This window comes from Siphateles boraxobius, unplaced genomic scaffold (assembly GCF_051911475.1).
Source record: "Siphateles boraxobius isolate OS27281-9 unplaced genomic scaffold, OSU_SipBor_1 24, whole genome shotgun sequence".
Lineage (NCBI taxonomy): Eukaryota > Metazoa > Chordata > Actinopteri > Cypriniformes > Leuciscidae > Siphateles > Siphateles boraxobius.
Window position 1 is genome coordinate 4255345 of NW_027508855.1, and position 144179 is coordinate 4399523.

Here is a 144179-nt window from a genome sequence, read left to right on the forward strand (position 1 = left end):
ACAACACAATCAACTATGCCACCATACAGACATTCTTAAAATAAAAGCTCTCAAATATCCACAAATTCAAAGTTTATGAATTGTTGTTGTTGTTGCTGCACTAGGAGATGCTTTTAAATGTACATTGTAATTATTTTACAATCAGGATCAAACAGTATAAACATACACACATTTTTATATTTATAGAATTATATATTCTATATAGAATATATATTATATTATATATCTATATATTCTATATCTATTATATAATTTCTATATTAATATAGAAATTAATATTAACTAGGATTAATAAACGCAGTATTGTCCGCTGTTCACAATTGCATTTACTAAAGTATAGCACATTACAGTAAAGTGTTATGCAAGTTTCTATATTTATACTATTAATTTGTGTGTAGTTTTAAATAAAATACAAAACATTTCTCTAATGTCTTTGAAACAAAGAAAATATAACTAAGCTTAAAACAAACATTTAAAATCACATTCAAACACCATAGGAAAAAATACAATAAAGAGATTTAAAAAAATAGTGCAATCAAAGAAATACATTTACAAGCAAAGAATTTATAAATTCACCTGGACATGTAAATGTTTTACAGACACAAACAAAATAGCCAATAAACAGTAATAACAGGCCACTGATTTAAGTCACAGAGACTAAGATGGGTTTATTTCATCCTCTTTTTCTACTCCTCTTCTTTTTCAACATTATGCTTTTTAGGCACCTGAAGATAAAAATGTAATTTATAAAAGGTCAAATAGTATTTATAGAATCAAATATCTAATAACATCATCTAATATGTCCTGCATGCAGGTATTTTCAAAAATAAAATTCACGTTCCTCTAACAATTTACATGCGTACCTTTGGTGTCTCCGTGTTTTTCTCACTCGTTCGACCTTCCAGTCTTCCTCTGTGTGGAGGTCTATCATGGGAAACATACAAGCATTTTAGTTTCAATGTTACACAAATTATCTTGCGATCATATGTGTGCATACAGTACATAGCAATTATTTCTGTAAAATTTTTAAGCATACCCCGAAGTGGTTGTAGAACGGGGCTTGAGGCTGTCGTTGAGATAAGTGTTTGCTTCCACAGTTTTGAGGCTTTGGTTCCTGCTCTTCACCTGCTGTTCAACATTTGTGTTCTTAGAGTAACTGTAAGCTGAGGGCGGCCATTGGTCCAAACCTGAGGAGCCTCTCTGTCGCCCCTGAGCCGTCTGTTGCAGGAGCTCCTCACCTGGCTCAGCTGCAGTAAGATATAAAGGGATGAATGAATACATACTGATTTCAAGCACGTTTAAACGAGTGGATTACAAAGTCTATATTGGTGGCTCACCTTGATGTCTCACCCTCCTCTGCCTCTCAGGAGATCTCCTCTCCTGGGCCTCTTTGACGGTCTGGGCTGGTCTTCGTGGAGAAACTCCTTCGACTGAATAAGCTGTCTGGGGGCGGACGTCACACTTGTCCTGTACGTATAATAAAATCGAACAGTATCAATAAAAGTCTCAACTAAATGGTGGGCTCCATTTCTGCAGTGCAAAAGAGCTGAAACATACTAGCAGAAACAAATCACGATTGATGAAATACTAACTGGATATAAACAATTGAAATTGTGTGTATTTACAAATGTATTCCAATTTACATTTACAAGCCAAATTTACTAATTTTTATAAAATACACATTTAAAGGGTTTTTGCTTTGCATGAGCTGTGAAGTTAGAACTGTGCTATGCAATATAAGAAGATTCCCATTAAAATAGAAATTTAATTAAATAATATGAAATTGTATTATTTTGTTTGTAGGCATCTATCATAACATTTATGAAACTGCTCTCTTTACAAATAATGTATGTTTTCTCTGACAGAATAACTTGAGTACTTTATGCAAATGTTCAATTTGGTGAAGACATTCATAATTAGAATGTTTAAATATGCAATGACTGACCTGAATTACAAGTATAAAACATGTTTCTTTCTAAAGTAAATCCCAGAATTTTAGAATGGTCAATAAAATTGTGATTTTGACAAAATATTATATACAAAATTTCACAGATTCTTTAAAAACCATCCTGTTTTTGTGTCTTTTTAAAATCGTTAAACTGTATGTGCATTGTGCAACAAAGATTTCCTACAATTATGCCATCTCGTAAAAGTGTTCTTCACTCGTTCCCCACTCGTATACGTACTTATTACAACGGCTTTTGAAACCTGGCTTTTGCAACGGAAGTGAATCAATCAAAACTAACTTTAGCTGGACAATAACTGTATTCTAGAGCGGCTGTAAAGCCAAAACAATCTGTTACTTTAATTTCCTATTATAACTATGAAGCTGCTTTGAAACAATCTATATTGCTAAAAGCACTATATAAATGAAGGTGACTTGACTTGACTACAAAGTCAAAATTTCTTCTTATTTTTTTTAAATCATTTATATTAATTACTTGTTGCTGTCCAGCTTCTTTATCTCTATTTTATTTGAAAGGCCTGTTATGTTCTGGGAAAAACAAACAAACAGGTTGTCATACCTGATGGTGAAAGAGCACATCCTCTTCCAAAGTAACGCCACAAAACTCACAAGGAATGAGCACATCGCCCTCAACTGGGCTGGAGGAGGAACTGTAGGAGAGCGGAGAAACGGAGAGGGGCAGGGTGGGCGGACTGGGCGTGCGGGGAGGAATGATATGACCAGACCCTTGAGTGATGATGTCTTCATATTGAAGAGAAGGAGCTTGTTTACTGAAGGAAGCAATAGCAGAGGCCGGGCTGCAGCCGGTCTAGAAGACAAAAACAGAATATTGACTTTGTGCTGGCCACTAAAGGCAAAAGTCTAAAACAAGCAACTCAAATAACACACCCCTCCTCTACGGCCTCAGAAAGAGGAGAAGAATCCGATCAGGGTTCGGCCTGTGGAAGAAGCTACAGGGCTGAAATTCGAGGAGGTTCCCATGGAAACTAAACACACCACATCGTGAAACAATAGAGACCCAACAAGAAGGAATCGAGTGGGAGATTCAACATCAGTGCTGACATTACAATAGCCTGCCATGGAAAACATGGCTTATGTTGTACTCTGTCAGCGTACACATGTAAAGGCACTCAAAAGAGGTGTCTCTAGAGAAGCTCCAAGTACCACTGTGGCTGATGCAACTTAACACTTGCCAGCTCTATCAAGACACAACAGGCCTGGCTTATATATCAAGCCAAGAGGGAGTCTAACATGATGGGATGATTGAGGCCTGATCACTTACCTGGTGTAAGATAAGGTCTTCCTCTGGAAAGAGCTCTTCACAGAACTCGCAAGGCAGCATGATGTTTGAGGAGGGGCTGTGGGCCGGGGCCAGGTTGGTTTTAGGGGGAGCTGCAGTGCAGTTGTTGTTAGTGCTGGAGGAGAGCTGGGAAGTGAGATTGCTATGGGCTGGTGTCCTTCCCAGGTTACGGTCCCACACATCAGTCCAAACGCCCTCCCGACGGGGGTCCTCCAAGTCACCTTCACTCTGCAGGCTGAGGGCCAGCATGTAGTCCAGACTGGAGGACTCGTAGTCTGGCAGTTGTCCCGGAGACCACAGCAGGCTGTTGTTGTTGTTCCCATGCAACTCTGCTTCCTGATCCAGGACTGAGGAAATGAGCAGAGTGGAAGGTTAGTTTTTCCCCAGCATCCTGTTGATACCCGATGAAAACTCCATTGTATTATAAACATGTTTAAAACCCTTTATGTTTATTGTAGAGTTGAGGGTTTAACTGATATTACAATTCTGCAATTTTGACTCATACAATAAGCCAGATATATTTGTTAGGGCCAATATACAAATTCCACACCATTACATTTCACATTTATGTAGAACACATTTACAAAAAAAATTATTACGTTTTTTAAGCATGCATTCCCTCAGAGTCCAACCCACGATCTTACCATCGCTAGCGCCATGCTCTACTGTTTAAGCTACAGGATTTTGTCTAAATTAATTATGAAATAAATACTAAAAATTGAAACCATTTTGAATTTGAAATTTAAAATTGAAATCATTTTGAATGCTACAAGTCAATTTAGGCATAACGACATAACGTACTGTATATAAAAAAAAACTTGGTTTTTTGCCAGTTAACAGTGTTATTAAATTAGTAGTGTTTTTAAAAATTAACTTTAAAGGGATAGTTCAGCCAAAAATCTAAATCCTTTCAGTAATTACTCACTCGCTCTCATGTTGGTCCAAACCCATAAGACTTTCGTTCATCTTTGGAACACAAATGAAGATCTTTTTGATAAAATCTAAGAGCTTTTACTTCCTCCATTGACAGCTACGCAACTACCGTACGCAACTTTGATGCTTTAAAAGGTTCATAAAGAGATTGTAAAACGAACCCATATGAATTGAGTCGCTTAGTCCAAATTTCCTGAAGAGACACAATCGTTTGATAAACAGATTGAATTTAGGCTTTTATTCACAAAATAAACATTCATCAGCTCACACATCATTTGGGGATAAACAGGAGCTCAAGCATGTTCGTTTGACGTGCGAGAACAAATTAGGTTCAATTTCGTGTTACGCAGCACGTTTGAGCTTCCGCAAGAACCAATGCGGTTTGCTCTCACGCGCCAAGCAGGTTTGGTTGAGCTTCTGTTTATGTACACTGATCAATGTTTGAATGTGAATAAAAGCCTAAATTAAATCTGTCCATCATATAAAGCAATCGAGTCAATGTGGAAGTTGCGTAGCTGTTTATGGAGAGTACAGAAAGCTCTCAGGTTTCACCAAAAAGTTCTTCTTTTGTGTTCTGAAAATGAATGAAAGTCTTACGGGTTTGAAACAACATGAGGTTGAGTAATTAATGACAGAATTTTCATTTTTGGGTGATATAACCCTTTAAGTGAACATTATGGATAACCACAAAGGTGATCTAGAGGCATCTTTACACCTCTGTTATGTCTGCTCTTGGCTCAAAATTCAGTATAAAGACGCAATGCTGCATTAAATACTAAATTTTTCCGTCTCTGATCCACCTCAGCCCCTAGAATAACAGAATAAAACAGTTAAAGTTGCGGTTTAAATGCATTTATGCCACCTCAGAGCAGAATTACACAGTTTGTGTAGAGAAACCTAATTGACACTTCATAAAGTCCTTTGCAGTGTGAATTTGGCATAAATGTTAAAATAAACAAATAAAGCATGCACAAATAAATATCCAATATTAACAGATTTGATCAATTAAAAATAGTCTATTATCTGCAGATAATAGTTATGGTACCGATATATCATCCACCACTAGTTTATTGTACTGTAAAAAAAAATTGTATATAAGGTCAGGACTAAAACAGCCAGACTGATACGTACAATAAGCAAATTCACTGCTCCTCATTTCTGTGTTTCTCCTGGTTCCTCCTCTAATTGTTCCTCTTGTGCTATTATGCAATCTGTCCTCCAAGGGTCGTGGTGGACCCCTGCGGTCTGCGGCCCCCGTGTTGTTATTATTGTGGCTCCTCTCCTGGGCCCTCAACAGGTTATGGATGGAGTGTGCTTCAAACCATGCTCCAGGAGACTGGGACCCTGCCCTACTGCTGTGCCTCTCCTGAGGGGGAGTCAGACTTCCGCACAGGGCTGGATGGATGTGTTGCTCTCTCAGCATAACGTTACACTTGCAGACAGGGCAGGGCTCGGTGCGTGTCCCACAGTACTCCTCATGCTCTTTAGCCTGATAGGAAGCCAGCTCCAGATCACAGAACTGGCACGGGACCAGTCGATGACTGCATTCTGATCTCTGAGAGGGGCAAGAAGTAGTCAGATCAACAGAAGTCATCAATGAAAACAGCAATATGCATGCAGCATAACTGTTTATCTTGCTCAACATTACCCGATGGGTCTCCAGGAACCTTTTCTCTATCTTTAATCCACATTTGCACTGTTCCTGTGAAAAGAGTTTTAGATTTAATAAATCTTATATGCAGCAGCCTGGGGAGAAGGAAAATTATTAATTCATGCAATATACATAATATGGGCTGTGTTTAATTTTATGTTATTTAAAACAAGGCTGTGAGGACAGACATACAGTCCATCCAATACTGCATAAAAATGAAATTGCAATCGTTTTTATTTTCTCTATTCTAGTAAAAAAGGCATTTTGAACAAAAATCTCATGTAAGTGACAGGATGCTGTGAAGGGATTATTGTCCCACTTTTGCACCAGTGAATGTCTTCAAAGAAGAGATTTCGTTGCGAGGGGGAGGTTTAAGTAACATTTTTGATTAAAGACCATGTGGGCACATACTTATTTTTATTGGTGTTTTAAATATTGATGTGCATCAATATATAGTTTATGAAAAACACTTCAATATTCTAAAAAAAAATAATATTGATCAAAATCAAAGTAAATTTTGATTTCATAGTGACTCTAGTTCACCCCAAAAACCAAAGCGTGTTTTAGTGGTTTTTTTTAAACAAACAATGGGAGTCAATGGTGTACATTGCTGTTTGGATCCCATTGACTTTCATTGTACGGACAACAAAACAGTTTTTTTTTTTTACTTTATAAAAGGAGGCGATACAGGTTTGGGTTGACATGAGGATGAGTAAACTAAAAAAAAAATTTAAATTATCAAATTTTTTCAACCCATGTGAGTTTTTTGTCGACTGGATTTTTTTGTGGAAAGTTACTCAACCCTGAACCCATTAAACAGACTACACTTACCATTCAGAGTCTTTTTTTAATTTATTATTCATGTCTACAGAACTCATAGCGATATTATCATCAAATACAGTCAATTAATCATACATCATGGCTGGATCATACCTCTGCGTGATCCATCTCTTTGTGCTGCACAAGCTCAGCATGCGGAAAAGGCTCCTGGCACACCTCGCAGAGAGCAATATTCCGCCGACAGTGAATCTCATGTGTTGTAAAGTTGGCTTCTGGAATGTCATGCTTGCTAAAGACAGAGCACATATCATGGTTAGTTGGATGGCACACTGTATAGGTTCAAAGGAGGGATCTATAAACACCATAATCGCCACTGTGTCAATTGTTTCTGTAAAAATCATAGCACGAGTTGCTTTATATGAAAGTGTGTCATCTTAATTCCTCAGTAGTCATAGTAAATTAATAATCAGGAAGAAAGGACACTAACTGCAGTACAGTCAGAATGGTTGTTGGGAGGGACTGGGAACACACCTACAGTAAGTGAAAGGAGAAAGCTGTCTAATAAAACGAAACTACAAAACAATATTCTCTATTCAAAGGGAAGGTTTACCCCAGAATAAAAACTGTCTTAATTTACTTCCAAACCTGTATGACTGTCTTTCTTCCGCACAACACAGAAGATAATGTTAGGCAGAATGACAGAAACAGAACCATTCGCCTTCATTTACGGGACAAAGATGAAATGAAAGTGAATGGTGACTGAGACTGTAATTCCGCCTAACATCCCCTTTTGTGCATGTGGGTAAGTAAATGACGGCAAATTTTCATTTGATTTATTGTCTTACCAATTACTGCAGAACTGGGTATTTTCCTCGGCCATGGTCTGTATGAAGGAACAGAAAGCTCATTTAGCGAGTACATGAAATTATGATTGTTTTACGCTACATCTTCGTTCAGTGTAAACATTGAACAGACTGTAAGGCGGTGTTATATTTCTCTATCCTTACCAACAGACGAGTAACTGCTAGAATTAGAAATGTATACTAAGATTACTTGCCTTATCTTTCGCTGAAGCGTATAACCTGCAGTTTGGGTATAGAAGCAAACTATTCGCTTGTACTTTTCCTCCTTGTTCTCGGTCAAAGAACGAGTAGGTTATGATGCATAGGAATTAACTTATTCAAGGATATGAAGACAGTCCACGGTGTTCTGTCCACACATTCAAATAGGCACAAATGGTGTTTGAAAACCGTCTAGTTTAATCTAACGTTAAATGTCTGGGCTGCCATCTCGAAGAGTGTCCATTGCTGATCAGCTATAACACTCACTATATTACTGTGTCATGAGACTCGAGTGTCGAGTCATTGGACTCTAAATCTTCACAGAAACAAGTAATACACTACTACTGGCCTGAGGTAGATATGTATCAACCACCGCAATTATCAGTTTAGCTTTCGTTTCTTGACACAGCATCAACAAGAGGCTGTATTGTATCCGTGAAAACAGCAACGCTTGTTGACAGACGGTGACGAAGATGTTATTATTACGATTTTCAAAATAAAAGACAAAAAAAAAAAAGCAATTAAACGATCAATAAGCAAATAACGATAAATAAACAACGAGGGAAAGCAGCTCTATTGAACATTATGATACATCTATGTTTGACGGTTTATTTGGTCTGTTCTATTTTTTTCTAAAAAGTGAAAAAGCAGAAATAACTGAAATCAGCAGAGTGTATTTTGGCTGAAATCAGCAACGTGTATTTTCTTACAATGCATTTTCTTTGGTGTTAATAAACCGTGTAGGCTATTATAGCGTTTAGTGGATTATTTCATTAAAACAGAAAGAATGCATCGTTAATAAAAGTCAATCATTTTTTTTATTATTTATTTTTATTTTGTTTTTAAATTATATATAATATAATATAATATAATAATATATATATATATATATATATATATATATATATATATATATATATATATATATATATATATATATATATATATATATATATATATATATATATATATATATATTGAATATGCATCATACGATGTAAAGAGGGTTCAAAGTGCTGCCCATACTTAGAATACTTTTATTCTGTCTTTTTAAGTACATTGAAGTTTCCAGCTTCACGTATTTACTCAGAGCCCCCTAGTGGACGCCACCATCCATGATCAGCTGGAGAGAGCACGACGCCTACCGTTACTCATAAATATAATATAAATAATAACAATAAATTATGATTATACTTATAAATGCAAACGGCAAGAACGCTGACTGCATTTGATACAATGTTTCAGGAGATTTTATAATGTTCATTGGACCATAATATGGTAGGAGGACATATGTGATTTTAAAACGTAACAAAATTTATTGTTGTTCAGAAAATAATTAACGTTAGAGATCCCAATAACATTAATCCACCGTGCAACTATAAAACTTTATTAAGACGACGTCTTATTTTGTAAAGACTTACATGTAAACCATGTGTGTATTTTGATGTTTTTAACACATATTAAGTTAATCTTTTATGTGATACAATGAAAAATCATGTGTTTACAACCCCTTTCAGTGAAATGTGTAGAAAGATCCGTGTCTCTTCTCCGGAGCCTGGTCACATGCGCGCTCGGGAATAATGGCTGCACAGGAACCCTCACCACCATCTTCATTAGAAGGCAACAAACCTGGCTTCCCCAAGAAAATTCTCGCCAACAAGCTGGAGGACAAACATCTGTGCAATATCTGTCTGAAAATCCTTAGGAGACCTTTTCAGGCGCAGTGCGGACACCGTTTCTGTTCATATTGTTTTACTAAAGCAGTGAGGTAAGCGTCATCATTCAGTCCAGATGGCCCACCTGACACGACACTACAAAAGATGAACACGACCTGTCAGCCCCCCCGGGCCATTTTTATGGTATATTTTACGAGTATACAAACAGTAAACGTTGCTTCATGTCGGGGAACATAAATAAATGCAGGTTGTCAGGTTGTGTTCGGTTTCGCTGGGCGAGCTGTAAACTACAATAGACAGACTGTTGCAGCTATTGTCAAAATCAACTCCTATGGTGTGCTTTTGTATTTATCAGCGATTTCTTTGCTCTTGTGTGTATGAAACATTTTATTTTTCATCGCAGCTCTGGACCACAGAAATGCAGTGCCTGCATAAAAGAAGACATATTTGAAGAACCAACATCAATTTTGAAACAGGGCTGTGTAAGTATTTGCTTTAATACTCTTAATTTTTCTATAATTTAATTCTTTCAAGGTATTATTGCTTTATACATAAGGGTGCTTATTACCCTTCCAAAAATAAACTATAAATTATAAAATTATAATAAAAATACCATAGTCATTGTAGTTTCCACCAAAATGCCACAGCTGCTAATTTATTGTAACTAATGTAAAACCACAATAAATCTTCATGTCATGTTGTATAATTCTGACTTCCTTGTGACCATGGTGGCTAATACAGAGTTGTTTGAAAATATGGGGAAAAATCCAGTTTCACTATATTTCAAAGTCTCTAGTTTTACTTCTATTTTATTAGTACATGACTATACTAGCACATATAGTACTATAGTAGTCAGATTATATGCATTGAAGACTAAAGGACGATGCCTGAAGAGTTTTAATAATAATCATAATTTTTGTAGAATAGATAAGTCCAAACCACACAGAAGAACAATATCATGATTTTTTTTTTCCAGCTGATGAATGATAAATGCATTGACAGCTCATCAGAAAGTTCTTAAGCTTTTAAAGAGGCAGACGGTTTAACTGCAGTGCAATAATATAGTTATTGTAATGGTTATTTTTATAGTCATTGTTCTTGGTGTGAACGGAACTTTACCCATTTTACACTGCTAGTAATGATATGGACACACGTTTAAAGGAGAACTCACTTTTAATATGTGCAATTTCTTTTAGGCTTTTCCTGATAATGCTGCCAAGAGAGAAGTTGAAGCTCTTGAAGCGGTTTGCATCAATGAGGAATGCTGCTGGACAGGCACCATCAAAGAGTATGAGGTACTGTGTGTTCCTTCACTGCTTTAAAAAACAGGTTAAACCTGCCTTGCCAAGCTGGTGCCTAGATGCTTGGCAAGCTGATCTCCCAGCCTGTCCAGCTGAAAGGTGCTCCACCAACAATCCTACTTTACCAGGCTGGCAAATGTTGAGAATCCTTAAAGATTTCTCTGATCCTAGGTAAAAATCTGAAGTCTTTGATCGCTAGTTTGACATTTTCGGCGACAGCCGAATAATGACCATCACGATCAAATTTGCCTCCAACTAAATTTAGTGTGGCAGTGTGCCATCTCTTATGACGACCGTCAAATCAAAAACAAATTGGTGCGCAGAACCTGATGACACAATTAGTGAGACAACAACAAATCACCACTTGCTCCATACACATCATCTAGGTTTTTTTTGTTTTTTTGTAGCCACCATTTCGATCCCACGTGTAAATGCAGCTCACGTCACTGAACGTGTCACAGATTGATGATGTAAATCTCCAGACGAGTCTTCTCGCATTTTTAACGCGTCTTGACTGCTGTACAGTCTGACATGAATGACAACTGAGTAGTGGTCGACCGATATGGGTTTTTTGATGGCCGATGCCGATATCTTAGAGAGCAGGGTGGCCGATGGCTGATATAAAGCTGATATATATATATATATATATATATATATATACACACACACACACACACTTTATATTTATATAAATCAATATTTAATAAATTAGATACATTTAATAAAAATTTAAAAATATTTAAAATAAACATGGTTAGGCCCTATACTTTAGATGGCAACTTCTTGAATCTGCAATCCTATTACAGTATTTTTCAAAAGAGTAATTGTTTAAAAATATATGAATATGTGAATAAAAAGGAAGAAAACACTGTAACAAGGCACTCAGTAATCTGGTAATTTCATAAACACTGATAATCATATTTTTTTTTACTTTGACTTATGACAAGGTAATGCTAATTTTACATACAGCACACAGTGAAAATGACATGAATATGACACAGTGGGCAACTGGATATAGCACAGCATATTTTAAAATGAAGGATTTAAAGTTTTTCGATCGCGTCTCCTGTGAAGCTGATCTTCTGTTCGCATTTACTCACTTCGCACGGACCATCACTCGCAGGAACACGTTTATGCAGGCTGCAAATGCACACTTCACAAGATATCACAGCAGCATTCGATTAAATCTGCAAGGTTTGTGAAATCAAATGTTTGTTAGATATTCACAGATTTGTTTAAATTATGTAGATGCGCATTTGCTGAATGTTGACGGTAAATGAGAAAGTATTTTAGCCTGATTGTTTGCCTTTTCGGTTACAAATAATATAAAAGCAAACGCATTACTTTTTCGCATAGCATTTACTTTCTTTGATTACCAGTTCTGTAGCCACCGGTTTTGTCTAACAATGTATTAGATATGACTGACAGAGAGACGGAGAGTGAGCGCTGTGTGATCAGATTCAGGCGCTGCCGTTCTCTTCTCAGGTGCTGGTATTCTCAGCGCCGCCCGTCAAAATAAAAGTCTGCAGCGCCGTCAAAATAAAAGTCCCGCTTCCAACACATCGGCCAATCAGAAAAACTTATCGGCCGATGCCGATATTTTGAAAAAAGCCAAATATCGACCGATATATCGGCCGTGGCGATATATCGATCGACCACTACAACTGAGATCCTACAGTGTGACATGGCTTATAGGGATCATGTTCGTACAGTCTGTCAAGCAACAGTCGTAAAGGAATATTATAAATCGTACAGTGTGTACCCGGCTTAAGACCAGCAAACCATTACAAGTTGTTGTTTTTTTTCAACAAGGTTGTGTTGCATTTTACATGCACTGAGTTGAAAAATGTATTGCACCATCTGAATGGCTCTTCATCTCTCAAAGGCAAACCATGAAGGAAAGTGTGACTTCAGGATCCTTCCCTGCCCATCATGCAAAGAGCTTCTGAGAGCCAATGAAGTTGAACGTCACAATGAGAGAGAATGCCCTGAAAGGACTCTTAATTGTAAATACTGCAAGGAGCCTTTTCATTTTAAAAACATTAAGGTAAGACTTTTTCCTATTTACTTTAAAAAAGTTTAACACCGAGCTATTTTTCTTAACCTGTTAATTGTCATATATATATATATATATATATATATATATATATATATATATATATATATATATATATATATATATATATATTTATTAGGGGTGTCCCCGACTAAGGATTTTCATAGTCGAATCAGAATCGTAAAGTCTTCCCTATAGTCGACTAATAGTCGAATCGTGTGTGTGGGGTTAGGGAGGGGGCGGGGCTTTAACTTTTTAAAGCCGCGATGTGCAGAGCATCACACAAAGATATAGAAAAAAATGTAGAAAAACATTTCGGATCAATACAACTAAGAAATAATATAAATAACTGCAGAAAGGCCAGACTGCAGACAGGATTTGCATTTCACATGCAAATCAAATTAAATCCAAGTGGTACTCGATGCAGAGCCAAATGGGAGGAGGTGAGCTCCAGCTCTTCCCCTCGCTGAAGCTCCAGCTTCACCTCACTGTATTTAGTGGGCGGGGCCGCGCAGGCGCAGTAAGCCGGGAAACATTTAAGCCTATCGTCTGGTTCCACTGACGCATGCGCACAGTTGAGGTTTGGAACAGCGGAAATACGTTACTGTTTGAAAAAGCGGCATATTTGATTATGCAGTGTATGTGTGCCTTGTGTAAATATCAGACATCCCAAGTCTCCCGCATATTGATAGCGGCTCCCTGATGCCCGCAAATTAGTTCAAATCTCCCAGAATCTAGAGCGAGCGAGTAAGAGCTCGAACATACTGTGTGCTTCAAACTGTGTAGCGCGTGCACGGCAGAGAGGGAGAGAACCCTTGCGCATGCGTACTAAAGTATAACCTGTGGGGGAGAAGCGTTTTAAACCTTATTTTGGGGCAAATAAATCAAACCTTTTCAGCGATTTTGTATCATATTTTACTGCTGTTAGATGGTGGCCGAGTAAAAGGACTTTGACTAGATCCAGCGAGGGTGAGCTAGAGCTCTAGCTTCTCCCATTGGACGCTGTAGCGAAACCCCGCCCACTAAATTTAGCGAGGTGGAGCTGGAGCTCCAGAAAGGGGGAGCTCGAGCTCTAGCTCCTCCCACTTGGCACTGCATCGAGCACCATCTCATTAAATCGGCTAAATTGCCTGTGCGAGCAGGCTCTAAGTACCTACACGGGGCAACATCTATTCACCGAAAAATAATCAACAATTAATTTACAGAATTAAATTAGAACAGAATATATACCTTTCTAAAAAAAATATCAAAAAAAATAAGTCTGAATCAAGTCACAAGATGCTGAACAAATGTGTGCAAAGTGCCTAAAGTGCAGGGGAACATATATATTTAAAACACAAGCCACAAATAGTTAAATTAGATTACCCTGAGTGATCAATAAAAATAAAATAAAGATATTATTAAAATATCGAAAGTATAGCCAGAATGGTCAACTTTGTCTTTTTAACTGCAGAAACAACAATAAACGCTGAACTCGAGTGACAGTTTATCTAAACATGTTCACAGCATCCAGAAATCAAATTAGAACAGGCTGAAATTTTTTTGAAATCACTTGTACCCTACCTGATCAAGAGAAAAAATCTAGTCTTTCTCTCTGTCTGTGTCTCTGTGTCCGTTTGAGGCTTTTCAAATTGTGTGCGCGGATAAAATTCATTATAAAACGCTTAACATGAAAAACGTTTAACGGCTTAATGTCCTAAGACAGTTATATTAAAAGATCAAATTCTATACACACCTTATTAATGAAGCATACTGTATAGCCTACAGAAAAGCAGATGAGCCCAGAATAATTTTAATTAAACGCTAATTTTCCTCCCATTGAAAACCGTTATATAAAGAAAACGCTTTACGTGACTTTCTATAGGAGGAACACGTTGCGTTCATATTCTGGGTTCATCTGCTTATCTGCACATTGTATGGTTTCTTAATGAGGTAGCCTACTATACATTAATTAAGCCATGTAAAAGTGCCCTAGCGTTTTAAAAGCTTTTTTCACGTTAAGCGTTTTAGAATGTCCAGAGGAAAACCAACTTGTTAACGTTGGCCTGCAGAAGTGCGATCATGGTTTTCCTGATGCTAAATCCTGTCTGGGAAAATATCCTTTCTGATGGTGTGCATCCACTCTTTAGATTTTCTTATCCCAGACATTTTTAAAGATTTAAATCCCTGCCGCCAAAACGGTCCTCTATCGGTCTCGTATCGAAAGTGAAACTTAATTCTGTTACGTGGTGTTTGGATTTATTCATGCACGTTAAAAATATTTATTTAAAGCTTCTTCCTTTGCACATTTGTATTTACAGCATTATCATAATAGGCTCCTATATTAACGTATTGACAGAAAACCAGTAGTTCTATGTGAAATCAGACTTTGAGCACCCTTATAACCTCTGCGAAGATTCGACTGTGAGATTGGTAGTCGAATCAGGCTCCTCCTATCGATGCATCGAATCTTCGACTGTTCAGGGTCGCCCCTAATATATATATATATATATATATATTACTAAAAGGTATGATGAGTAAAAAGGCAATAAAAAAGTGTGCCAACTGTCCTGATACCGTGACATTGACGGTTGAGAATATTTAATCAAGTATGAAAATAATCCAATATTCATTCATATGGCTTTCATTTAATCTTTTTACAAAAGAAGAGTTTTGGATATTGTTGTGACTATTAAAGAATAGCTATGTTTTTTTTTAGGCTCATGATGAGATATGCCCTAAGTACCCCATGATTTGTGAAGGTTGTGCCAAGAAAAAAATTCCAAGAGAGAAAGTAAGTAAATAGTATTTAGGCTGTTTACATACTGTTGTGTTTACCTTGTGTGTCGACTAGAAGAAAGGTTTTATCTAGTTTCTGTGGTCAAGTGATGTTTTTTAATACAGAGAGAACATTTTCATAAATACTGTTTTTGCTGTTATTTTCCCAATACAGTATGTGGACCACATTAAACTGTGCACCAAATTCAGAACACCTTGCAGATTTCATGTTGTAGGCTGTGATATGACGGTAGGTAAACCCCCTTTTCATGCATCCATCAGACATATTAATTTTGTTTCATGAATGTTTTTTTTTTTATTTCCTGTAGGTGGAAAAGGAGAAGATCCACGACCATGAGCAAGCCTGTTCTTATGAGCACTTAAACCTTCTACTGCACTTCATCATGGGCATCAAGGTGAACTTGGAGAGTCTGCAGCCTCAGAGTTTGGAGCTGGCGGGCCATAAGATCCACGAGCTGCATCAGTCTCTGCGGGAGCTGGAGCTGAAGATGGGCCAGCTGAGTGTAGCAGTGGCTCCCGTGCAGGGGGCCTGTGCACTGCTTCCTACACCGCCAGCTCCAACGCTGGGGACGTCTTTCACCCCCCTCCCTACTGCTGTCGGGGCAGCCTTGGAGCTTCAGATACACAGCGAGAAGACCAAAGTGGTGGAGCTCAGCCGCCGCTGTCAGGAGCTGGAGCTGAAGGTAAGCACCTTTGAGAACATCGTCTGTGTGCTCAACCGTGAGATGGAGCGCTCCGCTACCACCATGGAGGCCTATAACCGCCAACACCGGCTTGACCAGGACAAGATTGAGATACTCAACAACAAGGTAAAGTGTCTGATGTGAAATAGATTTTTTTTTTTTATAGCCGAAGATATTTTTACCTTCAATACTAGATTTTTGTGCAGGTGCGGCAGTTGGAGAGGACGGTAGGCCTTAGGGATCTCTCCATCGTGGAGATGGAGGCAAAGATGAGGGAGATGTCCGCTGCCACCTATGATGGCGTCTTTGTGTGGAAGATCTCCGACTTCTCGAAGAAGAGACAGGATGCTGTAGCTGGACGGGCGCCTGCTATGTTCTCACCTGGTAGTTTTATTTTGTAAATTTTTCTTCACGGTTTCATATTAATTATTCAGATTATTGTGAGTGATTTCCGCTCAAAGAGCTTTGATATGAACATCGTGACACATGGTGTCTCACTCCAAGCCTCCCCGTTGTGTTTTACAGCATTTTATACAAGCAAATATGGCTATAAGATGTGTTTGCGCATCTATCTGAATGGGGACGGGACGGGACGTGGTACTCACTTGTCTCTGTTCTTCGTGGTGATGAGGGGACACAGTGATGCCTTGCTCAAGTGGCCTTTCAATCAGAAGGTCAGCCTGATCAGCTTATAACATTGTGTGTCTGACCATTTTTCTTTGAGTCAATGAAGTGTCTAATGCTTATATCAAGGCATTAATTTAATAATACAGTAAAAACAGCAATTATATTTGAAGTCTATATTTTTATTTGAATATATTTTTAAATGTAATTTATTCCTATGATGGCAAAGCTCACTTTTCAGCAGCATTATTCCAGTCTTCAGTGTCACATGACTAGGGCTGCAACTAACGATTATTTTGATAATCGATTAATCGGACGATTATTTTTTCGATTAATCGGATAGAAATTAAATTAGATTTTTTTTTTTATTATAACTAAATAAAACCGTAAATCAGGGTATTTATGTGTAAAAGTGTACTTTAAAAAGTGCAAAAGCCACACATTGAGTTTTACTAATATCAATATTTGCATTGTTTTTAATGATAATTGCTGATGGCAAGTTGACAAACATGATTATTGTTAAAAAAATGATATCCAACATATTATGTTTTAACACAATTTTTGTTAAAACAAATTTACACAGACATGTTGTTCAGATGTGAATATCTGAACTAAAAACAAACTAAAAACATCTAAAATATATAATTCATTTAATTTTTATTTAAAATTAATTATATATAAGGAATATAAGGATAAAGAATATAATATATATTATATATATAATATATAAAAGAATAATATAAGGATAAATTGATTAAATAAATATAGAAAGACTGAAAACAATTGTGTGAATGTAGAGCCGCAGTAGATCGCGTTTGAAAAACAATTAAAACTTAGTAGACAAATGCTATAAAAAGAGAACGGAATGGAGGTAACGTTACCCAGCAAGCTAACAGGCTTGAGTAAAGGACAGGAGAAATTATGCATTAGTGCACAAGCATTCGCTGAAAACCACTGAGTACAGTGACTAAAAAACAATATTTTACTGCTGCTGTTATTAACTGCCTTTGTATTTAATGCTTCACTTTGTAAACACCGTTTTAATTTAACCTATTTCTGCGGTAGCGCTATTTTAATCCATCACTTACGTTGCGAGCGAACTGATTGCACAACCTGATGCTCGAGACAAAATACAGACATCCCGGAAGTCCCGGGAGTCTCCCGCATATTGATTGCGGCTCCCTGATGCCCGCGAATTAGTTCAAACTCCCGAAATCTAGAGCGCGCAAGCAAGAGCGCGCGTGCGAGACAGAAGAGACTGCTCCAAACCGTGTAGCGCGCGCGCTCGGCAGAGCGCCTGAGGTAGAGAGACCTTGCGTGTGTGTGCGTACCAGTAAACGCTCCCCGTGACGTAAGCAGACCAACTAATCGATAATGACATTCGTTGACAACGATTTTCATAATCGATTATAATCGATTTTATCGATTAGTTGTTGCAGCCCTACACATGACCCTTCTGAAATCATTCTATTAAAATCAATGAGCGATTGTGTATATTTGTGCTTTTCAGTTGATGGTTACCACCACATGACATTTTTAGTCATTAAATTTGTTTTATGCCATTTTCAAGATTTCTTTTCGTAGAAAAAAATGGTATAAACGTTTTTCAAAACCATGTGAAACCAACATGAATACAAGTAAATTTCTAAGAACTTGGCGCATGTGTACAAGACTAGATTAAGGCGGCATTTCCTTTTCTTTGTTGTGGACAGTATATCATTCACCCACATATAAGTGTGAACGTAGCCATTTTTCATCCCTTTGTTTTGTTTTTGTCGTTTTTTTTTCTTTTCTTCCTACTGTACTTCCACTGAATCATGAATGACTGGCTCCAGTTTTGCATCTATTCATATCTGTCTAAAGGCCTTTTTTGGTTTATCCAACACCTTGGTCCTTAGGTCACCCTCATGTTGCTGGATCAGAACAACAGGGAGCACATCATTGATGCCTTCCGCCCAGACATTTCCTCTTCCTCCTTCCAGAGGCCTGTGAGTGACATGAACATTGCCAGCGGCTGCCCTCTCTTCTGCCCTCTCTCCAAACTAGACTCCAAGAACTCCTACATCCGAGATGACACTATCTTCATCAAGGCCATTGTTGACCTCACAGGCCTTTAAGGTGTCTGATGTCACTGCTCCGCCATGCTCCTTTTTCCAGCCTGTAGTGGTTCCCGTGCAGTACTTTTTTCCTGAGGCATGTTCATTCAGTCTGCGCTCCTTGCCGTGCTCGGCTGAGCCCAAAGAGACTACGGTGCCCAGTGCAATACTGCGCTGGGTTGAATGATGCCACTCTGCATTATGTACCAAAATTGTTCCCAGAGTTTGTGCAGTTCTACTGTAAAATAGTTGCCCTTTGGGAACCTCTCACTCTCTCGTAGTGGGATCGCTGTCAGCTGTGATTGTAACGTAACTACTTGCCTGTGCCATAGATGTGGCACCTTGCCTTTTATAGAGATTGAGAAGACTTTCTCCGCAAGACAGACATCATTTAATTTCCAAGTGCTGAGCTTGTGTCGTGCTCCCTATTTGGGTGCTTTTTCCTTTCTTTAGTGTTTGAGCTACTTGTAAGTGAATGTTTCATGCGTAGACGGACATGGAGTCACACTAACGAATGTTGTCGATGCATTTATTTTGCGACTGCATAGTTAACTAGCTTCATACTCTTGAGTATACGCATCGACAGTCTTCTGACATTCCCTTTTAGCATTGTGTGCCTCAAATGTTTCTTGTTTTCATTGGTTCTTTGTAGTGGTGGACATTGCTTGAATTTCCTAAGTCCAAAGCGCAGAATTTGGGTTTTGATAACCTGCTTGTGAGTTGAGGAGTTTGTGTGTGTGTGTGAAGGTGTGACCTGACCCGACCTTCGTTTCCATTTTCGGTGTTCTTTGATGTATTAGTTTGCATGTTGGATCTGTGGAAGATACATTCAAGTTAGCAGCAGGCCAGGTTTACACCCTGAGCCTGAGAAGTGAAGGCAGTTTCATTGTAAAATCGCTGTTGAAGACAAAACCGCTAAATCACGCTGGTGTTATAATCATCCAGTTTTCCTTTGGACCTCAAATGCCTCATCAGCCGACATGGTTATACACAAATAAAAGTCGCAGCCTTTAGCCTAAAGGTAGTGCAAGTAGTACAGAAGATCTTATGTGCTTTATTGTGACGTGAAAAGGCTGATGTTTGTTAGCATTTTGGTGTTTTCCTGTGTTTTTGGGTGTTCTGTTGATATTGTGTTGCTTTGGGCAAACATTATGGATGCCATTAAAACTAAATGACTTGCTTCGGATCATGTAGATCGGCATAAACCAAGCAGGTGCTTGAGAACTCGTAGTCAGTGATTCCTGTCGTCTTTATCCTAAAAAGACTGTGGGGTTTGCATTCTGTAAATCTGCTAGAAAATGAGGAATGTGATTTGTAATGCCATTTTAAAATAGCCTTAGTCCTTAATAGACAGACAGGTTCAGTGCATTTTGTCCATGAGATTTGTTTCTTTTGATTGATTTGCAACCAGCGAAGGAATTACTAAACATATACAATGCATAACTCCTACATAAGGGCTTTTAGTATACAGTACGTCTTCCATGTGAGCTTTTAGGTCTGCTTTTTTAAGATGCCTTTATGCTAACAAAGCACCTGAACCCAGCCTATTTTCAAACCAGTTCCCACAGATATCGAAACCTCTCTGTGCATGAGATGTTTTGATAGAGAAGAGAAAAAAACATATTGTAAATTATTGGTTTACTTTGTAGACCAGCATTTTATTTGTATTGCTTTACCTTTTTATCTGTTGATTGAGATGCAGTATATGACAGTTATAAATGTGAGTGTGTTATATTGTTTAAGTATAAATAGATAAACTATACAGTGTACACAGTTTTACGACTGGTGTAGCTGTGGATATAACAAATATGAATCATAAATATATATATTATAGATTTATATAGATAATAAATGTACTATTTCCTGTTGGGATGGTTTAAAAATGTGTTTGGGCTCATTTTGGGCTTTGGTAAGTTCTCCTTCACTTTGGCAGCATCCTCTGAGGGACTGAGTTTTGAAAGATCTTCTGGTTTTTCCTCTCTCTCTCTCTCTCTCTCTCTCTCTCTCTCTCTCTCTCTTTCTCTCTTTCTCTCTTTCTTTCTTTCTTTCTTTCTTTCTTTCTTTCTCTCTCTCTCTCTCTCTCTCTCTCTCTCTCTCTCTCTCTCTCTCTCTCTCTCTCTCTCTCTCTCTCTCTCTCTCTCTCTCTCTCTCTCTCTCTCTCTCTCTCTCTCTCTCTCTCTCTCTCTCTCTCTCTCTCTCTCTCTCTCTCTCTCTCTCTCTCTCTCTCTCTCTCTCTCTCGTTCTCTTTCGAACCTGTCTACATGAATAAATCTCACCGCCGTAGATTTCCCAGCTTGCTTTTTGCCCCAATGAGATTTCAAAGTACTTGTGTGAATAGTTATGCAGGTGTGATGTGCCTCTGTAGCATAATTGCTTCTATACAAATGTTCTCTTTACAAAGCTTTAGTGAACATTGCATGTGGCCAGGGTGTTGAATTGTAAATCGTATTAATAATATTCTTTGCGATTTTTGCAAAACAAACTTATTATTTTGAGTAGCTGTCACATGATTTAATAGTATTAGTGCACACATTTTAGGTTGTGCAATTATACAAGTGTCCTTCCTGTTCTTGAGTGTGAAATCTACCGTTTGCATTCAGTCGATCTGGGCTCATATTCATACGCTGAAGTGGTGAATAGGAAATGCTTGACCTTACGTGGGTGAGAACCCCCTTTATCTGTAAGAAATAACATGTTAACTGACTCTGACTTTTTTTGGATAAGCATACACTACACTAGAAATGTGCTATTTTTTAAGTTTTTGCATACCGTTGAGATTAAAACTCACAGAAATACTAATTCATGGAATCCAGGACTAATTTTTTTTTCTTCAGCTGACTTAAGATTTGTATACTTTTTTATTTCCGAGGTTGCATTTCATAGAGGTTGCTTTAATTAATCAAACTTTCTATGTAACTTTGTATGCCTTTCTCATGGTGTCTCAGTGCCACTGATCTTCCTGATTCTGTTTTACAGAGCTAAAGATGTTACTGTGAAGGCACTGTGGGTTTCTTCCGCAAATTGTGGTAGTTGATGTGCCAAGGAAGGAACCTCTGTGTGATTCATTCTGTGTTTATGGTTTAATCCTCAGTGATATCTAAAATAAAGTCTTTTCTGCTCTCTTCTTTCTCCACTTTTGTATGGTCATAAGTTCTGTTTTATATCACACATGACCACATGGGGCTGCTAACACGCCATTATTCGTTATACACTACGACACAGGGTCATTTTTAGAAGACGAGTTGAGTTTAGCAGAGAATTATTTCCTGTTGACTATTGTGATTACTTGGTACATTGTAATGATGAGTGAATCAAAGGTACCTTTCCAAACATAATCTCTACATCATGTAAAAGCATTTCTCACACTATTCCAGGAAGTACGAGTTGGCTATGGGGGTGTAATAAGGGCTTCTCAGACTGATGGCTTTCACAGAGTCCAGTGAAGTGCTCTTGAGTTCAGGGTTTCCCTGTTGGACTGAGAGCTACAGTAAGAGGTGAAGAGGGTGATGTCTGAGCAATGGCACTTACAGCCAATCTCAGACATCCCACATCACTTGATGTTTAGATCACTTTTCATAGCCGAAAGTGGTTTGTTTTATCTTGTTAAAAAGTATTCAGCTGTAATTCCTTATGGTGATATAATCTTTAAAAAAAAATTGTTGTTCAGTAGCCTACAACTGAAGCATAATAGCTTAAAATGGATTAAATATGGGCTTTAAGAATTTTATGATACATTTGAAATCTGTCATTGTAAAGCTTCTGTCTTTGATAAATGGAACAGTTCACTGTATATTATTACTTTCATCCAACATGTCCAATGAAAGGAGATGGAAGATTGCCTAAGGCTTTTCTGTACAAATAAAGGTTGTTTATTGGCATTGATTGTTCCATGATGAACCTTTAACATTCACAGAACCTTTCCATTGCACAAAAGGTTCTTTATAAAAGGATTCTTTAGAATATTAAAAAATGTCATTTACACTATGAAAATAATGGTTATTTGCTGTAAAGCCTTTTTAAACTCCTAAATATTTTCAGACCACTTTGCTAAAAAATTTAAATTATGCCAGAATTTACTAGTTTGGGCGCACAATCAATAGGAGCTCAATTTATGCTGCAAGCAAATGCTACATTATCCCCTTTTCTGGCATAGAAGGGCAATGGCAGAGATCTTCCCACTAGACAATCTTCAGTTAGGCTTTTTGTCCATGACTTTTCCCCTGGGCAAATCTGGAGCTCTGTATCACAGTTAACAGACCCTAATCTGAGGATTAACAAGGGGGTATTCCCTCCATCACACCTTTCTCTCTGTGTGTAGTCAGCAGATAGAAAATGATGATCCTAAAAGGAACAAAGCTGTACAATGCTCAAGGCTTGTCAGTAGAAACATAGAGTAATGATTAATCGCAGTCACTTCATTTGAACGATCCTGATGTTGTTCCCTAAAATCCTAAAATCGTTCTTTCACTCTATTTTCAGTGGTTGGTTGATAATGAACACTGTCTATCTTGCAGATGTTACTGCTTTCTGTTGAGATAACTCACTTAATTTAATATTTAGCGCCATGTTGCTTGTTACTAGCTCTTCAGCACAATGCTAAAATAAGTAATATTTTCCCTTAGTTGTGAATGTGAGTTTGCAGTCTGTATTAAATTTGATGCAGTGAAAGACTGCATCACAACTGCAAAAAATGTCTTTACCTTCAGTTCTCTTAACGCAAAAACAAACATTCTGCACGACCAGTGTTGTCTGATTCACAAACATGAATTTCTTTCATTTGTAAGCACCATAGGCATAAAATTCGTGAAATTAATATTTATTGAAATGGAATCAAAATTGAATCTGTATTGATACTCAGCCTACTTTTCAGTGATTATAAGGTTGGCCATTGTAGCTCAAACTAATGCCAGGCACAAGTATCAGTTTTTTAGTATGATAATTTTGTTTGATTATACCCTCAAAATATTGCTTCATGTCAAACAGCAGTATTTTTGACACCAATTAGGATGCATTTTATATAATTCATTGTGGCTGCATGTAATCATGTGAGGTGTCAGGTGTAGTGTGTCTGTTCTTTCGTCATATTTATTGTGTACAAGACAGATAAACTGCAGTTTAATCATCTGCTGTATTAGAGAGTCCTGTTACATCTTCCAGGCAGAAAGGCTTCCTCTCAGTCCGTTTCCTCTGTAACACACTGATTTCCCATCATCTCAGCAGTCCTGAAGACATCCCCTATGCTGGGGCTCATGTTACCGTTTAGGGATGTACAAAGAACACTTTGACCCACTTGAGAAAACAGACATCAGACATCCTTCTGGAGCCCAAAAAACTGCTGATTTTTCTTAGCAGAAAAAGATTACGCTTGCTGTTCCACAGGCTCCTTTAAGTATTGCACCTGATGCCAATGTCAACCTGCAAATCTATCTGAAGGAACTGCCTTAATGCTTAGAAAAATAAAAGGCAATAAATACTTTCTTGGGTTGTCGAAAATGTACATTGTTTTCCTCCACAGTTAATATTTTTGGTTATTGTTAACTGCAACTATTGAAAAACTTTGTTAATTGAAATAAAGCTGAAATAAAATAAAATATAGATGAAAATGAGAAATGTTGGCAACTATACTGAAACAAGTTTAAGTTGAAGCACTAAAATTACTAACTGGAAAAACAAAACAAAAAACTAAAATTGAAATGAAAACAAACCTATATAGTAATTTAGTAAAAAAAAAACATTTAAAATATAAACTTAAAAAAAGTATTTTTTAAAGTATATAAATAATACAAAAATAACAATTTATTCTAATGACGATATACTGTAAAGAATAGCTCAGCAAAGGGAACCATTGGTTCAACAAAAACCTAATTTGATTGGATACAAGAAGCAGTCAATTTGCTTCTATTGCTGCTTCGTAAATCTTTTTGGCTGCAATTAGGTTATACATCTCAATTAAAAGTGTGCAAAAAAACTTGAAAAATGTCACTGGGACCAGGTTGAGGTGGAGTAAATGACAGAAGTCTAAATCTTATCCCTTTAATGTGGGTGTAAAGCTCTCTTGCATCACAGAGGCAGGGCTCTGAGCGGTAGCGTAGCAGGTTTACGGCTCACAGTGGGGAAAGTTTGAGTGGTCTTTTGGGGAAGGTGACTGGACGGAATAGATCTACCTGCTGAGAGAACAGGCTCAGCACTGAAGGAATCATGCCGAGAGTGTACAGGTTTTCTAAGCCTTTTCCCACATGGAGGTATCCATGCCTTTGATGGCTTTAAAATGTCTCTGACGGCAGCATTTGTATGTTAGATGGAAAATGTGTGTCCTATACTTATTCCATTTCCTGAAATTCATCTACATAGGCATTGGAACTTTGTCAGATACAAATACAGCATTTAAAGCAGCCTAAATATGAAGAATATGTTATTACATGTGAGGTTATGTGAGTAATTTTATTAATTCATAATATCATAATTCTTTAAAGCACTCAAGAAAAAGTGAATTGTTTGTAGTCAATTCATACATGTGAAATAAGAGCTGTTGCAGTTTGTTGGTTTTGTGTCAGCATCTTAAATCTGTAGGAGGCTGTGTTCAGGGAAAAATTCTCTACTAAACCCTGGGAGATCTTTTCATGTGGTGGACCTCCAGATCTCATGCATTCTTCTTGGCTGACTTCACTTCCATGGCTGCTTCCAGTCTGCGGCTCTACCTCGTAGTTCTTCAAAAGATTTGGTAAGGCTTTAAATTAAACTTCCTTCGTCACCCTGCTTGTAATGACCAATGTGTTTGACATGGTGACTGCTCCCCATTAAGCATCATTAATCCTTGGAAATAAAACATATAATTTGCTTTTAAAAAAAAATCAGTGTCTATTGTACCACTATATTATTTATGGTTTTTACAAGAATGAGTATGGATTCTGGAAAGTTTTCCCCTATGCCACATGGAGGAATCTGTGTCTCAGAGTTCTGAAAATTCTAAAGTTCGGTAGTCTTATTAGTAAATAACTTCTGTAGAAATCGATGCCGATCAACTGTCAGTAGGAAAATACATGCGTCTCAGTGTTGTTCTAAGGCATACTGTTGGCTGATTTGGAACACTATATAGGCCGCATCTCAAATAGCATAAACTGACACGCAATTGATCCCAATCTCATCTTTCAAAGATAAAGTAAACTGTTTTCTTTGACTTTGCAAGCTTTCAGATTCATTAGTCGCTACAGGTAAACTAAAAGAATAACACTGTAAAACTATGTGCACTACAAACCAGTATTTAATTACAAAAATAAAAAATGTAAGTAACATTATAAATACCATTTTGCAATATCAAGCAGAATTACAGACAATTTTTGTACAGCTAAAATAACTGGAAGTGGCTGAAACGGGAAGCCTTGCCATTCAAGTTAAAAATGGCCAAGCATTGGAACACAAACATAGGGCAAAATAATACTTATTTCATTAGATTTTTAATATTTATTATTATTTCATTATTAGCTTTAGAATTTGGCCACAATAATCTTGTTGAACAATTGCTCACAAGTTGCTGAACAATTTGGATTTACCTTTTGGACTAGACTTTGCATTGGAATCATGCCTATCTTAAATATTGATTCGGTACGTAGCTCACTTTACTTTGGTAACATGTCTTTTGGGAGCTTTTTAGTTCTGTAGAGATAGCTGTTATTAAAAGCTTTTTAAGAAGAGGAATACTTTAATTGGCAATGCTAGAACTTTCAGTATGTACATTAGTGAATTTCCAAGCCAAAATGAGAATTAAGCTTTTCCTTGTTTCATATCCTGCTTTAAAACTCAAAGTGTCACCTCAGCATTTCTTTAACTCTGCTTGGCCTATAAAAACAGAAGGTCAGAAGTCAAAACTGGCCCCTGTAAGGTACAGACCCCAGCTCTCAAGGTCAGAAAATGGTCCAAAGTTGAGAGCAGTCCAGTTGCTCCCACGAGGCCGAGAGTATCTAATGACTCTTCAGCAGGATGCTGGATTGGTACATGTCACTAAAAAGGGGCCCTGAGGTTGTCTAGGTCATGTGTCTTCTTCCTCTGCTGCATTCTAATTGGACAGGTGGCGACAAGTGGTGTGAATTCACAAGCATGTGAAAGGGCTGGGGGTACAAGCAAGGTCTGATGGGATTGCTCAATGTGCAGTGGGTGGACATTGCAAAAATGTTTCCACTGAGCACTTCAATGATATCAAACATTAACATCAGTATGTTTTCTCTTGTGACCGCATTTCAGCATGCATTTAACTCATCGAATCCACAAATGGTGAAAATTAAATCCAAACAGAGCAGCATTTTCTCTAATTTCTAGGAAACATCTCAAAAGTATGCGGATCACGAAATTAACACTTAAGAGTTTTTAAAGGCCGTGTTTATCAATGTAAATCCCTTCTGTAAATCAATGGTTCCTTGAGCGTGCCGAAGGCTGTCAAACAGTAACATTTAGATAATTTATGGTGTTCATTTCACATGTAGGAGAAAACAGCTCATTTTCTAACGTTTACCCCCATCTGGTAGTGGCTAAATTTACTATAGGCACCAGAAACTCCAGCAAATCAAAAGAAATTCCTTTCAGGAAGGGAGTCATTTGTCATGTTTAAGACTAAAAGCATGGCAAGAAAACTAGCATTCTTATGTGGCAGAAAGGATTGAATTATGAGAGTATCAGAGGCTTATGCATTGCATTCTTTCAGGAGGGGCAGCTCACAGAGCTTATGGAAACTCTCTGTGCTTATGAGTATTGATATTTACACTGGTTGGACAATACTACTGAAACCCTGGCCAATATAGGGTGGGAGGTTTCACTTATATGCGTGGCCTGGTGGCCAAACTTCACTGATATTACATTCCATCAGTAAGAGTAGAGTGTGAAGGTTGAATTAGAGAGCAATAGCATAGCAATGCAGTAAAATATTGCAATCCACACAACATAATCAGAGACATATCAGAGTTCAAAAGATGACAAATTTTTGGTGTTCGTCTTGCTGGGTCATCTGTGACCAGGAACAAGTCTTTGTGTGTATCGATAGCTATGATATCCAGGGTAATGCTGGCATACCTCCACGAAAGTCGAACTACATCCAGTAGGAGTAACTGTAGATGCAAGATGTAGCTGTCTGAAAGGGATGTCCAGGTACTAACCCAGACTTTATCCAGCTGCCCAACTCACTACTGAATTAAATGTGCACCTTGACTCTCCTGTTTCCACAAAAACTGTTTGTCGGGAGCTCCACAAGAGTCAATATTCATGTTCGGGCTGCTATAGCCAAACCTTTGGCCACTCGTGCCAATGCCAAATGACGTTTTCAATGGTGGCAACAGCGAACCTTTGGCTGTGGACAATGTGAAATAGTGGCCATAACAGTAGATAATGTGAAACCATCAGTAATGGTTTGGGGCGCAGTATCATGGCATTCCCTACTGTGCTTGATGGACGAGCCACTGCCAAGGACTACCGAACCATTCTGGAGGACCATGTTCACCTATTGGTTCAAAGAATACCCTGAAGGTGGTGCATTGTATCAGCATGATAATGCACCAATACACACAACAAGACTTGTGACAGAATGGTTTGATGAACATGACAGTGAAGTTAAACATCTTGCTTGGCCTGTACAGCCACTAGATCTAAATATTTTTAAGCCACCTTGGGGTGTTTTAGAGGAGTATGTTAGAGAATGTTTTCCTCCACCAGCATCAGATAGTGACCGGGACACTGTTCTGGAAGAGGAATGCCTCAAAATCCCCTGGCCACTGTGTCGGACTTTTATCTGTTAATCCCAAGATGAATTAATGCTGTATTAGCCGCAAAAGGAGGCCCTGCTACACCATACTTATAAATTACTGTGGTCTAAAACCAAGTGTTTTAGTTTCATTGTCCAACCCTTGTTTATCGAGATGCCTGCCTGCTTAAGGTTGTCAGTGAATTTGAATCCCACAGCAGTCTGTACGTAGGTTTTTGTTGTAGCTCAGAAATGGTAAATTTCAAAATCTTTCAAAAATAATATAGGCATTATATATGTTCACATTTACACAAAGACTATTCCACTACGTAGCTAACTTATTTACAGTATACAATACCTTATTTTAGCCACATTGTTGTGTTCTGGGTGAGTAGTAAGCACGACACCGTATATCTTCAATGACTCGTATTTATTTCCATCTTAACTCCACATGTGTCCGACTGTAACTTTACATGTCTAACCCTCGAACCCCTTCTTTTTCTTCCACCCACTCCTCTATCCTCTTACAACACAGCGTCTCTAAAGGTAGCATTAGGAACTACAGTATGGGACACAACATTTCCCCTCTTTGTAAAAACATTGTTCTTAACCCAACTTGAAGGAAACATGTACTCTGAATAAAGTAGTGTGACAACCTAGACAACTATTCAGTAACAGTCTGTATATTATATTCAATGTATATAAAACAGTGACATATCTGTTACCTAATTCACGACATAATGCATGAACAGTCAGCATAAGCAGTCAGTTGACTTTGGAACATATTAATAACCTTTCTTTACTGTTACTTCAGACACTATTATAAACCAAGACGTGGTTAAATCTCTCGGAACAGATTTTTTTTTTTTTTTTTTTTTTTTTTTAAACCTACACTTGCGCAACTTGGATGTAAACAGTCCTGTTTAGTGTATCTCATAGTCCTTGTGCCAAACAGGCTTACGTCTCATACGCAAGACTTTCACAGCACTATGCGTAGTGTTGTATATTTGCTGCGCTGTGTTACTGGCACAGTCAATCAATTCAGGTGAGTATGCCAGGTGAGCAGCATTCCACTTTTTCCCATCACTGAGCAGAAATGTGTTGGTTCCCACTCTCTCCTGTACTCTTACCGGAGCAGAAAATCTAGGATAACCTTTTGGGGTTGCCCGAGGAAGTCTTATTCTCACTCTCCCTCCCACACCAAAGAGAGGATTGCAAGCACCACATCTGTAATCAGTGTATAGTTTCATTTTGTCCTGTTTCTTTTTCACATTTTCACAGACCGCAGCAAAATCACATTTACCCTCCCCCTGTAAAGGCAGGATGTTAAGCTTGGTTCGCATCATCCTCCCATATAAGAGCTCATATGGTGACACACCCGTAGTAGCGTGAGGGGTTGCACGGTACACCTGGAGCTACTCTGTAACAGCTTTGTTCCATGGTTGTGAGTGTTGAATGGCTGTCTGGATACAACCTTTCAGTGCACGGTGAAATCTTTCAACAGCACCGTTAGATGCAGGATAGTACACAGATGTACGGATGTGTTTAATATCTCGTTCCTTCAAAAACTCAGCGAAGGCAGCTGAGGTGAACTGTGTACCATTGTCCGTAACAATACCCTCTGGGTTGCCATGACGACTAAAAACTGTACTCAGAAATTTTATAACATCCACAGTAGTTGCACTACTAGCAAATGCAAGCTCAGGCCACTTGGAGTGATAGTCTGTGAGTGTTATAGCATATCTGCAAGCAGGGGCGGCGGTTTCAAATGGTCCGACTACATCCAGACCCTGTTTTTTCCACGGACCCTCAGGAAACTGAACTGGCTGCAGAGGTGCTGGATGCGTCACAGCAGATTTGTCATTGGACTGGCAGGGAATCCATATAGCGATGGTTGACTGGACCTGAGAGTCCATCTGCGGCCAACAGTAAAGATCCCGCAACCTCTGTTTTGTGCGGACTTTTCCCTGATGAGACTCGTGTGCCAAGGAAATCAAGGTGTGTCCTTGTTCCTCTGAAAATGAAAGCATCTTTCACTGCAAGCTCATCTCTCACTATGAAGTATGGAATCATGTCCTGACTCACTGCTTTGATGGAGGGTGACCAGCCATGTGTAATTTATTTGCTTTCGCAGCATCTCCAGTTCAGGTCAGTCACTGAAAGATAACATAATGTAGAGGAAATTAATGCAACAATTTCAGGCTCTAAATCAGCAGAGTCATTATCAGATGACGGTATGGGAAGACGAGACAAGCAGTCTGCTGTGTGGTTCTGGGAACCCGGCCTATAGACAACGTCATAATCAAAACATAGCAGACGTGCCGCCCAACGAGCAATCCGCATTCCGGATCCCTCCCCATGCCTTTTGTAGTGAGTAAGGTGGTGAGTGCCTGATGGTCCGTGCGAAGTGTAAAGCGATGGCCCCACACGTACATTTGCCATTTTTCAGTAGCCCACACTGCCAATGCAAGGGCCTCCTTCTCCACTGTAGAATATTTCTTTTCAGCCTCAGTGAGTGTGCGAGAAGCGAAAGCCACTGGTTTTTCTGTTTCGTCTGATTGCACTTGGGGGAACACTGCGCCCAACCCGTAGTCGCTGGCATCCGTTGAAATGACTGAATGAAGTGTGGGGTCATAAATGGTATAGACCTGGACTGGACACAAGCATTTGTTTAATGTTCTCAAAACCGCTTTGAGCAGCAGGCGTCCAAGAAAATTGTCCCTTTTCTTTAGCGCACTCACCCATTGGGGCAACCACTGTCGCAAACCCAGGAAGGAATTTTGAGTACCAGGACATTAATCCTAGAAAGGATTGAAGAGATGCTGCATCAGATGGGGGCGGAGCTTCACGGACCGCATCCAGATGCTCTTGATCAGGTAGGATTCCATTAGCGCTGATTACATGGCCCAGGAACCGCAGTGAAGTCTGTTTGAAATTGCATTTTTTATCATTTAACACCATCCCAGACTCTTTCAATTTCTGCAGTACAGTACTGAGGTTGAAGTCATGGTCCTCAGCCGATTCTCCATACACGATAACATCATCCAAGTAATTTTTGGCACCTGGCACGCCCTCCAGGATGGTTGCCATCATCTTTTGGAAAGCAGAGGGTGCCGACGCCAGGCCATAGGGAACCCTGCAATATCTGAACAGACCGTCATGAGTGATAAAAGCTGTAATATCTCTACAATCCTCATGCAGGGGAAGCTGATAGTATGCATTAGCCAGATCAATAGTAGAAAATACTGTAGCACCCCTAAGGCTGGTAAGCATTTCTTCAATGTGTGGTAATGTGTGGCTTTGTTAGCTTCTCTTAAGTCCGCACACATTCGTATTCCACCTGTTTCTTCCCAGTAACAACGATGGGGGACACCCAGGCTGAAGCATCCACACGTTCGATGACACCTGCTTTTAGCAGACGATCTAATTCAGCTGAAACAGACGCTCTGACTGCAAAAGGTAAGCGTCGCAATTTCTGACGCACAGGTTTTACTGTGTGGTCAATTTTTGTTCTGTGGACAAAGTTCTTTACACATCCTATTTCAGTATCTGTCAGGGTTGTGGTTTTGGTGGCCATGACAGAAGTGCCAACATTATCGCCCTTTATTTGAAGTTGTAGGGCAGAAATCAAGTCCATGCCTAACAAAGCAGTCCCTTTATCCACAACGAAGAATGTGGCAGCTGACGCGTTTGATACACACGCTTGTGCTTGCTGGCATCCGAGTACAGGTATGTATTCCTGTGTAGAAGTCACCAGACGGTTGGCAGGTGTTGATAATTGTGTGGCACTGAAATGATGTTTATAGATGTGAAGAGGCAGTATAGACACAGAAGAACCTGTATCCACAACGAATTGTACTGTGGTGCCAGATGAAGCAGGAGTATTGACAGTCACTTTGCAATGCAGTTTCTTTGGCACTTCAGCAGAGTTCTCTCGATACAGCACTGTGACGTCATGTACTTGTACCTCGCGCACATCACTCGCTGAGGCTGAATGACACACACTAGCAAAATGTCCCTTCTTGTTGCATAATTTACAAAACATCTTTGCAGCTGGACACTGTGCGAGTTAGCTAGGTGTCTGTCTGAGCCGCATCTGAAACATGACTTACGGGTTGAAGAAGCGGGGGCAGCAGTTGGATATGACCAGGGTTTCCAGCTCGCGTTTTGTGACTTGACTTGTACAGCTCGCACTGGAGCATCTCTATCAGCCGTCATTCGCTTTGCGTGCTCAGCCGCGGCTTCTAATTGTGTGGCAGGGTAGGCTCTCCCGGGCAAGCCAGGAAAATTGACGGTGCAGAGACATGCACGGACATGGTTGATCAATAACTTTATACCAAACTTAGTATCCTTGTCGCCAGTTTGTTGTGTTCTGGGTGAGTAGTAAGCACGACACCGTATATCTTCAATGACTTGTATTTATTTCCATCTTAACTCCACATGTGTTCGACCGTAACTTTACATGTCTAACCCTCGAACCCCTTCTTCTTCTTCCACCCACTCTTCTATCCTCTTACAACACAGCGTCTCTAAAGGTAGCATTAGGAACTACAGTATGAGACACAACACACATTTACAATGCAAAAAATGCTTTTCTTACTTAGTATTTTTGTCTTGTTTCCAGTCCAAATATCAAAAAATTCTTAAATCAGGATGCATTTACTAAAGTAGTAAAATGCCATAAGATATTATGTCTTGTTTTCTGGGGAAATCAATCTAAATTAAGTGAGTTGTTCCTTAAAAAAAACTAAATTATCTGCCAATGGGGTAAGAAAAATAATATTGTTTCTGTTTGAATTAAGATTATTTTTCTTACCCCATTATCTATACCCCACAGATAATTTTGAAAGCTCAGTGGAGAAAAAATAAATTCCAAAGTGGTGGACAAGAAATGTTGATTCTAAATATACATGTATGCTGTAATACTATAACGTATAGATAAATAGATCGGTGTAATGAAAAGAATATTTCTTGTGATGTATTTTTATGCTTATTAGAGTATTGTGCTGTTAGCTTAGCAACATGCCTACAATAAAATAGTTACCTGAAAGTTGTCTCTTGCTTATGAGGTTCCATGAAGGTAAAGATGCTTCTTAAAGGTGTGAGTAAAAAGGTGTGAGTTAGTAAAATATCTGAAATTTCGTGCCCAATAAAGGTCCATTGTCAATAGTGTAGCACTGAATGAAGCACAGCTCACACAGAAGCTTTCAAACTGAGCATCTTTCTGCTATAGTCAGTGTGGAAAATATGCACAGAAAAATGTTGATCACGCAAAATTCCTGATAACGAGGATTCCTATTAAAATGATTTGAAAAATTATTGAAAAAATTTGGCTAACAACAGTAAATGTGACCGCATGTTTAGAAGGCAGATGACTATAGGCTGTAGAAAACGAGGTTGTGTACTAGATTCTGAACACATTGTACTTTCCATTTATGCTTTCGCCAGATTCTAACTAATGCAATTTACAAATGGCAGTGGCATTTAGCACTGCCATTTTTCAAATTGGGTTATTCATTTAAAACTATGCATAACACACCTTGTGGCAAAATACAGAGCCTGTTTCAGGGCTTCCCAGCATTGTAAGCATTGAGTATGACTTCATGAAAAGTTTCAAACCAACTGAAACTGACAAGTTTTGGCTTTTTCAGTAGACTTATTTATTGAAGAAAACCTGAAATGTTCTGGGACACCAGGTGCTTGGAATGTATAACTGGAACACGACAGTGAAAAAGCAAGAAATCATTTACTACATTTACATTTACCGAGCAAGAAAATCACTGTATTTAAAAATGTCTGAAGAACACTAGACTATCTTCTTGAATAGAATTTTAATTGATTTGGATGAAAACCACAGCCATTTAGTCTACATGTCCTAATACATGTGATTTCAAAAGTTGCAAGCTATTAAATACATAACTTTCATGGTGAATTAAAGTTTGTTGAAGTTAGTTGTCCTTGAGTCTTCAATTAGCTCTTCAGGCTTGGCTATCAACTCATTCTTCATCTGATTTTCCTTGCGAGATGTCCTCGCACTCAACAAGGAATCCATTCTTCAGCGGTTTTATAACATAGCGGAGGTTTGTGTGGTTAGATGTAGAGGAGGCTCTGTCTCTCAACCCCCTGGATCACTAGGCTTTATTTTCCTTTCAGAAGCATGGCTACTGTGAGACAGGAGGGCCTCTCGAAAAGGCTGTGTTTTTCTTGTCAACGGCTACTGTTTTTGTTCAAGGAGCTTGTGTTCTCGCTGATCGAGCGTTGCTGACGTGGAGAGGCATGGTGCTAAATTAAGAATTTCCCTTCACATCTGCAAAAGCCTGCGAGAAAGGGGAAAAACTGTTTGAAAAAGCAGGAACTCAATATGGCTCTCATTAGGAGGTGTATAAGCAAAGGTTTATTGCACGTCTGCAGTATGTTCATCTTGGCGCAGGCAGTCTCACAGATGTTAGCACTTTGTTGCATATTGGGCACCTATGTTGACTGATGTAGCAGCTTGATCTTCATGTTAAACAATCAAGTAACATGCTTTGTCTTCACAGCTATTTTTTATTGGCTTTTGTCTTTCCTGTACAAGACAGTGAGGAGTAGACGGTAATGCAGAGGGAGAGAGAGAGGAGGAACAGGTCCGGGAAACGGCGCAGGTCGGACCGAAACCTATGCTCCTGTGAGCACGTGCACCACCCACTGTGCCACGGCTCCAACATCTACTGAGGAAATCGAAGGGGACATGATAAACACAACTCAAAAAGTGGGTCATTTGGAAATAAAAAGGATGATTGTTTTAAAGAAAGGTAGAAATTTCAAGAATATAAATACAGAGCACAGCACAGAATACATGACATGTTCCTCCTTTCTCTCTGCTCTCAAGAGGTATACGGACGGAATGGGGACATGGTCTAACAAGGCGAATGGTATGATTGTAGATCACAAATATTTAAAAGCCAGCTGAAAGTACAGGTTTTAGTCTTTAAAATAAGCCCATCATTTTAGATAACATTTTAGCAGTGTTGAGAAAGCTATTTTGAAACAAATAGTTATAATTTATATTTAAATGATTTTAAACTACTCTTTTGAAGAAATAGTGAGCTGCAGTAACAAAGTATTTAACTACTTAAAGGGAAAAATATCTATTTATATATAAATTATGCTTTAAATTGATTAAAAGTGACAGTAAACATACATTGTTGACACTTACATTGTTTACATCAAGTTTTCTATTTCAAATAAATTATTTTCTTTTGAACTGTATTCATCATAGAATCCTGAAAAAAGCTTCATGGTTTCCACAAAAATAAGCAGCACAACATTGTTTTTTAACATTATAATAATTATTTTCAATATTGATAATAAATGTTTCTTGAGCACCAAATCAAAAACATAAAATGATTCCTGTGACATTGAAGACTGTCATGGCTGCTTCAAAAATTCAGCTTTGCCATCTCAAGAATAAATGACTTAAGATATATATATTAAAATATATTAAAACATTTTTAGTTAAAATAATATTTTACAATATTACTGCTTTTACTATATTTTCATTAAAGAAATGCAGCCTTGGTGAGCATAATAAACTTATTTCAAAAACATTGTACTTATCTTTCTCCACAAGGATGGCAATAGCAGAAATCTTTTGATCCTTTTTTGGTCCCCATCATAGACTGTAAAAAAAGATTGACAACGCTCCTTTACTCTCTTCCATTGTAGAAAGGTGAAGCTGCCAATGTCCATATAAATGGCTAAATGTTTTGTATCCTATATGTATGACAATTTCATTGAGGTTTATGGAGAAGATACAACATCTCCTAAATCCAACTGGGAAAAAGATTTGGAGTGTAGTTTTGAACAACATACTTGGTACTTGCTCTAACATTCTCATGTAACCGCAGACAGATTAATTCAAAAAGTCTTCATTTGTTAATTAAAACACATACCTTTCAGTCGACTTAATGTGGCGCTGCGCATGCAGACCGAATGTCGTATGACATCAAAATACAGCGAGAGCGACTGCGAAGCACAGCTTTCGAATCGCTTTCGCGATTCTTGATGTCATACGCCATTCGGTCTGATCAGCATGTTGGCTTTTTTAATTTGCCATGAGATTTACTTGGGCAGCGTGAGACAGAGCCTGATAGCGCCAAATGTATGAGAGTTGGCAACCCTGTATAAAGTGGGTTAAATATCAGGTTGTTGTTCACCAAAACACACCTGGCAAATGAACAGCCAACCACATGTACTTTTAGACTCTTGTGTGCTTTATTAAATGTTAAAGTGAATCATTGTAGCGAATTCATCCGACCGGATGTTTATTCAGTTATCTTCTTTTGTGTTCCACAAAAGTTGGAACGGCATACAGATTTGGGACGAAATGAGGGTGAGGATTTAATTTTTTAGAGAAGTCAGCAGTATTTCTTCTTTCAGTTACATTCTCCCCAAAACTGCTTATTACTTTAAACACCTTCTCTTAATTTTTACAGATTATCTCTACTTATTTATTTTGTTCTTCAAACATAGCCTACAGCGAACGTTACACCTCTTAAAATAACCTTCTACTTTGATCTTGTCATTAACATACTTTTACAGGGTCATGCATCTACACGGGCACCTGGAGCATGCCTGTAGTTTGCGTGGTAGGATGTGTTGTTCTACAAAAATAACAGTTATTTTGTGGTTACACTTCTGTTTGGAGGTCTGAAATAGGTGTTTAATAGATGTGTTTAAACTGTAGCATTGAATTATATAACAGAAGGAGGCTAAGAAAAGAAGAGGACAGCATAAGTGGTCCCTCTGTGGTTCTAGGGAACGAGAGGGAGAAAGAGAGAGATGTTGAGTAGAGGCCTAGACACCTCTACAACATGGTGAACTCATTTTGCCCCTCTGCTGGATGCGGTAATAGTATGGGGAATTCATAGACCCAAAGCTGTGAATGCGCCAGCACTAGATTTTGTTTCAGTTACTATGAGAAGCAAAGGTTCTCATTGAGGACAGCTATAGTCAATTTCCCTCCGTCTTGAAGCCTTGTGGGACTTGTGTGAGGAAACCATTGTTATGTGAAAAATGTGTTTTTCCTCATCCTAAATCTGAAACTTTGGGATGTTGTTATCAATCATCTCAAAAGAAAAATGGAATAAAAAAAAAGTGATACTTTACAATAAGGTATTTGTTAGCATTAGTTAACATAAACTAACAATGAAAAATACTTCTAAAGCATTTATTAATCTTAATGCTAATTGCAACATTCACTAAAGTTATTTACTATAATTTATTTACTAAAATTGTATCTGTTGACCTGAGCTAACATGAACTTACAAAAAACAGTTGTATTTATATTAACAAACGCTAACAAAGATCTATTGCTCATTGTTAGTTAATGCAATAATTAACAATAACTAATGGGACATTATTGTAAAGTGTTACTTAAAAGTTTATATTATAGGACTTTGTAAGTGTTTGAGAAACAAGTGCATAATGAATGAAACGGTGGCCCACAGGCAAAGGAAGTCAGGAGAGACGTTGATGGATGACCAAAGGTCTCAGTGAAACCCTGTAGCATGGCACAATGCTTTGTATAAACATACATAAAGTAGCAGGGGTTCACCTAGACTGTGAAATGTCTGCGAACCTTCTGGCAAGCCACAGGAAGTCGTGACCTCAGAGGGAAAACAAAGATGTACTGTTCGATACATATACGCAAATGGATTTCGTTTAAGACTATTAGTGTTAAAGTTGGTTTACAAGTCACTTTTTTTCTACATCCACTCAGATACGGCATTAAAGAAATATTCCAGATTGGACCACAAAAGGAGAATTTTTAAAAAAAAATTCCTGCTCACGGTCATTAATATAATGGCAATGAATAGCGACCAGCATCAAGCTTTTTAAAAACTCAAAGTATCACAGATCGTCGCTTTGCCGTGCACTGAAGACCATAATGGCCAAGGTCAGGATTTTCTTTACAAAAAAATGCATAAAATTTCATCATATACCCCGAGAACACTTGGAATTTGACTCGTGTGGCATGGGATTATTTAATTTTAGGGTGAACTATCCTTTTAATCTGCATTCAGAATTGCGTTTATAAAATTACATTAAAATATTTAGTTTACATTAGGCCCTTACAATGGAAGTAAATGAGGCCAATTTGTGGAGGATTTAAAAGCAAACCTATGAAGCTTATAATTTGTAAAAAAAAAAAAAAAGTACATTATTTTTATTTGTTAAAGCTTTATTATTACAACTGTAAAGTTGTTCTAGTCATTTGTATGGTTGTTTAGGTATTGTGTTGTCAATGCAATTAAGCTATAAAACTGGATATAACTTTACACAGAAAAGTAAGCTTTTCCTGCAATACACTAACATCATTATACCACAAGTGGTCTGGACTGATCTTAACTTGTATTGAATTTGGAATTTTCTTTTAAAGTTAATGCTAAACAGATCCTTCATTTCGCCTTGTGTCAAAGTAGTTTTAAAACTAAGGCACGTCTGGTTCACTTATTCACAAACCCAAGACTAATGTCTGTAGACATCTTGTTGAACTCTTAATTGGTGCCATGTGGACTGACCTGTGGCAGCAAGTGCCCCTGTTTTAGGTAGGATTGACCCTAAGAGGAAAGATAAACAGTGAGGAAGGTCATAGATCTCCATTTCTGTTTCAATCCCCAATTGTCTTTTGGAATCCAGAGAAAAGTATTTCATCTTCCTTTTCATCTAAAGACCTCTCTTCTACAAGTTAACAGCTTCCCGAGCCAGGTTTAACTGCCAGATCAGTGGGTAAATCTGCTGGCTAAATATTAAAATATGGATAGCCCCTAGAATAAATGGACTGACTGAACTGACTAAATCTAAAGATGTTTGTAATATAACAGGATGTCAACACCATATCACGTAGTTGACGTAGTTGTGTCAGAAAACGTGAGAAATGTAGGTGAACTGCATTATTTTCCATCTGTCTGCAATGCACCCGGATAAAGTTAAGCCTGTGAAATTATTGTCCATTTACCCCTTAACTACTTGAAACTTGATCATTTCCAGATGTCACTATACTGTTCTAGCCCTGAGCTACAGCAACTTGAATGCCAATCACATATTTCAATGCACAGTATTTTTTGTTTGTTATCTAGAAGTAAATTCCTTGAAGAATTAAACGAGGGGATTTGTGACTTTACTCTTGAAAATTATGGATAACAGCTTATTTTCCCTTTTCTATAGAATGACAGTTGTGACAGTATGAGGGACAGAGATGATGTCCTTATAAGGACACAAGCAGAGAAAGATGCATATCAACGTGACCTCATTAGTAATGGCAGGTATTCATATGTAAACCGGTTCTTCCAGCACGCATACATTTTCATATACATTTACTGGATAAAGACAAAAAAAATTACATTATTTGCAAAAAGCCTTTCTAAAACATAGGCGTTTAAGCAATAAATATACAAATTCATTATAATATTGAATTCATGAAATTAAAATGTTGTATTTGATAGTATAGAGTGTTTATAATAATATATTGTAACAAATTATTGTCACTGTACATTTATCTGCCTATAGGCTACACTACCATTCAAAAGTTTGGAGTCAGTAAGATTTTAATGTTTTTGATATACTTTGATATGTATATATATATATATATATATATATATATATATATATATTTTTTTTTTTTTACATCAAATAGCACAAATGTCTGGATGGCAAATCCAATTCTGTCTGAATCAGAAGGAATGTTTTGGTTCAATATTGAGAATCCACTGGAGACATCATTATACTCAGTCTCCAATGAGGATGAGAATCGATTAACTTTCACAGTGCTCGTTCACTACAAAACGAATAATTCCTATACAACATCTACTCGTTTGTTTCTTTCTATCTTTTTTTCTTCAATCACTTCCTTTCTGAAAGCAGTCTATGGCTCCAGGCCTGAGCTTTTAAAAGCTCTCAAATCTGGAGCAGGATCACTCCAGCTGGGTCACATTATTGTTGCGCTTCCCATTTTTCAAAAAGTCCAAAATTTTGTTAGCATTAGATTGGCACATTGGCCATGGGACATGGTCCTCGAGATATAATTCATGGTTATTATAATGCGATAAATAGCTCAATTACCTAGAGTATTTCATATTTGTTCAATCAAATATTTTGGTTAATTAATTATAACACACTTTTAATAATGTCATGTTTTGAATTCAAATTTTGAGAAATCTTTAAATAAAACCATTCACAGAAAATGAAATTCGAAATCAGACTTCCCGTCTCTTTAGTTAATTTCAGTCTCAAGTTTGTCCAACAAATGTGAATAGGGAGCCTTTAAGGAAACCTTAGTGTATGCCCTGAAATAATGAAAAACGGATGCTTAAAATCAGCTGAGCAGTGATGTCATTGGGGAAGCCTGAGGAGGGGAGCCCAGGCGGCTGGAACAGGGCACTATTGTCCTTATGCCACTGTATCGAGACTTTCTCAAGTGTCCAATACTTTCATTTGGATTGTGTTGGTGCTTTTTGGATGAGTCAGTTTTTCTGTGGTACTGGCTTTTACTTTTCCACAGACAGTTACTTTAGAACTTTGTATGGGAGAATGAATGAACAGACTATGAGTAAGGTGCAACAGAAGTCATAAAAAAGAGAGTTATAAGAGAGGAAGAGACAGCTGTGTTTCCTGCAGTTTCTGTTGCTACTGATTGGGACACATTCCAATGTTACTCCGGTCCTGTGATTAGAACAAAAAAGGCAGTTGAGAATAAATCACCTGGCCTTCTGATGCAGTTCAGATGACAAGCCCTCAGTCTGTGCTTCATTCATGTGTATTTTCCCCCCAAGCAATAAAATATATTGTACATAAACTTGAATGTAGAAAGCATTTTGACTTTCTCTTGCCAATCTCATTGCCAGTTATGTAACTGTGCTTGGATACTTAGTTCACTAACACAATGTTCCAGCTCGCTTTCAGGTGCAATAACAGAAAATGTCTCTCCTCATTGGCAACATGGCAATGTACACGAAGGCTCGCTTTACAGGATATAAGGCAATATACTGAATCTCAAAATGAATTCTAAGATGGAAGTAAAACCTTTCCGTCAGAAAAAAATCCATAAATCACTTTTTGTAATTGAGAAAGATAGCAGGAAATGGGCAGTCATCTAGTGTAGTTATTTGGGTGAACTATCCTTGTTCCTAAGGAATGCTGAAGTGGAGACCAGCTCATTCAAGTCAAGATCAAGACCGAGACCATGAGGTCTGAGTCGTTTTAAGACCATATATTCATGGCCTTGGTCTTGTCATTGACTCGAACCTCTTGTGGTACTGGTCTTGACTCCAAATATGCTAGTCTTATCACAACTCTGCCCTTATGCCCTAATCTCACACTGTGCTTCATACTACTTTAAGTATGAATGCCATGGCTGTTACAGCAGAAGGTGGGAAGAACTTCAGGACAGTGACAGAAGCTAATCACATTAGTCAAAATCCAGAAGAGAGAGACAGACAGACAAAAGAAGGTAAATCTGGTTCCAATCATCAGAGTATTATTGACACATATGTAAAAGGATTTGTCAATATACAGTAAGGGTTTTGTTATAGTCATTATAGGTGTGAAATTAATTTACTGGAATATTATTTTTCTTTTCCAGTGAACACTTCTGTTTACTGTTCTTTTTCAATGCAAAAGTGATTATGCAGAGTTCTGTTGAACTGCTGATGGATTGTAAAGACAGATTGTGAATAGATTCTTTTCATGAGATTGGGAATAGATTCTTGTCATGAGATTGGAGACTTTTTCCCCCAGACACTCATGATAATATGCATACTCAATACAATATACGTACTTCTCATTAAGTTTTTGCAATAGGTCTGACATTTTGTTATCAGCATGAATGGATTAGTTGACTTTGATTCGAAAAGACTGATTTGACGCTTCTAGCCCAAACTCTGCCATCCATTATCATGAGTGTGAATGTGTCCATATGCTCTTCTACAACCTGCACTGTATGTGCTCTATGTTTGGCTCTTCTGCACACTGATATCATTAATCTGTCTTCAGCTTTCATTAAAATCAGTGTTCACTCAATCAATAGCATGTTTCATTCACACTGGAGGATAGCTTTAATGATGATCTCAGCTGTGACGGTCCTTAGACACATGACTTGTGTATTGGTTTTGCCCATGAGTCTCCCCATTTGGAAAAACCCTCCAACTCAGAACAAACTATTATAGAGAATCTTTGTTGAGCTGTTAGAGATGTAGGCTGACAGGGAAGAGATGTCACCAATGGACTCGCAGAATGTTGCTGGCAATTACAATGAAACTAGGTCATTCCCCACGGCTAGTTCAATACATAATTACACAGAAACGCCTCGATCCAGCCTCTATTCTTACTGGCTTTGCGGCAGAGTGGAGGAGTCACGCCTGGAGTGAGAACATTTTGGAGAGGCCCAGCTGTGCGTGTGCTCAGGGATGATTTTCACTTGAAGTATCTCTGCCCAATTATGGGCCATTTAGCTTCATTGCATTAACTTTTGGAGTTCCCTTATCTCTGCCAAGGCATGAAGGCCTGGGTTAGGTTTTATTCTAATGAATAAATTATTGTGAGATGCAGACATTTTTTTTGCAGAAATCAAACAGAAGATAAGTGTGGTAAACTGTGCAACATTTTACTTACAATACTAGGCAAGGAAAAATGAAATGGAGGTCCACTATATAAACTATTTATATGTTGTGGACCTCCATTTCATTTTAAAACTAATTATATTTTCAGGGTGTCTGCTATCAACTGAAATAAAAAAGGCCATTTAAATGGGGTAAGTTCTATCATTGGGGAATGATTTACATTTCAAAAAGAATGATCTCATTTGTGCATAAAGTGTGATTCTAGCAAAGTGTGATAGTCATGTCAGGTCACCTTTATTTATATAGTGCTTTTTACAATGCAGATTGTATCAAAGCAGCTTCACAGTGATAACATGAAAAGGCAGATCAATAATATTGTTGAATATTAAATGTTCCCAACTAAGCTAGCCAAAAGCCAAGGCAACAGTGGCAAGGGACCAAAACTGGTGACAGAATGGAGAAAAAAACCTTGGGAGAAACCAGGCTCAGTTGGGGGCCAGTTCTCCTCTGGCCAACAAATGAACAGTGTATGATTATGATTCAGGAAGCATTACAGGTCAGAAGTCAGATTGGATCAGAACATTCAGAATATTTATCCAGTTCCATCTGGTTGGAAGTTGGAGTCATCACGCCGGTAGAGACAAGTTTGTTAAGGATCAGAGCCGATGGCTGTCGTGTCGATGAGGCCTTCACAGGGCTGATGAGTCTGGCACTTCAGGGATGCGTTGTGGATGGGTCCAGGTGCAGGTCCACCATCTGATCTGAATACGTCCCAGATCTGGCTGACTTTAGTAAACCTCGGAATAAACAGAAAGACTAACATTAGCGTAGATGCCATTCTTCTTATGGTGTATGGTGTATGGTGTATGGTGTAACAAGTACATCAGGTGTTATAGGAAGTGTCCCCGGTTCCGGCTGACCTAATTTATGCAGCCTAATAATACTTTTAACTGATTTAAATAATAGAAATGTATAATGTTCTATATGAATGCCAGGTAAAAGAGATGTTTTTTTAGTCTAGATTTAAACTGACAGAGTGTGTCTGCTTCCCAGACAATGTTAGAAAGACTGCTCCAAAGTTTAAGTGCTAAATAGGAGAAGGATCTACCACCTGCAGTTGATTTTGATATTCTAGGTATTATCAACTGGACAGAATTTTGAGATTGCAGTAGACGTGAAGGACTATAATGTGTTACGAGCTTGCTCAAGTACTGGGGAGCTAAACCATTTAGTGCTTTGTAAGTAGTCAGCAATATTTAAAAATGTATATGATGTTTAATAGGGAGCCAATGCAGTGTTGACAGAACGGGGCTAATACGGTCATACTTTCTGGTTGTAGTGTGAACTCTAGCTGGTTTTGGACCAACTGGACTTTGTTTATTAAGCATGCAGGGCAACCACCCAGTAGAGCATTACAATAATCTAGCCTTAAGGTCATGAACGCATGAACTAACTTTTCTGCATTTTTCATTGAAAGCATATGTCGTAATTTAGATATATTTTTAAGATGCAAGAATGCGGTTCTACAGATGCTAGAAATGTGGCTTTCAAATGAAAGATTGGTATCAAAGAGCACACCCAGGTTCCTAACCGACGACGAAGACTTGACAGAGCAGCCATCAATTGTTAGACAGTATTCTGGGTTAATACATGCAGAGGTTTTTTGCCCAATAACTAGAAACTCTGTTTTGTCAGAATTAAGGAGTAGGAAATTACTAGTCATCGAAATTTTTATATCAGCTATACATTCCGTTAATTTTGTGAATTGGTGCGTTTCTGCTGTGCGTTTCGTCTTGAAGAAATATATAGCTGAGTATCATCAGCATATCAGTGAAACCTAATTCCATGCTTCCTAATGAGATCTCCCAAAGGTAGCATGTACAGGGTGAACAGCAACGGTCCTAGTACTGAGCCTTGTGGTGCTCCATACTGAAATTTTGATATGACATCTCTTCATTTACTGCTATAAACTGATAACGGTCAGATAAGGAATCATTTGTGACTCTAATGAGATCTGCCTCAGTACTATGACATGGTCTAAATCCTGACTGGAAATCCTTGCAGAAACCATTTCTTTCTAAAAAGGAACATAATTGTGAGAATACTGCCTTTTCTATTAATTTTGACAGAAAAGGCAGATTTGAGATCGGCCTGTAATTGATAGATGGATAGATAGATAGATAGATAGATAGATAGAATCAGTAACAGATAGATAGAACTAATACTAGTGTATATTATACATTTGCATAGACACTGAAACTTGCATTGCTAATATATCGACAGCATCTAAAAAGCATTTTACATATTACAAGTTTGGAAATTAACAAATTTATAGATATTTTTAACATTGAATTTGTGAAATAAATCTGCTGATTTCATTGTATTTATTCAATGAGATTAATTAACTGTTAAATAAATGTGATTAAATTGCACTTATTTGCCTAATTTGACATTTAAAACCATTTTTTCTGTTCTGTGTAATAGCCATAATCAGCTCATTTCGAAGGATTCTATTCACCCAAGCCAAATCGTTAAAATGAATGAAAATCATTTTCAAATTACCACTTAATTATGATTATTTTAACTAAAAATAACTAAAATAGTTTTTCTTTTATATATATATAATAAAGGAAGTTTAGTAATACATAATCCAAAATCTAAAATCTTGCTGTTTTGCTCGATATATATATATTTTTTTACATAAACCACCAATGGACAGGTTAATATTTAGAATATTTTAATGTAGTGAAATAATGGTCAGCATTTTATAATAGTATTTGTAACAATATGTCATGCTTTTGTTACAAAACGTACAACAAAACGTAATACCACAATTTGAGTCACTGGCACACTTACCTCAAGTAGCTATGATTCCTCTACCTGGGAAGTATGAGAAACGCCATCTGGTTTGTGTATCCTTTGACCTTTGATCTGTTTGGAAGCACACATCTTTTAGGATTTAAACTCTTAAACTCACTTCCTTTTCCATCGTCTAACAAGAACCATGACAGTACAAGAGCCATAAAATCTTCCAATGATTAAAAATCTCTCCCAAACACAGCAAATCCATTGGTAGCAGAAGCTGCAAACATTTATCTGAAGCAGATGTGGCTCTAGGCTTAATTATCTTTATTGATCATTATGTAAAAAGAACCCCTGCAGAGTAAAGAAAACCAATTTGAGATGGTTTTCGTGTCTGTACTTACCTTTAGTTTAAATGTTATCTTTGCTAAAATCAGAGTAAACTTAAAAGCCCAACATATTAAAAAAATTAGTTTGACCTTACACAAGAGTACAATCTACGGGATGAACATGTGTATCAGTTTATCAGATGAGTACTTTTACTCAACAACATAAAAAAAATGCTTTCAACACAATTTCTTCCAATAATTAAGGTACTTCCCTCTGAATAAACCCTTTTGTCAACTCTGACTGGGTTGCTAGTAAATGTTTTAATTAACATTTCTGGTCTATCCAATAATCTGTTATATTTTGATCTCTCTTGTTATGTAAATCACAAATTTCATCATAAAAGTATCAATATCTAACATCTGGTGAAGGAGATTTTCAGAATACCCAAAAAAGAGACATTCTACAAAGAGATTCCAACAAAAGTTCAGATAGAAACTCACACATCAGTAAAGATGATGGTATATAAACAGCTGCTTTCCTAGATCATATTGCCAATTCTTCCAGCATCCCTCATTCACCTCAGCAGTCCCTTTTCGTGATGGAAGAGGAAGTGAGTTTAAGTAATGTCAGATGTTTGTGCACATTCATTATTGATAGCAAGCTAAGGGACATTGAAATTTACATAACAGTATGTGCATGTCTGCATGATCACAAACCTTTGTAGATGTTCTGCAAACTCTAGCCTCAGGAATTACAACAGCAGCAACAAAATGTCATATTTATTTCATGTGTTCTAGCTCAAGCACACCTGGTGCAACTAATGAAGCCCTTGATTAGTTGCAACAGGTGTGCTTGAGACAACACCTGTTTTGCAGATTTGTGCTGTTGTGAGGGATTCTATTCAGGGGGTTGAATAATTTTGAGACTGCTAAAGTCTTTAAAAGTTGCATTTTCAGTTGAATTTGTGGAAACCATTTAATACATTTGTTGTGTTGAACCATTTCAGTTACTTTTGTTTGATTTGTTCATTGCAAACAGCTGAAATCAGTACATTTTGCCAATAAATCTGATTTGCAATGGGGGTTGAATCATTTCGATTACAGCTTTAAATCTCCTTGCATGATTAATTTAAATACTCTCCTGACATAAATTTTGTATCTGAAAGGAACACTACAAATGTATGCAATAAGGTCAGCCGCAAAAATAACCCTGTCCACGCCTTTTCAGCTCTATTTTTTTAACTGCGTGTCTTTAGTAAATCTTGACAGGATATAAATCCCCTATTTTTTAAAGCTTGATAGCGGAACATGTTAGTAAATCTGGCCCTATTATTGGATATTGTAAGTACAAATTGTTTGGAGGTTATAAATGGCTAAACATTGAAATAATTGGGACTGAGAGCTGGAAATGAGTTAGGCTTTCCTAGCACTAATTATTGTAAGATAGATGACATATGACTGACAACCTGAGTTCAGAGGTGTTTGTGGTAATTGATAGCCCATTGTGAAGTGGCACCGCCTCTGAGGTGACTGACTGAGGTCCAGAGTCAGCGGATGATAAAATCTGTATGGACTGTGAGGCGTGAGGTTAGCCGCACTCTCCTGAGGGTCTTACAGGGTAATCAGAAGCTGAAAGTGGAGGGGCTGATCTCTCGGGAGCTCCAATTTCCACGTGTACACAGTGCCTCTATTGAGCCCAATATCCACCAAAGCACTACAAGCTCTCTTCAAAGCAGCAAAACACTAAAGCAAGATGGATTGCAGTGTTTCATCAAAGAAATGATCATTCGAGTGTGTTCAACTCACTTGGACATTTTTAGGGTTTGCAATTTATAGAAAGAAGTTTGACTGGGAATTATAGGCCAGAGTGACAGTAATTCCTCAGACAAAGTGGTTTGAATGTCTTTTCAAAGCTTTCCCTTTGGACAAATTATTTAGCCTTTTCTAAGAACCCATTTTATCTTAAAAATCACTTCACATTTTTATTCTTAGAGCTATTCTGAAAAGAGAGTTTTATTCAGATATATCAGATGACAATGTTGATGGCAGATAGTTTGGTAGCAATTTTTCTTACCTTGTTCATGTTACATTATTTGGCCGTTAAGATTGTTTTTTAATGATTTTGAAAGTCTCTTATGCTCACCAAGGCTGCATTTATTTGATCAAAAGTTCTGTAAAAGCAGTATTATTGTGAAATATTATTACAATTTAAAATAATTGTTTTGAATTTGAATATATTTTAAAATATTTTTTCTTGTGATGACAAAGCTTAATTTTCAGCAGCCATTACTCCAGTATTCAGTGTCACATTATCCTTCAGAAATCATTTCAATATGTTGATATGCTGCTCAAGAAACATTTCTTATTATTATCAATGTTGAAAACAGTTGTGCTGTATTTTTATTGAAACAATTTTTTTCAGGATTCTTTGATGAATAGAAAGAACATCATTTATTTGAAATATAATTATTTTGTAACATTATAAATGTCTTCACTGTCACTTTATTATTATTAATTATATTTTACACTTTATATTATTATTATCACTGAAATGTAAATTAGTATCAAATCAATTTGTTACATAATACCCCCAAATAGAGGAGTGGAGCTTGCTGTTTTTCTACTGAGACAGACCATTTATTATTACCTCTGCATCCATGGGAAACGCTTTAGGGATTTTCTTTGAGCACAGGAGCGAGAGGGAGTTTTATTCAGCTTGATCTCTAAAAGGAAAATTCAGGAGGTCTCCCCAGGGAAAAGGATACTTCCTCCAGGTCTACAGAGTTCACTCAGGGATGTTCTTGTATTGTGTACTTGACAGCAGAGCAAGTTTGTCTGCTGATGAGGAAACCAGATTACCTCCAAAATGTAGTGCAAGTAGGAGTAAGAAAAATAGTAATGGATTATTCATACTCATTTTATAGATGCTCCCCTAAGTGAAAGAAATCAAATACAATTGCTTAAAATTGATCTTCATTTAGTAATTTTAGCCATCAAATTGGCAGATATGCCTAAATAGTATAATGGCTATGTAGACATATAAATGTTTGATACTGGTTGTAGACATATAATGTTGGTCAGAACAGACATTTATCAGTGCTATGGAAACTATTTCTTATTTTTGGACATCATAGTTCAGTATTGCCCAAGTACACAATATCTTTCCTTTCACAGCAGATGGTGGCCCTTGAGTTATGATAATGTCATGCTTTTGTGGGAGTCAGATGCTGCTGTTAAGAACTGTGAGCAAAAGATGGTTTTGTGACATTTACTGCATTTTCCAACCCATTGACTTTGTCTAGTTCATATCTAGTTCATGTCATCATATCCATGTGGATCTGGCAGTCGTACTGAGGGTTTTCTTTTTCTGAGGAGGAGGTAAAGGGAGTCAGTGCCACCTCAAAATAATTTGGATGAAAAAAGATGCAACATTTTAAAAATGCCACAAAATATATGATCATAGAGTGTGTGATTGTCATTTGCCTCCTTTGACCTCATTGAGATTCTAATCATGCAATGAATTTGAAGGGGATATTTGCTGAATGGGTCAAACTGGTAGAAATGGACAGAGTAATTACGGACTAAGTAATTACTCACCCACTCAGATATCACCAGTTTTTGTCACAGCTGTATGAATTTGCTTGACATTATATGGTGATGTGTAAGTGAATTAATGGTTCAAAAAGGTGACTATTAATTATAATAGCCAAACAAGTTTTGTTCTTTCAATGGATTAAACCCCTCAAAACTAGAGAGGACTTTGCTGGGGTTAATTATTGTAATTATTTCCCTTCAGCCGATAAAGCTCTGGACAGTCTCTGCATTGGCTACTGGGTAAGATTGTTAAAAGAACAAGGGGAGGAAAAATACACAGATGGATATGTTATTGCAGGGTTGATGTCATAGCAACAAACCAAGAGACTGAAAGACAAAAACTCCTTTAATATTTAATTCCTATCTATCTAGTGTGTGTGTGTGTGTGTGTGTGTGTGTGTGTGTGTGTGTGTGTGTGTGTGTGTGTGTGTGTGTGTGTGTGTGTTTATACAGTTGTAATTGAAATTATGCAAGTTTGCAATGAACAAATCAAACAAAGCGTTTTCCCCAATTTCAGTTAAAAAAACGGTCTTAAAATTATTCAACCCGTTCATGACAAGCATGTTTAGTACTTAGTAGAACACCCTTTTGCTGTTATGACCTGCTGTAAGCGAGCTGTATAACCAGACACCAGCTTCTTGCAGCGTTTCTAAGGAATCTTAGCCCATTCCTCATAAGCAATGGCCTCCAGTTCAGTAATAGGGCTCATTGTCTTGTTGGAAGGTCCAATGACGCCCAAGCTTAAGCTTCCTCACTGACGGCATGACGTTTTCACCAAGGATTTCCTCTTGTTTTGGGTCAGTAGTGGTGTACGTCTTGGAGTTCTGGCATGGAAACCGAATGCGTTTAATACGCGCCTTAATATTCAAGATGAAACCTCAGTGCCTGTTGACACCATGTCTTGCTGCAGGTCTTTTGCAGTCACTCAAGGGTTTTTCTGAACCTGCCTTCTCAGAAATCTGGTAGCTTCCTTTTTCTGCCCCGTCCAGGTAGAGTAAACATTGTTCCTTTAACTTTGAACTTGCGAACTATGCTTCCAACGGCAACGGTGTCTCTGGGAACATTTTGGGCCCTTTTTTTGTATCGTCTTCCTGGTTTGTGAAGGCCGATGACATCTTCTCTTAACTTTTTGGACCATTCTTTTGACTTAGCCATATTTCTAACATGCAGTCAAATGTGACGTCCAACAAACCTAGCCAGTTCAGATATTTCATGTGTTCTAGCTCAAGCACACCTGGTGCAACTAATGAAACCCATCAGGTTAGTTCCATCAGGTGTGCTTGAGACAACACCTGTTTTGCAGATTTGTGCTGTTTTTTTTCAGGGGGTTGAATCATTTTGAGACTGCAGAAGTCATTAAAAGTTGCATTTATTTGATCAAAAATTCTGTAAAAACCATATTATTGTGAAATATTATTACAATTTAAAATATTTTTTTTAATTTGAATATATTTTAAAATGTAATTTATTCCTGTGATGACAAAGATTAATTTTCAGTTACATTTGTGGAAACCACTTGAAACATTTGGGGCCCTATCTTGTACCCAGCACAACTGACTTTGTATACCGACGCATGTATCATTCCTATTTTGCACCCGACGCACAGCGGGCTTTTCCCTTCACAGACGCACGTCAGTAAATTAGGGAATGAACTTGCGCTCCCGGGGGCGGTTCAGTGAGAAGAGGTGGCATGTTCTGGCGCAAATGTTCCCTGGTGCTATTTTGCAGTTTCAGAAAACAATTCTGCCACAGACCAGGAAAAACCTAGTCTAAAGTCAGTGGCGCGTTATTCAGATGCTATTTTAATCATTGGAAATCATTGTGGTGTCCATGAAGACGTGAATAAATAGGCATAAATCTAGCTTACACATTTACCCAAATTATTATACGCCTGTTTAACCGAAGCTAATTTGGATGGGTTTCTCTCATCCCCATACAATGTCACTTCTCTGTCTTTTATGGCCCTGATGAGAACGTCGGTCTCCACGGCTGTGAACCGCTCCTGGCATGCACCTGGCAAATCCGCCATTATAATAGCAATCCGCCATGGAACAAGCGCGCCTGCTATCCCGCCGGTATAATAGTAACAGCGTCCGAGATCTGCCCACAAAGTTACTTGCGTTTCGCGTCTGATACTTGCGTTTCAGATCGTTAAAATAGGGCCCTTGTTGTGTTTAGATATTTCAATTACTTATGTTTGATATGTTCATTGCAAACAGCTGAAAGTCTGTACATTTTGCCAATTAACCTGATTTGCAATGGGGGTTGAATAATTTCGATTACAACTGTACACACTGATCAACCACAACATTAAAAATACTGATATGTGAAGTGAATAGCATTGATTATATCGTTACAATGGCAAATCAAGAGGTGGGATTTACAGTATTAAGCTGCAAGTAAATAGTCAGTTCGTTAATTTCATGTGTTGGAAGCAGGACAAATGGAAAAGCTAAAAGGAAGGACAACAGGTGAACTGGCGTCAGGGTCATGGGCGCCTAAGGCTGATGCACGTGGGGAGCGAAGGCTAGTCTGTCTGGTCTGATCCCACAGAATAGCTACTGTAGCTCAAAATGTTGAAAAACGTAATGCTGCTCATGATAGAAAGGTGTCAGGACACACAGACTGTCAGAGTGCCCATGATGACCCCTGTCCACCTCCAAAAGTGCCTGCAATGGAAACTTTGCAAAGAAGGTTGTTTGGTCTGATGAATCACATTTTCTTTTAGATTAGGTAGATGGCTGGTTGCGTGAGTGTGTTTATCTGGAGAAGAGATGGCTGCAGGATGCACTATGGGAAGAAGGCAGGCCTTTGCCCCCTATGCTCTTAAAATGTTCTGCTGGAAAACCTGGCATATGGATGGATGTTCATAAATGGAATCATTCTGAATCAGTATCATAAGCAATTAACTTTGATATACCCGAATCCAGTGATTATAAACTTCTGTTAGCGGGCTATGTTCTATGACATTCTCCCATAAATATATTAGCACAATTTAGAGATGTCTAAATGAAATATGACCTCAGCAGGAAAAGTAATTAAAAACTCTGTGAGTGACATGAACAATAGAATGGCAGTAATCTAATACACCTCCATAAAAGGGGGGCCTAACTGACTTGGCATGATTCAGAAAAAGAAGCAGCAACCTAAATCTGAAACAATGAAAACAATTCAGTGAGACAAAATGTTACAGGTAATTTGAATTAGGCTTGTCTGCCCTCTGTTACACATTCATTTAATGACATTTCTCAATGAAAAGCTGAAATTGAACAGGATTGAATTTCCCTTCATGCTGTGATTACAATGGGACGATCAAGGGTGAGAGAAGCCATGAATATGATTCCCAGTGGACTATAGAGTGAATCTCCCATTTTCTATCTGCTCTCAGACCTTAATGATCCTCAATCAGTTTAGTCGTACCCTAGACTCCAGATAAACACATTTCAGTAGCTCATTTATTTTCATGAGTTTCGGAGATAGGCCTCGCTATTTGCAGCTGTCACTCCTGATTTTTCCATATTGCGCTGACACTCATCCAACATTATAGAGCATGGGGCTTCATGCGTCTATACAGGTGCAAACTCTGGTCTTATTGCCATAAATAAGCTCAAAGATTGTGTGTGCATGTGTATTTGCATGCTTTAACCTCATATCCTATAAACATCTATAACCTCTAGAGCTTGTGTCCTCTGTTCCCTTGGCAACCAAATATAAAATCTCAGAAAGGATAAGAAAAATGGCATGCACTGGCCAAGGTAGGGATGCTTTATGAGTTTTGGTTGGGTGCATTTGAACAAAGACAGAAATCTGGTCCTTTTTCAAAGGGTAGAAAAAAAAACAACCCTTGACAGTAATACAAGCTGGGCTCCTTCAGATAAGAACCTTCCCCTGTGGTTCAGTGATAGCAGTTTATTAGAATTCTGTGTTACTCCTCAGAGTCGAAGTAGGTTGGTAAGGCTTTGAGAAAAGACATACAAGATAGACGTGATTTTAGTGCTGATACTGGAGATTGAAAAACAAATGCATAATGGAATGTTACAGTCATGTAATTGCTGGTAATGGAAGCATGGGAGAATAAAGACTAGGTTACCTTTGCCTGTGGCTAATATTTGGCTTTGAAAGAAAATCTTTTCATTTTATAAATTTTTCATGGATGATATTCCATTCAGTAGTAAGATAAAACAAGGAATATGATCCATAAAGGCTTTGAATTTATTTGACTAATGGTAAACATTGTTGCCATTGCTCATGGAAAGCTTTGATCTTCTGATGGACATTTGTTTCATAAAGGATTTTGGAAAAAATTGTTTTACTCAAAGAATAAACTAAAGCCTCTTACCCCACATCAAGGGTATAGCTTGGGGAAACTGAGAAGCTTTGAAAACTGGTGTAATAGAACACCGGCAGTGATGTATCTGTTGGTAAAGTTTGGTGAGATAATTGAAAAGCTGAACATATTTTTTTCCCAGGTTCCCCTTTTTTGTGTTCATGATGGTTGCTTAGCCAAGTACAACATTTACCGACTATGTTTGTGTTACGTTTATGGATTTGACTAACATTTCATCAGTTTGGTAAAGCTCCATGCTTTACCAATTGAGACATAAAATAGGAACTTTAGTAATAAAAGTAATTAACTTAAAAATTAAAGGAATGATCATTGACTTAAAGTAATCTCTATATGATTTTTCTATGTATAATAAAGCCCCATTCACACCGCCAGCGACTTTGTCGCTGTATGTCGCTAGTCTCTGTACTGCGAGGAATTAGGCTCAAAAGAAACAGTATGATGTTGGGAGAGTGTATATTACCACAGCAAAGTTCAGAAATCATTTACTAGATTAACGATCAATCAAATTAAACTCACTCAGACTGTCATAAATTACTAAAACGTCAATTGAATTTGACAAATAATTTTCTTGTCCCTAGTAGTCAACATAATGCAGGGGAAACAATGAACTGCAGCCGTGCTAAACTTGCATCATAAAATTACAACACTCAAACTATAAATCTATTAATTAAACTCACAGTAAACTCGACAGTTTCTTTTCCATGCATCATTTTATTACATGTATGTGGTTACAGCCAAATCATATACTGTAAAACAGTGAAATCGCCCTTGAACTATTCTGTCTTGCCTGCACTCGAGACGGTGACCTGAGCTCCACTGAAAGTTTTCTTTCCTATTGGTTGTCGCGCGCGAAATTTGTTTGTCATTTGCATAAAGTTGAAATTTCTCAACTTTTGTCGCTTGTTTCTTGACACGCCCACTTTCTGTCGCCAACGGCCACTGTTGCCGGATGTCGCCAGCGCTCCATTGAAATTAATGGGATCATGTCGCTGCGTGACACTGGCGGTGTGAACGGGGCTTAAGAGAGAGGTGACTGTAATTCCGGATGTACTCAGACAAAAATGTCAGAAATGGTCTACAAGACCTCCATGTTAAATTGTCATTTGCCTTGGGAGGGACATCATAAATTGTGCAAGACTTTGATTTGGCTGGTTTATCTTGGATCTGTCTTGAAACATGTGTAGGGAAGGGGACAGGTTATTTATTTTTACAAACAGCCATCTGTCGTGGCAGATTGCAAAATGGCTGCCCTCTAAATATGATTTGAATTCAGAGTAGGACACAACCCCAAAGAACAACACACTGGGGATTAAAAACTTTTCCAGAATAACGTATTGGCCTAAATATAATTTGCATAGACATTTACATTTTTTATCTGTTGTCATATTGTCTAATACAACTCAGTTACACTAAGCATATGTTTTATGATTGCCAATTTGATACTAGTACATCAACCAGATTATTTTGTCATAATGTTCCTTTCAGAGTGTAATTCATAATGGTTCCTTTCAGTTCATAGAATGGCTCCCAGGGTTAACCCGGCCTTTATTTGTCATGCAGTACAACACCAATTGGTTGATGACCTGAACAGAGAGAGAAAGAGAATTTACTTTCATAAAGTTCTTAGAGGACAGCTCAATGAGGACAACATTCATTAAAATTGAATTGCTGAGAATTGAAATTGATACATTAAATCTGGCCCCTACTGCACAATCATTACTAAAATGTCACCAGTGAGATTTTTCCACTGAATTAAAATACATAAGACAAACCATGTTAACTGTGTAACTCTTACAGGTTATCATGGTGTGAAAATACATCAATGCAATACATCTTCATAAAGATCTAATTAGAAGTAGGCAGTTTAATACACTTTACATTCTTGTATTCAATATGCCCTAAAATGTTTAGCCATTAATTTTCATAAATGGGTGAAATCCAGAGATATGCTTGCATAATACACTGTATCTTCATGAAATTTACAGGTTTATATCTGGACCTCACAAGTGGAAAAAGAAGGTTTGGATTACAGCTGTCAATCAATCACTCTGGTCTAGATATGGACCCACCAGGAAACGAGCAAACAGATGGCTTGGTGTCTTGAGAATGAAGCTTCCTCACCCACCCCCCACAAACCCCGAAAATAAACCATTGGTAAGATACTATAAGCTCCTTGGATTTGTTTAAACTCCTCATCCAGACTAATGGAGAATTCACCACAATTTACTGCTGGTTCTTAATCTTGTGCATTAACCATTCTGATTGATTCTCGCCTCGAGATTTTCAGGATTTTCTGATTGATTACATCACTTCTGGTGTGTAAGGATACAAAGCGATCCTTTTCTCATTTTGAAATTACATTAAGCATATCATAGAGACACACAAAGATACAAAAAACAAAGGTATTTGACAAATATTTGGTCCCATATTTGCAGATGGGTTGAGCTCTATTTTTGGGGTAGGCGTCTGATCCTGTGGACTTAAAGCTGTTGAGGGGACTGGGGACTTATACTCAAGCAGGTGTCCCCACTGTTATCTGTCTCACTTCTCATGGGAACCACCAGCAGATCAGCAGCAACCTTCTGACAATAGAAGACGAGCAATGATTAACTTTATTCCCATCTAAAAAGGTACATTTTATTACTATACTATGTGTTTTGTGGGAAACTGTGTTTGATTTGTATTATTGCCCTTAGAATTCAAGGCATTCACAAAAATTTCAGTAAAATAGCGTGTTCAATTTACAAGCTTTCTGATAATACGGAAATTAATTGGTTTTCAACCTCCTGAGATCTCTGTTAAATCGTTTTCACAACAAAGCAATAAGATGCTACATCAAATATTTATTTCGTTTTCATTTACCCATTTTCTTGTGAAATTTAACCTGACAGAAAAAAAATCCCAAAAGCCTATACACACCCATATGAAGTATTGATCTATACCCATCTAAAATTAAGCAGCACTCTGTTTTCATACATTTCAAATGTTCTTGTTGGATTTGGCCAGGGTTCTGCTCACTTCTCCCCCCTCTTGACCTGGATAATAAGATTAAAAAGCCTTCTGATCAGTAATGCATGCAACATCTCTGAGGGAATATTTTGAAAGCTTTGAATGTATTTGGTGTATAATGCTGACTGTAAATCACAGAAAGACTGACACTCACTCCATGGTGATTACACAGTGCTACAGTGAGGATGTGGGTCAATCTCTGAAGGAATTGCACATAGTGGGAAGTGAGGATTGATGAGGAAAGAGATGACAGAAGGGAGATGGCTTGAGCTCTCATAAGGAATCCAGGCATGCTCAGGACTGATATTGAATCCTGGTCTTATGCATGTCCTGTAAATAAAAATCTACTGCAAACAAAGAGACTTGCCTCTTATCGCTTTTATCTGGTGTCGGAGTAAGGCAAGAGAGAGCGAGAAACAAAATGACAGGGTAGAGAAATCACATTCTTTGGTATTCTGTTTTAAAAATGAAGTGGCATTGTTGGCATTTGGTTTTATAGAGAAGGCTTTGCAGTAAAGGTCAGGAAGACTGCACCTTGTCTAGATATAGTTTAAAATGAAAACAGAGCACTACAGACATATTAATGACTTCAATGGTGTACTGTAGGTTTAGTTGGATTTTGTTTTAAAAACTATAAGTAATCAATGTTTTAGTATTTAGAGGCATATAATGTATTTGAAATATTTAAGAATTAAAAGACAGGGTTATTATTTTAGTTTTTATTCTTATTAACTTTCAATTTGTTATTTCATTTTAGTTTAGTTTTTGTTTGTGTTATCATTGTTGGTTTTAGTTTTTTCAGTTCTTTTTTTTTTTAGTTAATGTGCTAACTGGTATGATTTTAAAATTTCACAATTGTATCTATATAGTAGCATTTTGTTTAATGCAGGCAGGCTGTAATCATTCTTAGTTTTTTTTACCATGTATCGAAATATATTTTAATTTAGGTTTGCAGTCATTAAAATATAATTTAGTTTAATTTTTCTCAGTTATTTTTATTTATATATTTATTTATTTATTTATTTTTGTTAACAACAATAATACTGTTCTAAGAAATAGTCTCACATACAAACTATTTCGTTTTACATTAAAAATGTTGTGCTCATCATGAAAGGCACTGCTTGATTCTGTACATGTCACATGGACATTTACAGGTGCTGGTTTTCATTGGTTAGATAATCTCACTGCACACTTTATCCATTATAGTGGACTCAGATCCCATAGTGCTGCAGTGCGAGGATGAGGAAAGGCTGTGCCTTTTTCTGAGCTAGAATCAGTCTGTCTGGACGTGGGATTAAAGGGTGAGGAGGGACATGAAGCTTTTTAGACAGCTCAAAATCTTCAAGGACTTTGCACGCAAAGATGGACTGGTTGTGATTATCAACCCCTGTATTAGTGGTGTTTCCTACTTGTTGAATCATGCTCAAAGTTGCCTTTACACTACAGAGTTTGTGTTATGGATAGAGTGTTGCTGTGTGATTCTATGGATACGTGGTTTAAACTATTCTAATAAATCAACAAGTGGAAATTATTTTGTGGCTTCCATTTTGTTGGATTGATTTCAGATCTGCTGGAGACAGAGTCACTCAAAGCTTCCAGGGTACGGTTTGATATATTTCATTAGGCTTAAAGGCAGCTGTGTTGGAGATACTTACAACCACAAACCAGAACACACCTACTTTGAAGTTCAGCATAATTCATTGTGCTCACGTTGCTGATTTGTGTATGACATCATGAAGGATGTGGTGATGTTCTGGTCCAGGAGTGGAAAGGCTTGTAGCTTTCCATTCAAATGTGAAGTTCACAAGCTATATTCTAAATTCAGAGCCGCATGCTTAATCATTATGAGTCACTGCAACCTTAAAGGGTTGGTTCACTCAAAAATGAAACTTATGACATTAATTACTCACCCTCATGTCGTTCCAAACCCATAAGACTTTCGTTTATCTTCATAACACAAATGAAGATATTTTGGTAACGCTTTAGATTTTAGCCCGAAAATTACTGCGTAATTAAGACAAATTTACAGCGTAACTTTCGGTAATTATAGTGTACCTACAGTATAACATACCTGCATGTAAGTATAAGGGAACAATATGTAAAGTTTGGGGAATAAAGGGGTAGCAACCAGGAGAATTAAAAAATTATTTATACTTTAAGTATGATAGATTTAAGGGGTAATTATTCTACTATTGTGATACAACATTTGGGAGCAATTTAGGTAAATTTTTGAAATAATGGTGTACCAATGCGTACTCTATAGGCTATTTAAAAATTACAGGGTACATATCTATGCATTTATACAGGTTTTTTGGGGGGGGGGGGGCTTAAGTTTGGGCTTACATGTTTTAAGGCAAGTAAAGCTAAAACTATTTTTTTTTAAATACTGGGAAATATACTCCTGTTACATGTAATTACAAGGTAAGTGATGCTTGTTACCGTTTTTTTTCAATGTAGTTACAGGGTAAGTGTGACATTACGGGCCGTAAATTAAAGTGTTTCTTGTTACCCTCTTGTTCCATGTAGTTACATGGTAAGTACAATAAAAATAGATACACAATCTAATATCACTGACTTGGAATTCTTTATTTGAAAAACAACTTATTACAGTTGGTCTGAAGCGATAGTCTACAGTTTAAAAAAATTAAATATTGTAATTTTTCTTACAAACACCTATCGGTAACACTTTATTTTACAGTGTCATTGTTACATATGTTACATGTAGTTACTATAGTAATAACTATAAATTATGCATAATAACATGCAACTAACCCTAAACCAAGCCAAACCTAATCCTAACACTATTGTAAGTACATGTAGTTACTCAATATTACTTTATACTTAAATGTATAATTACAGTGTAACAAAGACACCTTATAATAAAATAACCCACCTATCATTTCACTTCAGAAGACATTGATCCATCCATTGGGGTCGTATGGATTACTACAGTTATTGCAGTATGTGCTGTTTGATGCTCCAACTTTTAGGAACACATGAGCTTGCATTATATGTATTCCCAGAGTTAAAAACCTTCATTTGTGTTAATCTTAAGAAGGAAAGTCGAATACATGCATTTTCGAAATCATACATCTTGGATGCCATGAGAGTAAAAGATGAGTACATTTTGAGGACGTATTTCTGGGTGTTCTGCATTTCCTTTATAATACAGAATAGCAAGAGACGTGATTTCTTCTTAAGAATTATCAGTGGAAAGAAATAAAAAGAAGCAGCGAAAAAAAAAAAAAAAGAAGGAACAAGCAGGCGAAAAGACACTTTTTGCCACTTTCATTTACGGCCCGCAATGTCACACTTACCCTGTAACTACATAAAACAAGAGAGTAACAAGCACCAATACATGAAACAAGAGTGTCTTTCCCCGATATTTAAGCAAAAGTTGCAATAATTTTAGTTTTCAGTGCACTTTTGTTAAAAAGATTACTGTATAAATGCATAGATATGTACCCTGTAATTTTTTAAAAGCCTATACAGTATGTATTGCTACACCATTATTACAAAAATGTGCATGTTCTTGCTAAATTGCTCCTAAATGTAAGATTGTTGTATCATAATAGTCGAATAAGTACCCCTTAGATCTATAAAACTTATATAAAACAGTATAAATAATTTTTTATTTCACCTGGTTGTTCCCCCTTTATTCTCCAAACTATTACATATTGTTCCCTTATACTTACATGCAAGTACTTTAAAAGTTAACGAAAGATACACTTTAAAATACGCTTTAATTACGCAGTACTTTCCGGGCTGTAATCTAAAGTGTTAGCGTTATTTTTAATGAAATCTTAGAGCTTTCTGTCCTCCATTGACAGCCTACGCAGCTACCACTTTCAAGCCCCACAAAGGTAGTAAAGGCCATTTACAAATAAAGTGACACGAGTGCTTTTTTGCGAGAAAAAAAAACAGTGTACCACTTTATTTACAAAATATTCATCTTCAATGTGTGTTCACGAGAGCACCACGATGCATACGTGTTGTGTTGACGCGAGAACAGATGTCGTTGCGGGAACTCACATTGGAGATTAATATTTTGTGTAGAGTGGTACAATGTTTTGTTTTTTCGCAATAAAAGCACTTGTGTCACTTCATAAAATGGATTACTATAATTATGTCTTTACTACCTTTCTGGGACTTGAAAGTGGTAGTTGCGTAGACTGTCAGTGGAGGGACAGAAAGCTTAATTTGTGTAAGATGAACGAATGTCTTACAGGTTTGGAACGACATTAAGGCGAGTAATAAATGACAGATTTTACATTTTTGGGTGAACTAACCCTTTATAGTAATTTTAGTTTGCGATTTAGCCTTTTTACATTTTTGTGAATGACTGGATTAAATGGCTGATTTTAATTTCAAATGAATATTTTATTCTAATTTCTGAATGTTAAGAGATGGCTTATTGATCTCTGTGCATTTTAATCCAAGTTAAATGTAAGTATGGGAGATCAGGAATGGTGTAATAAAATCTATGTTAATGTGTTTTTTAATGCATCATGTATTTCAAACTTTAACATTCTAATATGTATCTGCTACAAATGTAGATTAGGAATCTCAATTTCTTGCTAAACTCAAGAGTCAAGTATAAAAAGTTGTTTCAACCTGCTATCCCACTAATATACGAATATAAAACATATTGGGATTTAAATAGCATGCATGAATTTATGGTAAAATATAATAATAATTGTATACATTTAACTCGAAATGTTAAATGTATAGAACATTTTTATATCATTTATGCAGATGAAAAGCTTGTGTGTAAAAATTAAATCAAACAAAATGATTCAAATGATACCAGTTCTCTCATTAAACATTCATTAACCTGATCGCAAATCAAATTATGAGCCAGACTTGACATTTTACTGATTAACCTCAATCAAATTTTTGTATTTGTTTTTTTTTTCTCTTGTGAATTCGTTTTATTTTTGAATATAGACATGGTAATGTATGACAGCGATTTCATTCCTGTAGCTCATTTCCTTCTGGCTAAATGCATGGTGTTACAACACACCTGGTTTCCCCTAATCAAAAAGACATTAGAATCTTTGAACCTTGATAAGTTAAATCATATTGGCATGATTTGTATGGATTATGTTTTATACATTGGTAAAGAATAAGTTAGTGCTTGTTTCAGAAATAACAAACTCTCAACAAGATATACTTTCCTATTTGTAAGAGTGCAACCATTTCAGTTACCAATAGAAACGAAAGGCTAAACATTGCATATATAAATTAATTTAGTTGTGATATATAGGGAAGGCAAATATTGAATAAGCCTCTGAGGTGTCACAAACTGTGATCGAGTGTGTCCTCGTACCGCCTCTGAAAAGTAAACTTTTATACGAGAACCATGGACAAATGTTAATGATGAGTGTTCAAAGAAAAGAGAGTGTGATTTAAAGGCTAACCAGCTTCCAGTCTGTGTGCTACCAGGTATGATGGAGATTTTGTTCTCCTGTTTGTATTTACTGAGCTTGACTAGAATATATGAGATGAGCTGGTGGCTAAAATTCACCAAGGAAACCCATGAGCATCATGGCTGTCCAAAGATAACAAGTAAAACAATGTGCTGTGAGAGACAGAGGCACTGCGGATAGTGGCTTGCCAAGAGCGGCTTTCCGAGGTATTTGATTGCAGAATTGCTCCTGAATTACCTTGGCAAGAATACAGGTTACACTCCGTAGACAGGGAGAGGAACTCATGCCAGGAGAGTAGTGGGTATCATTATGCTATCATGTTTACAGGCTGTTTGCCCTACATTGCCCTACCATTGTGCTAATGGCTTTTCTTCTTCTTTTATCATTTCTCTGAGCATGTTGAGCATTAGGTTTATTGTATTTTAAATGAAAGATAATTAGTCTACATTTCTGCATTCACAATAAACCTCAAGCACTGTGAGGAAAATGAAAGGGCCAGTCCACAAATAAATAAACAAACTGTCATTATTTATTTACACTCATGTTGTTCCAAATCTACATAGCAAGGACATTTGTGACCCAGGACCACAAAATGGGTCAATTTTGTGAAATTGAGATGTATACATCATCTGAAGGCTTTCCATTGATGTATGGTTTGTTATGATATGACAATATTTGGTCGAGATACAACAATTTGAAAATCTGGAATCTGAGGGTGCAAAAAATCTAAACATTGAAAAAAATGTCTTCATGAAACATGATCGTTACTTAATATTCTAATGATTTTTGGCATAAAAGAAAAATCAATCATTTTGACCCATACAATGTATTGTCGGCTATTGCCACAAATAAACCCGTACGACTTGTGACTGGTTTTGTGATCGAGGGTCACAATTTATAGTTTCCACATCTGCTCTAAAAAGGAACAAAAAAAACATGATTAAAAGCAGTCCATAAGACTCACAAACAAAATTTGGTCTTTTGTTGACACAAAGCTATCTGACACTTTTAAAAAGGGTTTTTCCTCTTTTTGGAACTTGACATCTACTGTTGACTATGAACAATGTATATCAAATCACCCAAATTACCACACATTTATATAAGCCAGAGTAACAGGCTTTAAAATTAATTATAGATGATATTCTAACTTGCTAATTATGGATATTGCAACTTTCATCGCCCCCATGCTTTCCCCATATCCTGCTTATAAGGTACAGATTTGCTGTATGAGAAATTACTACCTTTATACTTCTTTGTCAAGTGATGCATTAAACAAAAGTTTTAGTTGAAATCATTGAGTGAAGAACTGTAATGATAGGTTTTGCTGAACCAGAAAAGGCAAGATTGGTGATGCAGACCATGTAGTTTTGTAACCGAATTGTTAAGACAGAAGACACCTTTTGAAAGTTTTACAAACCACAATATTCAGTGTTTAGAGTTATATTCAATTGTTTGAACATCACTGGAGCTTTTGAGCAGCCTTAATAGCATCCTTTGACTTAAAAGATAGTCTGTTGTATTGTGTTAAATTAATGTTTTGGCTCCATGACTCCTGTTTATAACTGTCCAGACCTCTTCCCTGACTGCCAAAGGCTTCTTTCTGTAAACTGACCCTAATGGGATGGTTCTAGTTGCCAGGATCAAGAATATAATTGCCCTTAAAAGCCGTAAAGTGACTGAAGCCTGTTTAGACAGAGGATTCTTTGTAAAAATAAGCAAATATGCTTGAGTTTAAGTGTTGCACCGCTAAGTCAGCACTTGTCAGGTCTATAGACAGCAGTCCATAGAAGGCATAGTTTACAAAAAGAATCAGAGAGGTTATGCTCTCAAGTTAAACTCAAGTTTGCTTGATATGTAAATAATCCCTCCTTAAAAACAAATATATGAAAACCTTTTGCGCTTCTCAAATATATTGACCATTCTCAGGCTGTTTGTTTTGTTTTGTTTCGGTCTCTATGAACAACACTCTTGGCTTCCTTGTAAGATACTGTATGAGACTAAACTTCCACAATGAAATGTCCGTTCTTTGATGACATGCCAATCTTGGCTCCTGAAATGGGTCTAAAAAGGGTTGTGAGCTGAGCTTGCGTGACACATAACGGCCAACTACAGCAACTGAAAACACACAGAATACACCCTACCCAGCTGTCCTACTGCTCCCCATTGGGCTCTGGCACAAACAAAACTCATTTGGCCTCAGCTCCCCCGAATTGAACACAGTGTCCATGGAGAGAGAGCTTCATCTTTCCACAGTCAAGTGCACTTGGCACCCAATTAATGACCAAAGGATGAGGGAAAAAACACCTTCCACTGCACTTTTTGCTGTGGCCGTTTGCTTTGACGAGAGGAAGATTAGCCATCAAAATAGACAGGTAATGCATCCAACTCCTCCAAGCTCTGTTTTTCTTTCACTAAAATGTGAAGAAATTGTGTTTTTGAGTGATTGAGTGTTATTTACAGCGCAAGGGTCTCTTGAAGACCTTTTCTTCTCTCTGAGAGAGCGAAACATTCTGCCATAGGATCCAGTGCCAGATGAAGAGCATCAGTGCCAGCTCATTTTCATTCTTCACAACAACCAGTTGCATTATTTAGTCTGCTGTGTTGCTAAAAACAGGCTCATCGATGCTCAACGACACTCGGCGCTCCAGATCCATGGGACCGTGGTTAAGCATTCTGACATCATACTCTCTCAGACGCTCTTGAGTTGCAGATGACCATTCTGTCACTTCACAAACAAGACAGAAGAAACTTCTGCTGAAGATGAGAACTGTCCATGGGAAACAGGTGAACTCCTGATACTTGCAAGATAGTCCAAATGATCATGTGATACTGTAACTTTAAGCTCAAGCTGTGACAGAATAGTGTTCCATTACATTAGCACTCTGTATTTTTTTTTCAACTTAGGCTCATTGGAAATATGTGCTTCTTCCTTAAATTGTATTAAAACTTGAAAAAACTTATACATAACCATACAATTCACTGCATTGTCCAGCTGAAATGAACACTGGTGGCAGTAAAACAAAAACTTTTGTTCCTTTTCACACAAAATATGATTACGTAGCAGATTATGGTTTAATAAAGATTTATTTTTCCATCGTTCCTTTGCACAATACGGCAAAACACTTTTACCATAGAGCATGGTTTACTTTGTAAACCAATACATTTTAAATCTCATGTTTGCTTTTGCTAACTCTATCGGTTGGTTTAGGCTGGGGTTATTGGTAAGTGGTATATTATTTTCTTAATGCAATATAGCATAAACCTATACCAAAACGCCACATACCAAAAATGTTCCCAACTGGTGCAATACTACAACAACCAATATAATAAAGCATTGCCAGATTCATGTTAATCTGTTTTGGATCACACTGAATGTGATCACTCTAGTGCCACTCACTATAGATTTCACTTTGAAAGTGTCATGAAATATCAAACATAATATAATTCCCAAATGAGATGTTTTTTTTTTGTGTTTATTATGCTTTGGTTTACAGTATATGGATTTATGCTGACACTTTGCAGCATATTATGCAAAGGAACTTGCAATTTCTTTGTAGAAATGTGCAATTTGCAATCAACAATGATTATTTTTACTGCCACTGGGGTGGTACACATTCAAAAGTTACACATTTGTACCTAAAGATTGCATATTAGTACCTCATATTGGTACCAAAAGTTTACATTTTAGAAACTTTTGAGGGGTATCATCCCAGTATCAAGGGGTATCATCCCCCCTTTTGTATAATTTTGTCTGAGAGTGTATCAAGATAGTAGTATTTGACTGGTCATGTGATCTTAAAATGGCTGCCAGCATGAGGCAGCCATTGTCCATATACAATAAAACAGCTTTTATTAGGCAATATGTATGACTTGTGTGATTATACATATTTTTTTTTCAAAAGTATTATTAATTTAATTATGTATTTATTTAATGAGGGAAAAACATGTATCAAGGACCAAAAGCTGTGGTCCGGAGATGTGCTGCAGCTGTTCGGGCATGTTCTTGGCTCTGTGGCTTTAGTGTTTAGTGTCTGTTTTGCCTCATCCAAGGCTTTCCTTCACCATTCAACATTTACACCATTCAACTGTGCAAAATGGCCAGACACTGGCCTGGTCCGGTAGTAATCAGAGAAGCCTGTCTGCCCTAGAGGACGAATAAGATTTAGCATGGCTTGGATTCTTACTCTTTTCCCAATGACAAAAAGAGCACAACCTCCTCAGCTTTCCTCTAGAAGACTGAAACAGTGAGGTCATTTTCTAAGTGTCTCCTGAAAAGTTATCCTTCATCTGATGGTAAGACCTGACCAGACATGAAGATTGCAAACGGCAGCAAATCAATCACTAAAGTGTTTAGGCCTATTGAAAGAAATCCAGAAAGAAAGAAAATGAGAATGTGGTGACTCATGCCTACGGGATGAGGTAGCTTAGTATTACAGATGGTCTGGGTAATGGCCTGGACAAATAGCCTATTCTCCACAGAGATTAGACATGGAAGTCTTAGAAAAGGTGGTGCGTCCAGGGTCAGGAGAGTGTCAACATATGCTCATATGATCATGCTCCTCAACTACATCAAATATATTCAGTAAGATAGATTGATAATATTAAACCAACTCTTTTGTCTAATAATATGGCTTTTTCGCTCTGAAGTTAAAAATAAGTTTCTGCAGAAGCCATATGACAGTTTAAAATTTGTATATGGATGAGGTGTTAATGAATTGAAATGACAAGAAGTGTCAAATCTACTTATGTGCTTTAAGATATGTACTATGGTATCTGACAGAAAAACCTTCTGGTCAAACTTCAGAGGAAATTGCTTCTAAGAATATCTTAGTGAAAAGTAGCACTTGTGTGTGTTCATGTGTGCATCTTAATTAGACAACACTTCAATGAGTATGTTGGAACACATTTAATCACCCATAGTGTTTTTGAAAGAAGTCTCTTATGCTCACAAAGGCTGCATTTGATCAAAAATACGATAAAACAGTAATATTGTGCAATATCCTATCCTATAACTGTTTCTGTTTTATTACATTTTAAAATGTATTCCAGTGGTGGTAAAGCTGAATTTTCAGCAGCTATTATTCCAGGCTTCAGTGTCAAATGCTGATTTATAACACACTGGTTTGGTGCTTGATAAACATTTTTTATTATTAGCAATTTTTTGACATTTGTGACCCTGGATCACAAAAGCAGTCACAGGTACCACGGGCATTCGTGGCAATAGCCAACAATAAATTGTATGGGTCAAAATTATAGATTTTTATTTCGACGCCAAAAATCATTAGGATATTAAGTAAAGATCATGTTCCGTGTGTCAGGGTTCTGCCCTGCTTTGACTGTGTTGTCTTTGTTTCATGCCTCTATGTTTGTGTTGTGCTTCAACGTATGGTTTTGTTTGTGTTGGCCATGTGCTCCTTTGTTCCTGCCTCCTTGTTTCCCTGTACCACACCCTCTTGTCTAGTTGAGTCCTCGTTTGTCTGAGTGTTGTCACCTGTTCCTTGTCCGAGTGTTTTCACCTGTTTCTCATGTTCTCTGCTCTCTAGTTTGAGTCCTCGTTTACCTGAGTGTGTTCACTTGTTCCTTGTCCGAGTGTTGTCACCTGTTCCTCTTGTTCTTAGCTCCCTTTATATGTGTGCTCTTTCCCTCATGCGTTGCCAGTTTGTTAGATGTTGTGCACTACTGTGTTACATAGTTTGTTTCTTATTACTAAAGTCTATAGTGTTGTATGTGTAGAAGTTTTTTAGGGCTTTAGGTCTGCCATCGGTCCTGTTTGTCTTTTCTCCTGTGTCTCTAGTTCCGGTCCTGTCCTGCTAGCAGAGCGTCCCTGGCTGCTTACACTCTTTGCTTTGGAGCAAGCCTGGTGCTGGGCCTGAGATCCCTGTGTGCCCTGCTGTTGTATTTGAAGTTACTGTCTGGCTATTGCCAGTATTCTCAGTTCTCATTCTGCTCTGCCATTACTACTCCCCAGCCTACAGTCATCTTGTGCTAGTTACAACTGCTCCTCGGCTAGTTACAACGGCTGTCATTGTGTCTCAGCCCTGCCTATTGTCTGGACTGTTCACCTTTCCCACCACATCTTGTCTACTGTTTGTCCATAAACCTGTTAACACTCGTTCTGCATTTGAGTCCTCCTTGACAGACCCGTGACACCGTGAAGATATTTAGTAAATTTCCTCCAGTAATTATATAAAACATTTATTTTTGTGAGTGAATGCAGCATAATCGCGAACATAAATGGACAATTTTAAAGCCGATTTTCTTAATGTTTTGATTTTTCTGCACCCTCAGATTTCAGATTTTCAAATAATTGTATCTTGGCCAAATATTTTCCTATTTTAACATCAATGCAAAGCTTATTTATTCAGCTTTCAGATGATGTATAAGTCTCAATTTCAGAAAATTGACCCATGTGACTGGTTTTGTGGTGCAGGGTCACGTTTATATTTGACATTTTGTTCTATAACAGGGGGCATCTTGTATATATATGCAGGTTCACACACAGGCTTAAAGTGTTTCTTCTGCGCTTTAATCCTTTGGATGAGGATAAATGGAAGAGTGTTTTCTATTCGCCAACATGAAATTTTTTTTTTCATTTCTCAAGGTCTACATGTCAAATGGAAATTAGCAAAATATATAAACAATGGCTTTCTTGTAGGAGGATAGAACAACAACTGGAGTGGATACAAAACAGTATATCATTAAAATAACCCTAAAAATGCAGAAAAGAATAGTTTGTGCTCCCCTAATCATCTATTAATGTAAATCTGCACATTGCTATAGTCGCATGCGAGTATGGCCTTCGTGTGCATTCTGGTTTTTGCACAAACACAAGCAATCATACCAGCAGATTAATAGAGCATGGAGATGTGTTTACTGCCACTGCTTTAAGAGCTCCCAGGAGGCAATAATAACTATGTGTGTCAATAGCAGGGCACATCACAGACGGTCAGTATGGTGCTACCATATGCCAGTCTCAAGAGGAGGGATCGTGATAAAATTGTCTCAAACAGGGCTGTGGTGAGAGGGGGACAGTGGGTAGAGACAGAGACAGTGATAGTGGGTAACGGTGGTTGGTAATATTTAATGATTAATTGCGGAGCTTTTACTAGTATAGTTGCTTTCACAATGCAGATGATTGTTTTTGTGAGGGGGAGATTGAGTGCAGGAATGAATTTATTGCACACAAAAAGACATTGAGCGATCTCTATCTGATCCGTATTGTATGTCATGCTGGGACTGGATGAGCCCATATAGACATCCCAGAGTCTATCATGTAGACGATGTTCTAATTCTCTTAGGGCACGGTCAGAGCATTGAGCCAGGGCTGAAACCCTTTATACGTGAGACTGACTGTGAAATGCGGCACTATGTATATCTATGTCTTACCTTTTCTGGTTGGATACAGATGTCTCATTGATGTTTTGTAAAGGGTTGTGATTTTGCAGTGCTAACCGATGGGAGGTCATGCAGACCAGTATAGATGTTCAGTTTAATCCCGCATGATGGGATTTATTTATCATGGTGGTTGCTGATAATCTGTCAAATGTATTTGCACTAGAATGTGCACCATCATGCACCATATTTATATATATATATATATATATATATATATATATAGGGTGCAATAGAGGTAGACCTGGCTCACTCCTTGGCCTTGGAGAGATGTGATGTAAATGTTATAAAAAAGTTTAATTTTGAGTGCAACAAAATTGCCACATGAATGAATTTGTGTGTGCTTGTATGCATTACATATTAAATAGCCTATATTATAAATATATTTTTCATGCTTTCCTTATTTTGAATGGCCATAATCATTATTTTTATATATTTTGTTTTGAATGTTTTTTTTTCTTTGCGATTTGTTATTATGCTTCTTCATAATGAAATGTTTTACATATAAAATACATATACATGTATTGTATATACATATCAGTATCAAATACATATCAATACACTCCCCTCGCCATTTTCTTCGCTCAAAAATCTCCTTATCAGTTTGCATGCTCATGATGCTTCTGCATATTAAATATTACCATTACTCTGTACTTACCTGTATGATTACGTACTAATATGTGCTAGTTTTCCGGGATTGAGCTAGAAGTAATAAGACTCTTTCAGCAGTCGCAGAAGAATGTGTACGTGCTGCTGTGTCTTCTTCTTCCTCTCTTTTGCACCTTGAGACTGAAACAGTGTGTTCTTTGTCTTAAACACTGCCTAGTAGCACACACAGTTGAAGTTACGGAAACAAAAACAAGAGGGCCACCATGTCCATTCATCCTTCTGAGATACTCTCCCAGCATTTCAATGCTCACCCCTTTCTCTAATGGACTTTGCAGGCGTCTGCATCCCGGCCCACAATGGAATCGGGGTCTGCTGTGCACGTCAGTCACACATGAATGAACCCTGTAAGCCTAGCCCCTTCAGTCTTCCTTTATGCCACGGAGTGAATATTGAGATAAATGGATGCACCAGTCATTAGATGGGCTGGGTGGGGGGTTAAAATCAGCAGTGAATACAGAGTTCCATTATACAACTCAGCTTGCTGTGTTCTTTATGGGGGAAAAAAGCCCAGACATTGCTACAGGGTTGTAAGGAAAATAGTTCAACTTTAAGTTACTCACCTCTGTTAATCTCCTATAAGGATGTTCTGATTGAACTTTTCCTCTGCGTCATCCTAGACCTTATTTTAAACGACAGCCGGGAACACGTGCTGACTGACAGGCGGAAAGTGAAATGATGGGAACCGGAGGAGAGAGGGAGAGTCATTTAGGATCCGAGTGGTGTTGAGGTCTAAGACCCGTCTGAGGGGACGGCTGATGACAGCCAAGGCGAGAGCCGAGCTGCCGAGGTGCTCTCTAATGTCAGTCACACTCTCTAACATGTACATCTTTTCACTTTATCATGGAATCTTTTCCTCTCTAGTCTCCTTTTTCTCAGTGTCTGAGCCTTCTTTCTCATTCTTGATTCCCGTTTTAATGCCCCTCAGAGATGTTCACTTCCTCGAACTTGCTGTCTCATTGAGAACGAATAATCTACAGATGTTAGATGGTTTCACTGGCTTTAAGAAAAGTGGATCTTGGCTCTGTTTTTTGCTCTGCTTGTAAGACATGAGTGAGCCAAGTACAAATGGTGAGGTTTTGTGAGTTTCCATGTTCATTTCACAACTGGAGTTAAATATAACGAGTATGCATCTTATATAAGTCAGTTCATTTGCCAGTGTAAATTACCAACAGGATGGAAAATTGCAATTCAAATTTGAATGTAAGTAGAATTAAATTAATTGAACTTAATTCATATGCAACTAATACTCATATAACACATTTTTAAAATAGAATTCAAAACATTACTTGTTTGAAAGTTTTGAAAAAAGTGTTCCCTTATTTTGTAGATTTATAGGCATAGATTAATTTTCTCCATATGGGAATTTATTTTGAACAGTAACTTATAAACAATTTTAAACAGACCTATTGTGAGCTACGAGGTTGTTAAGTCCATAAAGCGCTATGAATAACATAGAGCCAGTTTTCCTACACTCTCAAACTACTTGAATATTTGCATGTTTTACATAAAATACATTGTTTCTATATATATATATATATATATATATATATATATATATATATATATATATATATATATATACATACTGTATGTATATATAAATATATATATATATATATATATATATATATATATATATATATATATATAAAATATAAAAATAAAAATAATAATACATTTAAAATAAAAAAATTAAATCAATCGTTTCTTTGTCATTCATAATGCTTCATGGGACTGTAGTTCTTTCCCTCATTAAAGTAGTGAAGTCAGAAATCTTTGATACTTTTTTTTTCTTCAAGTTCTCTAAATACTTTTATGCTTCAAGTTTGTAATGTTCTGATTCATCTAATTGCATGTTGGTTTGGTTAATGGCTTATAACGCTTAAATTAAGTTTTTGTTTTTCTAATCTCTAGTGGAAAAATGAATGGGGAAACAAAAAATCCCGAAACCAAGGCTGCTGCAAAAGTAGGCGAGCAGAGGTCCACGCTATTCAGTAAATTCATTTTCCTCTCATTTCAATTCAAATTCCACTTCCTGTGGAATGAAAGGGAGTAAATTCTTCAATTCTAAATTTTGCACAACCCTGGTATATTTATACAGTTCTTTATGAAAGATAGTTATGTTGTTTTATGCATCACCTGCACTCACCGATCGCTGCATATAATTCAATGTTTGAGCTGGCAGTCAGTCAATGAGAACTGCTGATTTAACCCATGTTTGAATAGCTCAGACTCATTTGATGCGTTTTTTGAGTGAAGCGTCTTCAGGCACTTACATCTCTCTAGTGTTTCCTCCTACCGTAGGTTGTGGAGCTCCGTGGGAATATGGCAGTGTGGCAGGATGATGAAAGCTCAATCATTAAACAACTGTATGTCTTATGGTTTCTGGACACCACTATGTCTCCATCTTCACTAACCAAACCTCAGCTTTGAAGTTAGGCATTAAACTACTGGAGTTTTAAGGGCTTGTTGTTTTAAGGACAGAGAGTTTGCTCTGTGTCAGCTTGTTGCTATGAAACGCTGTGGTGAACATTTCTGTGGGTTTATGTGATTACTCAGAGATCCATCAACTTAAGGATTCAGACTTACCTGGGTGCATTGTTATGACTTTGCTTATAGAATGATAGATGAAGTGAAAGGCTGTTTGGACCAATTGTAATTTCGTAGCTCTCCGAATGCACAACAAAGGCCATGGCCTCCAGCAAATGTGCATCTCCAATTACAGCTAATAGCACTTTTTGAGCTCAGCGTGTCCATGTGTATCTTTAATCTCTGTGCTACACATTAAACCCCTTTTTGTACAGCAAAATCTTCCATGAAACAAAATATCGAACTATTTCAGCATTGAAAGATACTGTATGTTCATGAAAAAAGATGATGTTGTTATGGTGGAGTAGATCTGTCATGGTTTGTATATCTAGAGTTGAACTGGTTGCCCCCGAATAATAAAAAAACAAAAGTAATATGTTGTCATGGTAACTATGGTAGGTGATATGTCTCTCTGTGATTGCTTTGGAAATACATAAGAATTTTCCTCAGAAAACCAGGTGGTATTTTCTCAATAAATTTTCATTAACAATTTGCCTGGAGGGGTAGAAAATTAAATTATGCAAACAGGAAGTAGATTTTAACATTATATTATATACAGTAGGAAAAATGAACCACACATTACAAACATTTGCTTTGTGTTGTACTACCTTGGGATATAGAATGGAACATTTGAGAAGTTATTTACTGGTCAAAACCTGCTCATTACTGATATTTTTCTTTCTATATATAAGGCAAGAAAGCATGTCTTTTTTTATTTAAAAAAGGGAAACTCAGCTGGAAACTTAACTTGTACATTCTATTCAGTCAATAAATTAAAAGCAAAACCATATAACAGTTTCCCTCTATATATTGCATTTTGTTGGTGTTTTACAAGTTGTGTCTCTAACTATCAGAGCAGATCAGATGAATGACAGTCATTATAATACAGAAAAGATGTTTGCGCATGTGACTAAACAACTCAGACTGCTTAAACCTGCAGTTTAACGGATGATATCATGCACCATAAACATATCAATGAGAAATATGTGGTAGATCCCCCCCACCACCCCCATTTGGCCAGCAGTTTTTCTTTGTTTCTAACATGCAGGGCTTTAAATTTGGCATGTGAACTTCTAGAGGCCACAGGAGGTGGCTATATATTAACTTTCAGTTGTCAAGTTTATGGTGACAATGGTGTGACCTTTCGCCAACTACTGCATATCTATAAGGGATGGGTTTAGCGGGCATGTGTATTAGAGACCATGTATCCAATGATTCGTAGAGAAATGCAGTCTTTGAAAAATGAGATTCAATGATACTGATCTGCTTTATTCAGCAAGGGAGACCAAACATACTTTAGAGGTGAACAATGTTATATAACCCGTCTGTACATTTTTTTTTTTTTACTTGAAGACGGGATTATAGCATAACTCAAGAAAACAAAGAACCTGTTCTCCTTGATAAAATACTCTAAAATAAAATTATTTAAATATATGTTGTTTTTAATATGTTAATACTTGGTGAGGGGAGCAGGAAAGGGATTTGATTCTTGGCTCAGATTTGTCAAAGTTCCTGTCTGTGCATATGAATACATAGTGGAAGTGTTGGAGCTTAAAGAAAAAAAAAAGGAAATTGCCTCGGCTTGCCATTATTGAACAGAAGTCAGCGTTGTAATACAGACTGAATCTCTGAACAATATTACCAACATTACCTATTCCACAAACATAGAAAGATAAAAAATTCCAGAACCATGTCGATATAACAAAACGGCATGTTCAAGACAAATGCATGAAACTTACTGTATACATGCACTTCGTGTATCATTAAATAACTCCCAGGTATAAAATATAAAAAGGGAACAATTTGTTACTTATTATCTAGTACATTTGTGGCAGATGTGGCCGTTATTAAGTAGAGATATACTTGCTATATGTCCTAACCTGCAATATCAGAAATGTAATGAATTCATTACATCTCATTTATAGGTATGAATCACGATGTATTATAAATATACTGAACAAGTGACAAGTGATGTTTTTCTAAACATAACAATTCAAAGATTCGGAGGCATTGTTTGAAATAAAACACTATATTAAGTTTTCTCCACCTTATGTAGTTCCAAACCCAGTGTTAAGGAAAACTGAAGAAGATACTTTAAATAATGATATACATATATATTTTTGTCCTTAGAAAGTCAGTGGGGTACAAAGCAACACTAGTCCCTAAAAATAGACACAGCGAGTCATGTTTGCAAGTCATATAGGTTTGGAGTAACATGAGGGTGAATTTTCATTTTTGTGTGAACTGTGTTTTTAAAGCATTTGATAGATGAAGTGCTGGTACTTTGTGTTCTTGTGGTTCCATTTGTTTTTGTTTTCTATGCTTTTTCCCTGGATAAATGTTGAACATGATCTGTGCTTTAAAAGAACTAGCAAATCTGCATTGAATGTATTAAATTAAAAACATGCTTTCATTATGGTTTTTAAGGGCCAAATGTTGGGTATGAAAATAAAGAATAAACCTACTCTGGGAGGTTACGGGGCCTCTTAGAAATCTGAACTGGTAGTTTATTGTAAGGAACACTAGAAGGATTCCAAACACCCTCTCCCCCAGTAAAAATAGGAGAAATAGTCATTTAACGTGGTGAAGGGAAAAAAGTCATTAGCTGCAGATTTCTGTTAGGGACTTAACAGACTTTTGTAAAAACGAAAGAGCCATGCAAACATGTATTTAGTGCAGATTTCTCCATGTTATTTTAGAACACCTGGGTCCCCTGAGAGCCCATGGAGATTTGTGGAGCGTTGCTGTTGGAATTTTTTCAAGCTGTAATTGCACTTGCTTTGTCCTTGGGGAAAACTTAAACACAAACAATAAGTGTGATTGGCGCCTGAAGGTGACCTGAGATGTTTTTCTGTTCAGAGAAAATAAAAGGAAACAATAAAAACTAGTCTTTTGGGGCAAAATGGTGTGGACAGCTGAAGGGACAATATATGTGGGACATCTGGACTTACCCAAGCATATCTTTATATTTACTTGTGGCAGCAAATATGGTTTTGATGACAGTCCACAAAATGTGACAGTTTTTAAGTATTTAGATGGACTGTAACACCTGGGAGGAATTATTCTCAGTTCTGGGCACAGCCTTTTTAAAGGGATAGTTCACCTAATATATTAAAATCATTTACTCACCCTCAGGTTGGTCTAAACTGTAGGACTTTTTTTCTTTTGTGGAACAGTAAAGGTGAAAACGTAAATATTGCGCATGGTGACGAGCTTTACAAGCTTAAAAAGGGAAGAAAAAGCAAAATCTATCATAAAATATTATAAAGTGGTCTATAAGACAACTGCTATATAACTGCTGTATTACAGGTCTTCTGTAGCTCTATGATAAATGTGAAAACAATTTTTGATTATCAGATCAGAGTAAGTGGAACTTGAGAACTGGATCACTTTGATTTGTGAACAAATCATGCATTGAATGATTTGTTAATGGATCAAACATCACTAACATTCTCATGAAACCTCATGGACCCAACAAAGAGAGTCATGATGCTTTCAGTGAATAATGACTAACATCTATTTTATTGATTCAGAAAACCTGTAACAGTGCACACTATAGACCACTTTCATTATACTTTTATGGTGTGTTTTTAAGACATTTTTTAGCTTTGAAAGAATGAAAGCAAAACAAGCATTTTTCAGCTAAATTTTTTTAAGCATTATATGTCAAACATGGATGCCTGGAATGTCAAGGCGATTTCTTAGAAACATCCATCTTGGCATTTGGTTTTAAAAAGTCATTGCACTAGACCTCTTCTGGCTCTGATCTAATGCACAAGCTTTTCATGGAACCTGTCTCAATCAACAATCCTTTAAAAATCACAGCTTTATCTGTTACTTTCATATCTCGACATTCAAAACGTAGTTGTTTGTTCAAAGCCTCAAAGAAATGAGCTTTCACACTTGATCCCTGGTTTATTATGGCTTGTGGACACTGTTCAATAACACACATAATGCGCTCACCAGCGCTTCCTCTGCCCTCAGTACAGCTCTGAGTGTCCTTATGTTTGCTGCTGTGAGTGTCAAAAAGAGCTCAGCTGATGGTCAAAAAGAGCTTGGGTGAGGTGTCTAAGGTCCAACACAGGGTGAGAGGCCACTATCACGCTCGCCCCGCCAGCTCAATGACCTGTGAACACAGAGCCGTCTGCTGGGACTGGTCAGACGGAGTTATTTTTTGTTATTAAACTACTGAAGCAGAACAAATGTAAAAAAATAAATATATATATAATATATAAAGACAGATATCCAGACTTTAAATGAAAATACAGCAATCTAGTTAAATGCATTTGGCATTTGAATACTTTGGCATTTGCTAACTCTTATATTTTGGTGTTGCATAATTGTTATCATATCATAAGAGAATAAGAAAATTGTAGAAAGAATATGGATGATTCAAATGATCTAATCATAGTTTGAAAGAGACTTTATAATAGGAAGGTCGTCTGTGTTCACATTCCTCTCTGAATAGACGAAGACATGGCAGCTAATTTTCTTTCTTCATCACAGCTAAAGCTGAAAGTTGCATAAAATGTTCTAACTATGATATAATGTTATAATTGTCTAGTGTGTACTTTTAGCAGATTGTGTCAGTCTGAGTGAAACGTAGTTTGGTTAATCTGTGTTAATCTTTATAATATAGGGGATTGTTCAAACCAAAATTATTATTTACTCATCCTCACGTTGTTCCAAACCTGCATTGTTCTGTGGAACTTCAAAAAGAGATATTTTGGAAATTGCCCATTCACTAAAAGTCAGTGGGGTCCAGTGTTGTTTTGGACCCCATTCACTTCAATTGTATGTACAAAACATTCTTTAAAGGGTTTTACAGAAGAAAGTAAGTCATACAGGTTTGGAACGACGTGAAAAGTAAATTATGACAACATTTCCATTTCTTTAATGATGTTCCTTATAAATGATGTTCCCAGTTAATTGTTATATTGTTAATTTTCCTGTTGACTAATTGAATAGCTGAATATCTGAACTGTTCTTCTTTAAACCATTATATCATTGTCTTACATGTAATTAATGCAGTCGGAGGTTATTGTTGAACACATTTCAATAGTCAAACATAAGCAGGTCTCAGGAACATTTGTATGCTGTACTATGTGCTGCAAATGCACAAATGTAAGTGCATGGATGTGTAAAAATGTATGGATGTGTATTTGTGTGTGAGGGAGAGAGAGGACGAGAGCTTGTTCCGAGGAGTTGACAGAAGCGGCTGACGTGCTGAGCCGTGACTTGTCCTCTATTTAGCACCCTGCTGGATTACTAACACATGGGATGTGGATATGCATATGACAGAATGTGGTGATGAGACGTAGAGTGAAAAAGAGAGCTGGAGTGAAGGACAGGGTCTATTTGAAGGCAGATATTGTGTGAAGGTGGGATGAAGTAGTTGCTTTGCCAGGGAATGATATTTCAGAGGTCTTGTGAGAAAGAACACAAAGGAAAAGCAGATAAATGGCAGGCTATCACAGTGAGAATGTGACATTTTAAAGTCAGTCTAGTGCATATACCTTACTGAGAAGAAGAACATTTGTAAGCAGTATTTCATTCTAGCTCATTTAAAAGGGATAGTTCACGCAAAAATGAAAATTCTGTCATACATTTGGAAAATTAATAGATGTGTTCAACAATTTTTTCCCCCCACTGAATTCTTCATGCATTTTGGGATTGTCTTCCCTGCTAAGGTTATGGAGAAATGTATACGCTCTGTCTTGTGCTCAGTTAAGTTCGCGAACATTTCAAAGTATCCTCCATTGGCCAAGAGTGCGGAAAAACACGTTTGGCTCATGCACCGAATCTAAAAAAAAAATAAAAAAAATAAAGCACTCAAGTCACTTTTCACATGCGATGTTGTACATGCGCTGTCCGCACGGAAACAAAAATCTGGGCTGCATGCGTACAGTGTGCTTTGGGCTTTATACCTAAACTATTTTTATATTATTATTATTGTAATTATTTATATATTTACATTATATACCTATATATTTTAAGATATATTTTAAAATATAACAAAACTGACAATATATTGCTAATATAATCTTTTAAATATATTTTCATAAATCTACATTTTTACATTCTTTAAATATATTTTAAATTTTTTATACAGTAATAATAATAATTAATAATATATTTGTATTAATACATTTAAAGTATATTTATATGAATATATTTATATTACTATTTATTTATTTAATACAATTTTTATAGCAAAACAAAAACAGCCTCATTAGCATTAAGGCAGAAGGAAGTTGGGTGAGACAGGTGCAGAGAGACAGATACAAGTGAGGTGTGACTACACACACACTCTGCCGAGGCTGACTGTATGTAAAACTGAGTTGACTGTGCAGTGCTAACAGAAAGACACTTTCAGACTGAACTGAGATCTCTCTCTCTCTCTCTCTCTCTCTCTCTCTCTCTCTCTCTCTCTCTCTCTCTCTCTCTCTCTCTCTCTCTCTCTCTCTCTCTCTCTCTCTTTCTCTCTCTCTATCTATCTCATAATGGGTATTGTACTGTATATAGTTTGGTAGAATGGAGCTGGTCTATGATCAGCATCAGTAAGGCACCTTCTGCCAGGAGCATTCCCTGCAGCTCTCCATAGAGATGGCTGCCATAACCTCAACTCAGCTCATCTGCCCTGTAAAATGCCCTTATCCTGCTCTTTGTTCCTTCTCCGCCCTCACATTCATCTAAGCAGAGATGCATGGCAGGAAGGACACAAAGAGCCAGTGAGAGTGAAGACGATCCACAGTTCAGACAGATCACAAAGCCTGAGTCTTAAAAGAGACTATCCAGGAAATCTCTTGTCATGCTTCCCATGCAAAAGCCCCGCACCCTCTCCCAATCCATTCAGCGGCTGGTATCCTCGCTATCCCATACAGAAAATGTTCACAAATATAATAAAAAAACATATTACTATACATAGATTTTAAAATATTTTTACATAAATGCATTTTACATAAGTTTTTGTTAATTTTGTTAACATTTCCTCGTTTACTTTTGGCTGTTAGTGAAAAATAATTTTAAGAGTATGCATTTATTTTTGTGCCCCTTGATGAAGATTTTGTAATATGTTTTGGCATTTGATGGTTTCAATTAAAAATATTTTCAAATTTAAAATATGTATTTCCTTAACCCATGGTCTTTACAACACACTGTATATACACATATATATGCAAATGTGCCATATAGGATTAAGTTGATGTCAGTTGTAGACTCTGTTTCAGACAGTTATCACCTACAGATAAAAGAGTTTCCTAAACTACAGGACTTGTGAAGTGTGTAGTCGTGCTTGTGAAAAGACAACGTTGTAAAGCTTGGCTAGGTGTACCAAAGCTTAGTCTTGTCTGTGGCATGCAGTCAACATGTGTTATTGCGCTCCTAGCTTGGAGAACCAGAGACATAAACCTCTAGGACATCTTAATCTCTGCGGAAATACACCCTGACACAGTTTTGTGCCTCTACCTGCTTTGTATGAATAAATCATTCGTCCAAACTAGCGGTTTGTCTCTCTACACGGCACTGGAAGCGACGCTTCATTCCCAGCACTGCCGGAGATATGGCTTTATACTCTGCGGGCCCGGATATACGCTAATATTGAGCTCAATATTTCCTGAGTCGATAGGGCGAAGAGAAAGACTGCACATTTGTGATAAAACTGCCACAACATGCCTTAACTGATGTATTACCCTATTTATTTTGTGAAGGGAAGGAGAGGCAGGGGACACTGGATAAGAGTGTTGTCTTTTGTCACAACTGGTGAAAGTCAAAGGACGTAAACACTTTTTCCTCAGAGTTGTATGTGATGGTGGGTTGGGGATCACATGGTATCTGTGGGACATTGTACAATGTCATCAGAGCTGTTTGTGTAAAGGCAGATGGAGGAGGACGGAGGGAGGGATGAGGTGTCTTGAAAGAAAAGAAGGGGAGATGACGAGAGGAGTGAAATATCAGACATTCAGGGAGAGTTGGACATCAATCACCAAAGCCTGTCAGAGAAGAGGTACGAATCGGATTCATTATGTTTTAAAGTGTCCCTCCACTATCTTGTATCTTGTCAAATTGTAGTCCATGACACAAAAGTCGTTTAAAGAACATTTTTAATGAAGTACCGTAGCAAGTAAGGGTGTAGAAAGTCTGAATCACATTGTAAACCTTATCAGCCTTGCTCATGAATATTAATTAGGCGAAAGTCCTAAATGATTTCCTGAAAGGTTGGTAAGTGGGCATTACTTATAGTTTTACTCTTAGAATGTAATTTTTGTCCCATAAAATATAGGAGAGAAATATGACATGTTACATTGGTTTCTACATTATTGCATTATTGTTGATAATTGCATACTCTGATGGTATGTATGATATGCCATTGTTGATTCATCTGTTGCTCTGGCAGTCCACTATAAACATATAGCCATTTAAGCCCTGGACAGTTTTATCTAGGTAAAATAATAGTAAAAATAAAACACTCTCTGTCCCTCAACAGATTAATTTGAACTCTCCTGCATTAAATACAGCTGGCATACCCAATCCATCTCGGTGGTCTTCTCATCTATTGACAGGATCCTTTAATAAGAACTACACATTGCTGGTATGTGCAGTGTCATTAGATTTTTTTTAAGCAACAGTTAAAAGCAGTTGATAGGGATAAAAGGTGTTTGCATGTTCTGCAGATTTCCACAGAATAGGAATGACTGTCATTTAAAGTTCCACATCTTGCGGGTTGTTGTTGTTGTTTATTAAATAGTTTGTCTAATTTGATCATGTTTTTAGCTGCCGATAAGAGTACTCCATTCTGTTTAACACATTTGCAGTTTACATTCATTCCACAGATTATTTTTTTCCACAAAATCAGACAACAAATATAAAAAGGTCAGCAGGTTCTGTCTAGACCTGCATATAAGAGACAAGTTCTCGATAATAGTGTGTCTTTCTTTGTTTTTATTCTATTGAGACAGTCGTAATTAATTATTTGTGAAATATGAATATAAACATTAAACCTGCATCATTCAGAATTGCTAACGAGCCTGCAAATGTAGCTGATATTTGCATGAATGTTAATGATGTATGAGTGTTTGTGCTGCCTGTGTGTCTCAGGAGCTCAAGCATCTCTTATTCACTCTATAGAATCCTTTTTGAGCACTGATATCTCCGTCAACCCCCAACCCACTGCTTTCACTGGACACACAATGTCGTTGGTTGCTCTGAAGGATACTATTTATTTGTTTTTCTATAATTTGTTCAGCGCTGTTGGTGTTAAAGGAATGTGTAGGCATTTCTATCTCCATGCTGGAAATAAAAAAACACCATGTCTTTGTAAAAACATGCAGAACTGAGGAAGAATGATAGATGCAGATTCTGCTTGCTAAATTACCCTGAACGAGTAAATGTTCTTTAGAGCTGCAACCCCCCCCCCCCCATCTTATCATCAAAATGGATAAAAAAAGACCTACAGTACATGTGGTAAAAACTATAGGTTATGTAGTATAGTGTCATTTTATGTGGTATATGTAGTGCAGTTTCTCAGAGAGCATGTTGATCTTTCATTTTTATGGATCATCACATTCATCTGATGCTCATCTACTATTAGCTAACAAAAGCAGAAGCAAAGTCTGACACAGTTTCGGTGGCTCCAGAGATCTGAACCCCTCAGAGGTTTTCGGGTCACTGGGGTCATTTGCTGTCTTTGTCCTCAGAAATTTACAGGCTCTTTATATACGTGCACAGCGATTCTGACCTGTGTGTGGTCCAAAACATCACTCTCACTGACTATATCACCAAATCACATGTGTCTGCAACAATTCTTTCATCCCTTCTCTTGTTTTGGTCTCTATATTATGTAAAAAGCTACTCTTGAGGGCCATTATGGCTGTTTTTCATTTCCCAAAGCCTAATGACCATAATTCACCACATCGCCTATGCTGGATTAATGCATAAATGTGGAGGGCAGAAAGTATCCTTTCACCTCTCCCTGTGCCGCTCTTTATTCATGCCAATCCCTTTCTTTGCTTTATAAATTATGAATCAAGCCCAATTATGCCCGCAAGCCCATTTCACTGATGGCCAGTTTCTCCTTCCACTTAATCTATGCTTTTTACACTCACATAGGCCATTAGTGTTTTAATTTCCCATCCCTGGTGGCAAAGCTGGGGTTGCAACACTCCAAAAGTTACTTTCACAAGCTGTACAAATGACCTTCCCTGAGTTAACCTGTCCTGCACGGCCTCCCTCTTGCATAATGGATAACGCGAACTTGGGAGGAGACACAAGCCAATACTACCTGTGAATTAATGTTTAATGAGGTAAACAGGTCTGTCCGGGTCATGAGGGTGACTGTGAGTTGTGAGTCCTGTCTCATCATCGCTCCCTTCTCCTCTGACACTTTACCCAGCCGCAGGCAGGGCTTCTCTGCTTATAATTAGATCTCACTTGCACTGATAGAAAGTGCCCTGCTAGCCGTCAAGCCCTCGCTCTTTCTTCGAATAGACTGCCACCAATTACGTGGGTAAATGAACTGAATGCGAGCTGTGCTCTCAGCAACCTTTTCTTTAATTTGTAGAGCCAGTACCTTTGGGAAGATTCAGTTATAGCCAGCAAATGTAGAGTAATTTGGAAAAACATGTACTGAGACATTGTAAGAAAAAAAAGATATTTAAATTACATGAATAGTGCCCCTTTGCTTTGTGGTTGAATATATTTTATAAGATATTAGGAACAGGACAGTATTGGGGAGCTACATTTTTCTGTAGTTTGGCAATAGTTATTTTGCTTTTTAAATAATCTTGTTTTATTCCAGGACCAAGCTTCTTTTTCCAAACAATCTTCTTTTATTCCAGGACCAAGCTTCTTTTTCCAAACAATCTTGTTTTATTCCAGGACCAAGCTTCTTTTTCCAAACAATCTTCTTTTATTCCAGGACCAAGCTTCTTTTTCCAAACAATCTTGTTTTATTCCAGGACCAAGCTTCTTTTTCCAAACAATCTTGTTTTATTCCAGGACCAAGCTTCTTTTTCCAGACAATCTTTTTTTATTCCAGTAACAAGCATCTTTTTCCAACAAGTAGCAATGTAACGAGACCAAATGATACATTGTTTTTTTATAGCATATTGTTTGCATACATAGGTTTACTCAGCCAAGTGAGCGGAGATAATAACCAAACACACACTTTTAAATGCTTTTTAAGCCTGTTTAGTGTTGGAAGTCTAATTAATTCTAGTGAATCCGTTCATTTGAATGAACCACAAAAAAATATACATACATTTTTTGTGGTTATATTTCATAGCTAAATATTTCATTAAATGCTGCTATTCGTTACTGTTTTTAAATTGGTTATATAAATTATCTTTAAAAGTTTGATGCTCTTTGTTTGTTCATTTACAAAAACGTTTTTGTGCCAGAAAAATACGGCTTTGGTCAGGTTGTAATACATTATATAATCAGATATAGATTTACACTGCAATATATTATATGTGAATATATTTACACTGCATTAACTGACTTCTTAATGCACTTTCGACTTGTAAAATTCTTAAACCAAGTTACATTTACTAAGCAACATTGCATAACATTTTTTGATGTTTAAATGGGAAACTTGGACAAAAAAAATGACTCTCTTTTTTGCAGCTTAAAGAAATATTATTCCTTTATAGCTTCAATTTATTTATCTTTATTTATTATTTATTTGCCCGTAGTGTAGCCAACTACGGTTTAGATAGTGAAAATCTATAAGAGTTGATTGAATATGTGCATAGGGAAGTCTGTATCTATATATATGATCACACTGTTGCTGCTGTGTCATTGAGCTGCATGTACGTATAGCTTGACAGTAGTTAAACCACTTTAAATAACTTGTAACAAGTAGATTCCTAACAACCAGACTCAAGTATTTGAAGGGATAGACTATTTTCCTCTCTGACTCTATGTGCCTCTTTTTAAACGCTATTATGAGTCTGAACGTTCACAAATAAAGCTCGCTTCCTGTAGCTTGTGTCTGGTTGCGGCTAGAAGAAATTGGCTGATGGGGAACGAAGCGCACACTGCTGTCATCTGGGAAATCAGCTGGTGAATGCATAGATGTCAACAGCACGGGGACGCCTGACGAACCCGGAATGCTCCCGCTCCCACTGCTATTCCCTGTGAAGCGCTGTGATTCGGTGAAGGAAAAAGTGTGAGAGAAAGGTGAGAGTACGAACAGATGGAGAAGGGTGATATGTGTTCTCAGGAAGATAGAGACCCTGAGAAAGAGACATGAACACACACACACACACACAGAATCACTTACTGATTTTAATGCACTTCAGTTGTATTATGTTCTGCGCATATCAGCGGACATAAATAGATAGACATACTGGCTGGATATATGACATAATGGTGGGCGTTACATTAATGCACTTCCATAAAGTCTCTTATAAAGGTTTGGGAGTTCACATCTCATTCTGGCTGCATTTCCCTTCTCCACCCACCACATATATACATTTGCAGAAAAACACAAACACACACACCATTACCAAGAGCAATCTCCCGTTCTTCACATTTTACTTTTCCATTCAAGGCAAACCTGAAATTGATATCCTGTTTGCCTTGTGACAGAAAAAATACATGAGTTTGTATTTGATCAGTGGCTGGGCCTGATTTGAAATGTTCTGAAATGAGACCTAGATTAAAATCCCATGTCGACCAGGCAAATCATCACAGATTCATGACTTATTGAGCACAGGCTGATGGGGGTTGATTTTCTCTCATCAGAAAAAAAGCGTTCTTGATTCCTCTCTGGGGGTTCGAGCTCCCCGTCTCCATGGGTGCCTCCGTGTTGCCCCCCAAGAGAACTAAAGGTCATTTTTTGACACGATGAGAGACATCATCTCATCTCTAATGAAATATGTCTTGAACAGCATCACTGTTCGTTTGAAATGAAACGCGTGTAAAATCCGATATGCCGGGCTCTTTGTTCCATGTTTGTTTAAATAAAAGCTCCTGTTTGCACAAAACGCTGGATGCCGTATATAGTCCGGTAATTGCAGCTGGCTTGGTTGGATGTTCTTCTACCTGCAGTGCAGGTGGGGGAGGTGTTTGTGTCTAGTGCAGATGGAAAGGTGAATAACCTGACACTGAAATGGAAGAGTATTTACAGAAGCGCAGGAGAGCACGAAAAGCCGGAGGTTGCGGCACAGAGATGGTTCCACTTAGAGTAGAAATTTAAGCTTTAAAAAAGGGAGAAGCAACCTTGACTAAAACAAGTCTTTTTGAATTTTTTTTCCATAGTGAGGTAGGATTTTGGGGATTAAAGGTTGATTATGCTGATCACCGTACATAATCCCATCATCCGCCGTGTCATGCTCGTCATCAAACACACAAGGTCCTTCCTCCTTTTTCCTCCCTGTTCTAATCTGAAATGTATGTTAATGCAGCTTGGGATATATCCCTTTCATCCAATCATTGGCTGCTCCAGTTTATAGTAAATGGTCTCTCTCTTTCTCTCTCTGTCTCTTTCTCCTCCTCTCTTCCCATGTGTGTGTGTGAGTTTGCGACTCAGCCTTGAGGCATCCCGTTTCAGCTCCTCAGCTTCCAGTCAGAGGGCGAAAGGGGAGGGGGGTGCATATAAGAGTGGTAGGTGGGAGTGGGGTCTGACCGCAAAGTGTCTACTGTTTAAAAGAAAAGGACTTCTCCCTCCCTCCCTTCCTCTCTCTCTCTCTCTCTCTTTCACTCATTCCCTCTCTCAGCATCAGCAGACGTACACAGGCTGGATGGCGCACTCTCACTGAGAGCAGAGAGACAGGAGGGAATGACAGGACTGTCATCTGTCTACAGAAAATCAAAAAAGCACTTTAAGAGTTCCTGATGGTTTCAACCTTTAGTTTAGCGTCACGTCATTGTTCCTAGACAGAGGCACGTCTCTAAGCCTGTAGAGGAGGACTGGTCTCACTAAGGTAAGCTGTGATGCTCCAAGTCCATCTACCTGTTATTGTGACAGATTTGCAAGTTAAATGACTCTGTACTCTTTATGAGCGTGTCTGTGTTGGATGTGTTTTAATGCTAAATCTGAAGAATGCCTTACCACTTTGTAAGGCTATTGTAAAATAAAGGCAAATTGTATACTTTGTCACTGGGGCAGTAGCCTTAAAGGGAAATCTTACCTGATTTACCTTTAAAAGGTTTATAAGTAGTACCTTAAGGGTAGGCAGATATTACTACTCTAAGGTATAAAATATATATATGCACATTTTAGGGGTAGACAATGTACAAAGTTGTCCTTTTAAGGGGACTGCAGTGACAAGATGTTGTAACCTTTAAGGTAAAAGAAAATGATGGCAATGTAAATGTTAGCCAGGGACTTTTAAGGCTGCTAGTGATGCATTGGGTTACTTTAGGCTGCTCATTATGGTTTATAGGGGAAGTGATCCACATTTGTTTTAAGCTCAGCAATTATTCCAGCTCCCCTTAAGGGGGGAATACAGTAGAGTGCGCTCTGATAGTTTGGCGTAGCTCTACACGTGGTGGGCTTGTCTGCAGCTGTTGGTCAGCCGGTGTCCGTTACCTGGCATACGATGTCATCCCTGCCAGGATCTCTGTCCTCTCGCCAGCCAGGGAGAGCAGCAGCTGGTTTGTGTTAGCGCTTCTCTCTTTAGTCTGGAGCTCCTCGTGCAGCTCCGCTGTCAGCTGCCAGCTCTCTTCTCTCGCCTCATCCACGGTGGGGGGGTGAATGGTTTTTGGATCAGTACGCTGTCCTTACTGATGGGTTGTATCCGTTTAGGAGAATGGAGAAACTGAGGTGATGAGAAGATTTGTGTGTGTGTGTGTGGTGGTAGTGGGAGGGGTCTAGGCTGGGAATGCAGGGGCTGAGAGAAGCCTTAATGAGTGTGTATATTTGAGGGGGGAGGGGTCAATGACAGAGACCCCCTGGATCCAAGGGTGCTAAATAGGAGGTAGGTTCTGATTCGAATGAAGGAAACTTAGTTATAAGCAATAAAGGGCAAATCTAATGATTGCATAAAATATTGTTGAGTAAGTTTTCTTTAAGTTCTTTTTTGAGAAAAAGAAATGTGATGTGACTTTTCAGAAGTCATAGTAGCTATAACTAATATATTGATCTGTTTTGTTGTGTGATAATGTAAATGCCTCATGGGTTGTTAATACCTCCTCAGCTATTTTGCCATCATTATCTTGAGGACATCAGAAGTGCCAACCACACATGGTTGTTGCCTAGGCGGGGTGTTTAAATGTTTTATGATGCTATGTGCAGTGTATTCATTGACAGTGCCACTCAGAACAAAGCTGAGTGGGAAACTAGCCTTTGTTTGAACAGCTGTCAGCACTGCTCCTGGCCTGGCAATGCACTTGAAACAGATATTGTACCCTCTGTGTTCTCCTGTCTGTCTGCCTGTCTGTTCTATCTATCTATCTATCTATCTATCTATCTATCTATCTATCTATCTATCTATCTATCTATCTATCTATCTATCTATCTATCTATCTATCTATATAAATATATCTTTCTATCCATCTGTCTGTCTGTCTATCTATATCTATATGTCTGTCTGTCTGTCTATGATTTTATCTATCTATATATCTATCTATCTTTCTGTCCATCCGTCTGTCTCTGTCTGTCTGTCTATCTATCTATCTATCTATCTGTCTATATCTACCGTTTTCTCTATCTACCTGTCTGTCTGTCTGTCGTTCTATCTATAGTTCTATCTATCTATCCATCTGTCTGTCTGTCTGTCTTTTTATCTATCTATCTGTCTGTCTATCTGTCTGTCTATTGTTATATCTATCATTCTATCTATCCATCTGTCTGTCTGTCTATCGTTTTATCTATCTGTCTGTCATTCTTTTGTTTTATCTATCTATCTATCTATCTGTCTATCATCTGTCTGTCTGTCGATCATCTGTCTATCTATCTCTATCTATATATCGCTTTATCTATATCTATCTATCTATCTATCTATCTATCTATCTATCTATTTATCTATCTATCTATCTATCTATCTATCTATCTATCTATTTATCTATCTATCTATCTATCTATCTGTCTGTCTGTCTGTTGTTCTTTTGTTTTATCTATCTGTCTGTCTATCCATCTATCTATCTATCTATCTATCTATCTGTCTGTCTGTCTGTCTGTTGTTCTTTTGTTTTATCTATCTGTCTCTATCTGTCTGTCTGTCTGTCTGTTGTTCTTTTGTTTTATCTATCTGTCTGTCTATCTATCTATCATTCTATCTATCCGTCTTTCTGTCTGTCTGTCTGTCTATCGTTTTATCTATCTGTCTCTCTGTCATTCTTTTATTTTATCTATCTATATGTCTATCTGTCTGTCTATCATCTGTCTGTCTGTTCTATCTATCTATCTGTATAAATATATCTTTCTATCCATCCGTCTGTCTGTCTATCTATATCTATATGTCTGTCTGTCTGTCTATGATTTTATCTATCTATATATCTATCTATCTTTCTGTCCATCCGTCTGTCTCTGTCTGTCTGTCAATCTATCTATCTGTCTATATCTACCGTTTTCTCGATCTACCTGTCTGTCTGTCGTTCTATCTATAGTTCTATCTATCCATCTGTCTGTCTGTCTGTCTTTTTATCTATCTATCTGTCTGTCTATCTGTCTGTCTATTGTTATATTTTTCATTCTATCTATCCATCTGTCTGTCTGTCTATCATTTTATCTATCTATCTATCTGTCTGTCATTCTTTTGTTTTATCTATCTATCTGTCTGTCTATCATCTGTCTGTCTGTCGATCATCTGTCTATCTATCTATCTCTATCTATATATCATTTTATCTATATCTATCTATCTATCTATCTATCTATCTATCTATCTATCTATCTATCTATCTATCTATCTATCTATCTATCTATCTATCTATCTATCTATTTATCTGTCTGTTGTTCTTTTGTTTTATCTATCTGTCTGTCTAACCATCTATCTATCTGTCTGTCTGTCTGTCTGTTGTTCTTTTGTTTTATCTATCTGTCTCTATCTGTCTGTCTGTCTGTTGTTCTTTTGTTTTATCTATCTGTCTGTCTATCTATCTATCATTCTATCTATCCATCTGTCTGTCTGTCTGTCTATCGTTTTATCTATCTGTCTCTCTGTCATTCTTTTATTTTATCTATCTATATGTCTATCTGTCTGTCTATCATCTGTCTGTCTGTCGATCATCTGTCTGTCTGTCGATCATCTGTCTATCTATCTATCTCTATCTATATATCGTTTTATCTATCTATCTATCTATCTATCTATCTATCTATCTATCTATCTATCTATCTATCTATCTATCTATCTATCTATCTATCTATCTATCTATCTATCTATCTATCTGTCTGTCTGTCTGTTGTTCTTTTGTTTTATCTATCTGTCTGTCTATCTATCTATCTGTCTGTCTGTCTGTCTGTCTGTCTGTCTGTCTGTTGTTCTTTTGTTTTATCTATCTGTCTCTATCTGTCTGTCTGTCTGTTGTTCTTTTGTTTTATCTATCTGTCTATCTATCTATCTATCATTCTATCTATCCATCTGTCTGTCTGTCTATCGTTTTATCTATCTGTCTGTCTGTCATTCTTTTATTTTATCTATCTATATGTCTATCTGTCTGTCTATCATCTGTCTGTCTGTTGATCATCTGTCTATCTGTCTGTCTATCATCTGTCTGTCTGTCGATCATCTGTCTATCTATCTATCTATCTGTCTGTCTATATATCGTTTTATCTATCTATCTATCTATCTATCTATCTATCTATCTATCTATCTATCTATCTATCTATCTATCTATCTGTCTGTCTGTCTGTCTGTTGTTCTTTTGTTTCATCTATCTTTCTATCTATCTATCTATCTATCTATCTATCTATCTATCTATCTATCTATCTATCTATCTATCTATTTATCTATCTATCTGTCTATCTATCTATCATTCTATCTATCCATCTGTCTGTCTGTCTGTCTGTCTATCGTTTTATCTATCTGTCTGTCTGTCATTCTTTTATTTTATCTATCTATCTGTCTATCTGTCTGTCTGTCGATCATCTATCTATCTATCTATCTATCTATCTATCTATCTATCTATCTATCTATCTATCTATCTATCTATCTATCTATCTGTCTGTCTATATATCGTTTTATCTATCTATCTGTTTGTCTGTCTGTCTGTCTGTCTGTCTGTTTATCTGTCTGTCTGTCTGTCTGTTGTTCTTTTGTTTTATCTATCTGTCTGTCTATCTATCTATCTGTCTGTCTGTTGTTCTTTTGTTTTATCTATCTCTCTATCTATCTATCTATCTATCTATCTATCTATCTATCTATCTATCTATCTATCTGTCTGTCTGTCTGTCTGTCTGTCTATCTATCTATCTATCTGTCTGTCTGTTGTTCTTGTGTTTTATCTATCTATCTATCTATCTATCTATCTATCTATCTATCTATCTATCTATCTATCTATCTATCTATCTATCTATCTATCTATCTATCTATCTATCTATCTATCTATCTATCTATCTATCTATCTATCTATCTATCTGTCTGTCTGTCTGTCTGTCTGTGAGTGAAATATGTTCTGTAAAAAGGGGTTCTTTTCCTCCACACTCCAAATTGGCCACAGAGGCATCCAGGATGATTTGTTCGCATCAGTGAACAAAGATTTCCTCAGTAGACTTCAGTGTGTTAAAGTATTGCAGCCCCAGATGGTTTTAATGGGTGTCTGATGCTAATGTAACATGGCTAGGAAAGCCATGGCCTCAGAGCACAGACAGTGTCCCCACCGATGGAAGCCAAGAGATGAGCACACGTGTTTTCCCCAGAAGTGAAGAATTCTGATTTGTTGTCAATGACCCCGCATGCTTGAATGCATTTGTCATTATATGCCTGGGATAATAAGAGAGTTTTAGGTCAGCAGAAGTTTTAATTTGGGAAGTTGTAAAAGGGAAATCTACAAAGCTCAGAATATCTCAATTGATGACAAATTTGAACAGGCAAAATAGATCTTTTAATCTCCCAGTCAATATTCTTGCATTTCAGTGTGGGAAAACTGATTTTTCTTTACAGGAAAAAAAAATTCAATCGGGTCAATGAGTTGAAAGAGATTGTTGCTCAATCCCAAAAGATCATATTGTGATGAAACTAATTACTAGGTATGTAGAGTAAGTAATTGGATCTGAAAGGGTGCATTTTAAGGGCCTTTTTTAGAGGACTGCCATTGTAAATCAACTATACACACTTGATCATGGCTTATCTTTTTTCAGTCAGCAAGAGGAAATGAACAATTTCTTGTTGGTGGAGAAAAAGCAATTTCCTGTTATACGCAAACAAGACACATGTTAGCTTTTTCTGTCTAGAATAGGGAAGAATGATCAATAGCTTGCCATTTGGAAAGGGAAAGATACTTTGTGCTTGTGAAAAAATGACCGCTGTGTTCAAATAAGTTTTTTTTTTACTCTGTAGCAAATTGACTTTTGGATTATAAAATGGATTCTATTCTTTGCCGTAAACCACAAAATCCTTGTTTTTTGTTGTTGCTAAGACCAAGATATAAAAAGGAACTGTCTGCATAGAAAAGAAATAATGTTTGAATTTTGCTTCGACAAATGGGAAGCTCAGAAGTTTTTTTTTTTTTTTTGAGCTTTTAAGGTCTGAACATATGAGGCTGCTCTTTTGGCTGTAACAGAGGTTAAGCTAATAAACACGGGGTCACCGGTCCTGGAAATGTAAAATGAGACAGCAAGTAACAAATGTTCCTCCTTCATTCCTTCCATCTGGACTTTAAGAGAAAGCACAAATGGAAGCTGAAGTCAGGACTTATTCAACTTCATTCCCAGCAGACTTATCCAGTGTCTTTGGTCTCAAATGTTGACGGACATGTCCTAAACTCTCCATTTCTCCTTAATCGGCATGGTAGAGTTCACCTTTGGCAATGTCACCAAAGCTGTATCGAGTTGGGTCTGAATGCTTCTTTGGTGAAAGTGCAGCAATGTCAGCGAACCGCAGGTCCATCAGCGCAGTGCAAACACCGGCTTATCACTCTTACACACACACACACACACACACACACACACACACACACACACACACACACACACACACACACACACACACACACACACACACACACACACACACACACACACACACACACACACACACACACACACACACACACACACACACAAACCTCCTATCGGTGCAATCAGATCTCCCAGCATCATTAGAGCTCTGCAAATGGGCCTCGACTGTCATGAAACCCAGCTTTTTCATTGCGAAAACAACCTGCATTGCCTTTCACTTATCAGTCTGCATGCAATCTTATGTCTCTACTATATAGAGAGAAAATAGCTCACAGTAATGAAATGATCGGTAATAAAAACAGAAAATTATGCCGTTTGGCGTTGATTTAAAGTTGAATTGAAGAAATGCAATGAAATCAGATGCAAGATTAATAATTACTTAATCTCATTCCAAGAGAATGATACAGTTGGAAATATAATATACAGTGCCGTATGTTCTTAGGTTCTGGTTTCACACCTTACTGTCAATCCACCGATGGGAGAAATGCCAAGAGAATGCGTTAGGTGAGAGATCACATTATGTGGCATTTGAGAGACCTTTAAGCTCACATTGAACATACAGCAGTGAGACAGCACGTCTTCGTGTTTATTATTGCCAGACATATTCATTTGTTTGAATCTGCTCTGTGAACTCAGTGCTAGCTGTGACTGACTTCCTTTTGAAGCCCAGACATGCCAAGCAAAATAGAGTAGTGAGGCATAGACAATCATCAGTTCGTTTGAGTCCAGTGGACAGTCACAATGCACATTCTGCATTCAGTTCACAGTACAAAAAGAACAGAATAAAATGGTAAGTGTAATGGTCAAATAAAGTTACTCCTCCTAAATGAGTATTGCTCAGGAAGGCGATGACTTCCAAATCCATTTATGAAACAATAACAGTGGCTGTATACTTTGCCATCGATCCAAGTACACACCATTGAGCGGCGTTATGAGCTAGTCTGGAAATCCATCTCCGTGTTGGATGATTATGAGCTGTTTCATGGTGCATGGTGCAGACCTCTGTCTAATTATGACCTTGGAAACCATGCAATCAATAAGCATCTACTTCTCAATGAGAGTTTCACAGTGTACTCATTTTTATAATGTTTTTAATTATGATTTATCAGCATTTTTTGGTCTTCAACCTAGACCAAACACCTTTAAGGCCCTTTCCACTAAGTTTACTGCTTCGCTGACTGGATTAAGAAGTAAATTTCTCAACTTCATCGTATTGATTTTTAATGAAGTTTGACATGCACCAGTGGAGAAATGATGCAGTGTGTATACAGCATACCTCTGGGAGAGATATTTCTTCATCATTGACTCCTTCCTAGTATTAAACAAACTGTCACGGCATTTTTATGGCATCTATTAAGGTGAATTGAGTCGAGACAATACCAATTCATTCACCACAGCGGGCGACCCATATTAAGGCTGGTCCCAGGGAAGGCAAGTGCTTTCTGTCATTGGTGACCTACAAAACTAAGTCTGCTTGATGATTTCATAGGAATAAACTGAGGAAGAGTTGTGGTTCCCCTGTTCAGCAGACTGTGGATAAATGTCATCTCTAATCATTGGATATGAAACTGAACGACGAACTGTAACAGCCACCACAGCATTTTTTACAGTTCAATAATCTGCTGCATGCTGAAGTCAGATAAATGCTATTTAACAGATCATTTTCCATTTTGGAGTGATCACCACACCATTGGCTCTCCGAAGACAGGAACAAAAGCCTAGCTTTGAACTGAATTATTTTATTTTATTACTTTGATTACTTTGTAATTGTTTTTTTGGCATAATCCTTTTATGTTTTATGTTTTTGTAGTGTAAATTTAATTGCAGCCCAATATGCCTCACTTCCAAACCACTAACATGCTAATTGCTCAATCATGTAAACAGCTACAAACTTCTAATTTAACAAATAGCAATAAGCTCATTTGTTTGTGGCAAATTGTTGTGGTGGAAGAATCGTTTTAACTGTCACTGTATAATTTATGACTTACAAAAGTATTCATTTGGTCTCTGTGTGAGGTATTCTTCCTTTCAAATGCTCTGGTCAGCATTCAGCACTTAACACAACGCAGGACCAATTTAGATCACTGGCACTAAATATGTGTGCCAGCAGGTTCACTCCCAATTGAAATTCCTTTCACATAGACACATGGAAGCCAACTGGCCCAGCCAGAGTCTGAGAAAGTAACGGAGTATAAAAACTAGACCTGGCATAAGAAAGGAGCAGTCACATTGTGTCTGGTTTATCTGAAAGTGCCAGTAAGCAGCAGCATTAGCATACTGCTCTGACCTCAGCACTGTATTGATGGAGCTCTAATAAAAGAGACTGGCTTTGTCTATTCTCGTTGTTCAAAATGCAAAAAATACATAAATCATTTCCAATCTAATAAATGCAAATTCTTTCTTAGTTACGCAACTCCATCATTGCTGCCATTAAGCCAGGCTGTCATCATTAAATTACATATTTAAAAAAATGCCATTCATTTACAGTCCACCCTTCACCAGGGGTTAAGGGCAACTTCTTACACAAAGACCAGCTTGGTCCTTCAGAGTCATTTTCTTTTTTCGATTCTTGTGGCAACAAGCCAGGCTTCAAAGTGAAAAAGCCAACTACCCATCCAGAACTAAAACCGCAAAGCGACTCAAAGCAATTTTCTGCCTATTTTGCTGATTTAATCCCAGGGTTTAGATGTGAGGAACAAGAAGCAGGGTAGGTCCCGTCGCCCCCGAGGGTCCAGATCGGGAGTCTCCCATCATCGAGCCCCCCTTAAGCTCTCCATCACAGAAGCGTTCATCCCTGTCTGTCTAATCACGGATGGGCGGCAGCAATCGTGGGATCCCTCTCGCTGGAGCTCATCTGTCAGTCCTGCTAATCACGTCAAATCGAGCTCTCCACTCACTAAACAGATCCTGGCAAGATATTACCTGTTGTTGACCTTGCGAGCTGCGGCTTTGGGTCAGCCCCCTGCAGCCATGACAAAATTTTGATCTGTGTACCTATGTATTGCTCTTTTGTTACTGAAGGACTGTGCATGGGAAGGTTTGCCTTAAAGAGATAGTTCACCAAAAAAAAGTTAAAAAAGTTATTCAGTTAAAGGGTTAAACATGACTGAATGTTTGAAAAAATGGCTAGATAAGATTCAAGCTGGAAAATGCACACAAAAATTTTCCAAATTTGACATAAATATTAGGTGTTTTATGGTATTGAAAAAATCGGTGTGTCAGCACTTTTGGAAGGCGGTTATCCAACTTAAATGGATCCCATTTTGTTTTCATAACATTTGGGAAAACTACTATATGGAAAACTGAATCTGCAATCCTGTAATTGGCAAGTATGTGACCATATGACATGCACATCAGGACTCTTTAAACACAGGCATCCTCAATCTCCATACACAGCGCAGTAACATGCTTGAAAAGGTTTTTAGAGCTGTTTCCATTTTACTTTAATTAAATTTTGAACAGACCAATGCTCAGACCTCATGAGGCTTGCAAAAACTATAACTATTAACTTCTTTTAATGAGAAAAGTGTTGTGTTTTACTGCAAATCTCTGCTGCTGTCTGGAGAATGGTCAAAGAAAGCTAACTTTTATGAGAAGCGTGAACTCTGAACACCCACGCTAGCGGAAGCGCTGCAGATGGTCTCCTCCGCACGAGTATTAATCTGTCAGCATGGGCTGTGGGCAGAGCGTCATGAGGAGAGTACGCTCCTCAGATTCAGGTGTTGCCTGCTGTGTGTCATGACATCCTGTCATAGGAAACGCTGCTGGAGCCCTCGCTCCTGAGCTGAAGTTTGCCTTGCTTTTATTGGCCAGAGTTGATCTTTCTGAGTTGTGCTTAGTGTCTGTCTTCCCTGCAGTGTTGCTGACTGCCATGTATACTTACTTGTTTTAGGGTTTTTCCCCCCAGAAATTTTATTCTGCTTGTGTGATATGATTTAAATATAATTCATTCTAGTTGGAAAGGGCGCACAAGTCAAAGGTTAAACACATTTAATTTCTCTTTCCTTAATTTATAGAGTCTATTATCAGATGTTGTGATAAGTCTATCAAACAAAAACAAAACAAAAAAACATCTGCCATTAATAGATGATGTTAGCTAACTGTGTGATTTTTATCATCGAAGAACTGTACAATCTGACATATGGAGATTACTTTGCACAGTCACCTCTGATAACAGATTACTCTATTGTAATGTAGAAACATGCATTTTCTGTAAAGCTGCTTTGAAACAATATGTAGTGCGAAAAGCACTATACAATTACATGTGAATTGAATTGTTTTTTATCTTTAATTAAAATAAATTGCTTATTGTCCATGTATTATTTATAATATTTTATTATTAAAATTGATATACATTTATTTGAATATTTATTCATATTATTTAAATTAACATTTATTGTGTGTAGTTTTAAATTGTGCTTTTTAAGCATTTTCCTTCCATGTTTTTAAAATTCATTAGTTATAGAATTTTTCATCATTGATGTCATTTGTATGTTTCATTTTCCATTTTGAAAGGGTAAGTACAATCAGATATCTATCTGTTCACACTGGAAATGCATTGGACTGAAGTGGACTGTTCTAATTGAACTCTTTTTTTCAGAATAGGAACCTCATCCTGTATATTGAAACAATTTGAACATTCACACCATTCACACAATTTGAACACTCCACACACTCTAAGAAGAGTCCTGTGAGATAAAATCAACATGGGGATGCGAGGTCTGCTACTGGCCTTTGTGGCAGTAGCCGTTTTAGTTGATCTCTCTAGTGCTGGCCTGGTTAAAAGAGTAATTAGACACAGAAGAGAATCACTGTCACCAACCACTGAGAACTTGACCCTCCCAAGTCCTGACCAGCCTGTGGTTTTCAACCATGTGTACAACATCAACGTTCCTACTGGATCCATGTGCTCGGTGGACTTGGATTCACCAGGAACAACCGAAATGAAGCCAAAATCGGAACAATCTGACCAGCACATAGAACACACCATGGATGGGGAGAATCAGATCGTTTTCACACATCGGATTAATATTCCCAAGCAAGCTTGCGGGTGTGATAACCACATGCCTGACCTGAAGGACCTTCTGAACAGACTGGAAATGCTGGAAGCAGAGGTATCCAGTCTAAGGGAGCAGTGCACCAGTGGAACAAGCTGCTGTAGTGCTCAGGTTACAGGTGAGGCCTAATATAACAGATCATTTGGCAGTCCATTAGGAGGCTGAATCTCATTACAAATGTATTAAAAAGTAACATAACAAAGCTGATTAAACTTAAAGGGAGAGTTCACCCCAAAATTAAAAATTCTGTCATCACTTACTCATCCTAATGTTGTTCCAAATCTGTGTAACCAGTGCTTGAATGAAACAGCACAGGACATCTGTATGAGTATCTTCTGCAGAACACAAAAGAAGATATTTTAAAGAATGTAGGTAATCAAACATTTGGGTGACCTTTGACTTTCCTTGTATAATGGACAAAAACAAACAAACAAACAAACAAAACTGAGACATTTCTCAGTATATCTTTATGTCCACAGAAGAAAGTCAGTCAAATAGTTTTGGAAAAACATGAGGGTAAGTAGATGATGAAAGCATTTTCATTTTTGGGGAACTATACATTTTGTTCTAATTTCTATACTGTTTCTGTATCTTTTTCTGTATCATGAAATCCTTTGTAGTGTATACATGAGCGTAATTATTTCTAAACATATAAAATTCAAACCTGCTGCAATCTATTGTTGTTTTGAACAAGATTATATCAGCCTCCCCAAAAATTCCTTCTATGACTGCATAGATTTAGATACTTTGATTAATTTCATCCTCACAAGCGACTCCGTTCATTACTTAGTCTTTTACCATGTCGTCAAAGCAAACATGTAAAAATAGATTTTTCAGTGGTTTCATATACAAAATGTGTTTGAACCATAATAAGCCAATTCTTTTTAGTGAATCAAAAACATGAAGCTCAACCAGTGTACTGTACATTTCCCATCTCCACCAGCATGAAAGTGTTTTTCACTCTTTTTCTTAGGTGAAGTCACAACCAAACCCTACTGCAGTGGCCGTGGCAACTACAGCACTGAGACCTGCAGCTGTTTGTGTGAGCCCGGTTGGAAGGGAGTCAACTGCTCTGAGCCAGAGTGCCCAAACTTCTGCCAGGATCAAGGCCGTTGCGAGGATGGCAAGTGTGTCTGCTTCGAAGGCTTTGGTGGGGAGGACTGCAGTATCGAGCTGTGTCCTGTAGATTGCGGTGAGAATGGAGATTGTATCGACGGGGCTTGCCTCTGCGAGGAGGGCTTCATTGGGGAAGACTGCAGTTTAACCAATTGCCTAAACAACTGCCTTGGCAGGGGGCGCTGTGTGGATGACGAATGTGTATGCGACGAGCCTTGGACGGGGTTTGACTGTTCTGAGCTCATCTGTCCAAACGACTGCTTTGACCGTGGCCGCTGTGACAATGGAACCTGCTATTGTGATGAGGGCTTTACTGGGGAGGACTGTGGGGAGCTTACCTGCCCCAAAAACTGCAACCACCGTGGCAGGTGTGTCAATGGACAGTGTGTCTGCAATATTGGGTACAGCGGAGATGACTGCTCCAAGCTCACCTGTCTCAATGACTGCAATCAGAGAGGTCACTGCTTCAATGGGAAGTGCATATGTGACCCCGGGTTTGAGGGGGAGGACTGCAGCATTCTCTCCTGCCCTGACAACTGCAATGACCGAGGACAGTGCATCGATGGTGAGTGTATATGTGATGCTGGATATGAAGGTGACGACTGCTCAGAGCTTTCCTGCCCCAATAACTGTCACGATCGTGGTCGATGCGTCAACGGGAAGTGCATTTGCAAAGTGGGCTTCGCTGGAGAAGACTGCAACATCAAGACCTGTCCCAATGACTGCCATGGACGAGGAGAGTGCATAGACGGCAAGTGCATTTGCCATGATGGCTTTGCTGGAGAACATTGCGGTGTCAAGACCTGCCCCCATCACTGCCATGGACGTGGACAGTGTGTGGACGGCAAGTGTGTTTGCCACAATGGCTTTGCTGGAGATGACTGCAGCATCAAAACCTGTCCCAATCATTGCCATGGACGTGGAGAGTGTATAGATGGCAAGTGTGTTTGCCACAATGGCTTTGCTGGAGAAGACTGCAGCATCAAAACCTGTCCCAATCATTGCCATGGACATGGACAGTGTGTAGATGGCAAGTGTATTTGCCATGATGGTTTTGCTGGGGAAGACTGCAGTATGAAGACCTGCCCCAATGACTGCAATGACCGTGGACAGTGTGTGGACGGCAAGTGTGTTTGCCACACTGGCTTTACAGGCCATGACTGCAGCGAGTTGACTTGCCCGAGTGACTGCCATAACCGAGGACATTGTGTAAATGGCCAGTGCGTGTGTAACAGCGGGTTCACTGGGGAGGACTGTGGTACAAAGATGTGTCCTAACAACTGTTTGGACCGTGGCTACTGTGAAGATGGAAAATGCATCTGCTTTGAAGGCTACACTGGTGAGGATTGCTCTGTTCTGACCTGCCCAGAAAACTGCAATGACCAAGGCCAATGCCTGAATGGAATGTGCATATGTGATTTAGGCTTCACTGGCGACGACTGCTCTGAAAGTAAGTTACTATAATTTACACCGAATATCACTGCACATGTATAGCTTTTACTCAGTTTTGGCTATTATATTTTCTCAAAGTTGAAGCAGGTGTAAATATAAATGACTTGGTGAAGTATTTATCTTAACATTTGTCTTTCCCACAAACTGTGGCACAATATAAATGAGGTGTTGTTTTCCAAGCTCTGCGTGTTAACTTTTGACTCAGAGGTTCTAGACAAAGGTGAAGTCAATAATTTGATCTGTTTCAATCCACAGTCTCCCCACCCAGAGACCTTACAGTGACTGAAGTCGACCCAGAAACAGTTGACCTCGCCTGGGTCAATGAGATGCTTGTGACAGAGTATCTTATCACCTATGTGCCTACGGCTCCTGGCGGTTTAGAGATGGAAATAAAAGTCTCTGGTGAAAAGAAGACAGCCACTATTAGGGAGCTTGAGCCTGGCATAGAGTACCTAATCAGTGTCTTTGCTGTCCTGAACAGCAAGATGAGTGTCCCTGTCAGTGCCAGAATCGCCACACGTAAGTCACACATCATCAAATGCTTGGGAAAGTTACTTGTTATTTTGTCCTGAGTATATTCTGCTAAACTGCTCTATCTTACGATCAGATCTCCCTGAACCTGAGGGTCTGAAATTCAAATCGGTTAGAGAGACTTCAGTAGAGGTTGAGTGGGACCCCTTGAACATCCCGTTTGATAGCTGGAACCTCATCTTCAGAAACACAGTGAGTGTCCTGGCATCATCCTTAGGGCTATGATCCAAAAGTGTATCATTGCCCTCGTATATTCGCCTAAATGTTGTGATATAAAAGGACTGTTCTGTTTGCAAGTAATAGTTTAAAATGAGAAAATAGCTGAGTGGTGCCACTAAGCAAAAAGCTACTGAGGAGAAGTCTGCGGTTTTCCAAGACAAAACCCTCTAAGAAGCTCCTGGCAACAGCATGTGTGATCTTGTGCCACAGAACTGTTATTGTCTCTGTAATGCTTTATTTTCTTTCTCAAGGGCTTATGCAAACTCTAAAAAACAGCACCATTAGAACATGCAAACCTCCCCTACATCCCTCTTTCAAAACACGGCTTGGCAGTCTCATTCACACATCAAGTTTAGAGATGTCAATTCCAAAATAATTCTCACTGTGAAGTGAAACACTCATCCAAGTAGAATCAGCTAAAAGACCCCAAGTGTTTACTCTCAGGACACCCTCTCATTACCCTGTAGCTCATAGGAGCTTGACTTTGTTTTCCTGAGGTCACTTCTTTGATGATTTGTGATGTTCTTTTATTAACCAACAGAACCTTTGACCAGTGTTCGGTTTTCAGATTTAATATATTCACCAATTCAATTAACCAAAAAATCTGTTTTTGAATGGCAGAAAGAAGAGGATGGAGAGATTTTGAACTCTCTCACACCTCCTGAGACCACCTTTGAGCAGTCTGGTCTTGGACCTGGACAAGAGTATGAAGTTAAGCTTGAGGTTGTAAAGAACAACACCCGCGGACACCCATCCAGCAAGAACGTTGTCACAAGTAAGCAGCTGTCGACGTATTTAACAAGCGGCCATGACCAGTCTGCTCTTTTTCAGGCCTTTTTTTTTATTTTTGAAGAGCCAGAATGTCTTAACTAAAATTAAAAAGAGCAGCCAGCATTTTTTGTTAATTGGCATTTATTTGCAGTGTAGGGTGTTGCTGAAAATTTAAATTGAGTTCGACTAACTGGCAATGTAAGTGCTAGTCCCTTGATAACTTATTTTGCAAGACGTTAGCACTTGTCATTTGCTACTTATGTGTATTACTACACCGGATCAGCAAAAATATATACACTGCCATTCTAATGTTTGGGGTTGGTAAGAAATTTTATTTTTTTGCTTTGAAAGAAATTTCATCTTTTATTCAGCAAGGATGCATTAAATTGATCAAAAGTGACAGTTAAGATTTCTATTTCAAATAAATGCTGTTCTTTTCAACTTTCTATTCATCAAATAATCTTGTATCACAGTTTCCACAAAAATATTACGGATCTCATCCATTTTTAATGAATACAATTTTGATAATATTGTATATATAATTGTAGGATAAGGTTTCCCAAATAATCTTTCACTTTTATCAATAGCTTATTTAAAAAAAAAAAAAAAGCTTATAGCCCTATTGGGAAAGATGTGCCGTTATAACATTGGCCTCTTACGCTGTCGGTGCAAGTAACCAGTTTCCCTTCACAACATGCTGATTTTGCTGTCTAACAAATGTCTAAAAAAATCTCCCAGCATGGCTCTAACGCTCCATCTACTCCATTTCTTCGACTTGTGCCACATAGGATTTGCATTAAAGGAGGACTAATTGCTCAAAGTGAGTTCTCTCCCTCACTCTCAGTGTGTGGGAGGCACCACTCAGCAACATGAGAGGCTGTCCTCCCGTGAGATAACTGGTGCATTGGAGCATCTCGCATGCACAAATCTGCTCTAAGCTGCATGCAGTTCCTCTATATTATCTTACGCTCACATAGGTATCTGCTCTCAATACAATTCCTAATGTGACAAACTGATTTTACCATAGAAATTGTGACAAAAATATTTATTTTTCCTCTTTTAAGTCTTGGAGAAAGTGTACAGGTAAAATACCTATCTTAATGTGGGAATATAGATATAAATGCATCTGTGTAATAGAAAATAGTGTTCGTTTTTTGTTTTTTTTTAAACCGGGGACCCCCTGGGGGTTGTGTTTCTATTTAAGGGGGGATAAAACTAGCATGTACCAAATATGTATTTTTACCTTCATTAGGATTTTTTTCTTGACTAAATGAAAAACTATTTTTGTAATATTTGCAGGTATTTTTTACAATTAATTTACTATTTAGTATAATTTCTTTTGGTTTAAGCACAGTGACAATGTGAAAAAATGAATGAATAATGAAACAATTCATATTTTTATACATAGTATAAATGTGTCTTTTTGAATAATAGGTAAGATATCCTAAGTATAGCTTTCATTATATGTTATGTGGACAATTATCATATTTGGAGGTCCTTGATATCAAAAAGTGTATAGCAGCTGTTTTTAGATCATCTGTTTGCATAAATGTTCCCATTATGTAGCTTTTCCCCTAGCTTTCACACACCTCTCCTCTCATCCGCAGTGATTGATGCTCCCAGCCAGGTGGATGTGCGTGATGTGACGGACACCACGGCCCTCGTCACCTGGTTTCAGCCTGTTGCTCAGGTGGATGGGATCTCTGTGTCCTATGGCCCAAACACAGATTCCTCAGACAGGAACACAGTCAAGCTTTCCTCCATGGATACCCAGTATCATCTGGCTGAGCTGTATCCGGACACGGAGTATGAGGTCTCTCTCATGGCCCGCAGGGGAGAGATGACCAGCTTTCCCGTCTATGAGACCTTCACCACAGGTACAAACTCCTTTCAACAACTATAAATCCTTTCAGCACATCATAAAGTGAATTCAATCTGCTTTAGCAGATCTACTGATAATTGTGGTGCACTTAGACATTGCATTGAAGCAATTTTGTTTGTCTAGCCCTGGAGGATAACCGTACGTTTACAAGAAGCATTTTCTTTCATCCACATGTTGACGTGTGTTTCAGACCTGGATGCCCCAAAGCACCTCAAGGCAGTTGAACAGACAGATGAGAGTATAACTCTGGAGTGGAAAAACAGCAGAGCCAATGTCCTGAATTACCGTGTTAAATACGGCCCACTTTCTGGAGGGGAGCATGGAGAACTGGTCTTCCCCAGTGGCCCGCAAGACACCACTCAGGCTAAAATCACTGGTGAGAGGCCAGTTTGAATTACACGAAATTCCTCTCCAGAGATTACAAACCGATTACAAATCAATTACAAACAGATCATAGAGATTAAAAACTATGTATGAAAACAAAAAGAGGAAAAAATAAAGCAATCCTTTTTGAGCATTCTCGAAAAGGATGTAAAACAATTGGAAAGCTATTGTTCTACATACTGAATCTGAATAGAAATAAGTTTATTTAAAATTTTCTAAATTTCACGTTTTTTCTTACATTACTTGTACCATTTACCACTTATTTCCAAATAACCACCTTTGTTTTAGTGGCGTAAAATGTTTACACGACTAAAAGTGGAATGAGATGCTACCCTTTTTGTTGATAATGCCTTATTCATGCCTTAAATGAAGTAACACTGGTGCTTGAATGTGAAAATCCCAGTCAAAAAGGGAAAGTGCAGTCTTTCTTCATCGCAGCAGCACTTCTATTTTACACTTGCGCTTTGAGGCAATCTTCTTTGCTAATTCTTATTCTCTACAACCATGTGTTACCGCAAGCAGGGATTATCATGGCTGGGAGAAAAAAAATATATTCAAAATGGATAATAGATTCTTTGTCTGGTTTGCTCCTTTGTCCTTGGGAGGCCTGTTCCCTGTAAATAAGGCGGACGATCTGTTCGGCTAATAACGCAGAGCCTCTCTCTCTCACACACACACACACACACACACATCTCACTAGTTGTCTCTTTCACACAGTTATTATCTGTAATTGCCGTCACGCCTGTGATTTTATTGATAATGAGCTTCCTATGCATTAGGAGTAATTTCATGCTGGAGGACTCCTGCACAGTGACCTCTGCAGGAGCCAATACAGGCATTAAAAGGGGTAAAGTGTGGGATTTGGGCTAAGGGCACTTATGAATGGGGGCTGTGGGTATATGAGAATCTCTTGTATGATGGTAAATATTGTCTCTGGCATGTGGAGAAGCTCTTTGATGCGGCCACTGAAAGGCATTAGATTGATATGGCATGAAGATGAAATTGAAACCGCGCTGTCGCTAGTATGAAAACAATTGCGTACCATGGATGTTCCAAAAACAACCAATGTGAGAGATTAATGGTTTAATTTTGTCTAATGATTTGAGAGAAATCATTTTTGTTGGGTTTTCTCTTAGGCCTTAGGCCCGGGACCGAGTATGGAATGGGAGTGACGTCCATTAAGGAAGAGCGTGAGAGTTTGCCTGCAACGACAAATGCTGTGACTGGTAAGACTTAACAAAAATGGTCATTAACTCACAGGTGTTTTATGTCTCTTATGATATGCAACAGCATTGGTGAAAAAGAGTATGTGAGATCTACTTTCATAATAAAGCTCAGTTGTAGGATTTATAATTCTGAAAAAAAATCTACTCTCTCTCTCATGTCAAAAGTGACAGGAGGACTGGGGCTGTCAAGTACCAAAAATACAACAAAAAGCACCATATCAAAGTGCTCATGTATCATAAAAATGGTCCATATGATCCCTGTGCTTTCTGAAGCCTTTATTGTCTCTTTTTTAAACTGGCCAATAATGTAACTTGTTGTGGTTACAAAATAATTTGAAAATTAATCTTTTTGGTTTGTTCATGTCGGATTTGTGAATGATTCATTGTTGAATATTTTTAATGAATCACTTGATCCAGTTCACAAAACAAGTCTGAAATTAATTCAACTCGTTGACCATTCTGGTTGCAATGGTTAACAGCTCACTGGATTATCAAAAATATTGTTTAGCTTCAGAAGACTGAATATAGCATACTGTAATTTTATTACACTGAAATATTACACCAATATTTTATGGTGCTTTTGGATTCTTCTTGAAGCTTGAAAGCTTCAATTCTCATTCATTGTAATTGAATAAAAATAAGCAACCAGTTTCTTCAATCCAGTTTCTTTTCCTATTGTATTCAATGGAAGAAACTCGCACAGGTTTGGGACAAAACGAGGGTGAGTAAATTATGACAGAATTGTCATTTTTTATGAACTAATCCTTTAATGTTTTGTCCCTGTCCTCTTAGATCTTGATGCTCCCAAAGAGCTTCAAGTAAGTGAGACCACAGAGACCTCACTGGCACTTGTTTGGAGAAGGCCGGTCACCAAAATCGACACCTATGAGCTAGTGTTTGCATCTGCGGTCGGCGAGAGAACTGAATTGGAGGTACCTGGTGCTGCCAATACCTACATCCTGAGTGATCTGAACCCTGGCATGCTGTACACCATCAGCCTGACTGCCAAGAGAGGAAAAAAGATGAGTGCACCAGCCACCTTGTCAGCACCCACAGGTTAGTGTGCATCATTACATTTTCATTAGAATGCATCTTCATATCCCATTTTCTCTTGCTTCTACAGTGACAAAAGCAATACTGCTTTGGATCATGAAATCAGCTTTCAAAAAATATGATTTGAATCTAATTTTTAACACATAAACATTTATTCAGCAGGCCACTGAGGATCTGAATGCAACTTAGGAATTTATTATCTAAGTGTCAATATTTATTTTGGAGTTGGAAGATATTGAAGTCCTTGTTCTATGAATTTGAATTAAACATTTTGTAGCTCCTTGTCTTGAGAAGACTTCTATAAAAATCTCAAAATATTCATATTGTCAGTATGCCACTGGAAATTGAAGCCTAATATCCCTATTCTCTCGTTTATGGCATGTGGGTTTATTTTATGTTTTAAAGAAAAACCAATGAAAGCCAAAAGCAATGTGGTCAGGATGCCACTTACTTAACTTCCAGAATTTTGTTACCAAAATGTTCTTGCTTATATAACATAGCAATCATTAAGTAAAACCAGGGAGCTACAAAATATAACCTCAGTTGTTTGCTTTGGTCGCCAAGGCAAGACAACAGATATAGTGTTTCTCAAGATCCCAAAAACACACACACACACACAAACTCTCACACATGCACAGAAAGCTCATTCATGTGATAATCGTCAGAGTGAGCCCACTCCCCTTTTGGATTTGCGTGATTTGACCACAATGAACTGTGGGGCGGACTGATAAATAGGACACATGCTGAGCCGCCTGTTAAAATGTTGTCTCTGAAATCACCAGCACTATAATCCCAATGCATTTATTTAAGCAGCCATTATCGGCCTTAGACACGGCACACAAACATGGACATACACTTCCATCAGACCCAAAGGATTTGGGAAGATGGGGGGAAGGGGGAGCTCTAGGTCTGGCTTTCTTCTGTTCACTAAATGCTTCTCTGGCATTATTAGAAGAATTTCAGCTTGTAACATGGAGATGTGGAAATCTGATGACTGAGATCTCAATGGAAACATATCAGGACATAACCAGGGCAATAAAGAGAGAGCAAACCGTCACATGCATGCATGCACAAAGTTAAACATTTAAAAACCGTGTGTAGTGATGTATGAAGCACATCTCAGACAGAAGTCCCTTTCAAACCAAGCAGTTGGTCAGTGTGGTGAATCTGCCAGTCCAACTTAAACACTTTCGCTCTCACATTAAGTACCTAATTGCATTGTTTCCTATTCAAATTTCTGGATTTTGCTTGTGACAATGACAAATGTGATCGCACCTTTATGATGTAAAGAACATGCATGCCTTAAAGGCCATACAGTGGTGTCTATGTAGAGCCAAAAAGGGTTGTGCATGCGTCCAACAATGGCTTTATCCAAATGCCCTTGAGGTGTTTGTGGCCTGAGGATCTCACCTCAATAAAGCCGTTCTTTAATTCATTCCCATCTGCATGCAGTGAGGACAACTCCTCAGACTTGCATGGGCCGCTTTCAGTGGAAAGAACTCTATTGAATAAGTGGGCAAAATGAAACAATTTGACCAAATTTCACTTCCCATGAATGGTGCAAGATGATCAATGAGTTGTTTTGCTGTTTGACAGCTTCATATTGTTTAATTTCCAGGTTTTAAAAGCGACAAGCGGACCTAATGCCTGGGAAGGTCATTCACTTCATCCCCATTGTCACCCTATTTGCACGCCACGTTTCTGCCCTCTTAAATGTGCAACAGGATAATGGTTAGCCCACCATGCATCTCCTTGCTATCTGCCCTCACTTTGCCTGTGAATGCTGACAATGCACAATGATGTTCAATTATAGGTTGCATAGCACTGCGCTGCATGGCTGCCTTCCATGTTTGAAGTGTTCAGCCTACCTCTGCTCAGGCAGGCTAGGCAGGACCTTCAAAAATTAATGGCTTTTCTCAGGGCCATTAATAGCAAAGCTGTCTCAGCAAACTGGTGCTTTGATGATAATAGTTTGTAAGAGAAATTACTGCAAATTTGTTTGTTTGTCACTACAACTTTCTGAAAGTTATTTGTGTGTGTGTGTGTGTGTGTGTGTGTGTGTGTGTGTGTGTGTGTGTGTGAGTGTGTGTGTGTGTGTGTGTGTGTGTGTGTGTGTGTGTGTGTGTGTGTGTGTGTGTGTGTGTGTGTGTGTGTGTGTGTGTGTGTGTGTGTGTGTGTGTGTGTGTGTGTGTGTTTTGGGCAGATGTTCCTGTTCTGTTTGGAACAGATGGCGATGAATTTTTTGGAGTAACAAATTAAGTGGTTTATTGTTGTTCGACTTGCTCATAACATGGATTTTTTCCTCCTTTAATTGTTAAAATGATTTGCATTGTTTTGAATAATGTGACATGCTGCACTGTGAATTTTTTTATGTCTTTTTTAGCTTTCGGGCCTTTTTGTTTTCACCTCAATAACATTTGATTCCAAGCAACAAAAAATCATCTTAAAGAGAGTATGCCTTAAGAAATCAAGTATCTTTAGTTGCCATTACCCATGATGCTCTTCTCCTAAATGTATGTTTTTCTGCCAAAATAATTATCTTCTAATCTGTTTGTAATCCAGATGATGAGAAGCCTCAGGTGGGAAACATCACCATCTCTGATGTGTCCTGGGACAGCTTCAGTGTGTCCTGGGAGCTGGACAGAGGAGAGGTTGAGGGCTTTCTGATTGAAGTGTCTGACCCAGATGGCTTATTTGATGGCCAGAACCACACATTATCCAGTCATGAGTTCAGCCTGGCTGTCACTGACCTCTCCCCTAGTACTTTCTACAGGGTCACACTGTATGGGCTGTACAAGGGGGATCTCTTAGATCCTGTCTTTGCTGAAGCCATCACAGGTATCATTGCCATGTCTTAGACCAGCTTGCATGGTTGTCTTTTGGCATATTTTCTTTTCCCGTCTTTGGATCAAAATGCTGTGCTTCAAGCAGCAATAGACTAACCTCTTGTCTCTTTAAATTAGTACATTTTTTATCACATCACATGTTGAATTGATTCTAACACATTTTTTAAACCAGCTTTTTGTATCCTTCTTAGTGTTTTCATCTATCATCTCCTTAAAAAAACTTTTATTTATTTTATTTTCCACTATTAATATAGAAGGTTGAGTAAATTTTGGGCACGGTCAACTAAATAACATAAATATAATGCAGCCTCATCAAAAATCACTAATTCCTGAAGAAATCCTTGTTTGAAAATGGCTTCTTCCCTACCACACTACCGTTCAAAAGTTTGGAGTCAGTACTTTTTTTTTATTGTATTCGACAAGGATGCATTAAAATGAGCTAAAGTGACAGTAAAGATATTTTTAATGTTACATGTTAAATCGTTTTTATTGTTACATTTTAAATGATTGCTGTTCTTTTGAACTGTCTAGTCATTAAAGAATCCTGAAAAGAATTATCACTGTTTCCAGATAAAAATTAAGCAGCATAACTGTTTTGAACATTGATAATTAGAAAAAATGTTTCGTGAGCATCATGGTAGAGACTTCTTTCAAAAACATTAAAATTTAAAAACATTAAAAAATCTCACTGACCACAAACTTTTGAATGGTAGTGTAATGCAGCTGTTACCCATCTGGTTCTACGCGCACGGGGATAGCGAGATTCGAACCAGTGGGAGGCAGGTGCGCTAACCTGGATGCTAAACACCGCAGCCTCTAGCGTTAGTAGGGGACTGAGGTTTACTCACATAGCTCTTACTAGCTGGCCTCCGTTACACAGCCTCATCCATTACTGATACCAGAATAAATCCCAACATCCGAATATGCCTACTTCCCCATGTAGTATGCGAAAAGCAATACATCAAATGTAATATGTCAGAATAAACAGTATTTATAAAACATATGATCCACAAGACATCATACAAAATCCGTAAATAAGTCATATAACAATACCAACATGGCTGATGTAGTATGTCTGGATTTTATACATTATATGCATGCTTGTTCATCGCTATCTCAATTTGTACGAATTCGTATGAGTGAGTAAAAGGTGGGTCGTATGAATTTGTGCGAATTAGCTACCTCATAAAATACATACAAATTGCCATGAGATCGGGTTGGTAGAACATACTTTATTAATTAATTCTTAAATGCAGTACATACTTTGACATTATGTGATTTCAGATGCAGATAATCTCTCAAATTTGCAGAGTGCCACAAAAAAGCCTGTTTTAAATCAGCTGCAGATTCTGTAAAATGTCCACACTCTTTCCATCTGCTGAATGATGTGTTGAAGTGTGCTGACATTCAGAGCATATCTGCACAGCATCATAATGCTACCCCACATATTCACGTCTGCATAATCACCAGCACAGCCTGCAGGTGCAGTAAATGACCTCTGCCTGTCTTCACTGGCACATTTGTGTTTAACAGGCAAAACAAAGTTAGACTAATGATGGCTTTTTCATTCTAATTGACTGCAGCATCCATTTAAATAATTTGGTTTGTGACATTTATAGTCTACCGGCAAACCAGACAAGTTGTATTGTAACAAACATACATTTATTAGGCGCATACCAAAGTTTTGCCCCAGAACCCCCCCCTCAGAGAGTCAGCGGATAGAGCGGGTGACTAGGCTGGGGTGTACTGCCATGGAAGTGATCCTGAGGAGTTTTTGTCGCTTCTTGTGAAGGATCTTTTCAGTATGCACGCCCAGTTTTCTGACCCTGCACTACTTCTCATTCTTATGCCTCACTTTCACACATTTTCTTGGCGTTTATCAGCCAGTGGCTGCAGGGGCCACAGTTGTAGCAGTCTCTCAAGTCTGCATGCAAATAGGCAGAGGAGAAGGGGAACTGATTGGATTTCTGTTAAACTCCTCTCTATTCATGTCACATGACCCATGAACTCTTGCCTCACTCTTTCCTGAGTAATGCAAGCTTTTAAAATCAGAAAAATTTACAATATTTACAGAAACTTTTCACTTTATAGTTGGTGTGTTTATCCCTGCTGTAAGATTTAGCTGCGTCAACACAGATATCCCCCTCAGAGGTTTTAGCTGCCTGCTGTAGAATTACTGCTTCCAGACCTTGTTTCTGTAGGTTAGCTGGCGCCTTTTCCACCTCCACAAACAGATGCCTCTTTGTCAGACCAGAGAGACTTAGAAGCCAGTCAGATGAAAGTGATCCTTGGAGAGCACATGTTAGTACTCTTGAAATGCTTCAAACACTGCTGACACTCTTAAACATGCTAATGAAGAGGGACAGCTCCACGGGATTTGTCCTAGCTGGTTTTCATTTCCAACACTTTTCTACATTCAACAAATGTCTTTTCTGTTTCACATCATCCAGAGCTTTAGAGGAAGAAGAGGTTCAGTCCAGTCAAGGGTCTTTTTTTCTCTCTCTCATGAAAGTTTAGTTTAGGACAACAAGGCTCTATTAAAGCACTGTCGGTTTGGATCAATACTACATTGTTGTTGTTTTTTAGCATTTATGATCGCAAAATTCAGTATAATAACTTGAATTAATTTCCATCCCATTTCCATAATTTGTGTGAAATAACATGAACAAATATATCCAGAGGAGACAGTGATCAGATTAGTCTAAATCAAAACTATATATTTTTTTTCTTTAAAATTTTTTATCAGAATGTTTATTCCCATCTGTATTTGTAAATAAATTATACATTAAGAGCCTGGCTGCTGGATTGTTGGACGGCTCTGGTTCTGACTTTTCTTTCCAGCCTATAAAAATTAGACTGAACAGTTAAAAAGTTACAATGTCAAATTAAGGACAGCCTTAACTGCATTAACATATTTAATTAGGTCAAGTTATTATAACAAGTTAGCATGCTGCTGCTCCTGCTTCAGATGAAGTAAAAAAAAAAAAGAAAAAAAAGAAAGACAAATCTTAAACAACTGAAATTATGGTGCTATAATCTACTTCTAAAGTAAAGGCAAGAAACATGTGTAAGGCAGTAACTTGGTACACGATGAAGAACAAACCACAGAATATAAAAAAGGAACATATTCTATCACAAACAAAGCCATTGTTGAAAATACAATACATTGCTTATGTGGTCAAGACATCCCTGAGGCTTTAGGTTTTTAGTTTTACATATCCTTACCACAATTGCTTCTCTAGAGATGTCCCTCGCAGAATTCATATGTCAGTGGCATTCAGCTAAAAACGAGACGAAAAATGCGTTTCCAGGATGAGCCCTTCTGTCAATATGATTATTATGGATATGTCATTGTCCTGGAACAGCTCTGTCTTGAACTCTGCATGACTGCTATTATATGACGATACAATTATGATGGTGGAACCTAAAATAATGGTGGAAAATTCATCAATGTCAATTTTTTTTCTACTAACCAACAGATCTCATTCCATATTCTAATCAAAATATGTAAATTAAATTTACTGGCTCACTGATTTCAGCATCACCTGCCATAGATATAGAAGCAACTGACAGATGACAGAACAATTGGCTATTTTCATGCATGAGTAACATTATCGCTAAATTGTCTCTAACAAATACCATAAAGACCTGCATGTGCACTTCTTGGTCATTTAACATCTTTTAAGTACAATTCACAGAGTTTACAGAGGAAGAACAACTTTAATATTTTATCAAACAGAAGCTGAACCTGAAGTGGAGCACCTTTTGGTCTCGGACATCACACCACACAGCTTTAAACTGACATGGACAGCACCTGAGGGCGTCTTTGATACATTCACCCTCAAAGTCGTCGATTCTAATGGACTAGCCCAACCACACCAGATTAGTGTATTTGGAGACAAGCGAACAGAAGAAGTGACAGGTCTCAATGAAGATATGGAGTATGAAATTGAGCTCTTTGGGATGATTTTAGGACGGAAATTCCAGCCCATTTTGGCTGTGGCTCGAACAGGTATTGGATTTTTAAGAGACGCTGGTCTCTACTAACTCTTTTCTTTCTTTTCTTCTGTTCTGTTATCTAGTTGATTGGTTTGGTCAAAACTTATAACATGAAAATGGAAACTTGCAAACACAAGTCTTTCAATATCCCATATTTAACAAAATTATATCACGAATTATTTTTTCATTGTGTCTAGCTCAAGTGACTTTCATTAACTAGTCACTTAACAAGTGACTTTCCATTAACAAGTGACGTTCATCCAAGTCTTCTCTCATTCATCACCAGTCTTACTTTCTCTCTCTCTCTCTATTTGCTAAGTGATCTATGGTTTTATTTACAGAGCAAAACCAACTATTTTGTGCATTTTCCTTGTTTTATGCCTGTCTCTGGCAATCTTCCTTTATAGCAAGCTTTTTTTTCCTCTTGTGTCTGATGTTGGCATGTCACACTATTGTGTCTCTGTACTGGGGGCAAGTTAATCTTCTTGCATCTGTCACGCGAGATTCTGAAGTCCAACGTTGAGAAATAGCTTTAAGGCCAGGGCCTTTGTCTGTGTGTCCTTTATCTGTAGCTGCACAGTTGGTTGTCCTGATGTCCTGAACGTTTACTTTCATGCATCTATTTGTTCAGCAGGATAAGAAGTTTCTTAACACGCACTGTTATTTTTGTTTTTTCTTACGGTCTGAAATTACTTGTTTCTGGGAAAAGGTTTTGTTTTGAACTCCTATTTGTCAACTGCTAGACCACACATTTTCTTAACAATTCATTCTTGTTGTGCTTCTTATGTGTGTCATTTCTACCAAGGCCTAGGTACACCCAAGGGGATACGCTTTTCTGACGTGACTGATACATCAGCTACTGTTCACTGGACTATGCCCCGTACCCATGTAGACAGCTACCGAGTCACCTATGTACCCGTTCAGGGTGGTAAGTAACGTGTGGTCATTATCGATTCAGTACTGTTACTTTATAATTACATGCATTACCATTAAAAAGTTTGGAGTTGGATCAAATACATTAGTACAATTTCAAATAACTGGTCTGGTTTATAATATTTGAATATATTTTAAAATTGCATTTATTTACATGATGGCAAAGCAGCCATTATACTCCAGTCTTCAGTGTCACATGATCTTTCACAAATCATGCTAATATGCTGATTGTTGAAAACAGTAGTACTGCTTAATATTTTTGTGGAAACTGTGATACTTTTTCAGGATTCTTTACTAAATAGAAAGTTCAAAACAGCAAAATAGAAATATTTGCAACATTCTGACTGTTCCTTACTGAATAAAATTAATAAATTAATTAAACATACTGTCCCCAAACTTTTTAATGTGTACTTTTCGTGAACTTTTTTTATGCCTTAGTACTATTTATAGCACATTTGGAGCTTTTGGTCTGGATATAAAAGCAAAGCATTCTTCCTCCTTCCACAGGCCATCTTCGAAAAGTGAGACTTTACCGTGCGGTTTTCTATGCATTTGGATGGCTGCCTGTTGGCAAATCATATTATTATTTGTACTTCTTCATTTTATGATTTGTCATAAATTATGTATTGCATAATATATTGCACAAGTTGAGGAGGAAATTCTCTTAGACTTCCTTCTTGGCATAATAAATTGATTGAATTCAAGAGATGTCCCCCTAAAGTCCCATATTGTCCTTTTAGCCTCTCAGTGTTCTGTGCAGGTTTTTAGATCAGGCTGTCTTCAGTTATGTTGATCTATCAGTGAATATCATCAATCAAGCCAAACTGTTTTATCCATCAGCAGAGTATTCTTGCATGTCACCATGCCAATCAATCACAAACAATGCTGCCCTCTAGTGACAATAGTTATTCTAGTTCATTCCAGTGTTCTGTCTCCCCCTGTAGGCAGCCCTTTGACACTGAGAGTAGATGGAGGAGAGTCTCAAGCCACGCTGCCTAATCTGACCCCTGGAGTGACCTACCAGGTCACTGTCATCGCTATGAAGGGCTTGGAGGAGAGTGAACCAGGATCTGACAGGGTCACAACAGGTGCGTCTCACTCTAATATTGTATTTTAAAATAATGAATAATTGATTAAATCATTTTGTAATGTTTTAGTACCTCAAATTCATAGTTTGGTTTGTAGTCGATCTCTCCTTAGTCTGTATAGCAAGCCTGTTAGTTGTGTTTTGCTTTCCTGTCTGGCAGAAGCCTAGTAATCGACTCCAAGTTTTAAGTTTGCTTCTCTCATGCGTGTATCTGTTGGTCCTCAGCCCTGGATAAACCACGCGGTCTGACAGCAGTCAACATCACCGACACCGAAGCCCTGCTGCTGTGGCAGCCATCCATCGCTACTGTGGACGGATATGTCATCACTTACAGCGCAGACAGTGGTAACTCAGCTCAGACTGTCATTCATTATTCTTGCTTCAGGCACTAGACTAAAAAAATAGAGCAGTGAGTCTCAGTTGTGTGTTTTGTTCTTTTTCAGTGGCTCCAGTGATGGAAAGGGTGTCTGGGAACACTGTGGAGTTTGAGATGAGCTCCCTAACACCTGCCACCTTATACACAGTTAAAGTCTATGCAGTCCGAGAGGCAGCCAAGAGTGCTGCAACCACAACAGAGTTCACAACAGGTAAGGTGAACGCTCACTCACCCATGCACACAAACACCACAAGACATTTGTATCCTCACACAAAAAAAATGTTTTATTGGTGTAAAGCGAAACAGCACAGCTTCTGACATATCTTTCCACTGGGCAAAATACATGAGCACTGTATTATACATAATGACGACCAAAAAACTTTAAAAAGCACAGATTTTTTTTCTCTTTTTTTCCCACCACAGTGTCATTTACAGTACATTTTTGATTACTGTGTTTAATGGCATTATGTGGTTGAAATGACATTTGATAAATTTTTTTAATAAAAAGGCAGGTTTGGTTGGCTTGCTAAATCTAATTTCATTGCTAGTATTTTGAATGAATTAAATAATTTGCATTAATATTTAAACAATCATACAATTAAATAATATTTTCAGACTTTTTGCAGAATCAGTTCCATGGTAAATGATCAAAAAAAATATTCGGTTCATGAGAATATTTCACCTTTTATTTGGAAATGGAATTTTTTCATTCAGTAACCATTGAAATATTTGATTCTATCACTCATCAATGTTAGTTTTAAAAGTCGTAATTCAAATTTTTATGATGGAATTTGAAAGTCTGGGTTTGGGAAAAGGAATCTATACATAATCTATATATAATGTGACCTTCATAACAAAACCAAAAAAAAAAAAACTGTTAGTTTTAAGAAATATCAAACCTTCAGACATAAGTGCCCAAAATTTAAAGGTGCATTCTGTAATATTTAGGAGGATCTGTTGACAGAAATGCAATATTATATACATAACTATGAGTGGTGTATAAAGACCTTACTTAATGAACAGTTATGTTTGAGCCATTTCTATCTACATACATCACTGGTCCCCTTACACGTTAAGTCGCCATTTTGCGCCGACATGTTTCTACAGTAGCTCTGAACGGACAAACGGGTTTCGTCATTATGTTGTTCTTGTGCAAGAAGCTAGCCAAAGTTAGCTAATAAAACACTGACACAATGATGAACAAGTAACAATAATATTATCAAGTAATAATAATATTAGCAATAACATATCATTTTACGGAATAATTAAGTAAACATAATTTCTTAATTTATCTTTGTAAAGAAACCTCATAGCTTAACTAGATACTCTCTGCTGTCTTAGACGGACGACGACATTTCCTTTCGGCCACCGTAACTTCTGTTGGTTGCAATTCGTAATCATACCACTAGATGGCGCTAAAAATGAAACAGTGCACCTTTAAGATTCATCCACACACATTTTCAGCATCAAGAGATCATGCCATATAATCTTAATACGACAATGCCTAGCACATAGTGGGGATGGCAAATTACCAGTACTCATTTTTAGTGCATTAACCAAGTGCCTTCTGTCACAGATGTTGATGCCCCTCAGAATCTGGCTGCCAGTAATATTCAAACAGAGACTGCCATGTTGACATGGAAACCACCAAGAGCAGACATCAGTGGGTATATCCTCAGCTTTGAGTCGACTGATGGCATGGTCAAGGTGAGTGAACCGCACAAATACATTTATTTAGGTCTTAAAACTAAAGCTTGATCATTTTTCCGGTCTACAGTGTTTTCTACATGTATTGTCCAATGCTTCTGTACTTGATAGTATGTGTGTTCTTGGTTTTCCTCTCCCTTGGCTCAGGAGGTTGTCCTAAGCCCCACAGCAACGTATTACAGCATGTCTCAGCTGACTGCCTCCACAGAATACACAGTCAAACTGCAGGCCATTGCTGGGCCAAAGAGAAGCAGAATCATTTCTACTGTCTTCACCACCAGTGAGCCAGTACATTTATGTTACAGCTTCACTGCATGATTTTGGACTATTAGTTGTGAAGATGTTGAATAAATAAATTTGCCCTTGGTCAAACTCTTTTCTTTTTTTATCACAGTTGGAGTGCTGTACAAGCATCCTAAAGACTGCTCCCAGGCTCTGTTGAATGGAGACACAACCTCAGGCTTGTACACTATTTATGTGCGTGGAGATGAGAGTCAGCCCCTGCAGGTCTATTGCGATATGATCACTGATGGAGGCGGCTGGATTGTGAGTAATTCTTCCTCAAATTACATGCAGGATCGAAAAATTAGCTGTTATGATCTTATAGAGTTTTTTTTTAATGGGATAGTTTGCTCAAAAATTAAAACATTTACTCGCCCATATGTTATACCAAATGCTCCAATGAAAGTCATGCAGGGTTTGGAATGACTTAAGGGTAGATAAATGATGTTTGAATTAGAATTTTCAAGTGAACTATTCCTTTAAAGTCTCATCAAACACAGAGAGCAAAAACAAGCTCTTTTACTCAAAAGTCATTGTGATATTGTGGTACCTCCATGCAGGTGTTTGTGAGACGGCAGAGCGGTAAAGTAGAGTTTTTCAGAAACTGGAAGAACTACACTGCAGGTTTTGGTGACCTTAATGATGAATTCTGGCTGGGTATGTTTATATCTGTGCAGACACGGCAAATTGATAATATTGCCCCAAAGTATAGAAGCCCAAAGGTTTTATGATATAGTGAAACTGAGCATATTGGACTACTGATGTTATTGGCTGTGTCTGCAGGTCTCTCTAACCTCCACAAGATTACCTCCTCTGGGCAGTATGAGCTGCGTGTGGACCTCAGAGATAAGGGAGAGTCTGCATATGCACTATATGACAAGTTTTCAGTCTCTGAACCACGCAGTCGCTACAAAGTCCATGTTGGAGGATACAGCGGCACTGCAGGTAAAGTATTTGACCTCTCTCTACTTCTATTTATATATATATTAAATTAATTATAAATGTTTGCCTTAATATGTATATATATATATATATATATATATAGTGCTGGTCAGAATTATTTGCCCCCTTGGTAAATATGATCAAAGATGGCTGTAAAAAAATAAATCTGCATTATTTACTTTTGATATTTTATTTTTTTAAACATGCAAACATCTACCCTTTTATTGAAGTAAAATAATTGAAAGTGGGGGGGAAATCACATTATGAAATAAATCTTTTTCTCCAAAACACATTGAAAACAATTATTTGCCCCCTTTTATTAAATACTTTTTGCAAGCTCCTTTTTCCAAGATAACAGCTCTGCGTCTCCTCCTATAATGCCTGATGAGTTTGGAGAACAACTGACAAGAGATCAGAGACCATTCCTCCATACAGAATCTTTCCAGATCCTTCAGATTCCTAGATCCATGTTGGCGCTACTTCCCTTCAGTTCAGCCCACTCATTTTCTATAGGGTTCAGGTCTTGGGACTGGGATGGCCATTGCAGATGCTTGGTTTTGTGCTCAGTGACCCATTTTTGTATTGATTTTGATGTTTGTTTTTGGATCACTGTCCTGACGGAAGATCCAAACATGGCCCGTTACAAGATTTCTAGCAGAGGTTATCAGGTTTTGATTTTGTATCTGTTGGTATTTGATCGAATCCACGATGCCATGTATCTGAACATGGAGGAATGGTCTCTGATCTCTTGTCAGGTGTTCTCCAAACTCATCAGGAATTATAGGAAAATATGTTTTATATTTTAATATATTTTAAAAATTTTAATATATTCCTTTGATGACAAAGCTGAATTTTCAGCAGCCATTACTCCAGTCTTCAGTGTCATATGATCCGTCAGAAATCATTCAATATGCTGATTTAGAGTTTCTCATTATTATCAAATTTGAAAAGAGGTGAACAGCTTTTGAACAGTAGTGTGTATGTATGCGTCTGTGTGTGTGTGTATACATATTATGCTCAAAAGTAAACATACAACTTGATCATTGCTAGTTGTTTTAAAATCTGACTGATTTTGTGATGATGCTGTTTTAAAGGTGACTCAATGACGTACCACCACAGCCGTCCATTCTCAACTTACGATCATGACAACGATATAGCTGTCACCAACTGTGCGCTGTCTTATAAGGGAGCTTTCTGGTATAAAAACTGTCATCGAGTCAATATAATGGGCCGATACGGAGACAACAGTCACAGCAAGGTACACATTTCAAATATGCTATCTCACTTTTCATACAGTAGAGACAGATTGACATTTTTGTTTGAGTTCCCTGTAAAAGAATCATGTGAATATGAAAGAGATGCATACTATATATCATGGTCATTTGAAATGTTTTTTTTTTCTCCAGGGTGTAAACTGGTTCCACTGGAAGGGTCATGAGCACTCCGTTGAGTTTGCAGAGATGAAGATCAGGCCCGCCAACTTCAGGAACTTTGAGGGAAGGAGAAAGCGATCATAAACCAGTGCGCTCCAGCTCCAACCAACCTACCCTCCTCTGCTGCCCATTCTCCCCTTGTTCCTCCTGCATCATCTCATCCCCTTCATCTACCAAAGCCACTGCCAGGAGCCCAGCCTGCTCTCTACACTCTCCTACTCCTGGAGAACAAGAACAAAAAAAAAAAGTCTTCAAAGCTAAAGTCCATACGCAGTTGTGTGTGTACCACTTCTGTTCAACAGTAAACCCATAGACTCATAGTGAAGTGTTTTACATTACACACTGTGCCTGTACATCATACGCACACCAAAGACAGACACTCAGTAACATCTAGATAATACAATGCTGACGGAGGAGAGATTTTGAGTTTGGCTTGGTGCTTTCCAGTTATAAAAATAATGATATTATTCTTTCTGTATATCACATACAGTTACAGTGGAGAGAGTTGAATGTTTGTGTGTGGTATTTTATTTAATGTTATTGGAGCCTCTTCCCTAGGCTGTGGTTAGCCTCAAGAATACTTTATCCTTTAACTTCTAAATTAGGGTGAGAAGTTTAATGGCACATGATAACTCAGCATTTAAAATGCAGGACTGCATAACAATATCTAGTGGGGAGGCTCAGAGATCTTTTCATCTCTTTCTAGCCTGTGTGTGAAAAATCTAAGTACCCATGCTCTTCTCTCTTCCACAACTCATAATTATCAGTTCTGAAGTCAAGTGGCACGTTTCTCGAACTGGTATCTTTACAGTACTGCTAAGTGTTCATTTATATGCACCTATTGTCGTGTTTCCTGTACCCTATAACTATATTGGCATTCAGTCACAAAGCATAAGAGTCTTGATTTGTTGCTTGATATCCTCTAAAAGGTTAAGGCAGGACCTATGTTCAATCTTTGGATTAAGTGATACTTTGATCGCCAGTTATGAGCTTGTATATTGTTCAAGAATCATAAAGGAAAAGTAATGGCCAGGTTATTGAAATTATTGTAAACATAGTCTTATATGAAAGTTCTGTTTGCAGAAATAATTAATATACAAAATAAGTCTTCGTGTTTGCCCCTAGCCTGCTATCGACTAAACCACTGACCCATACAATACCTGTGTAAATTATGTCTCGTTTTGGTATTTGAATATTTTTGTTTGTTTGTTTATTAAATGGGTGTACAACAGGTGTTTCTCTTACAATAAAAACAGATTTTGTTTAATAAATCATGACATGTGCTTACTACTTTTTTTTTTACTACGGGCGACGACTACTTTTTGATGAATGGTATCGTAGATTTGAAATTGTTTAATATGAGTGTTCTCATTCTTCCTTGTTTCTTTACTTCAGAAACCTGAAGTAAAGGCCTAAAAACGCAAACTTTTAAAATCGGGTTTCAAAGTGCACGTTTTTGAAAATGATACCATTATCATCTCCATGTAAAGTACAAAAAAACGTGAATCTGTGAAAACGGTGACAGCATGCTTATTACGTGTTTAGTATGCCTGCTCATTTGGTGCGAGTGCCCTGTAAAAGAATGCGTATGTGCGCAGGCACATAGTCTTTCTTTACAAAGTGACATCGCCAACTACTGGCCTGGCCTGCACAATACAGAGTTTTTAGTTGTTTTGTGGATCTGTGTGAACTGGGATCGTTTTGATAACATTGTCATCTATACAAAGAAAAAACTTTTCCATTTTTAGTAGGCCTACATCGTTGTTGAGTAAACATACCCTAATTCAGCTATACCGTAATTCTGAATCTGAACCTGTAGGCTTGCCATACTTGAATGCTTATTGGTTTAAATAACAGTGATGTACTGTATTGTTCTTTTTTAAAAATGTTTGGTTTTAAAACTGTGATATCATGTTTTCATGTTAAATATGGTAAATATCAACAACCTCTCTGACAGTGTGATCTCTCTATGGATTATATATATAGCCTACTACCAGTCAAAAGTTTTGGATCAGTAAGATTTTTAATGTTTCTTCTGCTCACCAATGCTGCATTTATTTGATCAAAAAAAAAAAACAATAATACTGTAAATATTATGACAATTTTGAAAACAGGGCCTGGTTTTTCAAACACCTTCACACAATTAGCACAGCACTACATCAAAGTAGCACAACACCTCAGATCATTTGCAAAATGGAACACTTTTGTCAAAACTGCAATGTCTTCTAAAAAACTTATTTTGTTGTCATAACATAAACACAACCATCATATAGTCTGATTCTGTTTGAATCAGTTAAACACTCCTGTTCTCAACCTAAAACACTTTTAGCATTTCAGAGAAAGTGTACAAATAAATTCACCAACACCACATGACACCAATTGTGCAGATTAATGAAAATACTTATTTCTTTTCATGTACTATTCAAGTCAGTCAATACTGAACATTTCAACAAAACTTTTTCCATTTTTCATACAATATTACTGAACATACTGTAAGCTTACAGTAATACTGTAATTTAAATGACACATTCAGTACAGAGAAAGAAAAAAACTAAACATCTCTCCGCCTAGCTGGATCTGGCCACAGGGCATCTACAACATCACAGACTATTTCATTCGCAAGGCATCGGGGAAGAATCTTTTGGAGTGACGAATCCACCCTTGTATGGATGCTGCTTTAATTTGATCACATGCTTCCTCGATAGCTTGAATGAGATGTATCATATAGGACATATAGGGCCGGAGATCATAAACCTTCAACCGCCAAGCTGAGAAGAACTCCTCGATGGGGTTTAGGAAGGGAGAGTATGGTGGAAGGTATTGAACTGTAAATTGTGGGTGTTGATGAAACCAGTTTTGGCCAGAGCAGAACGATGGAAAGCTACAGTACATTGTCCCAGACGACAATGTACTGCATCTGGTCCCTTTGGTTTGCTGCTGTGATAATATTGTGTAATCTCTCTAAAAATATAAGACTGAGGTCAGTGTTGTAAGGACCCAAGTTGGCATGGCGGTGGAGGACCCCATTCTGTGTGGCAGCACAAAGGGTAATGTTAGCCCCACGTTGCCCTGGTACATTGACAATAGCCCTGTGGCCAATGATGTTTCTTTCCCTTCTTCTCACTGTTTTCAGGTTAAATCCAGCCTCATCAATGTATATAAACTCATGGGGGACTTCCTCCGAATCCATTTGCAAAACTCTCTTAAATACAGCAAAAGATCACATTGTGCAGATCAATATAATGTAGGTCTGCTATACAGTAAAATTACATGTACAGTAAAAAGGTTATGTGTGCAGTACACAATACTACAGTCAGTGAACAAAACGTACCACCACATATTCACGCCGCAGGACTTTGACCCTGTCTGAATTTCTTTCAAATGGCACTTTATACAGTTGTTTCATCAGAACTTTATGTTTTTTAAGGATATGGGCTATTGTTGGAGGAGAGATCTGTTGGACATTATTGAAAATTGGGTGATCATTGACAATATGGGCTTGAATTTCTCTAAGTCTGATTGCATTATTGGCCAAAAGGAGGTTTATGACCTCTCTCTCTTGCTCCTGTGTGAATATGGAGCCCCTCCCTCCTTGGTGTTCTCAACTTTCAATCCTATGTTGGCCAAACAAAATACATGTAGCTTACTGTAAAATGATACAGGAATAGATACCAAAACTGTCGATATAGTACATGCAGTAAGCTATGGATTTTCTGTTGACAGAAGATAAGTTTCTCACCTGAGCTCTTGACGAAATGTCAGAACTATTGATGCCACCGTGTACCTGCTTCGGTTAGGCTGCACTCTCAATCCAGCCTCCCTCCGTGTTAGTCCGTGTTTATTTACATGGTCCACAATTGTAGCACGAATTTCGTTACACAGATTTGGTTGTATTCTTCTTTATGCATGTCCTACCCCTCCTCCAGGTCTTCCTCCAGGTCTCCCTCTCCCTCGTTCTCTTCGGAATCCCCCTCTCATCCTCTGACTGGTCTATTTTTGTTGAAGACAGGTACTGTTTCCTTTTTATAGTGCTTAAACCTGATTGGTGTGTCTACAATTAAGCACCAGTTTGTGCACACCTTGAGGCTGTGTTTAACCAATTGGTTCATGGGCTGCATTCCAGTCCAAAATTGTCATGCCCTTCACTCACTTACTTCCGTCCGTCTCGTTCACTTCGGTTGTAGGCTATGTCATGGCCTACGTTGCATGAGTGCCCACTACTGGTGGAACCTTTGCAATAGGCTGAATTGGAACATGCTAAGCCCTTGATCACTCATGCTGCGTTCCAGTCCACTTAGACACGCACCTGTGAACTTACCTAAGCACTTCCCCTCGGGGGAATCCCTGCCGCCATTTTGAAGTGCGTTCCACTTCGTGAAGTGGACGAGGGAAGTTTATATGGACAGACCCTCGCTCCCTCGATTTTGACCGAGTCTACTTCACATGTACACTTCAGGCAGCTCCATATGCCACAATGCAACACGATTGTGACTTCAACACTGCAGATCTCGTCTAATCACCACCACCACAAACAACTCTATGATATATTAATTATGATGTTTTTAATTTAAAAGAACCCAAACACATCTATATACATTTGGATGCTGCATTAAACAAATTCTAAAAAATTAAATAATAAAACAAACTCCATAGCTGATTCCAAGTGATCAAGGGACGTTCCAATTCAGCCATTGCAGTTTAAGCCAGTAGTGGGCACTCATGCAACGCAAGCAATGACGTACATACAGTATAGCTACTATTTAGCTTCAATCGAGAACAGGATTTCTTTTCTTTTCCCAAATCTTATCTCCATGTCAACTACACAGCATGCTTTTACAGTTCTATATTTTGATATTGTGTATTGGGCATTAGACAATGCATGCTTATTTAAATGATGCATTGTAATAATATTTCCATTTGAACTAAGATTACAATTTTAACACATAATGAAAATGTTTATGAGTTTCAGATGAATTTACAGGTTTAAATATTCATACTACGTTTACATATGACTCAGTAAAGCCCTGACATTCAGTTCTATTTATTTAATGAATCATGCGATATTATTCAGCCTATGTTTGAGACATCAACCACTGGTCGATGACCATATAATGTTTGTATAAACTGTAGGTAATAACTAGTAAAATGTACACCTAGGTCATAAAAACTATAATGTAAATATTTTCTTCTCAGCCATGTAAGCAAAATCTCCTCCCATCCATTGTCTGATTGGCCTTTCGCAAGGATTCCTGGGTAGTTAAAGTGTGGAGCCTGCATCAATGCGGGCTTCGCAGAAGACTGCTTCAAGGGTACAAAGCTGAGCACACTTCAGAGCGTTAAAATGATGAATGGGATGGTCTACGGACTCGTAGACTCAAGACGAGCAAACGCAATTTAAAGGGGCGGTAAAACACGATTTCACTTTTCTAACTTTAGCTAGTGTGTAATGTTGCTGTTTGAGCATAAACAACATCTGCAAAGTTACAGCGCTCAAAGTTCAAAGCAAAGGGAGATTTGCTTTTAAAAAATTCAATTTCTAAAGACTACAGCAAATGACCGGTTTTGGACTACACGACATTCCTCCAGGGTTGCTGACGTCAGCAAATCCCATTATTTACATAAACCCCTCTTCCGAGAATACTTAATAAGCGGGGCAAGGCCATTTTATATTGCTGATTTGGAGATGAGTTGTCGCAATGCCGTTCAAACGCTGCTGTTATTTTAATCCCAGTTGCAGGTCCACTTTGTTCAGCCTTCCTGGTGACGAGGGAGTTAGGGATCAATGGTTAAAATTTATTTTTAACTCGTCCCTCATAATTATAACCCAAATCTCGCTCTCTGTGCTGCACATCTTTCACAATCTTCGTGAGCTCAATGCATGATTCGCACATCGGCTTGTCCTGAAAGATGGAGCAGTTCCAACTTTAAGAACAGAAGCTTTTGTTTACGGGCCACAACCTGTAAGTGTGATTTATTTTTCGTCTATGTGTTTTCCTGTAATAGTTCGTATTGTTAATTGTACCTTGTAGCAAGAAAGTAAACAAATGACAATGCTGTTTGGCTCTGCTGTTTTTTTAAATGCTCATTCATTCATACTTAACGTTATCCGACAAACACCTAACGTTACAAACTTTTTTTAATCTCAACAGCGAACTTGGAATTAGTGTAAATTTTTCTTTGATTAGAGCTTTTATGTTTATCTACATGCTTGTTTATCTATAGGCATGCTAAACATGGTTCTGTGTTTGATTTGGCTACTGTAGTAGAGCTATAATAATTAGTACAATTAAATAACAGCGTATCTAAAAAGTAATGAGAGAACAACAAAAAACAAACCTTTCTGAAACGTTGTTTAATAGCCGTTCTTGAAAAGGTTCTGCTCGATCATCTTCACCTACGTTTCCCCGGGTCTGATTGGTTTTATTGACGCCATTGTTTATAATACGTCAAAGCACAAACTACGGTAAAGGTAAGGGGCATGACGTTTCCAGAAAACGTGCACTAGACTGTTAGCGAATCACAACACACTGGGCCAGCTAACCAATCTGAGCCCATTGCGTAGTTTTGAGGGACTGGCTTCATAGGAAACCATCAGACTGTTTTTACAAGGAGGGGAAAAGCAGTGTAGAATAAAGGTAAAATATATGTAAAATAATGCAATAAATTTTTTTTAAAAAAAGCACACGTCACAGTGCATCCCACAAATACAATCAAGCCTTCGAAAAAATGCGTTTTACCACCCCTTTAAGTCCACGAGACCGAAAGTCCACATGAAGTGCGCCATTTGGGACAGGGCCAGAATTTCCTCCTTATTTTCACCTGGGATGTTCCCATGACAACGCAGCACAGTGTCCTATTATTTTACAGTCTATGCACGGTGTCCATCAGCTGAAGCTGTTCTTACGACAGAAATATCGTATTAATGCTGTAAACACAACGGTTGCAATATATATATATATATATTTTTTTTTTTTTTACAAAAAAACTTTATATATATATGTGTGAGTGTCTCAACTTTAAAGCTTTGGACCCTGCATTACCTAAAATTTCTTATGAAAGTTTTTCTTTATGAAAATGTAAACATAACATAACAACAATTGTACAATGTAACTGATGTATAGATTGATATTTTCCCCTCTTGTTCTTTTCAGCTCATTGTTCTTTTCTCATTTGTATTCTGATGACATTGAACATATTAATACATTTTGTATATTGAATACAAAGTTGTATGTCATAAACATGTCATCTCTGTATGTTTTGCAAAAAAATTAAAAATAAAATTAAAATAAAATTATGTAGACTTCATTTTGAGCTGTAGCCTAAGCACGTCCCAGTCGGGTTCGTAACTTATTGGGATCCCCTGGAAACATTTCCGTCGCGGTCTGTGTTTTTTGCAGGCGTTTCTGTATTTGGTTGTGATGTGAACTTTTGCGGCGCGTTTCTGTATTTGGTTGTGTTGTTAGTATTTGGAGCACACGCGTGTTGAAACTGATGAAGGTTTTTTTCTTAATTAGCGGGTGTTTTTTCTATTTGCATGTGTTTTCTTCAGTTGCAGCGCATTGAGCTCTCTCGACCACCGTACTAAGTGTCTGATCCACTGCGAGAAGAGAAAATAGGCTTGTTCGACTTGAACCGGCGCTGCAAAGACCGATCGGTTGATGACATCAAAGTACCGCGAGAGCGATTCAAAAGCATAAGGAGCCGTCTGCTCTCTAATCGCTCTCGCGGTACTTTGATGTCATAAACCGATCGGACTTTGCAGCGCCGGTTCAAGTCGAACAAGCCTTTTGACTGTATGTGCCTGCTCTAGACTAGACTAGACTCGGCTCGGCTGAATTCCAGGGCGAGGCACATCACAAGTGAGGTTGTTACCATGTTGCCAGGGTGTGCGAGGAAAATGCGCTCAGATGGTGGGGCGAACATTAGGTAGGCCTAGTGTTTATTCCGTTTTTCGCTAATATATGTGTGGATTTCTTTAACATTTTAATGAAGAACCTCAATAGCTTAATCGTGAATCCAGCAAATGTCTGTCTTCATTCAATCATCAAATCATTGTTTCGCTTCTTTATAGCTTATGCTAGAATAATCTGGCAACTCCAGATAAAACACTCCCCGGCGCATGTTCCTGACGTTACATGATAAATATATTTTTAAAAATAACCTTTATAGCTTAGCTGGTTTATCTTGTGAATTACGTCCACTTAAAACCGATAGAAAATTAAATTTGTTTTACTTTAAAAGTGGGTCAGCAAGTTAAACTGCACATGTCAAGAAGGTTTGGTAACATCTGGCAAACAAACGCATGCCTTACGCAAAATTAGCTTTCGTCAAACATTCAAGTTTTGTAATTGGCGATGAAGTTTTTATTGCGGTTTAAACTTTCAAAATACCTGACTGTCGTTGGATTAATAGCACTTTTTGTTATCTTCGCTTTCAACGGGACATTACTTTGGCCATCACTTCCGAAGAAGACCCCAACACCTAAAAAGCTCCATGATGTGATCTCACCGTCAACATACAGATTCATTCTGAACCAGCCAGAACTGTGTGAGAAGAAGAGTCCTTTCCTGGTTCTTATGATCCCAGTGACTCTCAAAAGCAGAGAGGCTAGGACTGCTATTAGAAGGACATGGGGTCAACATGGCTTGATACCTGGTGTGGATATTTTGCATTTGTTTGTCGTTGGTCAGCCCGCACAAAGCGACCCAGTACTGCAGGAGCACCTTGAGTGGGAGAGCAAGGAATATGGTGACATTATTCAAATGGACTTTGTGGACAGCTACCATAATCTCACAATCAAGACAATGATGATTATGAACTGGATAGCCACTTACTGCCAGGGTGCCTGGTATACCATGAAGATCGATGCAGATGTCTTTCTCAATGTCCGTTACCTGGTGGACTTCCTGCATGGTCGGGACGAGTCCTTAAGGAAAGACTACATCACTGGATCGGTCATCTCAGATGCTGTTCCTCACAGGGACAGTTACAACAAATGGTATATCCCAGAGGATCTTTACCCAGACACCTGGTATCCTCCATACGTGTCTGGAGCAGCATATGTCTTTTCCACTGACCTGGCCAGAAAAATATTATGGGCCTCTAGATTTGTGCTGCCAATTCCACTCGAAGATGTTTATGTGGGGATGTGCCTGCACTACCTGGGTGTAAAACCAGTTTACGCAACAAGATTTCTGGGACTTAGGAATCTTTTTGAGGTGCGCAGGCTTAGTTATGAAAGGTGCACTTTTTCCAAACGTATTGTAGTGAATGGCTTTAATCCACAGAATCTTCTCCGCATTTGGCATGACTTTCAGAAGTCTCAATCTACATGTTGATACAGACTATTTACCTTCATCAAACTGAACTCCTAAAATTGTATTAGAAGTAGCCCACACTCCATTCCTTAAACAAGTTTCACACATCGTGATTCAGCACTTGTATGCAAGAGAGAAAAAAATACAGTTTAAAAAAAGAACACTTACAAATTAATGCATTAGAGAACATTTTTTAAATATAAATAATCAATACATATTAGAGGGAAGGTCAATACATAAATAAGTAGGACATGTATAGGTGGAAGTGGTGATGTGAAACATTTCCTTAACAGAAACAATTACAAAAATAACATGTTTCCGTCAACTGCTTGCTGTGACATCATCCTCCAGAAAGCAAAGGAGAAAAAACACTAGGAGAAATGTGTGGAATGGGTAATTCCTGAAGATGGGAGAGTCCTCAAGAAGTGGGGATGCCTGTTGTGCTATTTTCAGGATTTTTCTCTATTGTGTGAAGTAATATCAATAAAAATCTATTTGGTCTGTTTTCAAAATGTAAAAGACAACTGATTGGCTGTTTTATGTGCCCTTTTGTAATTGCTGTCAATTTTAGAATCAGAGTGACCCTTATAGATATATCAGCATTTTATTTTATTATTCGGATTGCAGTTGCATTTAGCCTATTTAAACTGAGTATTGTGCTTCTGTCATGAAACATAAGTTGTAGCAAATATGATTATAAAAGAGTTACCACCCATGCACTTTAAAAAATACAAATATTATTTATTATTTCGATAAAATGTGTGATTATTGTCTCTGTTTCCTTTAGGGAAGGTCTATTAAGCCTACATTTTGAACTGTTTGCAAACCACAAATATTCTGGTGCGTAATTTATACAGACGGGGGCGCTATTTCCCTAATAATAGCGAGCGGAGGAAATGCAGTGAATAGTTAGGCTAAATTTAAGACATTAATTTATTGAAAGGGTTGTATGCCTAACATTTATATATTTACAATCCAGATAGTAATTTGCTTTATGGCCATGTCGAGTAAATTGACCTCAGTACACCGAGTTAGAACTGTTTTCTATAACGAAGCAGAAATCTGTCGTCAGTTTATTTTGCATTTGCCGTCTGTGGTAGCCTACAGTTTGTGCCTGGAAATCAGCTGTTCAAACATAAACCATTTAGCGGCTTTCTTAATAAAAAAAAACACACACAATGGAAAAGTAATGACTGTTTAATCAGATTATAGCAAAACGCTGAATGTGTTTGTTGCTGTGATATTACAGTAAATTAGTTTATTTCCAGCTGCTGATTCTAAAAACGTAGTGAGGTGTTGATGATAGAGGAGTGAGCAGCAAATCTGACTTTTTGAACAAATCTTTTGAGTCAGCGAGTGATGTGTTTCGAACGAATCACTGAACGAATCAGTGTTTAAGTATAAACGCGACTTTGATCTCCTTCAACAACTTTCCTTCTAGTTTAATTAAATTAATGCCGATGGAGTTTACACGCTTAATGCTTGGTATCTTGGATGTGTATAGTCTATACGCAAATGGTCACTAAATTAATCTGATTGGTGAAGAGATTCAAAAGATTCGAGTCATTGAACAAAATCACACCACTAGTTCTGAGTAAGCAGCTCACTGGTTTTGAAGCAGCATGGAGGTGGGTGGGGCTGAATGTAGCAATTATGACGTCATGACAACTGGCTCCCACACTACAACACTCAGTCAAGCCCATTAAACATAGACCGCTTTAAACCCTGTTAAGCAGTTGTAAGTCTGAAGGAGGGCGGGTTCTCTGTATTTGAGGATTGTCGGGTTAAGTGACGGTAAATGGACTCATCCAAGAACAGAAGCGCAGTAGAAGCAAGCGATGCCACAGTTTGTCTCCGACTATAGAACTTGTTTGGGGGTTGTAGTCGATTTTATTTGATCGCTGAGCAATCAATCAATCAATCAGCAGCGGAGGAGGTGAAGTCGCCGGGGTGCTTTTTTGCTGTGAGTAAGAGATTGATTTTTATCGGGTGCTACTGCTAGGATGTTACGCGCCTTGATTATTTTCCTACTTGGTGTGTGTGTGAAATTATAATGAACTAGGCTACACGTGCACATGTTTAAAACATTTCTGCTTGTTAACAACCGCATCTTGGTCCATGCATCCACCCACTCATCCGTCTGTCATTTTCATGTGGTAATATGATGCGACAGTTATGTCCACCAAGAACTAGCCTATTTCATAGCTCTCTCATTATGCGATGTGATGTTACACTTTATCAGAGTTTGTTGCATTTAAAATGTCATGTCGGTTCAGTGTGCTGTTTCCATGTCCTTGCTGATTCTGTTACATTTCTATGTTTTGTGTGTCTCTGTTCATGGTTGCTTCTATGTGTGTCCCTTTTCTCATAGCTTCTGTCATATAGGTACTTCCCAGCTTGTCTGTGTTTTGAGCTCCGGAGGGACGCCTCTCCACCCACCTCAAGATGCACATGAATAGCTTATTAAACCAGTGCAGTAAGTAACAATAATATAGGAATTAATCAGTGTTTTTGTAAAAAAAATCACTCTCCGTTGTTACTCTGTACACCTGCATGTGTCATGAAGAACAGGTTTTCTGCTTTGCTCTGCCTATGTATTCAATCAACTAATAGATACCTGGCTCAATAGAGAGGGTTAATCCTCACTTGACCTTTCTCATCTCAGTATATGGCTGGGAATAAGTTACTGTATTCGCATTGAGAATGTCATGAAGAGAATCCGTCAGAATAGATGTTCCCAGAGCTTCTAGTGACATTCTCTACCCCAGAGTTGAAGTCTTGTGACATGTCAGTGTCTCATTACTGAGTGTTTCAGACATGGCGACAGTGCAATACATGCCTACATGGTTAAAATATAGTTATTGTCTCTTGCATTGTGTTGTCTCCTTGTGTGTTGTACTCCACATTTTTATGCTTGAGTTTATATCTTTCGGTCCGTGCCCTCCTGTTGACATAGCTGAGATCCTCCCTGCCCTTTGGTGTGTGAGAGAGGAAAACATAGCTTTCCTCCCTCCATCTTCTTCCAAAAGTGCACTGCCCAGTCCTGTCTCTCTCCTGTAAAACAACAAAGGACTGTTCTAAAAAGTCCTCAAAAGTACTTCCTTCTACTTCCACACTGTATACTGACTTATTGTCTTTACTAAGTGCAGCAAAGATGTATGTTGTTGATGAAACATGTGATGCTGTAAGAGTCAAAAGTCAAGGGTAGACTAACAAAGAAGCAAACCCCAGAAGAGCATTGCTTTGATTAAAGGAAGTATGTGATGTTTATATTGATCCAACCTTGAGATGTGCTTGGAGACAAGTTAAATACATGACATAAGTGTCTCTGATTAGAGACCGAATCCTTCTGATAACGAGAGTGTTGCACGCATACAACCGAGTATGAAAAGCAATCACATGCATATTATATATTATCGTTCAAATGTTCGGGGTCAGTAAGTTTATTTATATTTTTTATTGTCTTGAAAGAAATGTATATTGTTATTCAGAGAGGACATTAAATTGACAGTTAAAGACGGTTACAAAAACATCTATTTCATATTATGTGTTCTTTTGAACTTTCTATTCATCAAAGAATCTGAAAAAGATTTCCTCTGAAGCTTTCCTTAAAAATATTAAGCAGTTACAAGTAACGTGATAAAGAAAAATATTTCTTGAGAACCAAATGAGAATATTTCTGAGGGATCATGTGACACAAAGGCTGGAGTAGTGGCTGCTGAAAACTCAGGAAATTAAGATTTAAAATATTTACAAAAAAATTAATAATATTTCACAATATTACACAGTTTATTTTTATTATCAAACAATTGCATCCCTTGTGAGCATAATAAACGTCTTTTAAAAACATTTAAGAAAATCTTACCAACCCTAAACATTTGAACAATAGTGTATGTATGATATTACAGTAGGATTCAAAATACCTAATATGTAGTTATTTAGGCCTAGTTTTGAATGGTTTTTAGTGTTTTGCTAAAGAGCAAAATTATTCTCCTCTCATCACAGGTTTTTTTTCATAGCTTAGATTATATACATCACTGATACCGTATATAAGTTCAGCAGATATACTGTAAGCTTCACTGGATCAGTTATTTTGTCACTGTTTGCAAATGCAGCCTATTAGGCAGCAAATCATTGTGACCAAGCAGTCTCTTTTTAATAATGAGTCATTATTAGGAAACTAGATTTCTCTTGCTGTTCCTTTGATTGATTATGTTTCCCAGACAGGTGGGCTCCAGTCTTAACGAAATCATTACGACTAGTCATCACACCTAAATTGCTTAAAAAATTGGGTTTGATCAATTCAACATGCTGCATTTGGACACGCAGAAACCAGTGCTCCCAAAACTCCAAGAAAAAAACAGACAGGCAGAGATGGAAAAGCATCAGTAAGACTTTTGACATTTTTGATGTTTGGTATGCCACTGTGCTGAATGTTGTTTTGTGTAGAGAGAGAGAGAGAGTGGGAGAGAATGTGAGGGGGAGATTTCTGGAGCGACGCCAAAGCTTCTCCAACAGATTCAGTCTGGAACAGACCTCAGCTTCTGCTTCACACCAATCCCAGCAGCCCATGAGAAAACCGTGAGCGGAAAGAGGGAGAACTCGTCGTGATGTGGATTAAAAGAATGCAACAAAAACAAATACATGGCATGTTGTGCGTAGCTGCTTATTATGGTGCGATTATGGACACTAGTATGGAGCGATTTACTTGGTTGAATTTCATGACTTGATCATGTGACGTCCTCGCATGTTCTTATTACGGTCTATCATCTCTGTTCTGGCCTAGGCTTTTCTGAGAATGTTCAGGACTTTGTATCGTCCCGTTTCTCATGTTACTGCTGCTTCTGACCTTTTTCTTACAGCATATTATATCCTCAAAAAGATAAGATGTAAGAAAATAAGAATAAATAAGTTATTGTTTACTAAAATTTAAAAATGGTTTTCGTTAATTGAAATATAGCTGAAATAAAATTATGCATAAATCTTAGATAAAACTTAAAATTAGAAATGTTGGTTTGGCAACTAACTGAAATCTAATTTTAAGTATTACATTACTAAGACTGAAATAAAAAATAAGTTAAAGATGAAATATAAAAATGACAAGCACATAAGACTTGATAAAAATGAGAATGAAAAACATTTTAAATAAAACGTATTATTCTTAAAAAATGATATTAATAAATACTATATAGGTGTTTAAATAATGATTAAAAAAATACAAGATCACATATATTTTCATTAATCCAACATCTGACCAATTAAGAAATATTACTGCATGCAAAGTGATACTAACATCTAAATTCAGGCATTTTTTTCCCCTTTCAAGGTTGAAAACATGCCGCATACTTCCTGTTCTGGTGTTGATCAGACTAACAACTATGTTCACCTGATACCAAGACTAGATCTGTTTTAATGTTTTACAAGAGATGTATATTATTTTGTAAGATTTCTTAAATTAGATGTACTTCATTATATTTAAAAATGTATAGTCCTTTATAGCTTCTACATAACTCATTTCGGCATATTACTGCATGCTGAAGCATTAGTGTTCCTGTACAAGTCTAAGTTGAGGGTCGATTTCCTCTCGTGTGCATGTGAAGGCAGGTTGCGGGCTTCGTGATGGCATCCTCTGACGTGCTGCGTGCTGTGTAAACTTTGAGTCAGTGTCTCCTTTTGACCCACATATTTCACAAACCCTGAGTCTCCTGTAGGAGGGCAGACGTTAGCTGCCACTTAGATAGCGGCTGTTTCCTCCCAGAGTAAATGGGAGGTTGAAACCACTTCCTTTAGTGAATTTTATCACTGTAATGTTAACTTGTGGTTTGTCTAAAACTAAATCAGCTTGCATGCCTGAACTCCAGTGGAGATGTCAGCTCTTATAATTCAATCTGTACTAGGATGATGCGTCAACTTGCACCTTCATGCTTTTCACCGGAAGTTATGTTTATTTATTTGATTGTCATTATTTTCTGAATGTACCATGTATTCAAACTTCAATGTCAAAAATAGTGAGTCTGTAAGCGTACAAAAAAGCTTTAGACTAGAGGAACCTCCAAAAAGTCTGAAGTCACTCTTGGAGTCTTTTATTTATCATTCTGGCATTAAGTATAGAAAGTGGTGGATGGAAGAGACGAGATTGCACTCTAAGCATTTAGCTTTTTAGTGAGGTTGTAAAACTGAAAGGGCTGTGATTGTGCGTCTGCTGCTGGAAACACAAAGACTGCATGTGTGCGCTGTACCCTTGATGAATACCGCTAGATGATTCCCGCTTAAGTGACAAAGCCCGGCGGGTTGTGTAAGCGTGCCACTCCGTGCTCTTCCCCGACAGCATCATTGGGCTGCCATGACAGTCCCCATTGACGTCAACGCCCCACTTTAATCTCAGTGTCTCCCCAACATGGAAATACTGATGCATTAAGTTGCAAGCACAAGTGTAGACCCCCATATATTATATGAACCAAGAGTGAACTGACACTAACCTAGTGCTGTTGATTGTGCTTTTAGATATTACAGGTTTGTATCAAGTTGGAGAATACTTGTATTACTAGAGTTATGCTGTGTAATGTTTTATTTTTTTACATAGAGTTTCGTTTTTCATCGTTGTATATTTTGGCTGAATTTGCTCAACCTCACAAGAAAACCACAGTAATGTGTGACAGTTTATTTCATGATGCAAATATCCTGTGTGGGTTTAGAGTCAGACTTCCAACCTAGTACACAGAATACAAATATATAAGTTTCCTATAATCTTCAAGGCTGCATTTATTTGTTAAAAATACAATAAAAACAGTGATATTATGAAAGGGCATTACACATAACTTGTTCTGAGTTTTTGGCAGCCATTGCTCCAGTCTTTAGTGCTGAATGATCCTCCAGACATTGTTGTAAAATGCTCATTTGGTGCTCTAGAAACATTTCTTGTTGTTATTGCACTTGTGCTGCTTAATATTTTGGAAGGAATTGCAAAAAAAAATTCAGTATTCTTTGGTGAATAGAGTTCAAAAGAACAGCAATTATCTGAAATGGAGCTCATCTGTAACATTATAATTGTATCTACTTTTGATCAATTTATTGAATTCTTGATAAATAAAAGTAAATAATTTCTCTCAGCATTGAGCGGTACATTACATTGTCTAAAAGCCTTCTTACCATTAACGATAGGCAGTTAATGTGAAAATCAAAATTGTCATTTATTTCTTCCAAGTTGTTCAAAACCCCTGTGACTTTATTTGTATGCTTTTGCTGTATGCAGTTAAACTCAGCAAAGTGTCAATTGGCTCCAAAAAGGTCATATAATGAGTAAATGATGACAGAATTTTCACTTTTGTGTGAACTAACCTTTTAAATGCATCTCAATGAGTCTCAGCAGTAAATGTTTTGTAAGTAGTTTGTCTCATTTGTGTTTCGATCGAGAACAGTCCTTCTTTCTCCTACATGAATCTTTAACTGCATGCTGTCCATGGCTAATTTAAGACATCGTTCTTCTGTCAGACGAGAGCCTTCCTACTCATCGAGCGAATCCAGCACTCACTGTATGAGCTTCAAACCAAGTGCTTCACTTTCATCCATAATCACACACTGCTTCCTTTAGAAACCAGCTACTAATTATTTGGCAGTTTAAGCTTTGCGCTAGATAAATATCTCACAAAGAGGCATTTCACAAAGAATTCTTTGATTTAAAAGATTATTACACGTTTTTCCTTAAATGTTAGACTTTTTTAACGTTGTTTTCTAACGCTGAATTGCCTTTAAGCACTCCTTGTGGAAAGCTTTGGTGTTTCTCTCAACACTTTGTGTGTGTGTGTGTTCGGTTCTCAGCGGAGATCTCCAGGATGTGTGAGGTGGACGTTTCGTCTGAGCCGACCAGCCCGACGCTGTATACAGAGTCTTCTGATACATACTGCCATGTGGACCGCTGGCAGAAGCTACGCACAGCCGTCCGCAAGCTAGAGTTCTGGGAAAACTTTACACATGAGCTGATTGGCAGTGGCTTTTTCTCAAAGGTTTACAAGGTAATGCTCAAAATATCTTGAATCTGTCTGTGATTTAATAATATATGTGCTGCAGTAGGTGCTAAGACATTTTGGCAGACATGAATTTTCTGCTTAGTCCTTAACACATTGTCTGTTAAGAATTTTTCGCAACAAAAAAAAAAGCAGTGTACAATTTTGACTACATGCATATTGATTAATTTAATTTTATTACATAATATTTTACAGAATTCTATCATAAGTGTTTTATAGTGAAGTCCATCAACAAGAATGAAGAAGAGTGATAAATTTGATCTTAATGGAAATGACTTGTAATCATCCTATTGTACTGCAGAAGGTCTCCCAGTGTGCGGTATATATTTGTGTGTATATTTTAATGGCACTCCGACAGTGCAGTATTGTAGTCCTATTAATTAGGACATATTTGTCAGCTAAGCCCAGTTTGAGGTGGCCCTTGTGCCGAGTACACCATACCCATTAATGGGTTCCTGATGAGTCCCTGCTGTGTAAATTACATAAGCGATGATTGCACAGCTCTGACAGCAACTGTCTCAGCAGTTCTGTCCCTTCCTGTATATTAACATGGACGCTTTTCTCTTTGATTGTACTGTAGAGAGAGATTAGAATGTTTTAATATCTCTTTAGGATTCATTCCCTTTCCCTTTCTTCTGTTTTTCATTTTATTGTCACTTTACTTTATTTTCAGGTCATCCACAACAGCACACGGAAGGTGATGGTAGTAAAGATCTATAAGAATGATGTTGATCAGGACAGCATTGTAAGAGAAATCAGCCTTCTGCAGAAACTCTCACACCCCAACATAGTGAGGTATCCCCGAATAAATAAGTTGCCATATACTGCACTCATTTTATTGATTTATTAATGATATGATATTTAATTTTTTTTGCTTTATCAGAATGGGATGACACTTGGTGGCTTTTGTCGCATTAGCTATGTGAACACACAAAAAAAATCAAGGACGTGATTCGGATATGTTACAGGGTCATAAAAAAAGTCACACTTGGCTCCTTCGTGGTCAAAAATAGACTGACATAGGAAATTAATGGGAAATACAAAAAAAAATATGAAAACTCAACGAAGATAATCCTTTGGTAGTACAACTACAAATCAGCCACTGTGCAGAAAAAAGTGAAGGTGACACTTTAATATATCTAATGCATCCAAAATAGACCCACCCCCTCACCCCACACATATATACAGGGGTGCAACTACCCAGTGTTAGAGGGGTATGCAGCAACAATTTTGGCGCCCCCCCAATACACACACACACACACACACACATATATATATATATATATATATGTATGTAAACAAATAATAAAAAGTTACAGAATAAATAGTTACAAACATACACATATACACATACATACACACACATATATAAAATAATTATAATCATATTGTGTGTAGCTGTCATTTGTAGCAAAATGATCATCCATCAAATCTTCCTTATCCCAGAAAATGTTCTTTTTTTCTTTGCAAATCCCTGTACTTGTGACAATGACAACAATGATGACATAAATTATGTCAGTGAAAAAAAAAAAAAAACAGAAACAGATTTTGTCCAAGTGGTCAACAAAAGCCTCGTTGCTGTTTGCCACTTGATCATACATATTATATAGCACAGATCTTTAAAGAGAGAGAGAGAGATGTGACCCTAAATACAGCTTCCATGTCACCCAGCAGATGTAACTATAGCTTGTATGTCTGATAGCACAGCTAACATGAACATACATGAATGGTAAAACAAAATCTATTTGTTTCCATGATAAACCAGACTTATTGCATAAGTCATGTTTTCCAGCTTCTAGTCATTTATTGTGCTTGCTACCTTATATTTACCAGTTGTTATTTTACTTTAATAAAATTGAGGTATGTCATGCATGGGATTGGTACCATAAGGTTTAACCAAAATCTAAATGTAGATATCAGCAATATTATTTTGCATTAAGTTAGCAAAAACTTGCTGTTAACATTAATATTTGCAAGCCTCCAAGCTTGGTAGCAAATCTACACATGATTCCATGGTAAACAAGGGGTATTACTTTAGTTGTTTTCCAGATTCTTGTCATTTATTGTACATGCTACTTTATATTTTTTAGTTTTCAGCTCAGCAACCTCGGTTTTGCATATTCTAAACTAGCTAGCTGTGGCTGCTACATTCCCAGAGTTAGCAAACGTTAGTTTGTTAACATGAATATTTGCAAGCCTCCTCCAAGCACAAACATTACATCACAAACATTACATACCTGTTGCATATCACCATCCACTTATTTAGCTGCTGTCGCATCCCTTGACATGCCATCTCCTTTAACCTCCTTTTTCTATTTTTAGCCCCCGACCGCTTTTTTGCTTCATTCATCTTTTGCGAGTTTCAATGATAACGCACTCCTGTGCTGCTCACTCAGCGCTCACGCGCGCGCCCCCGCCCGCTTGCGATATTACCCTTTTATGTCAAAATAAATTCTATGATGGAATATTATGAGGGCGCCGGCGCCTACTCTAGCCTGTTAGTCCTCTAAAATTTATGTAACTTTTTTTTTATATTTAACTTGTTTAACTTTTATATAAATGTATATAACTTATAAAAAAATAGATTTTTTTTAACCATCGCTGCGGCGCCCCTATGCGCCGCATATAGCGCATACCCACTTTTTGCGCCACTGCATATATATGAACTAGTGCGAATATAACAGAGCAAGTTTTTGCAAATGTGTGGGGAAAAAACAATTCAGTCAATGCAGTAAAAAAAAAAAAAGAAAAGAAAAGCAAGGAAGAGGTTACACAAGAGTACAAACCAGACTCACCCACACACAAACTAACTAACATACTCACAGAGACACACACAACACACTATTATACACACACACTTGAACTGGTGTGGCTGTAACAATATGGTAAATTTGAGCCAAAAGACTCAAATAAGAGGTTGAAATCAGATCAAACCCAGATTGATTAAGCTATGATAAAGCATGCCTGTTCAGTTTGTTACATTTTTATTGAATTCTGATGTTGTGTTACAAAATGTCCTCCTCTGTGTTCAGGTTTGACTGTAGTAAAATGAATTCAAAAACTGACACTTCAAATCAATATAATAAAAATAAATCTAAACCTTGACAAAAAGAATGTCTGATTTCCATTACACGAGAGTAGATGTTAAAACTTCATGCTGATGTACTCGGCTTTCGCCAAGATAAGCACCAACTAAGACATAACTTTACAGTAACCTATGCTACTACATCCATTTACGCTTCTTTCCATATGGTGATGTAAATCTCCTTCTGTCTAGTGTTAACACGCATCAGCTCACACAACGGCTGCAACCACAGTGCGGTCCCCCCATGACAACCGTCTGGATTGAGCTGAGTAGGGGACATCTCTAGGGTCTTCAAGTGGGCACCTTCCATCCTCAGTGTTTCGTCGACTAGCCCACGACACCTCAAGAGGGCTCGGCAGTGTCTCTGGCGTCCCAGAATCGCCCCCCTCTGTCCCCCACTCAACTCAGCCCAGCTTACTGACCTCTACTTCCCTCTTGCTGCTGAGACCTAACCACATGGCATACCACCTACCACAAAACACAATATCTGCTCAACCACCCGTCATTCACGCAATATACACAGGAACGTAATGACTGTAAATACTATACAACCTATACAAATAACCCAACAGTTGCTGCTGAGACCTAACCACAATCTCGCAATCTCTCCGCAACCCAACCATACGCGCCAACCCATTTGACTAAGGCTGTCGAGCCCCACTGGTGCGTTAATATGCAGTTTCAGTGGCAACGGTTTCGTACGGCATACCACCTACCGCAAAACACAATATCTGCCCAACCACCCGTCGTTCACGCAATATACACAGGAACGTAATGACTGTAAATACTATACAACCTATACAAATAACCCAACAGTTGCTGCTGAGACCTAACCACAATCTCGCAATCTCTCCGCAACCCAACCATATGCACCAACCCATTTGACTAAGGCTGTCGAGCCCCACTGGTGCGTTAATATAAAGTTTCAATGGCAACGGTTCCGTATGGCATACCACCTACCGCAAAACACAATATCTGCCCAACCACTCGTCATTCATGCAATATACACAGGAACGTAATGACTGTAAATACTATACAACCTATACAAATAAACCAACAGACTCTTCAAGTTTTCAAGAAACCGTAGCATGGCGGCCTGTACACAGCCAGCTAGAATCTTTCCGTCTCAACCACAGCCAGTTGCTGCTCCTTTCTGCTGCTTCAGATAAGTTCTTTACTGTGCGACTCAACTCTTGGCCACTGAACACGACGTCTCTGAGGAACCGGGTTGTAGAGTGTGCAACAACCTCAACAACCCACTTCCACTGGATAAACCTGGACTCTCCATCCTCGCTGTTCTGCTTCAGTGGCCAGATGAGCATACCGCAGTTTCTTCCTCTCATATGCCTCATCTACCGCATCCTCCCATGGCACTGTTAACTCTATCAGTTGAACAATGCGTGCTGATCCAGACCACAAAACAATATCTGGTCGTAGGTTAGTGGTGGCAATCTCAGGTGGAAAAATAAGCCGTTGATCAAGATCAGCCAGCATCTTCCAGTCCCTAGCAGCTTCCATTTGTCCTGGGCGAGAATTGGTGTTATCACCTTTTCTTGACCCTGGCTAAGAGCCACCTTACATCCTGTCAAAATGTGCCTTAATGTGGCAGGTGATGAACACAAAGGACAAGAGGGATCCTCTCCTACCCAGAGGTTTAGGTTCGGCGGTGATGGGAGAACATCATATGTTGACCTAATAAGGAAACTGATCCTACTCTCTTCCATTGACCAAAGGTCTTGCCAGCCCATTTTGCGTTGTTCCACACTCTCCCATCTCATCCACTCTCCCTGCTTGGCCTGGGAAATGGCCTTTATACATCTCATCCTCTCCTCCTGCTTTCGCACCTCGTTGACTACCAGCTTCCTCCTTTGAGCTGGGCCTGCCTTGTGCCAGTTAGGAGGAGCTAAACTGAGCCCAAAACCCCCTCTTCCATGCTGTACCTGTCCCACGATATCCCCAATTTGAAGGTCAGCCTTTGCCTCTACTACAGATTTCTTTGCTGACCACGTTCTACCAGTTTTTACCACAGGGGCTGCCTCCCTTACACATTTGTCGCGTGACTCTGCTAAAGTCATTTCCAGTCTGACCTTGGCACACTTAATCTCCTCGGTTAAAGCAGAGACTGGCAGCTGCAATACTCCTTTACTATAAAGTCCCACTCTGCTGAGGCAGCGTGGAACTCCCAATACTTTCCTGATGTATGAACTTATTAGCGCTTCCAGCTTATCCACTGTTGTCAAAGAAACCTCGTACACAGTCAGTGGCCACAGCAACCTTGGCAGTAGACCAAACTGAAAGCACCAGAGTTTCAGTTTGCCGGGTAGAGCACAGCTGTTTATGCTCTTCAACCCTTCCACTGCTTGTCGTCTAACTTCTCCCACTCGAACTGTGTCCTTTAGATCCCCATCATACCATCTCCCTAGACTCTTCACTGGCTTCTGAGAAACTGTTGGTATTGCCTCACCATTAATGAAGAATATTTTATCTACTACCTTGCCTTTAATTATTGAGATGATCCTTGATTTAGTAGGAGTTGATCCTTAAATTGTATTCGTGCCCATTCAATATTATCTGTTAACTTCCCCAATAGCCGATTAGTGCAGGCTACCGTTGTAGTCATGGTTGTCATGTCATCCATGAATGCTCTGATTGGCGGTGGTCGCATCCCAGAAGCCAAGCGCTCTCCTCCTACTACCCTTTTTTATGCCCTAATGATTACTTACATTGCCATGGTAAAAGCCAGTGGAGAAATGGTTCATCCTGCCATTATTCCAACCTCTAAGCATTGCCATGTAGTGCTGAATTCTGGAGTTTGGAAACTAAATTGCAAATCTCCAAAATAGGCTTTCACCAAATTTGTTATCGACATCGGCACCCTGAAAAAATCAAATGATGCCCAAAGAAGCTCATGTGGCACTGAACCATATGCATTAGCCAAATCCAGGAATGTCACGTGGAGCTCCTTCCTCTCCTTTTTAGCTGATTGAATTCGTTGCCAGATAACACTGATG

At 38.0% G+C, this 144179-nt stretch overlaps 5 protein-coding genes across 13 annotated transcripts in view; 4 read left to right on the forward strand and 1 right to left on the reverse strand.

Moving 5' to 3' along the window:
• Positions 1–544: 544 nt before the first annotated feature.
• Positions 545–8223, reverse strand: trafd1 (TRAF-type zinc finger domain containing 1). Of its 2 annotated transcripts, none has more exons than XM_077240856.1 (11): positions 8041–8223; positions 7476–7513; positions 6784–6919; positions 5848–5901; positions 5331–5754; positions 3249–3613; positions 2526–2774; positions 1338–1467; positions 1037–1247; positions 864–924; positions 545–725 (listed from the first exon to the last, which is right to left on the reverse strand). In XM_077240856.1, the coding sequence occupies exons 1-11, from the start codon at positions 8101–8103 to the stop codon at positions 687–689; spliced, it is 1770 nt and encodes a 589-aa protein (XP_077096971.1). In that variant the 5' UTR covers positions 8104–8223; the 3' UTR covers positions 545–686. The 2 variants fall into 2 exon arrangements, with proteins under 2 accessions (XP_077096971.1, XP_077096972.1); XM_077240857.1 differs by having other exon boundaries at positions 7688–8144.
• Positions 8224–8791: 568 nt separating this feature from the next.
• On the forward strand, positions 8792–56434 carry traf2a (Tnf receptor-associated factor 2a). Of its 4 annotated transcripts, none has more exons than XM_077240859.1 (11): positions 8792–8969; positions 9209–9459; positions 9771–9849; positions 10564–10662; positions 12554–12715; positions 15423–15497; positions 15657–15731; positions 15811–16311; positions 16392–16569; positions 16711–16859; positions 56285–56434. In XM_077240859.1, the coding sequence occupies exons 2-11, from the start codon at positions 9272–9274 to the stop codon at positions 56354–56356; spliced, it is 1578 nt and encodes a 525-aa protein (XP_077096974.1). In that variant the 5' UTR covers positions 8792–8969; positions 9209–9271; the 3' UTR covers positions 56357–56434. The 4 variants fall into 4 exon arrangements, with proteins under 4 accessions (XP_077096974.1, XP_077096976.1, XP_077096973.1 ...); XM_077240861.1 differs by lacking the exon at positions 56285–56434 and adding an exon at positions 35208–35621; XM_077240858.1 differs by lacking the exon at positions 56285–56434 and adding an exon at positions 18708–22038.
• Positions 56435–86895: 30461 nt separating this feature from the next.
• On the forward strand, positions 86896–122013 carry tncb (tenascin Cb). 4 transcript variants are annotated; one of them, XM_077240862.1, is made up of 23 exons: positions 86896–87312; positions 98047–98621; positions 99477–101069; positions 101327–101590; positions 101679–101794; positions 102443–102596; positions 104200–104469; positions 104665–104850; positions 105995–106084; positions 106877–107140; positions 109700–109975; positions 113723–113995; positions 114788–114910; positions 115860–116003; positions 116228–116347; positions 116446–116589; positions 117955–118085; positions 118233–118365; positions 118480–118631; positions 118928–119024; positions 119151–119312; positions 120404–120567; positions 120716–122013. In XM_077240862.1, the coding sequence occupies exons 2-23, from the start codon at positions 98153–98155 to the stop codon at positions 120824–120826; spliced, it is 5436 nt and encodes a 1811-aa protein (XP_077096977.1). In that variant the 5' UTR covers positions 86896–87312; positions 98047–98152; the 3' UTR covers positions 120827–122013. The 4 variants fall into 4 exon arrangements, with proteins under 4 accessions (XP_077096977.1, XP_077096979.1, XP_077096980.1 ...); XM_077240863.1 differs by having other exon boundaries at positions 87012–87312; positions 98052–98621; XM_077240864.1 differs by lacking the exon at positions 109700–109975 and having other exon boundaries at positions 86973–87312.
• A 6506-nt stretch (positions 122014–128519) lies between these two features.
• Positions 128520–130817, forward strand: b3galt8 (beta-1,3-galactosyltransferase 8). Its single transcript, XM_077240881.1, has one exon. The coding sequence runs from the start codon at positions 129097–129099 to the stop codon at positions 130078–130080; it is 984 nt and encodes a 327-aa protein (XP_077096996.1). The 5' UTR covers positions 128520–129096; the 3' UTR covers positions 130081–130817.
• Positions 130818–131893: 1076 nt separating this feature from the next.
• The window catches only part of LOC143748744 (dual specificity testis-specific protein kinase 2), a 20824-nt gene continuing 8538 nt past the window's right edge, over positions 131894–144179 (forward strand). Inside the window, exons 1-3 of one of the 2 annotated variants that reach the window (XM_077240883.1) lie at positions 131894–132026; positions 137883–138071; positions 138757–138878. In XM_077240883.1, coding sequence (XP_077096998.1) covers positions 137892–138071; positions 138757–138878 — 302 coding nt within the window. In that variant the 5' untranslated portion in view covers positions 131894–132026; positions 137883–137891. Of the gene's footprint in view, positions 132027–132411; positions 132536–137877; positions 138072–138756; positions 138879–144179 lie in introns of those variants that run through there. The other variant, XM_077240882.1, reaches the window with a different exon arrangement.

Coding starts and splice junctions, on each gene's coding strand:
- trafd1 (XM_077240856.1), bottom strand. CDS start 8,103: ATGCTGTGTCAAGAAACGAAAGCTAAACTGATAATTGCGGTGGTTGAT. Junction 7,514..8,040: donor TTGATACATATCTACCTCAG/GCCAGTAGTAGT, acceptor TCCTTCATACAG/ACCATGGCCGAGGAAAATAC. Junction 726..863: donor AAAACACGGAGACACCAAAG/GTACGCATGTAA, acceptor TTTTATCTTCAG/GTGCCTAAAAAGCATAATGT.
- traf2a (XM_077240858.1), top strand. CDS start 9,272: ATGGCTGCACAGGAACCCTCACCACCATCTTCATTAGAAGGCAACAAA. Junction 9,460..9,770: donor TGTTTTACTAAAGCAGTGAG/GTAAGCGTCATC, acceptor TTTTCATCGCAG/CTCTGGACCACAGAAATGCA. Junction 10,663..12,553: donor GCACCATCAAAGAGTATGAG/GTACTGTGTGTT, acceptor CATCTCTCAAAG/GCAAACCATGAAGGAAAGTG.
- tncb (XM_077240862.1), top strand. CDS start 98,153: ATGGGGATGCGAGGTCTGCTACTGGCCTTTGTGGCAGTAGCCGTTTTA. Junction 107,141..109,699: donor CACCTTGTCAGCACCCACAG/GTTAGTGTGCAT, acceptor TTTGTAATCCAG/ATGATGAGAAGCCTCAGGTG. Junction 119,025..119,150: donor TAATGATGAATTCTGGCTGG/GTATGTTTATAT, acceptor CTGTGTCTGCAG/GTCTCTCTAACCTCCACAAG.
- b3galt8 (XM_077240881.1), top strand. CDS start 129,097: ATGAAGTTTTTATTGCGGTTTAAACTTTCAAAATACCTGACTGTCGTT.